This window comes from Chrysemys picta, chromosome 4, assembly GCF_011386835.1.
Source record: "Chrysemys picta bellii isolate R12L10 chromosome 4, ASM1138683v2, whole genome shotgun sequence".
In the NCBI taxonomy this organism is placed as follows: Eukaryota; Metazoa; Chordata; order Testudines; family Emydidae; genus Chrysemys; species Chrysemys picta.
The window spans coordinates 133,920,538-134,064,716 of record NC_088794.1 but is presented as its reverse complement, the minus strand read 5'-3'; the positions used below and the strand labels follow the sequence as shown (position 1 = coordinate 134,064,716).

General features: G+C 41.9%; 3 protein-coding genes and 1 non-coding gene across 17 annotated transcripts; 3 read left to right on the top strand and 1 right to left on the bottom strand.

Annotated features, from left to right (window-relative positions):
• The first annotated feature begins 37,490 nt into the window (after positions 1 to 37,490).
• Positions 37,491 to 40,166, top strand: ANKRD9 (ankyrin repeat domain 9). 2 transcript variants are annotated; one of them, XM_005285772.4, is made up of 2 exons: positions 37,491 to 37,631; positions 38,945 to 40,166. In XM_005285772.4, the coding sequence occupies exon 2, from the start codon at positions 39,025 to 39,027 to the stop codon at positions 39,910 to 39,912; it is 888 nt and encodes a 295-aa protein (XP_005285829.1). In that variant the 5' UTR covers positions 37,491 to 37,631; positions 38,945 to 39,024; the 3' UTR covers positions 39,913 to 40,166. The 2 variants fall into 2 exon arrangements, with proteins under 2 accessions (XP_005285829.1, XP_005285828.1); XM_005285771.4 differs by having other exon boundaries at positions 37,494 to 37,631; positions 38,956 to 40,166.
• A 21,419-nt stretch (positions 40,167 to 61,585) lies between these two features.
• LOC112059509 (U2 spliceosomal RNA) lies at positions 61,586 to 61,772 on the top strand. The gene has a single exon (XR_002888826.2). It is a non-coding gene; the product is annotated as a U2 spliceosomal RNA (small nuclear RNA).
• A 3,400-nt stretch (positions 61,773 to 65,172) lies between these two features.
• On the bottom strand, positions 65,173 to 134,687 carry TECPR2 (tectonin beta-propeller repeat containing 2). Of its 8 annotated transcripts, none has more exons than XM_008168175.4 (20): positions 134,549 to 134,687; positions 128,159 to 128,441; positions 127,892 to 128,020; positions 126,740 to 126,871; positions 124,100 to 124,257; positions 119,719 to 120,031; positions 117,867 to 117,999; positions 115,855 to 116,331; positions 114,007 to 115,001; positions 111,513 to 111,696; positions 109,265 to 109,438; positions 106,701 to 106,881; positions 105,026 to 105,167; positions 102,514 to 102,754; positions 99,673 to 99,762; positions 96,500 to 96,748; positions 90,178 to 90,326; positions 68,909 to 69,050; positions 67,738 to 67,887; positions 65,173 to 67,420 (listed from the first exon to the last, which is right to left on the bottom strand). In XM_008168175.4, exons 2-20 carry the CDS (start codon positions 128,375 to 128,377, stop codon positions 67,263 to 67,265), a joined length of 4,416 nt encoding a protein of 1,471 aa, XP_008166397.2. In that variant the 5' UTR covers positions 128,378 to 128,441; positions 134,549 to 134,687; the 3' UTR covers positions 65,173 to 67,262. The 8 variants fall into 8 exon arrangements, 6 of the variants coding, with proteins under 6 accessions (XP_008166397.2, XP_008166398.2, XP_008166399.2 ...); XM_008168176.4 differs by having other exon boundaries at positions 96,515 to 96,748; XM_008168177.4 differs by having other exon boundaries at positions 115,855 to 116,154.
• On the top strand, positions 134,631 to 143,411 carry CINP (cyclin dependent kinase 2 interacting protein). Of its 6 annotated transcripts, none has more exons than XM_042858249.2 (6): positions 134,674 to 134,764; positions 135,376 to 135,414; positions 136,276 to 136,444; positions 137,243 to 137,369; positions 140,661 to 140,790; positions 143,101 to 143,411. In XM_042858249.2, exons 3-6 carry the CDS (start codon positions 136,368 to 136,370, stop codon positions 143,301 to 143,303), a joined length of 537 nt encoding a protein of 178 aa, XP_042714183.2. In that variant the 5' UTR covers positions 134,674 to 134,764; positions 135,376 to 135,414; positions 136,276 to 136,367; the 3' UTR covers positions 143,304 to 143,411. The 6 variants fall into 6 exon arrangements, with proteins under 6 accessions (XP_065449713.1, XP_065449714.1, XP_042714183.2 ...); XM_065593640.1 differs by having other exon boundaries at positions 134,728 to 134,764; positions 135,376 to 135,435; XM_065593641.1 differs by lacking the exon at positions 135,376 to 135,414 and having other exon boundaries at positions 134,631 to 134,764.
• Positions 143,412 to 144,179: the final 768 nt, after the last annotated feature.

Sequence of the window (144,179 nt, the reverse complement as noted above, 5' to 3'; positions counted from 1 at the left end):
TACGGAAGTACCATCATCTCCTTTTTACAGATGGGAAAACTGAGGCATGGCGAGGTTAAATGACATGCCTGTGGTCACACAGAAAGCCTGTGGCAGAGCAGGAAATTGAACCCAGCTTTCCTAAATCCTATGGTAGTACCCTAACCATTGCACCATCCTTCCCCTCACCTCATGAAGTTGTGATTATGTGAGACTATCAGCTTTTATTAAATAAAATAGAATAAGTTTCCCACCCTTCTGTTTGCAGAGAAAAGCTTGAAAATGTGAACCCTAAAACTCCAAAACACAGCAGACAAATAAAAAGAACCCAAAATGTATTTTTAAATGTTATTTTTAAGCCAATCTTGGCACCTGACTCATGATTTTTCAATGCTTGGGGTTGCCAATACCAAACCCCAGCTTAAAAGAATTCCAGTTGTTTGAGAAATACATGTGTTTCCAGAGCTGGTGACACACAAAGAGTAAACAAAATGAGCCACAGTAGTTTCATCTTCCTTGGAAACATTAAGAACATGAAAATTTGCCTAGCAGAAAATGGCAAGGCTAGTGGAGAAAGAACACAGAAACATATAAGTGTAGGCCTGGAAGGGACCTTGAAAGGTTTTCTAGTCAAGTCCCCTACACTCATGGCAGGACTAAGTATTATCTAGACCAGGGGTGGGCAAACTATGGCCTGGGGCCCACATCCAGCCCTTGAGACGTTTTAATCCGGCCCCTGAGCTCCTGCCAGGGAGCAGGGTCCGGGGCTTGCCCCACTCCGCACGTGCCGTGGCACCGCGTGGCTCCTGGAAGCAGCAGCATGTCCCCCTTTCGGCTCCTATGTGTAGGGGCAGCCAGGGGACTCCGCATGCTGCCGCCACCCCAAGCGCCGCCCCCACAGCTCCCTTTGGCCAGGAACCATGGCCAATGGGCGCTGCAGGGGCAGTGCCTATGGACGGGGCAGCGCAAAGAGCCGCCTGGCTGGGCCTCCTCGTAGGAGCCAGAGGGGGGAAATGCCACTGCTTCCGGGAGCTGCTTGAGGAAAGCACCACGCAGAGCCTGCCCCAACCCCCTGCCCTAACTCTGATCCCCCTCCTGCTCTCTGAGCCCCTTGGTCCCAGCCCAGAACACCCTCCTGCACTCCTAACCCCTCATCCCGAGTCCCACCCCAGAGCCTGCACCCGCAGCTGGAGCCCTCATGCCCCCCCCGCACCTCAACCCCCTGCCCTAGTCTGCAGCCCCCTCCCACACCCTGAACTCCTCATTTCTGGCCCCACCCCAGAGCCCTCACCTCCTCCCACACCCCAATCCCGAATTTCGTGAGCATTCATGGCCTGCCATACAATTTCCATACCCAGATGTGGCCCTCAGGCCAAAAAGTTTGCCCAGCCCTAACAGGTGATTGTCTAACCTGCTCTTTAAAATCTCCAACGATGGAGATTCTACAACATCCCTAGGCAATTTATTTCAATGATTAACTAACCTGACAGTTAGAAACTTTTTCCTAATGTACAACCTAAACCATCCTTGATGCAATTTAAGCCCATTGCTTCTTGTCCTACCCTCAGAGGTTAAAGAGAACAATTTTTCTCACTCCTTCTTATAACAACCTTTTATGTATTTGAAAACTGTTATCCTGTCCCCTCTCAATCTTCTCTTCTCCAGATTAAACAAACACAATTTTGTTACTCTTCCCGCATAGGTCATGTTTTCTAGACTTTTAATCATTTTTGTTGCTCTTCTCTGGACTTTCTCCATTTTGTCCACATCTTTCCTGAAATGTGGTGCTGAGGACTAGACACAGTGCTCCAGGTGAGGCCTAATTAGCATGGAGTAGAGTGGAAGAATTACTTCCCATGTCTTGCTTACAACACTCCTGCTAATACATCCCTGAATGATGTTTGCTTTTTTTGTAACAGTATTACACTGTTGACTCATATTTAGCTTCTGATCCACTATGACCTCCAAATCCCTTTCCGCAGTACTCCTTCCTAGGCAGTCATTTTCCATTTTGTATGTGTGCAACTGATTGTTCCTTCCTAAGTGGAGTTCTTTGCATTTGTCCTTATTGAATTTCATCCTATTTACTTCAGACCATTTCTCTATTTTGTCCAGATTAATTTGAAATTTAATCCTATCCTCCAAAGCACTTGCAACCCCTCCCAGTTTGGTATCATCTGCAAATTTTATGTGTGTACTCTCTATGTCATTATCTAAATCACTGATGAAGATTTTGATCAGAACCAGACCCAGAACTGATTCCTGTGGGACTCCACTTGATATGCCTTTCCAGCTTGACTGTGAACCACAGATAACTTACTTTTTGGGAACGGTTTTCTAATCAGTTATGCACCCACTTTATAGTATCTCCATCTAGGTTGTATTTCCCTAATTTGTTTTTGAGACGGTCCTGCAAGACAGTATCAAAAGCCTTACTAAAGTCAAGATATACCACATCTATTGCTGCCTTCCATCCACAAGGCTTGTTACCCTGTTAAAGAAAGCTATTAGGTAGGTTGGCTTGGTATTTATTCTTGACAAATTCATGCTGACTGTTAGTTATCCCCTTATTATCTTCTAGGTATTTTCAAATTGATTGTTTAATTATTTGTTCCATTATCTTTCTGGGTACTGAAGTTAAGATGACTGGTCTGTAATTCCCCGGGTTGTCCTTATTTCCCTTTTTATAGATTGGCACTATATTTGCCCTTTTCCAGTCCTCTGGAATCTCTCCCATCTTCCATGACTTTTCGTAGCTAATCGCTAATGGCTCAGATATCTCCTCAGTCAGCTCTTTGAGTGTTCTAGCATGTATTTCATCAGGCCCTGGTGACTTGAAGATATCTAACTGGTCTAAGTAATTTTTAACTTGTTCTTTCCCTATTTTAGCTTCTAATCCTACCTCATTTTCACTGGCATTCATTAAATTAGAAGTCCAATTGTTACTAAACTTTTTGGTGAAAACTGAAACAAAGAAGTGATTTAGCACTTCTGCCATTTCCACATTTTCTGTTATTGTTCCCCCTCACTGAGTAACAGGTCTACCTTGTTCTTGGTCTTCCTCTTCCTTCTAATGTATTTGTAGAATGTTTTCTTGTTACCATTTATGTCTCTAGCTAGTTTAATCTCATTTATTGCCTTGGCCTTTCTAATTTTCTCTCTACATACTCGTGCTGTTTGTTTATATTCATCCTTTGTCATTTCACCTCGTTTCCACTTTTTGAGTTTCAGATCATTGAAGATTTCCTGGTTAAGCTATGATAGTCTCTTGCCATACTTCCTATCTTTCCTACATATCACTGCCAAGCTTTTAACAGGGGATTAAAAACAAGTGGAGAGTTTTAAAAAATAATAAAAGAACATAGCAGACAGTGCCCCTCAAGAACCTACTCAAGTAAGCATTCCCATTCAGGATAGCACTTTAGCACATGCTTAACTCAATGGGACTTAAATTCGTGCTTAAGTTCATTCCTGAACGGGGCCTAAGAAATTAGATCTGTAGTCTCTGCTCGGCACAAACATTTGATGTCATACATTATCCACAAGCCAAATAAATTCTAAGGCAATGTGTTTTGCTCCCAGTAATTAACATATTTAATGCGTGCAAGAAAAGACCCATCTAATGATGGTAGGAGCTGCAGAAGCTGGGAATAATTGATCTGACCTATTTATTTATTAAAAAGCCTCTCATGATAGTTGAAACTATCAAATTGTGAGCAAACAGAGTATACAATCACAGAAATATAGGGCTGGAAGGGACCTCAATTTATGATCCACTATAACCCCCATATCCTTTTCTGTAATGCTGCTGCTTAGCCAGTTATTTCCCATTTTGTATTTGTGCATTTACATTTTTCTTTCCTAAATATGGTACTTTGCACTTGTCTTTATTGAATTTCATGTTTTATTATTTCAGACTAATACTCCAATTTATCAAGACCGTTTTGAATTCTAATCCTGTCCTCCAAAGTGTTTGCAAACCCTCCCAGTTTGGTGTCATTTGCAAAATTTATAAGCATACTCATCGTTCCTTCATCCACATCCTTAATGACAATATTGAATACCAGAATCAGGATGCACCCTGTGGGACCCCACTTGATATGTCCTCCCATTTTGACAGTGATCCATTGATCACTACTCTTTGAGAATGGTCTTTCAGCCAGTTGTACACCCACCTTATAGTAATGTCATCTAGACCATATTTCCCTAGTTTACTATGAGAATGTCATGTGGGACTGTGTCAGAAACCTTACTAAATCCAGATAGAGCATGTCTACAGCTTCCCCACCCCATCCAGTAGGCCAGTTACACTGTTGAAGAAGGAAATTAGATTGGTTTGGCATGATTTGTTTTTGACAAATCCATGTTGGCTATTACCACCTTATAATTCTCTAGGTTTGAGCAAACTGATTCTTTAATAATTTGTTCCAGTATCTTTCTGGGTATCAAAGTTAGGCTGATGGTCTATAATTCCTTGTGTCCTCCTTTTCAAAGATAGGTACTATGTTTGCCCTTTTCCAGTCATCTGGGACCTCACCCTTTCTCTATGAGGTCTCAAATGTATGTAGCCATGCGATCGTATTATCCTCTCCCTTGTCCTCCCTCTCCATTTTCTTTTCCTATTGTTTGTCATACTTACTTGGGGCTCGATCCTGCAAAGTTCTGAGCACTTTGGCCCTGACCCAGCAAAGCACTTAAACATGCGCTTAACTTTGCATATGGGAGTAGTCCCCCTGAAGTGAGGCATATGCTTAAGTGCTTTGGTGGGTCAGGCCCAGAGTAGTCAGCAGGGCCGGCTCCAGGCACCAGCCCACCAAGCTTGTGCTTGGGGCGGCGGGGCGGTGCTCCGGCTCCGGCCGCCGGGGAGAGCGGAGCCCCGGCTGGGCTCTCCGGCCTCCCTCCGGCACTCTGGCCACCAGGGAGAGCGGAGCCCCAGCCGGCATTCCGCCCTCCCCCCGGCGCTCTGGCCGCCGGGGAGAGCGGAGCCGCGGCGGGCTCGCCGCCCTCCACCCAGCGTTCTGGCCGCCACTCCGCCCTCCCCCCGGCGCTCTGGCCACTGGGGAGAGCAGAGCCGCGGCGGGCTCGCCGCCCTCCCTCCGGCACTCTGGCCGCCGGGGAGAGCGGAGCCGCGGCGGGCTCGCCGCCCTCCTCCCGGCACTCTGGCTGCCACTCCGCCCTCCCCCCAGCGCTCTGGCCGCCAGGGAGAGTGGAGCCGCGGTGGGCTCTCCGCCCTCCCTCCGGCACTCTGGCCTCCGGGGAGAGCGGAGCCCCGGCCAGCTCGCTGCCCTCCCTCCGGCGCTCTGGCCGCCGGGGAGAGCTGAGCCGCGGCAGGCTCGCCGCCCTCCCCCCGGCACTCTGGCCAGTCGGGGAGAGCGGCCTGCGGCCGGGCTCGGTGCCCTCCCCTGCCACGCTGGGGGGTGGGGGGTGGCGGGCGGCTTTTTTGCCTGAGGCGGCAAAAAAGCCAGTGCCAGCCCTGGTAGTCAGCACCTTGCATGACTGAGCCCTTGTTAGCTCGTGTGTCAAATTAGTAAGCCCTTAGGGAAAGGGAATGCTTCTTCCTAAGTGTTTGTACAGTGCCTACCACAATGGGACCTCAATCCCAAGTGATATGAGTACCCCAAATTGTTTCAATGTATTCAGCACAATTCTGGTTATGGGGCAATTACAATTCTGCAGTGGGTTCTGCCTGAATAGAGTTCATTGCAGAACTAGGGCCATAGTGAGGTTGTTTTGTGGGGAAAAAAATGATTTAATTACAAATGGATTTCACTATATGTATAGATTTTGCTTTGCTTCACCCACTGTTGAGTCACCTCTATATAAAGTTGTTTTCCATAATTTTAACGCTCCTCTACCATTTCTCATTGCCTCACTTTTTCTGCCATTGGCTTTTGTTAGATGTGATTTTAATGGGAACAAGAATATAGTCTTTGGGCTGGTCTACAATGAAAAGTTACATCAGCACAACTAAATCTCTCAGGGGTGTGAAAAATCCACACCCATAAGAGACGTAGGCTTTGTCTACACTGCCAATTGAACAACAAAACTTTTGTCATTTACAGGTGCCTAAACTCCCCCCCGCCCCCCGAAAGACAAAAGTTTTGCTGCGGCAAGTGGCAGTCTAAACGACTTGTTGTCGGCAGGAGCACTCGCCTGTCAACAACGCGAACCCCGCTCGTAGGGGGTTGAAGTATTCTGTCAGCAAAAGTGCCGACAAATAGTGTTTACACTGCCCGACATTTAGTGACACGGCCGTGTCAATATGGCCGTGTCGCTAAAAGCTGTGTAGTATAGACAAAGCCTAAGTCAAGCCGCTCTAAACCCATGTGTAGACAATGCAAGGTAGGCCTCGCAGAGGTGGATTACCTCCAGCGACGGAAGGGGTAGTAAGTGTCTACACAGAAGCACTACAATGGCACAGCTGCAGCTATGTCTCTGTGGAGTTTTAAGTGTAGACGTAGCCTTAAAGAATACAAGTAAGAGAGTAACTTTCCAGTGGACACTAGATGGGTGGCTGGAGCTTTACTCAAACTACATCTCATTGGAAAGAGATTGGTAAAATACAGGAGCGGGGAGATTTATAGGAAAACACATGGAAACTAGAAATCTGTTGAGGGAGTCTGGAATTAAAATATGGAAATAAGTAATATTACTAAGTTTGTTGGAAGGGATGCTACATAAATAAATGTGAGAGACACAGACAGGTCCCTCTTTGGATGGTTTAAGTTTGTGAGTTAAGGTGTTTAGGAATTAGATAAGTTGGGTTCTAAATGTGATTGGGGGGGGTAATATTGATATTATTGTCTTTTAGTTGTCTATACTGTCAAAAAGAAATCTTAATAAAAAGAACAAATACTTAAAAACAAAGATAAATGGACAATGTTTACCAAATATTTGTGGTGGTTGATTTTGGTCTAAATACCACAAACTATCCGAGGCTGTTCTAAGGGCACATTTTAAAACATCTTTTAACCATTTTCATATAATTATATTTTTAAGGTGTGTGTGTGTGTGTGTGTGTGTGTGTGTGTGTGTGTGTGTGTGTGTGTGTGTATATATATATATATATATATATATATATATATATGGGGGGTGTCCATCCCACACAAGGCCTGAAGGGGTTAAGGTGGCCAGGTGGCCCAATTACCACCTAGGCTGCACCTGGAGGAAGGACTAATTAAAGATGAGGCTCAGCTGGACAGGAACAGGAGGGGCTTTTATAAAGTCCAGTAGCTGAGGGCAGAAGGGGGCTGCAGAGAGAGAAATGGCAGCCACTCTCAGGGTGAGAGAAGGTAAGGTAAGGTAGGAAGTAGTCCAGGGATACAACAGTAAGGCTTAGGACCGTACAGACATTGACTGCTTGTTGTAGGGTCCCTGGGCTGGAAGCCAGCATAGAGGGTGGGTCTGGGTTCCCTACCAGCCTCTGGGCAGTGGTGCCTTTAAGGCCAGTGAGAGGAAAGACAGCCTGGGACAGTGAGTCCCCAGAGATTTTGATACCCCGGAAGGGGCAGACTACAGTGACCTGGCTGGAAGGCCAAACCCCAAAGCAGGAGCAGTCAAATCCCAAGCAAGCAAGGCAGGGGAATGACAGCATGAGCAACCACTGCAGCGATGTCTGACTGGCAGAGCTATTCCCCAGACACTGCCAGAAGGAGGCACTCCAGAGAGAAGTAGAACACTCTGTGACAATATAACATTATCCACTTTGACAGTGAATCCAAAATGCACATGCCATGAAGGAGAAACCAATACAACGAGGCTCATTTCACTCTACTCCTCTGATCCCTCAGACTCCGTACTTATGCAAATATCCTTTTCTTTACTGTTACCTCATCCCCAATTTGTCTGTTTATCCACCTGTTGTTCATTGTTATAGTCATAAAACATGAGCTCTCTGGGGCAAGGACTGTCTTTATTCTACTCCATTTGTGAAGTGCTAGCACAATGGGGCTTTGATGATTAGCTGGGGCCTCTGGGCACTACTTCAATCAATAATAATCATTCCCTGGTTAGAGGGGGAGTAGACACAAGAAAAGTACACATCTTACAGTGAAGCAGTGGTGAAAATGTATCAGAAGAACCAAGACATCGGCCCTGTCTATACTGGGCTGATTTTTGCTGTTGCTGGGGTTTTTTGTATCCCTTCAGCTACGTTGACACAAACCCTCAGTGTAGATGCACTGCACCATTCAAAGAGGAGACTTACATCAGTTCAACTTACCCCTGTTTTACAAGCCTTGTCTTACATGGTTATAGTGAGCTTACTAGTATAGTTTTGTTTACACTAGGGGGTTGCACTCCTGACACCAGTACAAATTTCTCTAATCTAGATAAACCCAGAGAAAACTGGGAAGGGCACCTCTAAGTGCAATAGAGGAATGAGCAAAGAGACACTCAACTAGAACAAATAGGCTGGCCAAAAAAAAGTACAACAAATAAACAAGCCCCTATGATTCACTGGTCCTGCTGGCAAAACAAATTAAAAGAATAACCAAGAGCAATAGATCAGGAAAAACAGCTTCAGAACAAAGCCTACAAAGGATTTCCCATGGGCATTAAAGGGAGATAAAACAAAACATTCTTAATGTAGGGAGTTCACTTGTGGTAGAGATTCCTTTATTTAATCTAAGTAAAGCTTTCGGTCAGGATCATGACTCAGTTTTTCTGATCTCTACACAATGTTTATTATTAAAAGTATTGACTAACAGGTCTTTCTGGTGTAACCCTTCTGCCCATCTGAGTTGACAGCAACAAGGGCTGGGTTCAGTATCTAAGGGGTTCCGTTTCAATAACACAATGCAAAACCAGCTCAAGCCCCCACCCAGTGACCTGGGACAATTACATACCACCCCCCGGGCGCCTCTAAGAGGCAATACTTCCCCTCTCACAAGCACGTAGTCTGAGTGTAGCAAAATCCTTTTAATAAAGGAGGGAAACAATGCGGCATTATGTTGGGGAAACACCACAAACAGATTCATAACACAAACCATGAGCAAAAGACCCACCCCCAAGTAAGTTTGGCAGTATCCTTTTCCCCTCAGGGTCTTAAGTCCAGCAACCCAAAAAATCACCCAAAGTCCCAAAAGTCCAACACCCAAAAGTCTCTTGAGTCCAGCAACACAAAAATCACCCAAAAGTCCAACAACCCAAAAGTTTCTGTCCCTGGTCAGTGCAGCCCCAGAGTTCAAAAGTTTATCTGCAGAGTTTTACCTCCCACCCCGGGGGGGCACAGCGGTATTAAGGGGCACCTTACGTGGTCCAAGGCCAACTGCCCCACCTCTCCATGGGGTTCTGCTGCAGCCACTCCGCTCCACCAGCCATCCTATGAGCCACTCCAGCTATTCCGCAAACTGCTCTGCTCCACCAGCCGCTCCGCTCCACCAGCCGTCCCGCAAGCCGCTCCAATCGTCCCATGAACTGCTCTGCTCCGCCAGCCGCTCAGCAACTTAGCTTCAGGCCCCCCCCCACAGCACTCAGTGATTTCAGCTCTTTAGTGATTTCAGCTTGTAGTAGGGGAGCCTCAGTGCTGGTGCACCATTGGCCCAAAGTGAATTCAGCTCAGCAGCCTGTAACTAGACTTCTAATAGAATTTAGTCTTGCATCTGAAGAAGTGAGGTTCTTACCCACAAAAGTTTATGCTCCCAATACTTCTGTTAGTCTTAAAGGTGCCACAGAACCCTCTGTTGCTTTTTACAGATTCAGACTAACACAGCTACCCCTCTGATACTTGAGAATTAAAATTAGCTCTGATATTCCACAGTAGAGAGAGAAGAAGGTACAATTAGCATTTCAGGCCCTCAAAAGGAAACAATACCATCAGGTACAAATACCTGTCCCCAGCCTCTTTCAATTCACTGGGTTTTGGAACCCATGTCCCTTGTCTACCGAGTACTACTTAGTCGATGGCGAGTCCCTCTGTCATAAAACAGTTTCATTGTCCTTGATTCACATAATCAGGGTAACAACACTTTATTCTTCCTGCTCCAATAACAGAGAAACTGGGGATCCCACAGCAGCCAAAGTGACCATTTGGGCTGCTGTGGGTTCATGTTAGGCGGGGTGGGTGTGCCTATGCAAACAAGATCAGCCCCTGAAGTTCTTTTCCACAACTCGCCACAACTCACCACCAGATGTCAGTGTAGAGCTCATCCTGACTCTGCCTACATCAGGGCAGAGGTAAGTTTAGGACTCAAATATGGGATGTCTCTTGCAATGTTAGATGACAAGAAAACAAGCTTCAAACTCAGCCTGAATGGGCTGTAAGACCATACTGAATGCAGCCCCATTGCCTTCAGTGGAGTTGTCTGGGCATAATTAAGGAAAAAACTTAGCCTTTGGAATCTGATTCACACCCATAACATTCAGACAATCCAGAGTTCAGGCCAAAGTGCTATGTATTCCATGGCCATGAAATTCATCCCTTGATCCTATCTTCCCACGGAATTGTTCTGTGGAACCTATGCTTTCTTGTATTAAAAAGTCTCCAGCCCTCATACGTTAACCTTGAAAACAGGAACCAAATATCAACAAATTCAGGGTTCTGTTCCTGAGTTTACAGATAGCCTGAAACAATAGCTCAGAGGTATGAGCTACCCATTCATCAGGTTGTTAATACTGAAATCCAAAAATAGTCATTTAACTGACATTGTTAATTGTATCTCTGACAACCATTTTAGCAGAAATACCAGCTAATGTGCTTATTCCACAATCCCTAACTCCCTCCTTTGCCTCCACAGATCCCAATATACCCCACCTGTCTCTACATGCCAGCTCACACCCTGACACCTTCTATGATATTGCTATGCATTGTCCACTCACAAATCTGTGGCATGCTGCAAACTGAAAACATGGGAACACCAGAATTTGCCAAATTGGCTCAGACCCATAGTCCATCCAGTCCAGCATCTTGTCGCCAACAGTGTCCAGCACCAAATGCTGTAGCGGGCAGTGCAGAAACCCCACAATAGGCAGATGTGGGATAATCTGCCCCGCATTAATTTTTTCATCCAAATCCCTAATAGTTAGCGACTGGCTTAAACCTTGAACCATGAGGTTTTTATCACCCTTCCAAGAAGATTTGTTAGGATTGACTATAAAACTTTGGATATCCTTGTTATTCATATAAATGTCCAATCCCTCTCTGAATCTTGCTGTAGGACAATATAAAATACATGGAATTATACCTGGGGCTCCTGCATTGATTGCATCATTCACCTTCAAATTGAATTCAGTACAATCCCCATTTTTTTTATTTTAAATCAAGCTGCTACAGAATTTCCAACCTGCTTCACCGGAGCGCCATGTAACCCAGGGCCCTTACAGCAGAATTTAGGACCAGCTAATCAGAGATTACCAGCAGCCTTGTCAAAGTGCTGGTAGGTCTTTATCAGTCCACGTGTATATGTACACATACCATAACTTAATCAGCTAAAGAGCACATCTATTGACATTTTAGGATATGTATTCATATACTCAAGTCCCCTTCTGCTCATTCAAGAGCAAGTGACCTACAGGTCAACCAGGAAGCTCTCGGGTAACCGAGAGGTTAGCAGAAGGTTAACGGAGAGTCCGCTACAAAGCAGGTTTTGTTTAGCCCAGCCAGGCCTTTATTTGATTTCTATTAAATATTTCAAATTGGTTTAAGCTTCCTGAAAACAATAGTCCCTGAGAAATCTCCCCACCTGTCAAGCTTTCCGCTCTCTTATTGTAAGACTTAAGTAGAGAATGTGACATTTTGGGGAATATATTTTGTCATCATGTGAATTTTTTGCTTTTATGAATAGCATTTATTATTGTAACCTCCACTGTGGATTAGAACCTCCATTTAGTAGCAGGAATTTGACACCCAGAGGGCAGGCTACATCTAGAAAGCTGCAACAGGAGGCCCATCAACATGCAAATAGTTCTACCCTGGTAGAATAATGGGAGTTTCTACCAGCAGACCTATTGACTTTTAGTAACTCTCTTCCCAGCAGCAGGGCGGGAGTGGGGGGCAGGGGGTTGGAGAGTAGAAATCACCAGTGGAAAAAATAGAAAAGGTGCCAGAGGTTGCTTTTAAAAGTGACAGGCTCCCTGAGCAAGAGGAGCCATTCCATGACCAGAAGATACAGCTAGAGGAGTGACTTTGCCTTCTCCCAATGCCACTGACCAAAACTGAGGACTCTTCAGAGCAGTGAAAACTCTGATGGGGGAATTGCATTCAGGGTTTTGTTTTGCATGTATCTGTGCTGTCAAAGAGTAAAAACTATGTTTAAGAAGTTCCTCTGCAACACCTGTATTCTTTGCTTTAACTGCCACATAGCTCCCCAAGGGATCAAACCATAAACCACAACGACGTGGGACTCCAGGAGAAGATGCGGAATGGCTGGAGAGGCTTTGGAGGGCTCAGCAATAGCTTCGGGGCGTATGGCACTTAGACTGCGGAGTCCCTTGTGCCAAGATGGATGACAGACAAGAGATCTGACCTTGCGAGAGCCTCTTTCGAGCCCCACAACTGGAAGCACTGACTGGACTCTGCTCAGACCCAGCTGGCTTGGATGTGCGTGGCATCCAAAAGTTTGGTCCAATTAACACAGTCTGGTGACCATCCACTATGGGAACTCAAGTCATGACTGTGCCCGGAAGGTTTTAGTTCATGACTCCTTAATTAAAGAGCTGTTGCAGTATGTCATGTGGCCACCAATGGGCACTGCACATGTTTGGTAAATCTACATACTAAAACTCATGACACTTTCAACTAACTGGATGCCTGTTGCTTTCTTAGGCCAGGATCCTGCCATCTAATATACATGGACAGACGTTTACGTCCATGTAGGTTCCTGTGGAACTCAGCAGAGCTCCTCAAGCCACAGGGGTCCATCCACACAGATCAGATTGCAGGATGGAGGCCCTGGTGGCCTGATCCAAAGCCTTTCCACTGACTGATAAGCTTCATCATCACTGATAAGCTTCACTGGTAGGCCAGGAGTCTGCTGATTTGTTGCCACATTAAAATATCATATCTGAGTTGTTGCTCACTTTTATTGGACAGTTTGGTGAACACCTAGACTGTATGTTTTTCGATTGGCATAGTCTTTGATCTTCTGTTCGTTTGTGCTGTCTGTATAATTCAGTTTTCTACTTTTTTCCAGGTCTTGTTGTTTCCATGCCCTTCATTTTTTTCTGTCTGGTGTGGCAAACAAATAGAAAATGCCCCAAAACATTTTAAACACAGGAAAACATTCAATAAAACAGTTGACACCTTTCCTGTACTTTCCCAAAACTTCCATGAGGCAACACAAGAAGACCCAGATGAGAAATGTTTAAATGTTATTACTCTTAAGAACCTAATAATCAATTCAAAGCTAAATGATTCTCAGATAGAAAAGACTATACCTCCCATAGAAATCCCAGAAAGTCTACTCTACAATCAGTTAACTGGCAAAGCACTATGCTAAAGTATAGTATTCTATAAAACCATTTTAATGGAGAATTCTACATCTAAAAATTAAGAGATTTAGCCATCCTAATTTTAGAAGTAGTTACAGATATTATGGAAAATATGCTACCCTAGACAGACAGGATAGCTATCAATTCAATAATCCCCAGAGAAGGCAAAGCCAAAACAAACTGAGCCTTCCACAATCTGATCCCCCTTTATTACAGCTTGTTTTGAAATGTGATGGGTTGATGGGTTTCATTGTAAATAGAATAGGTTCGGTGTTGGAAAACTTATTAATATTATTACACAAAAAAGGAAAAAATATTTCATCCTCACTTGACAATGAAAAGTTTCTGATGGGGTAAATGGATCTCTTATTTGCAGTTTTAGGAAAAAACGGGTTTCTCAGTCGAATATATATCATGGATTGAAATCTTGAAGCTCAAGTGAAGTTCAATGACTGTTACTCAACCCCTTTACATTAAAGCAGAGGTTCATGATAGAGTAGCCCTCTTTTTCCCACTCCTGTTTGTTATTTCAACAGATCCACTGGCAGCCAGCATCAGAAAAAATAATACGAACAAAAATAGGGAACATCTTTAAATGTATGCAGAGCACTTAGTCATTTTGTAAACTTTCTGTTTCCTGACATATCTGTTTTACAGCTATGTTAGGGAGGGAGATTATCCAGCCAGACGGATCGAATCATATGCAGAATGCACTCTCTGGGAAGCAGTATGATGTACATAACCATTTTAAAATGAAAGTTGCTTGATCACATTGCTTTTCTTTTCAAAAAGGTGTATGTAAAATGATCATGCCCCATGTAAAAAAAAATTGCGTAAAAATTCAGTTTGAAAAGTGAAACCTTTTTCAGGTTTCACACCATGCTTTCCCCTCCTCACCCATAAAAAGTATAAGGTAATTAAAAGAAAACTTTGATTAACTGACCATTTGGACTCAATGATCAAATAGGCCATCATCTTTACCTACTAGAGCCCTATTTACATCCTGGTTATATTATACATGCCTTTGGAAAGATCGGATTATAATGGAAATGCTCAGAGACCCTACACAAGGAGTAGTCAATAGGCAGACCACAGGCCAAAACTGGACTGCCAGACCCTTTTGAACAGACCCTGAAATCTTTATTATTATTTTCTCTAGAATCTGGACCTTGACTATACCTTGACTAAGAAATTTGGACCTTGACAAAAAATAATTGACTACCCTGCCCTACACTATAGCAACTTGACTAGCAACACTATAGTAATCTTACTGCTGAAAGAACATTTCCTCTTGCTTTTGCCTAAACCGGCTCCACTTGCTCATTCCTATTCTAGTTGATCAGTGTATATATACCCTTGCCAAATACAAACTGCCCAGGAAATTGGAAACCTCTGTCCTCTCATACAGTTCATATGATTCACTTATGTGCCCATTTGTTTCATACAGTAATGTATGCACCCAACTATGTCTCTACATTAGAGTGATGCTGCATAAGCAGTGTTGGGTAAGACTAATATGACGGTATCACCCTTACTGATAATCACAGCTCTCATTCAAGACAATTATAGCACATTATAAATAGAGATATAGGGATCCTGCTTGTTTTGGAATTCGCAGACATCAAGTACTTGCTGCTATTTCCCTGAATAGGGTGTGGATCTGGATGACTAGTTAAGTCAGTCTCACATTACTTACAGTGTCAGCAGCTTGTGCTAAGATGGGTCTTATGCAAGGGAAGAGGTCAGCCCTCAGCAGTACATAGCATGGGAGACAGTTCAGCTGCACTGATCACACAAAACAATGCCAGACCTTGCTTTTCTCATAAGATAAGACAGAAAGCAAAGAGTTAAAAGACTATTTGACTCCATTTAAATGTACTGATGGATACTGAATGTGAGCTCCTTTTTCACCATGAACCTGATCCAACGCCCACCAAGTCAATGGGAGTCTTTCCACTGTCCGGTCTGGGTGCTAGTTTAATGACTGTTTAGGAGTATTCATTGTGAATGGATAAAAATATGATCTAGTAAAACACAGAATCATAGAAATGCAGAACTGGAAGGGACCAGTAGCGTAGCTAGCGGGGTGCAGGGGAAGCAGCCACTTCCCTTCAGCAAATTTGACCAAAGCGGCGCCTTTCCAACTGTGGCCAGAGGAGCGAGGGCGCAGCCATGCGGGGGCGGCAGGCGCGCAGCCGGAGGAGCAGGGGGGCGCGGCCGGAGGAGTGGGGGGGGTGCAGGCTGGCGGCCGGCAGCCACGGGGGGATGGCGGGCGTGGCCTGAGGAGTGGGGGGGTGCAGTATGGCGGCCGGCAGCAGCGGCCAGAGAAGCGGGGGGGGTGGCCGTGGGGTTGGCACAGCAGGGCCAGAGGAGCCATGGGGGGGGAGGGGCGGTGCGGCTGGAGGAGCCAGTCAAGGGGGGCGGAGCGGCCAGAGGAGGAGCCAACCAAGGGGAGCGTGGCCAGAGGAGGAGCCAAGGGAGGCGCCTTTTTTTAGGTTTGCTCCCCCTCCTCTTAGAAGCTGGCTACGCCACTGGAAGGGACCACAATTTGTCATCAAGTTCAGTCCCCTGCATTGAGGCTGGTCTAAGTATTATCTATAGCAGGGGTCGGCAATGTTCAGCACGCGGCTCGCCAGGGTAAGCACCCTGGCGGGCCGGCCAGTTTTATTTACCTGTTGACGCGGCAGGTTCGGCCAATCGCGGCCCCCACTGGCCGCAGTTCGCTGTCCCGGGCCACTGGGGGCGGCAAGAAGCCGCGACCAGCACATCGCTCGCCCACGCCGCTTCTTGCCGCCCCCATTGGCCCGGGACAGCGAACTGCAGCCAGTGGGGGGCCGCGATCGGCCGAACCTGCCGCGTCAGCAGGTAAATAAAACTGGCCCGGCCCGCCAGAGTGCTTACCCTGGCGAGCCGCGTGCCGAACATTGCCGACTCCTGATCTAGAGCTAAACCATCCCTGACAGGTGTTTGTCTAACATGTTCTTAAAAACCTCCAATGACAGTGTGACGTTATTGACATAAACTGGGACCATATAGATCATTGTTGCAACCAAGGTCCTGTAGTGGCACCCAAATCTTGTATAAAGGGGGTCAAATGGGGTGTCTAGGACAAGGTTATGTTTACTGGTTATGATTATGCTGTCTATATGTATGTATCAGTTTTGTAGTCGAAGTTATGAATATTGGCTCTATACTGTCTGTATGGCAAACTTATGCTATGCTTCTGGGTGACATCCCAGACAAGCTGAGATTAGCTCTGCCTAGCCTGCTTGATGGCCCATTAAGGACCATCAGCTATACAATGGACCCATTGAGAGAAGGCAGATACGCCTTGTACCTCAGCAAAGTATGCAGGGACTGGCCCATGTGACTCCAGACTCCATTTTGCTGTAATTTTCCACAGTAAGAACAAAGAGGTGATCTTACACCTGGAAAAGACTATATAAGGCTGATGCCTGATCTCCATCTTGTCTTCAATCCTGCTTCTTACCTCTGGAGGGACTTTGCTACAAACTGAAGCTCTGAACAAAGGACTGAGGACCCATCCCAGCGGGGGATGTATTCCAGAGACTTGATTTGAACCTGCAGTTTATTCCATCGCTGCTGCAAGCCTGAACCAAGAACTTTGCCATTACTGTATGTAATTGATTCCATTTAACCAATTCTAACTCTCATCTCTATCTTTTTCCTTTTATGAATAAACCTTTAGATTTTAGATTCTAAAGGATTGACAGTAGCGTGATTTGTGGGTAAGGTCTGACTTGTACATTGACCTGGGTCTGGGGCTTGGTCCTTTGGGATCAGGAGAACCGTTTTCTTTTACTGGGGTATTGGTTTTTATAACCATTTGTCCCCATAACGTGTGGCACTGGTGGTAATACTGGGTAACTGGAGTGTCTAAGGAGATTGCTTGTGAGACTTGCGGTTAGCCAGTGGGGTGAGACCGAAGTCTTAGTCTGGCTGGTTTGGTTTGCCTTAGAGGTGGAAAAACCCCAGCCTTGGGCTGTAACTGCCCTATTTGAGCAATTTGTCCTGAGTTGGCACTCTCAGTTGGGTTCCGCCAGAACCGCATTGTCACAGACAGATTCCACAGCCTCCCTAGGTATCTTGTTCCAGTGCTTAACTACCCTGGCACTTAAGATGATATTTCCTAACATCTAACCTAAATCTTCCTTGCTGCAATTTAGGCCCATTACTGTTATGGACTGGGATGTAGCCAATCTGTCTTAGCAGTCAGAGCAGATGTCATGTCCAGTGGGTGGAGCAGGCATCCAGGTTGGGGAATGAAGCCACGGGTCAGCACCAGAGTCAACTACCAATTACCAGAACCAGAAATCAAAGCTGAAGGTCAGATACCAAACATGAGAGCCAAGGGTCAAGCCAGAGTCAGGGTTAGAAACTGGAGGCCAGAGCCAGGTCTGATCACTGATAATTGGAGGCGAGGTGAAAGGGCAGGAGCCAGCAGAGATGCAAGGATCAAGCACGGAGCAGGAGCACAGTGGGAACAGGAGTGAAGGCAGCAGGGGCAGCTCTATGTATTTTGCTGCCCCAAGCACGGCAGTCAGGTGGCTTTCGGCGGTGCACCTGCGGCAGGTGCGCTGGTAATGCAGATTCAGCAGCATGCCTGCGGGAGGTCCGCCGGTCCCGCGGCTTCGGCAGCAGGTACGCCGAAGCCGTGGGACCGGCGGACCTCCCGCAGGCATGCCACCGAAGGCTCCCTGACTGCTGCCCCCACAGCGACTGGCAGGCCGCCCCCCATGGCTTGCCACCCCAGGCACGCGCTTGGTGCGCTGGTGCCTGGAGCCGCCCCTGGAAAGCAGGCAGGAGCAGGAATCAGGAACAGGGGTAGGTGCAGGAAGCAGGCACAACAGGGAATCACCTTGTTGCTCAAACAAACTTTCTGTACCTCTTTCTGCCTGAGATAGCAGGTTGCACCAGTCAGTGGAGCCAGGCAATCCTCCAATCAGGGTTCCTGTGGGTGGTGCCCTGACTGAAGCTATAGTCCTACTAGCTTCTCGGCCCACCAAGTTTCAATGGCCTTTAATGGAGGCCAGGATGCAGCACCTGTCAGGGACTCCCAGGCCTGGGTTCAAGACCTAGGTCCCATAATTACATCTTGTCCTATCCCTTTAGTGGATAAGGAGAAAAATTTATCACCCTCCTCTTTATAGCAACCTTTCAAATACTTGAAGACTGTCATCATTCCCCCTCCCCCAAATCTTCTCCTCTCCAGACTAAACAAACCCAGTTTTTTCAATCTGTCCTCATAGGTCATGTTTCCTAGACCTTTAATCATTTTTGTTGCCCTCCTTTGGACTTTCTCCAATTTGTCCACATCTTTCCCAAAGTGTGGGTCCCTGAACAGGACACAATACTCCAGTTGAGGCCTTACCAGTGCTGAGTAGAGTGGAAGAGTTACTTCCTGTATCTTGCTTACAACATGCCTGCTAAGACATCCCAGAATGATGTTTGCTTTTTTTTTGCAACAGTATTCCATTGCTGACTCATATTTAGTTTAATCCTTTTCTTCAGTGCACCTTCCTAGGCAGTCATTTCCCATTTTCTATTTGTGCAATTGATATCTTCCTAAATGTAGTACTTCACATTTGTCCTTACTGAATTCATCCTATTTATTTCAGACCCTTTCTCCAGTTTATCAAGATCATTTTGAATTCTAATCCTGTCATTCAGAGTCATAGAATCATAGAATATCAGGGTTGGAAGGGACCTCAGGAGGTCATCTAGTCCAACCTCCTGCTCAAAGCAGGACCAGTCCCCAACTAAATCATCCCAGCCAGGGCTTTGTCAAGCCTGACCTTAAAAACCTCTAAGGAAGGAGATTCCACCACCTCCCTAGGTAACACATTCCAGTGCTTCACCACTCTCCTAGTGAAAAAGATTTTCCTAATATCCAACCTAAACCTCCCCCACTGTACCTTGAGACCATTACTCCTTGTTCTGTCATCTGGTACCCCTGAGAACAGTCTAAATCCATCCTCTTTGGAACCCCCTTTCAGGTAGTTGAAAGTAGCTATCAAATCCTTGCAACCCCTCCCAGCTTGGTATCATCCATAAAATGCATAAGTGAACTCACCATGCCATTATCCAAATAATTTATGAAGATATTGAATAGAACCAGACGCAGAGAAATCCCTACAGGGCCCCACACTTCCAGCTTGATTGTGAACCATTGATAACTACTCTCTGAGTATGCTTTTCCAACTAATTGGTCACCCACCTTATAGTAGTTACATCTATATTTCCCTAGTTTGCTTATGAGAAGGTCATGTGAGATGTTATCAAAAGCCTTACTGCAGTTGAGATATCACATCTACTGCTTTTCCCCATATCCACAAGGCTTGTTGATCTGTCAAAGAAGGATATTAGGTTGCTTTGACATGATTTGTTCTTGACAAATCCATGATGACTGTTATTTATCACCTTGCTATCTTCTAGGTCAGTGGTGGGCAACCTGTGGCCCATAAGGGTAATCCGCTGGCAGGCTGCCAGATAGTTTTTTTACATTGGCATGGCTGCCCGCAGTTCCCAGTGGCCGCGGTTCGCCGTTCCTGGCCAATGGGAGCTGTGGGAAGTGGCAGCCAGCACATACCTGTGGCCTGCCAGCGGTTTACCCTGACAGACTGCGTGCGGCCTGCAGGTTGCCCACCACTGTTCTAGGTGCTTACAAAATGACTGTTTGATTATTTATGCCATTATATTTCCGGGTACTGAATTTAAGCTGACTGGTCTGTAATTCCCTGGTTTGTCCTTATTCATTAATTCATAGTCATTTATTAACAATACCTGTATTCTTGAGGGACCAAAGAGTCCTCTTTGAACTTCCTTATATCTATGTTCAAACCAATTTTCAACTAGCAAACCATCCTATTCCCAAACTATAAAACATTGCATCATTTTCTAACCTTTTCATATTGCTGATATTTATTAACCGCATGCGGGGAAGGATGAAAAAGACACCAACAGTGTTATCAGTGGACCCTTTGTTACAAGGGACAATTTCTCTTTCCCAAAAGGAACAGTTGAATGTCAGCTAATCAAAGCAGCTAGAAAATATGTTTAGGGATGGGAGGGGTAGAATTTGACCCCTCTGTCCCATGTTTTACCTACACCAAGGCCACGTTGCTGTACCATTGTGATAAACTTTAACACTTATTTAACCCTGTTAAGCAAACAGATGAAGCAAACAATTACCCATGGTTGCACACCACATCTGGGCGAACTTAATTGCAGGTTAAAAAACTGCTGATTGTGCAGTACTGCAATAGGGAATTCTATAGGCACAATGAGGGGTTTATTGGGGTCTTTTGCACAGCAGGGCCAAGCATGTTTTTTGTCCGGTTTAAAGCTAACACATAGCAGTGTGTGACAAATTGCAGTGAAGTAAGCTCACGTGCCCCTTCACTTCTTGAGTTAGAGAGTACAGATGATTCTTACGTCAGACCGTTTCACTTCTATCTTTATGCCATGCCTTAGGCTTAGAGTGTTCAAACCAGATGCAATCCTGTCTGGTCTCCCTAATACACCTCTACCCCGATATAACGCGACCCGACATAACACGAATTCGGATATAACGCGGTAAAGAAGTGCTCCAGGGGGGGCGGAGCTGCATGCTCTGGCAGATCAAAGCAAGTTCAATATAACGCCGTTTCACCTATAACGCGGTATGATTTTTTGGCTCCCGAGGACAGCGTTATATCGGGGTAGAGGTGTATGTCCAGTATAATATTTATAACAAACGTATTTAAACTTAGAGCTACCTTTGCGCACAGAACCCAGGAGCACCCCAGTCCCTCCTTCTCTTGTCTGCTGACTTCTAGACAGACTCAAAGGGAAAACAACCCCCCTCCCCCCGACCCTTCTCTGTTTTAAAGAGACAAATACACTCTTGCATCCCCTTTGACATACTGGGCCCAATTAATCCCTGGTGTAACTTCAAGGAATTCAATGGTATTTCCCAAAGGATGAATATGGCTCATTCATTACAAGTATCAGAACTCAAGACTTAACATGGACTGGACTGCAGACCTGGCCAAAATAAAGACGAGGCTGTGAGGTGGGCTTGATACCACTGCTGAGAGGCAGTGTTATGGCTAAATCTGAAAAATTGCCCTCCCCCTCCCCCAAACTGGCAAGCAGGAAGCACAGTATTGACAATCCCCACCGCATGTGATATTTTCCTGTACCTTTTTCTGATGGGTACATGCAGGACTGGCCCTAGACCAAATGGTGCCCCAGGCAAGGAGTGTCTTCAATGCCCCCCACATTTGTTAAACTTTTGAATACCTTATTTTTTATTGCATTTGTCACCCATTTCACAACTTTGATGCATGATTTGCATGCATGATTTATCCCTGTCATATAAGACAATAAATTAGCACACTAGGATCTGTAAATCTCTATTTATTCATGCCATATATAAGCACAAAAAATTGTTTCCTCTAAGCTTATAGAAACTTTTTAATTTTAAGAGTAACTGAAATGTACTAACATCAAGAAATTAAACTGTCCTCACACATTACATGTTAAGCATGGCAAAAGAAGTAACAGTATTTATTTTATATTGTTGAGTAGATAGGGGTTTGATAGATATCTCTGGGGTCTCATTAAATATGTCCTTTGTTAGTCACTACTTACATTCTTCAAGTCTTAAAACACAAGTACACTTTCACAATTACACAATGAAACAAGGTTCACAATATCACACTTCATTCTTATATCTCACTGCCTGACTGAAGACGGCCTGCCCCTTACATACTTGCGAGGGCATGGCTAACAACAGTCTAAGAGGTTCGAGGAAAATGTAGTTCTTAGAAAGTCTGGAAGGTTCCACGAGATTCTACAAAGGTCCAGAACATTCTAGGAGATTAGTGAAAAATGAATCCACATACAGAATACCTGAAACATTTTACTTCATACATTTTAATTTCCCTTTTGTCACTAACAACAAAAACAGCACCCCAAGCACAGTGCCCCCCAAGCCCAGCACCTGGGTCGTCTGCCCTAAATCCAGTCCTGGGTACATGCACCAAAAATGGGGCTTGGAGGCACTTCAGAGAGGAGCTACATCTTATGGGCTTATTTAGGTTTCTCTCAGGCTTTTAGGTGTGGCAATCCTGTTCTTTGTTAAAGGACTGGTTCAGCAACCTCACTGCTTTGGGAATAATAGGTCTTCACCTTGCAGGAATATTTTTTTAGTTTTTTATAAAGTGACATGAGATCCTTGAATGGAAGGTGATATAGAGTTGTAATATTTAATAATTATTACCAGTGAGCCACCTGGAATAAAAATATATAGCATGTAGATGATAATCCTCAATAGTGATGCAACAATGGTTAATAACATTATTTTAATTTATTCTATAATGTTAAGTTGTTCTAAACTTGCCTGCAGTGTTATTAAATTTGAATACTTGTATAAATGTGGTGCATGGAAAATGACACTTATATATTTGATTTTAGTTGCTTGTTTCATTAAATGAAGTATTCAGGCTAGTTACAGAAACAGGAAATGTCTGCTTTTTCCTAATAAGTGACAGGCACAAGAAGCTTCAAGGAGAATACCTCGTCCTTGCCCATAAATCTGTCTCTCTCACCTCCAGGTCCAATTGCAGAGTCTGGAATGCAGTTTCATAACTTTTTTGTTATATTAATTTACATTATTTACTTTTTGTAATGTTAGAGAGTTTTGAACATTAGTTGTTGTGATTTGGATTTTGTACAGAGTGTTTAGTGGGTGTTTTTAATTATGAACTGTGGGTGAGGCTACTGTAGATTGTAATCTTGAGTACTGTTTGGTTAAAAGGCAGACACCCAACAGGAGTGCCTTCTCAAAGAGCCAGACACTTGCCCCTTGTTAAGGACTGTGAAGATATTCTTCTCCCATCTTGAAGAGAGGTGGTATATAAGCTCGTGGTTTGTTAGGGCCACAAAAAGCAGAAAGAAAAGTCTCCTTGATCTCCCTTCCCACCCCTTTCTCTCTTCATAAAGAAAAAAGTCTGTTTCAAACACACACAAAGAATTCTAGGATATGCTTACTAGAAACTGGTTCCTTATATAAGCCATCTAAGGTCAATGTGTAACTTTAAGGAAAACACATATACTTAGGAAGCGTTTATTTGCAAATGTTTTTGTATTTATATGCAAGCCTCCTGATAACTGCCTGATACCACTGCTATATAAATAGTAAGATGTTTTGTGCACAAATATGGTAATGTCATTTAATATCCTGGTTACTTACATAAGAAGCCTTTAAGAATAGAATGTTTTGGGGCATTAATTAGTTATCTGGCAATGCTTGAGCAACTTTCTGGCTAAAAAGAGCCACCTCTCCAAGAACTGTAAAAAATCAATAGCTTCTTTGAGGACTATTTAAGCTAAAGACCTTCTTTAAGAATCATGTACATTTAAAAAAAAAACTATTTTAAAGCTAAAAGGGTTTCATATAAAAAATAAGGCTGTTTGGACTGGACTTACCTGAAACCAAATTTCAACTCCTATTAAATGCTAATAAAACTAAAAGAATTTCTCGGAAAATGGACTAAATACAAGAAAGAGTTAAAACACTAAACTTTAAAGATGTTCTGAGAGTTAGTTTCCTCTACAAGAATAAAGACAGTTACCACACTGTGGAATATGCAAATAGATTGTTCATTCATGATCAAGGTACCACCATCCCATGAAGGTCTTAAGCCAAGGGGAGTATGTCTACACAGCCCAGGTCAATAGACCCAGGCTAGCAGGGCAAGCACTCTAAGAGTAGCTGTGTGGACAGTGCTTTGAAGATGTGGCTCGAGCTGGAGCTCAGGCGCTGAAGGTTAGGGAGGGGGTTGGGCTTCAAAGTGCTGTCTGTACAGCTATTTTTAGAGCACTAGCGTGATCCCCGCTAGCCCAACTCTGTCACCCCTGGCTGGGTAGACATACCCCGAAAGGATAAGCAGTTAATAGTTAAACCTAGACAAGGCCTAACAGAGGTGTGTCTTGCACCACCAGTGAAACCAAGAAAGAAGAGTATAAATATCTCTGAATTAAGCAAGCAGCACACTTTGCTCCTATTTCCCAATGTCAAAGGCAGTCCTGTCTCAACAGTCTGATCTTGCCTGGGCCTGTACATCTCATCTCTTTCAAGCAAGCAAATTGCATAAAGAAAACAGAGGAGCCACCCTACACCATCAAGAAGAAGCAGCCTTCCAGTACAGCACTGCTTCTGCCACATACTGCTATCACCAAGACGTCACCATTCTGGGTGAGAGGAAGTTTGCCAAAGCACAGTCAAAGAGCTGATTTCAATTTTTCGTGTCAAAAATTTAATGGGATCTTGAAGTGCTCTTGTAATTTAAGACAATAACTGCGTCTCCGAAACACCGCAATGGTTCAGACTACGTATTCCTGGAGAGAAGACGTACACTAACCTTGGTAAACAGAGAAATAGCAGATTTAATTTGAATATTAATATTCATTAATTTGCCCGTCTCAAGACAGCTCCTTGAATAGCTTGTTTTAAGTAATGTAATTTTAATACTTTCTCTGGTTTCGTTAGATTTAGTTAAGGTTGCTCACTTTTTCCCATTTATAAACGGTTAGGTTATCTATGATAAACCAAATAGGACTCACCTACCCTTAAACAAGAAGCTTTTGCCCATCTACAAACTGTTTTAGTTATCTATGATACACTGCGAAAGGACTCACTACTGATTTTGGAAATAATATACTTTGGTCTTGACTTATCTAGAGAAGAGCACCCCCATCTGAGATACACCTTCTCTCAAGGGGGTCATCTCTGTTAAAAGCTCTCCATGTACAGACATAGAAAAGAGATTGTAACTGAGGTGACCGTTGTTTATTTATTTGTGTTTGTTTTGCTTTTATTTTATTTTTGTTCGTTTAACAATAAAACAGTCATAGTTAACTGGGATTATTTTGCTTGTTTTTAATCATGGTATCTCCTAAGGCATGGAAAAGAACACCATGTTACTAAAATAGAATCATAGTGTTGGGCTGGAAGGCACCACAAAAGGTCATCTAGTTCAACTCCCCCCTCCCCCCGCAAGACCAAGCAGAGACAACCCATAACTGCTGATAGTGCGGGGGGAGGGGCCGAGTGAGAGCAGTGGCTTCAGCAGATGTTACTGCGCATAGGTGCTGGAACTAGGGGTGCTGGGGGTGTTGCAGCACCCCCTGGACTAAAGTGTTTTCCGTTATATACAGGGTTTAGTTTGGTTCAATGGCTCTCAGCACCCCCACCATAAAAATGGTTCCAGCACCCCTGTTACTGCACATGCTTAGTCCATGTGAGCATGTTCAGTACAAGCCAACCAGCAAATCTGGGGGGCATGTGACCCTGCATGCCCCACCACATGTCACCTCTGGGACCAAGTAAACCTAAACCATCCCTGACATCCCTGTTCTTAAAAACCTTCACAGAAGGGGATTCCACTGTCTCCTATGGTTACCTATTCCAGTGCTTAACTCTCCTTATAGTTAGAAAGTTTTCCCTAATATCTAACCTAACTCTCCCTTGCTGCAGATTAAACTGATGAAATACTAGTAAATAAACACAACTATGACATAGTTGGCATCACAGAAACCTGGTGGAATAATACGCATGACTGGAATATTGGTATAAAAAGGTACAGCTTGCTCAGGAAGGACAGGCAGGAGAAAAAAGGAGGAGTTATTGCCTTGTATAGCAAAGATGTATATGCTTGCATTGAGGTCGAGATACAAGTGGGAAGCAGACATGTTGACAGTCTCTGGGTAAAGATAAAAGGGGTAAAAAACAAGGGTGATGTTATTGTAGCATCTATTATAGACCACCTAACCAGGAAGAAGAGGTGGATGAGGCTTTTTTTAAACAACTAACAAAATCATCCAAAGCACAGGACTTGGTGGTGATGGGGGATTTCGATTACTCAGACATCTTTTTGGAAAATAACACAGCAGGGCACACATTATCCCATAAGTTCTTGGAATCTATTGGAGACAATTTTTTATTTCAGAAGGTGGAGAAAGCTACTAGAGGAGAGGCTGTTCTAGATTTGATTTTGACAAATAGGGAAGAACTGGTTGAGAATTTGAAAGGCAGCTTGGGTGAAAGTGATCATGAAATGATAGAGTTCATGATTCTGAGGAATGGTAGGAGGGAGAACAGCAAAATAAACACAATGGATTTCAAGAAGGCAGACTTTAGCAAACTCAGGGAGTTGGTAGGTAAGAACCCATGGGAAGCAAGTGTAAGGGGAAAAACAATTGAAGACAGTTGACAGTTTTTCAAAGAGACATTATTAAGGGCACAAGAGCAAACTATCCCACTGCATAGGAAAGATAGGAAGTATGGCAAGAGACCACCCTGGCTTAACCAGAAGATCTTCAATGATCTAAAAATAAAAAAGAGTCCTACAAAAAGTGGAAACTAGGTCAAATTACAAAGGATCAATGTAAACAAATAACACAAGTATGTAGGGACAAAATTACAAAGGCCAAGGCACAAAACGAGATCAAACTAGCTAGAGACATAAAGGGTAACAAGAAAACATTCTACAAATACATTAGAAGCAAGAGGAAGACCAAGGATAGGGTAGGCCCATTACTCAATGGGGGCGGGCGGGGGGGAATGATAACAGAAAATGTGGAAATGGCAGAGGTGCTTAATGACTTCTTTGTTTCGGTTTTCACCAAGAAGGTTGGTGGTGACTGAATGTTTAACATAGTGAATGTCAGTGAAAATGAGGTAGGATCAGAAGAGGCTAAAATAGGGAAAGAACAAGTTAAAAACTACTTAGACCAGTTAGATGTCTTCAAGTCACCAGGGCCTGATGGAATGCATCCTAGAATATTCAAGGAGCTGACTGAGGAGATATCTGAGCTATTAGCGATTATCTTTGAAAAGTCATGGAAGACGGGAAAGATTCCAAAAGACTGGAAAAGGGCAAATATAGTGCCAATCTATAAAAAGGGAAATAAGGACAACCCGGGAAATAACAGACCAGTCATCTTAACTTCTGTACCCAGAAAGATAATGGAGCAAATAATTAAGCAATCAATTTACATACATTTAGAAGATAATAAGGTGATAAGTAACAGTCAGCATGGATTAAGTCAAGAAGAAATCATGTAAAACCAACCTGATAGCTTTCTTTGACAGAGTAACAAGCCTTGTGGATGGGGGAAAGTGGTGGACATGGTATATCTTGACTTTAGTAAAGCTTTTGATACTGTCTCGCATGACCTTCTCATAAACAAACTAGGGAAATGCAACCTAGATGGAGCTACTATAAGGTGGGTGCAAAACTGGTTGGAAGACTGTTCCCAGAGATTAGTTATCTGTGGTTCACAGTCAAGCTGGAAGGACATAACGAGTGGGGTCCCACAGGGATCAGTTCTGGGTCCGGTTCTGTTCAATATCTTCATCAATTATTTAGATAATGGCATAGAGAGTACACTAATAAAGTCTGCGGATGATACCAAGCTGGGAGGGGTTGCAAGTGGCTTGGAGGATAGGATTAAAATTCAAAATGATCTGGATAAACTGGAGAAATGGTCTGAAGTAAATAGGATGAAATTCAATAAGGACAAATGCAAAGTACTCCATTTAGGAAGGTACAATCAGTTGCACACATACAAAATGGGAAATGACTGCCTAGGAAGGAGTACTGCGTAAAGGGATCTGGGATTCATAGTGGATCACAAGCTAAATATGAATGAGCAGTGTAACACTGTTGCAAAAAAAGCAAACATAATTCTGGGATGTTTTAGCAGGAGTGTTGTAAGCAAGATCTGAAAAGTAATTCTTCCCCTCTACTCTGCGCTGATTAGGCCTCAACTGGAGTATTGTGTCCAGTTCTGGGCACCACATTTTAGGAAGGATGTGAACAAATTGGAGAGAGTCCAGAGAAGTGCAGCAAAAATGATTAAAGGTCTAGAAAACATGACCTATCAGGGAAGACAGAAAAAATTACATTTGTTTAGTCTGGAGAGGAGAAGACTGAGAGGGGACATGATAACAGTTTTCAAGTACATAAAAGGTTGTTACAAGGAGGAGGGAGAACAATTGTTTTTCTTAACCTCTGAGGATAGGACAAGAAGCAATGGGCTTAAATTGCAACAAGGGGCAGTTTAGGTTGGACATTAGGAAAAACTTCCTAACTGTAAGGGTGGTTAAGCACTGGAATAAATAGTCTAGGGAGGTTGTGGAATCTCCATCATTGAAGATTTTTAAGAGCAGGTTAGACATACACCTGTCAGGAATGGTCTAGATAATACTTAGTCGTACCATGACGCAGGGGACTGGACTAGATGACCTCTCAAGGTCCCTTCCAGTCCTATGATTCTACGATTTCTTGTCCTAACTTCAGTGGACATGGAGAACTATTGATCAATGTCCTCTTTATAACAGCCTTTAATATAATTGCAGACTGTTTTCAGGTTCCCCCTCAGTCTGCTTTATAATGGAAGTCACATCTAGGTTTGCCAGCTTTCCAATTTCTCAAAACCAGACACTACATCGGGGGTACTGGAATCTCCCGCAACCCCCTGCTCTGCATCTTCCTGAGGCCCCACCCCCACTCTGCCTGTTCCCCCGAGGTTCCATCCCTACTCTGCCTCTTCCCTTGATCCTCCCCTCTCCCACATCCTTCTCCCCCTCTCCCCCAAGCTGTGCTTCCTTTGCCTGGAAGGGGACTACTCACCTGCTGCCCACAGAGCCAGGGCTGGGAGCTGCAGCCTGATGCAGAGCCTGCCTGCCTGTGAGATGCAGGTAGGTGGCCCAGGCTGAGCAGGTACTGGCGAGGGCTTAAGACCCAGTGCCTCCCACCCCCCGCCCTCCCTGCTTGCCCTTAAGGCAGGTAAAAACTGATGGGGCCGGGCCACGGCCCCCTGGCCCACCCTGTTCTGGCACCCCTGCACTACAGCTATGGTCAAAATTGCCTGGGCCACTCAGCTCCACCCTGGGATCCTCCCCTGCCCAGTGGACAGCAAGGGGCCAGGCCCCGCTCTCTTACCCCAGCGGTGGCTCCTCCAGGCCCATGGCAGCAGCCAAGCCAGCCCCGCTCGGGGGACCAGTGCAAATCGGAACCAAAAGCGCCTCTGGCCAGGGGTGGGCCACCCCCTTCCCATGCTCCCCACTCCTGCCCAGCTGCTCTGCCCTGGGCTCTGGCTGAGGCCGCTGGGCCCAATCCTGTGCCATCCATTTTTGCGCCCCCCTGCCAGCTCTGCACTTGGGGCAACTGCCCCTCTTGCCCTGTTATGACCCTGGAAAATTGCAGTAACCAGATTTTTGGTGTTCAGTTAATATTTCTGACCTGAGACTACAGGTCCCCTTAAAACTGGACTTTCCAGTCAAAAACCAGACACCCGGCAATCCTAGTCACATCCCTAAATTGGCATTAAGTGAGATGATTATTAAGATTTGGCCTCTCCCATTTCTTGTTTCTCTAGATCAGTGTTTCTCAACCTGGGGGTCGCGACCCCCGGGGTTCACAGGATGGGTTTAGGGGGTTGCAAGTGCAGTGAGGCATTAGAGGGTGGCAAGCAGGGCAATCGCCCGGGGCCCCGTGCCACAGGGGGCCCCTCCAAGCTAAGTTACATGCTTTAGTTGGGCAGCAGGGCTGGGACTTGGGCTTCAGCCCTGGATGGGAGGGCTGAAATCCAAACCCAAGCTTAAGTTAGAGGGTTGCAATTTTTTCAAGGGGGAGAGGGAGTCACAATTTTTTGTAAGCTCGAAGGGGGTCACCTGCACACAAAGGTTGATAAACACACTGCTGTAGACTACAAACTTTTGTAATTTGGGGGATAAAGTTACTTGGTGCTGAACACCCCTTTGTACCCTACAGCGATATAGTTATAAATGCCACATATGCAGAGCACATATGTTATATACGGAGCTTATCGGACATATATGAAAGGGACCACTTTCATTTTATTATCCACACATATATATAGCGTATAAAAATGCAAGTTACTATCATCTCCATACATGAAACACACGTGGCCTTTGAAAACACTATCACTCCCTCACTGTATTATGATGCTATGTAGTGGCTTTTAAGCCACAGCTTGCCACAGAGCGTGTGGAGCAGCTGTGAAATGATGGGAATCCCCTACCACAGTGTTAGGAGGCTGCAAGGGAGTGCAGACTGGAATGGGAGCCAGGGTACAGGGTGCACTCTTCCATCAGCTGGTGTGGAATGCGATTCCTGTCCCTTTGGAAATGGTAGTGGTGCTGGACTCTCCCAGTTTTTGTGGTCCGGGAGCATAAGGATAACTGACAGTGTGGCTGACCATATGGCCTACGTGCAAGGACCGGGGAAGGTTCTGTAACCTCTCTTCCTAATACATCTACACAGCACCAGCTCCAATCTGACCCTATATGTAACTGCCAAACAGCTGAATAATTAAAGGGTCAGTTCCTAGTTTTGAGGAACTGCTTAGGGGTGCTCTGCTGGGAAGACTTCTGGCTACTGGGAGGGTGGGACTGTAGCTTGCAGTGAGTCCTATCCCAACTGATCCTTTATCTCCATTGCCAGAAAATTCCTCTCCTCCTCAAGCCTGCCCACTCAATGTGCCCTCTCTCCCGGCTGCAGCCTCCTGAGGCCATGATCCTGTGAGGCAGGCAGTGCACCCAGGGGCAGGACCACAGGTTAGAAAGGAAATAGCATGGAGCTCAGAGTTGCTCCAGACAGGAAATTGGGCAGGTGGCCTAGAGAGCAGGCAAGCCAGCAGCATAAGGATGTCAGGAGTCCTGGTACAGAGAGGGGAAGGTTCAGTCATGGGAGGAGGCAGGGAGATCTGCTCACTGGGGAGAGAGAGGAAACCCTTACTTGGTTTCCATCACGCGCATTCGTCCTGAAGCTTGGAAACTCCCTTGCTGCTTATTTCTTTCCTCATCGGAAGGCTCTGTTTGACAGCTAGTTGCTGGGGCAATGTTACAAACAAAGGCTGAGGCTGAGCACTTTTGGTGGGGAACCAGCAGCAGCAACAGAGGAACTCAAACAAACAGAAATATTTCTAAAGAAAATATTTATCTATGCTTTCCAGGAGAGGTCAGCAGCAGCTATTACTCACAGCAGCCAAATAGCACAGCCTAGGATTGGCACTATACTATTCATGTTATATAATTCACTCCCAGCTTCTATACACAGTTTAACCAAAGGAACAGGAAATCTCAAAGCCCCACCCAGTGACAGCACACTGCCAAATGACAGCCATCATTATTATTTGTATTAATGGCACTTAGAGACTCAGCCAAGATCAGGGCTCATTGTGCTAGGCGCTGCACCTATATATAGCAAGAGACCATCCCTGCCCTGAACAGCTTACAGTCTACACAGGCAAGACAGCCAGGGGAAGTATCATTATACATATGGGAAATTGGCAGCCAGAGAGATTAATGACTTGTCCCAGAGCCAGGAACTGAACTTAAAACTCCTGTCTCCCAGTCCAGTGCTTTAACCACAGAAACCTCTCTGCAAGCTATTTCCCTCACACACAAAAATGATTTTGGTTACACTGGGTATTTTTATACTACCTTTGCAGCTCCAGTCTGACTAATGTATAAAGATTCCAGCAGGTATAGGCTTAAACAAAAATCCCACATCCAGACATCCCGGAGCTGTAAGGGCTTTTGGGTAAGGATCCAAGCTTTGCTGGGACTTGGGCCCAGGTCTAGTCTCCATTATGGAGTTTGATAAATGCTCAGTGGCCAATGTCTTATCCACTTGAATGCAAGGACTATTAAAAAGCATATACTGTCAGGCAATTTTCAAAACTGAAGTATGCAAAGGGTTTATTTTCCCCTAGAAACCAATGTTAAACTTTAACAATGTTCAACATGGTCATTTATAATGGTCAATTTCATGATGTTGTTTTTAATTATATAGAATGCCATCTCCTTAATTCAATCACTGGTTAATTTGATCCCCCATTCAGTCGGATCATAACCTCAGGAACCGAATCATTTATATTAAAAGAATAACACATCTCTCCAACCTTTATCAATTTCAATCACTTTATGCAGGTTTTATTAAATCAATGGCTAGAGAAAAATTGCCATTTAACACAGAGCCAAAATTCTGAATGAGATTGAAGAAAAAAGCATATCCCAAGGAAGGCACATGGTAATAAAAGATTACCATAACCAAGGCCAGGTCTACACTATAAATTTACATGGGTAAAACTAAATCACTGCAGGGGGTAAAAAATCCACATCCCTGACTGACACAGTTATACCAACCTAACCCCGAGCATGGGCAGCGCTTTGTCGATGGGAGAGCTTTTCTCATTGACATAGCTATCGCCCCTCATAGAGGCAGATTAACTACACTGACAGAAGAAGATCTCCCATTGGCACAGTAGTGTCTTCACTGAAGCGCTAAAGCAACGCAGCTGGTCTGGTGCAGCTGCGCAGCGTTTTAAACGTAGACCTGCCCTACGAGTTGTGTTATTCCAATTTAGTTACACTGATGCTATAATCACTGTCATGTGCTATGGAACCTGAGATAAGCACCAAATGATCATATATGTAACAAGATCAGCTACTTAATTCAAAGTGATAAAAACAGGCTAGACTGAAATAACAAAGCAGTGTATGTGTGTGTAAAATATATATTTAACAAATTAATGATATCATGGATATCATGGTTTGTCACTACAGCTGGGCAAATTATTTTCAATAAACAAATTTGTTTGGCAAACTTAGCTTTCTTTCCTGTCTGAGCATGATCAACCAACAGAGTGCATTTTCTAATAATAGGTCATTATTCAAAGTAATTGGACAAATACTTTATGCAAACAGATAGCCTAGGGATTGCTTACACACTGTTCTCGCTGAGGCTTCGGGTATTCAACAGTCTCAATTCAATATTTCAGCTGTGTGACTGGACACCAAAGTCACATGGTATTGTTTCTTTTCCCCACCTGAGTGGATGGCTTGGCCTTTATAAAGCATCCCAGATTCTGCTCAAAATATATTTGTTTTTACTACAAAGCAAATTTTGTTCAGTCACAAAACATATCTCTTGCCCATGGGCTCAAATTTGCTTTCCACAAACAAAACTTGAGTAAAATGGGATGGGAACATGGTACCCCTAGTTCATGGGAGCCGGAAGGACTGCAAAAGTGGAGGAGGGGAGGAAGCAACCAAAAGGGGCCAAATCTGAGTGGCATTATGATCCCATGTGTCAGATTGCAACACCACTCACTCAAATTTGGCCCAGCCCCCCTTCAATCATGACAGAGGGTCGACTGAGCCAAATTTCAGTGAGTTGCATTATGTCCTGGTACATGGAGTAGCAACACCACTCACTCACATTCACTCTAATTTGGCCTAGTCACCACTCTGTCATGCCAGCAGGGATGGGGCTACACTGTTATGCCACCCAGCTCCAATCAGGGCCCAGAGGAAGGGCTGGACCCCCTGTTGCACCCCTTCCAAGTTCAAGTTCTCAAAAGTGAGGGGGCATGGACCCTTTTGTTTAAAAAATGGGGAAATGGCCCTTTGCCCCCCCTCCCCTCCAGCACTCATGCCCTAGTTGTCAGTATGTTGTACACCAGAGCCACTTACAACATTGTGGCAACAATAGAGATAGAACTCAGATAGATAGTCCTGCTTCAAAAGCAGAGGCAGTTTGCCTGACTGCAATATAGGGCCTATGACACACAGTTGATCAGTTCTGATTCCATCTAGCAGAGGGAAGTGATACACATTTACATTAGCCAACTCATAATATATATAATTTCAAATTTGCTCAAAATAAAGGATGTAGGTTTAGCTATTTTAAAATTGTTATCATTTTGATCCTGAGCTTTTGTTCAAATTAACCAGTGACTGAATTAGTAGGATTGAATTGAAATGTAAGTGCAGTGTAATTCGCAGGAAGTGTATATATACAAAAGAAGGATACTCTGTGCCTCCTGAGATGCCAGGAAATGCAATGGATCCAATATGATCCCAAGACTATGAATAAGCTTGGCAGAATTCAATTTTTTTAATCACTTTGGCAGATAATATCATTTATTTTTAAACATTTTAAAATTTTCATCTATTTAAATTTCCATAGTTGTACCAGATTATGAGTTTTAAGCATTTTTTCAATGTTTATCTATTTCAATTTTCAGTTATGAGAAATTGTGTCTGTGGTGAGTGCTAGACAATAATTGTTTAATCACAGCAGATGTTGAGATTCAAAAAGTTTTACAATGATTAAAACACAAATTGTTAACATCACATGTCAAAATATATAAAATAACTAGCCTTAAATTCTAATAAGTTCTCAAGCAGCAGTTTTCTTTACTTTGCCGGTCTGTACATTTTGACGATCATCAATGGAAATGTTTTCATTGATTTGTGTGTGTACAGTGAAACTGATATTTACCAGAATTTACTAATAAAAATCTAATCCTTTCAAATCTAACTATGAACCATATTGGGTAACTGCTGAATATATACTTCCAGTAGAAGGCATCTCACTTCTGTATATCTCCCTCCTTTTGGATAGCTGTACTTTTGTTCATTTTCTCTCAGATATATTAGCTTGCATTTTTATATTGGAAATCTTAGGACATTATCTCCTACCCAACATTTCTAACCTCTCTAGTTCCCATTTTATTATATATCTATGTTACAGTGTTGTTAGCATACTGTGCGCCTCACATACATCTTGGAATTAACATACTATGGGCAGAGAAGCCCCACCAAAATCAAATGAGTTATGATTTAAATGTTGCTCTCTTAGCTGCACAGTAGTTCAGAATATGGACAATAAAAGGAGCAGGTTTCAGAGTAGCAGCCGTGTCAGTCTGTATCCGCAAAAAGAACGGGAGTACTTGTGGCACCTTAGAGACTAACACATTTATTTGAGCATAAGCTTTCATGGGCTACAGCCCACTTCTTTGGATGCATAGAATGGAACATATATTGAGGAGATATGCATCCGAAGAAGTGGGCTGTAGCCCACGAAAGCTTATGCTCAAATAAATGTGTTAGTCTCTAAGGTGCCACAAGTACTCCTGTTCTTTTTAATAAAAAGAGCAGTTGTTTTTGGCAAGCTTATGTTGCTCATATGGTTTACGGGAAGGGAATACAGAATGTAATTATCTGTTTCTGCCTGCATTTCAGTCTGGTTTAATAAACTGAAAGCCGTGAAGAAATGGGATGTTACATCACAAACTTGGCAATACTCCCTCAAGTGTACAATACATGTATTTAATGTGGGGAAAGAGCTGGAAACACCAGCAATTTTTATAGTAACAAATAGAACCAGTGCTTCCCAGGCTATGACCTCTCTGGCACCCTGAGAAGGACAGAGAAATCCCATCTGCCATCAGCGACCCCACTAGCCAAATAAGGAATGGCATTAACAGGCTCCAAGAGGACAGGGGAATCTTATCAAGTTCTCCTGGATTGCAACACAGAGAAACTGGAGGTCAAACGAGCAGAGCAAAAGCAGGAAGCACCTCATAATCCTCCGAGGGTAAGGAGGGAAAATAATTCCACAAGAGCAACAATAATGCTGGTAACCAAATATAATAAACTTAATAATTATCTGCATTCATATAATGCCTGGCATCCCAGAATCTCAAAGCACTTTACAAACATCAATGAATTAAGCCTCACTCTAGCCGGACAGACTAGAGAGAGCGCAGCTGAGCTGGGCCAGCAAAATCTCTCCCCCACTCTCTCCCCTCCTTAACACTTCCTTGCGAGGTTTGGGAGACGGAGACGGACACTGTGTCAGCGTTATATACCTATAACACTGACTACTTAGCACTTTTCATCTCAAAGTGTTCTACAGAGGTGTGTAACTATTATCTCCCAAACACACACACACACATTTATACAGCTGGAGACACCAACACACTGACCCTCCCCCCCTTGTGGGGTGGGGTTCCGCCTGGGCTCCCACTAAAGTCACAAATGGCCAGTGTGATTTTATAGCCCTGCACCCCAAAGATTTCAAGCCCCAGTCAGCTGATATGTGTCAGCCGCTGATGTTTTATTGCAGTGTGGACATACCCTTGGGCTAAGCAACTAGTCTAGGGTCTCACAGTCCCAGTCCCAGGGTGTATTCATCAGACCACACTTCTTCAATTTGTAACTAACAAATAGTTAGTCTTATACTCACAACCAAATGGCACTGACTGGGCAAGAACAGGGTGACCAGATAGCAAGTGTGAAAAATCAGGACACTTTTTTTTCGGGGAGGGGGTATAGTTGTCTATACAAGACAAAGTCCCTAATATCGGGAAGTCTGGTCACCCTAGGCAATGACAAGATTAAAAAGTTTAAATCCAAGCACGTGCGCCTGCAGGCACACACACACACAGAGAGAGTTTAAAGGACATAATTAGCTCAAGGGCAGCATCAGCTATTTCCTCCGTCCCCTTTCGGGGACCCTTTCGTGCCCCTGCAGGGGGATGGATTAATAGGCGCTTTCCTCCCCCTAACTCACCACGTGAGTGCTTTAAAGGGCAAACCTGGACTTTGTCAGAGCGAGAAGAGGGGGAGACACCCCTGCAAAGAGACGCAGCCCTGCCCTGCCCCCTTGCGCTCGCCAGTCCCAAACCTCGCAAGGAAGCGTTAAGGAAGGGAGAGAGTGGGGGAGAGATTTTGCTGGCCCAGCTCAGCTGCGCTCTCTCTGGACAAGACAGACACCCGGCCCGGCCCGGCCCTGGCACGAGCCCTCCCGCTCCCCCACCCCTCGCCGTACAAAAAGCCGCCCGACAAGTTTCTTGGAACTTTGCCTGCCCTGACGCAAACAATGGAGCAGGGCCCCATCCTCCTGGAGCAGCCAATAGGCAGCTGGGGGACCCGGTTGCCACCAATCAGAGGGAGCTGGACAGTTCCCCGGTCCTGACTGACCTTCAGCCGGCTGGCGTGGGGGGGGGATAAAAGAGCCCAGAGGCGGTAGCGGAGGTTTGGCCGCTGCAGCTGCCGCCCGCCGTCCCTCCCGCCTTAGAGCCAGGCAGACGCGGCGGGGACCCGGCGCGGCCAGAGCCAAGCGGGAGGGAGCGCGAGCCCCAAGGGGAGCTGGCCCCGGGAGCGGCCGCCGTTGCAGAGGGCTCCCGCGAAGCGCCGCCCCAGCTCATTCATTGAAGCCCCAGCAGCGCCTGGAAGCCGGGGCTCGGCAGCGGCCCGGCCCGGCGGCAGAGCGGGTGCAGAGAGAAGCCTCCCCGCCCGCGGGAGGGCGCCGCTGCCCTGCGAGGAGCCAGAGGTGAGCGCCGAGCCACGGCTCTCCTCCGGCTGCGGCTGCCTGGGCTCGCCCCGCCGCCCCCTGCGCGCCATGCCCCGCTACCGGTATCCCCTGCGGAGAGCGCCGGGCTCGGCCGGGGGGTGCCGGGGAGGAGGGAGCTGAGGCGAGTCCGGGGAGGCTGAAAGGAGAAGATGGAAACTCGGGGAGGGAACTGGAGGGACGGGGCAGGAGAAGGGGCTCGGCTGGGAGGCCGGGTGAGGGACAGGAGTGGAAAGAGGAGACTGCGGGACAGGGAAAGGCAGCTAGGGGAGGGGATCGGAGCTGGATGAGCGGGGGGAGATTTGGGGACAGGACACAGGGAGCCGGGTTACGGGGGGTGAGTGGGGGAGATTTGGAGATGGGGAACAGGGAGCCGGGTTACGGGGATGAGTGGGGGGAGATTTGCGGATAGGGCGCAGGGAGCTGGGTTACGGGGGATGATTTGGGGAACAGGGAGCTGGGTTATGGGGGTGAGTGGGATGAGATTTGGGGACAGGGAACAGGGAGCTGGGTTACGGGGCGTTAGTGTGGGGAGATTTGGGGACAGGGAAGAGGGAGCTGGGTTACAGGCGTTGAGTTAGGGAAACTGAGACTTTATAAAATTATAATTTATATTAGCCTGTGATGGGCTGGAATTTCTCAGTCAGATTTATCAGCATATTGCATTTCTTGTTAAAGTGGATTTGTTTGCTTGTGATTCCAGCTCTAGATTTCCTATCTTGCCCTTGCTTTGTTTGTCTATAATTCAGACAAAGGCGAGGAGGGTTAGTTCATCTCTACCATTTTGTATATTATTGAAAATATGTGCCCTCCTGAGTCAAAAATGTACAACGCTAGAGCAACCCCAGCACAGTTCTTTTCCACTTAGTATCTTTCTCAGGGTGGCAAAACATAAGCCTTGTTTACAAGGAAAGGCACTGTCTTAGTCTCTTGGATGCTAAAGTGAATCATTAGACACATCCCCTACCAGCTTGAAGATTGCCTCAAGGCAGTTTAAACAGGACAGTGACTGTGAGGAGACCTCTGTGGCCTTGGGAAAGAACATTTCAGTTTGGACCAGATTGGTATTCCAGTTTGCTGAACTGATAAATCTGAATCAGCCCTGCCCTCAACATAAAAGTTAGAAATTAACTGTGATTAAAAGCACAACCAGAGTTGGAAAAGGGAAAAAAAAGAACAGGGTTTTGGTGGGGAGAGGTGTGTGTTACTGTGCTGCCCTCAGGTTCTCTGGGGAGGGGAGTGACTGACTGACTACCAATCATTAAATCACATTTTTGGTTTTTTTTGGGGGGGAGTGTTTCCATAGGTCTTGGACCTAATGAGGCATTTTGACAACAAAGTGGGAACAAGCCCCTCCTGAAACCCAAGCTCAGCGATGCCCTGGAACGTCAAATGGCTGAACAGCTACAGCAGCCACAATTCCCAGTCCCAAAAGCAATGTAAGAAATCCTCCTTCGCCTTTTACCAGGCAGTGAGGGACCTGCTGCCTGTGTGGCTTTTGGAGGACATAAGAACAATGGAGGCCTTTCACTGGGAGGAAGGCGGAAAGGTGAGCACCTATTCTCCCTCTGAGGCTCTTCTCTATGCCCTGGTGCACAACCACCAACCTTATGCTCAGTACCTACTGAATAAGTTTCTTCAGAGCGCCCTGGCCATACCCAGCCAAAACTTCAGCTGCTGCCAGTCATCAGCTCCTCACCTGGCCATGGCAGTTCGCTACAACCGCACCCACATCCTCTTCAGAATACTGAAAGCCATTAGAGGCTTTCCAGAGAGAGAGAGAGCCAACTACTTGGACCGCAGGGGGTGCAGTCGTGTGGAAGGCAGCAAAACTGCCTTGCATGTGGCCTGTGAACTGTTGAGACCCGAATGTTTGCTTCTATTGCTGGGTCATGGGGCATCCCCCTGCTTACGTGACTGTGCTGGGAATACCCCTCTGGACATCTTGCTCCAGCAGATTTCTCAGACCCCAACAGTTAACATGTGCACCAAGCTCCTCTTGCTGGACTCCCTTTTCCTCTTCATGCCTCAGGAACTCCAATTTTCAATGAAACAGCAACTGCTGGACAATCACCAGCCCTGGCAGGACCTTTTGGGAGAGAACAGATTCCAGTGGCTGGCAGGTTTAACTCCTACATCTCTGTTCATCACGGCTATGCGTGTCTTAATGAGGAGCATTTCACCTGAACAATTCCCAGAGGCACTGGAAAATCTGCCTTTGCCACAGTTTCTGAAGCCTTTAGGCTTGAAACTGAAGAGCTAGGGGATGTGCCCAGGAGCCTCCAGCTTGTGTGGTTTTGGTATAAAGAGCTGTTAATGCAGATGTGGGGCAATGCTCTTGTTTTAATTAGAACATGTTTTTAAAAGGATTGTATCTGGCACTTTACATACCTTTTTATTTAAAGATCATTGTGGTGAGTAATTTTCACACCACTTTTTATAAAAGTATTATATGATAACTTAAGATACATGGGTGTATATATTTGTAAATAGGTGTAAATAAACCAGTGGCAGATATGACGGAAAATGGAAATCTAGTAATTTAAAGTTCTGAAGTGACATATCCATGTGAGAGTGGTAGAGAGAAGCCCTTTGGTTCTGGCCTACCTTCCGCTTAAACATGGCACAATTCTGGAATAAAACAATTTATTTTTACAAGTATCCTGGTAGGAGTTGTCAGGGAAACATCACACACACACACACACAGAGAAAGGCACAGGTGAAAAATTCTTGATCTTGTACAAAAACCAAGATATTTTTAAAAGAATCTAAACTAAATAAGGAGGGCAAGGATATACATATTAACAAAAATGGCCATGTGTATGAAAACCAGATAGTTTTTCCATAATGTTCTGTGTTCCCTTTGCCCTTCAGTGAAATCAGAGGGGCCTAGTTGTCATCTCTCTTTTTGCTGTGGAGGGAATGGAAGGAGCAGAAAACATGCTCTCGTTGGCCAAGATTTGGTTAGAGGGAAGAAGGGGGTAATATATCATGGTTTCATCCTTCTCAATCCTGCAGAAGCACCTTCACGTGAACACTGTATGTTTGAGGCGCTATCATCTTAGGGGAGTGGCTAGGAAAAGAAGGAGCAGAGCTGGAGCGAGCCATTCTCCTTACTATTGTCCTCCTGCAAACCCACAGGGATTTTTTTGTGCAAACTGATGTCTGCATTCTATCTTGTGGATTCTTCTTTGTTGTCATTCTCCATTGCCACCCCAAACATATGTTGGCATAGGTTGGTGAAAAGCCTATGGCATCCTTAGTTCCTGTGGGTATTTAGGGAGTAGCTTGGATGCACTGGACCTCCATCTGAATATCTTGACCCTCAGTGGATGACCAGAGATACATGGAATATTCCCAGAGATTCTCCAGACATCTCTGCACTGGGAGAGCTATGCCCTTGTCTGCTCTGCAAGGAGCAAACCTCGCCTTCCCCTACCAGTCATTGTAATCTTCATGGTTTCCACAGAGTTTTCCACCTACCTTTGGCTCTACAGTGGGAGGGCATTAGCTGAGTTGTAGGGGTTTTTTTTTGGCACCCAAGACACTTGCCATGGAGTCAGTTATTACCTTAGAGATTTCAGCCTCCTAGCTCCCTACAGGGTGAGCACAGAGCAGAAGTGAAAAGCCCTTGTTTGAAACATAAATCCCTTTGATCATTAACAAGTTTGGTGAGAAAAACTATGAAAAACACAGAGCAAGCAACTGTAAATTGTTCACAGTTCAGGTGAATAGATTCTAGAGAGTTTCTCCAGTGTGGAACTCCCCTCTTTTAAAAACATACAGTTCTATTGGATATATGATAATCTAGGAAATACTAGAGGGTTGGTGTGCTTCAGAAATTTGAGATGCAACAGAGGAAAAAAATAGTTCATTTTATGCTGAGGAAATTGAAAATGCCTTCCAGAAAAAAAACAAGAGGGTGATTGCTCCAGCTAATTAACACAGGAAATGCAGATCCCTTGCTGGAAGGGGTGGCTTGAAATAACCAAAATATGCAGTCTTTGATCCCCCTGCTCCCATTACCTCAGGGATAACAAAATGCAGCCTTGTAGTAGAATTCACTGAACTGCTCAAAGCCAAGAATGCCTCTCTCACAGCAGTATAAATACCTATATTGCTGGATTCTTCATACGACTATATCTTTCCCATTATTCCAGGAGCACTGCTGTATAAGTGCTCCTGGAATAATACTGCTGTATTTATTGCATAAATAAACTAGAAGATAAAGCAATCAGTTTTGCTCTCCACTCCATAAACACACAAAAAACTAGCCTTCTTAACACCATGGGCTAGGGAAATATAGGGTTTTGAAAGGATGCTCGGAAGTAAAGAACTGATTTTTTTTTAGCACATTTTCTATTCCAGCCAAAGGTGTTTACTGATAAGACACAGCAACATTTGAGTGGTTTGTGCTGTCAGCAGAGCTGTACATGCAAATAACAGCTTCATTCTGCAGGGTTATTGTATTAATATATTTAAAAACTAGGCTATTTTATTCTCTTTCCTCTCACACCTGCTTTTCCTGCTCCCCCAGCCCTCTCAAGGTGCAGTTGCCACTTTCCAAAGCAATTACTCACTGCAATGCTAGCATGAAACTTTTACTCACCTCCATCAGCAAGAAGAGAGGGTGTATTATGCAGAACATTACACACTCCTATTGCTCCTTCCCTAGTGAAAACAAAAGGAAAGATTAACATGAATATATTGTATCAAGATCATTTCCCAGACTCTTGTAACCATGCCTTAGTGGGTAACAACCGAGAATACCAAATTCAGGACAAACCGCTGGGAAATAGGGCAGACACACCCCAAAACTGGTGGTTAATCTCCCATAAGATATACCAAACCAGAAACAAAAGTAAACTTCTGTTTCACCACACTGGCTAACAAGGAGTCAGACCAATAGTGGATTGGATCTGTTCTTGCAGCATAATTCCTGCATGTCTTGTGTGATCTTGCCATAAAGCTCTGGCAAATGTTTGGAACCCAATTAACATCAAGTCAATGTAGATATTAATGTTATCCATAGTGTCGGTACTTTGACATTTAGCCATGAAAGCAATATGGCGGTGTGCCTCAGTTTCCCTTCTCATACAGCATATTAGGTGTGTAATGTCTTTTCCCCTGTGTACAGTTTCAAGGCTGGTTACAGGCTCTAACTGTGAAACATCAGTATTATGAGGCCTTTTAACATAAAGGCTTCTAGCACATAGCGAGTTCTTATGTATCACTCCCAACGTGTTCAAGAGTTTTTCCAAAAGATCATGCACATTGTACATTTTTACAGTGTTTGGTATCAGCAACACATTAGTCACAAAAGTTAACATTAGGATTAATATTAACATCAAATCTTTTACAAGTGTACATTTACAAGCATTTTTGTTATGCCATGCCTTTGGCTCAATACTCTTGGAGTTTTGGCACTTTAGGGTTAACCTGTGGCTTCCATTTGCAGGATTAAGTTTTTCCTTTCCTCCCTGTCCTGTAGGGTCAAATCCTGTGCTCTCTTGCTTAACAGAATTCATTGGCTGGTTAGGTGTGTCCTTTCAGCTAAGAGCTATGGGCAAGTCTTTCTCTCCTCCCCTCACCCCCAGTTAGGTATTTTGCATCAACACAGACACTAGCTTGTTTACTAGTTTTCAGATTCTTAACCATTACCAATTTCAAGGCTGGATTCTGTCTTAAAGAGATACCACCCATTTTCACTAGCATGTTAGACTTAAGATTCTTTTGTCCTTCCATTACCTCCCTCTGCTTCCACAGGGAATCAGATGTCAAGTCCACTAAGAGACAACAAGACATATCCAAAGTGTCTAGAGATGAGTTTGCATGCCATCCCCCGTATTCTCGAGAGATCAACTGTACAACTGTCCTGTTCTGTAGATTGAGCTGCACAGTCTTCCCTCTGAACCTGAGACACAAACTGTTTACTTAAAGAGTCAACATGGAAACATTCATGTCCCAACAACATTGCCTCCCCAAAACACTGGTCAAGCATAGGCACTTGGTCATCATAGAGCTGTTCAAATTCCCTGACAATTTTCATTCCATATGAAACCTCAAAGCTGGGTCAACTATCAGAGGGGTAGCCGTGTTAGTCTGAATCTGTAAAAAGCAACAGAGAGTCCTGTGGCACCTTTAAGACTAACAGAAGTATTGGAAGCATAAGCTTTCGTGGGTAAGAACCTCACTTCTTCAGATGCAAGTAATGGAAATTTCCAGAGGCAGGTATAAATCAGTATGGAGATAATGAGGTTAGTTCAATCAGGGAGAGTGAGGTGCTCTGCTAGCAGTTGAGGTGTGAACACCAAGGGAGGAGAAACTGCTTCTGTAGTTGGATAGCTATTCACAGTCTTTGTTTAATCCTGATTTGATGGTGTCAAATTTGCAAATGAACTGGAGCTCAGCAGTTTCTCTTTGGAGTCTGGTCCTGACTTTTTTTTTTGCTGTAAGATGGCTACCTTTACATCTGCTGTTGTGTGGCCAGGGAGGTTGAAGTGTTCTCCTACAGGTTTTTGTATATTGCCATTCCTGATATCTGACTTGTGTCCATTTATCCTCTTGCGTAGTGACTGTCCAGTTTGGCCAATGTACATAGCAGAGGGGCATTGCTGGCACATGATGGCATATATAACATTGGTGGACATGCAGGTGAATGAGCCGGTGATGTTGTAGCTGATCTGGTTAGGTCCTGTGATGGTGTTGCTGGTGTAGATATGTGGGCAGAGTTGGCATCTAGGTTTGTTGCATGGGTTGGTTCCTGAGTTAGAGTTGTTATGGTGCGGTGCGTGGTTGCTGGTGAGAATATGCTTAAGGTTGGCGGGTTGTCTGTGGGCGAGGACTGGTCTGCCTCCCAAGGTCTGTGAAAGTGAGGGATCATTGTCCAGGATGGGTTGTAGATCACTGATGATGCGTTGGAGAGGTTTAAGCTGAGGACTGTAGGTGATGGCCAGTGGAGTTCTGTTGGTTTCTTTTTTGGGCCTGTCTTGTAGCAGGAGGTTTCTGGGTACACGTCTGGCTCTGTTGATTTGTTTCTTTATTTCCTTGTGTGGGTATCGTAGTTTTGAGAAAGCTGGGTCAGTGGATCCATATACATCTGAAAGACTCTGGCAGTTAGGAACTGAAACTACCTTAAATCAAATCATTTCCACACCCTTCAGTTACAGCAAACTGCTTGCAAAACACTATCATGAGAATTATCCCTAGCAGACACAAACTTAGGAACATTTCCTTCCTGGGTTTTAGTTAAATCCAGAACCAACTTGGGCAACTGACAAATTCTCAAGTAGCATAAGCTGAGAAGCACTTTCTGTCTGCTCCACGGACATAAAACTCGAGACACGCCCTTTTGCAGCAGACACTGCTATTTTTAACAGGCAAAAATTGGAGATATCCTTTCCTCTGTCCCAGCACCGATGGCTGATTTCAGACATATACTTGGAAAATGGGACAGCTTCCTTACCAGGCAAGTTGCCACTCCCAACAGATAAACTGCCATTCTCCACATTGTACTGAGCTACTTTAAGCAAATCACTTCTACCTTCTTCAGGCTTACTATCACAAGCTTCACGTGCCAATAATCCATCACTCACAAAAAATCTACCCTTTTCGTCCTCAATTATGACTTTAACATGACTTTAATTCAACTTTAATCTGCTCTAGAGAAACATTGTCCTGATCAATGCGTTCTCTCTATGCTTGATCTAATTCCAGATTCACTTCTGAGATATTAGACAGATATTCAGAAACTTCATTCACAAACAGCTTTTTAGCACAAACAGCTATTTTCCACCTTCCCCAGGTTAAAGACACCTTTTCCCTCGTCATAGCAAAATTGGTTAAACACAGACGACTTCTTAGAGTCATACAACATACCAACATTGTTATAAACTGGACTTCCAAGATGATACAGATTCTGCTGTTCTTCCATTGCTTTTTTGATTTGGAGCTTAAGTTTATCCACTTCTGTCTTAGCTTGCAGCACTTCCATTTGCCTCCTCTAAGCTGCTTGGCTCTCTCTTCAGCTTGCTTGGCTCTCTCTTCAGCTTCTTTTTCCAGCTGGGCCAAGGCTGGCTTCTCTTGCAGTCAAAGTTCTGCCTGTCTTTGTTCATGTTCAAGACACAGGCTCTCTCTCAGGGCTTGCAATTTGATGGCTTCTGCTGAGGCCTTCTGGCTAATGGTCACTGATCTTTAACATTTAAAACTCTCAATATCAAAATTCAAATTTTGAATAGTGTGGGGTTCTGATCCAAAGCTTAACTGACTTGATTCTGTGGATCCTGCTGACTACACCACTGTAACGGTGCCTCTGTGGGTCACATCTGAGAATACCAAATTCAGGACAAACCGCTGAGAAATAGGGCAGATACACCCCAAAACTGGTGGTTATTCTCCCATAAGATAAACCAGCAACAAAAGTAAACTTCTGTTTTACCACACTGGCTAACAAGAAGTCAGAAAAGCAGTTTCCTTAGGTATTTCAGTCCTTGTATCACCACCAAAAACACTAGACTTAAAGATGAGTGGTTCTTTAAAACCAGTTTCATCCAATAAGAGATTTTTCTGATCCCAAAGGGCCAGCCACACACCCAGGTCAATATATAACTCAGATCTTATCCAATAATCACGCTGTTGCCAATCCTTTAGTATCTAAAATCTGAAGGTTTATTTATAAAAAGAAAGAAAGGTGAGAGTTAAAATTGGTTAAAAGAATCAAATACATACAATAAATGCACAGTTCTTGGATCAGGCTTGTAGCAGCGATGGAATAAACTGCTGGCTTCGTAAGTCTCTGGTTGCTTCCAAATCATTGGAAGGTTCTCAGTCCCTTGGTTAGAATGTTCCCATTAGTATACGTTCATAGTCCAGAGGTTTGAGCAAGAAAGAGGCAAAATTGAGATGTTTCTAAGGCCTTTTATAACTTCTCTCAGATGAAGAGAAACCCATTGTTCTCACTGTGGAAAATTACAGGTGACAAGATGGTGTTTGGAGTCACATGGGCAAGACACATGCCCATGCATGATTTCGCTTAGTCATAGCAGAAGCCATTACTCACACTCTAGTTGTTCATATAAAAGTCCATCAGGCCTGGATGGGCATCTTCCATGGTCCATTGTGAGTTAACTGTTCCTTGATGGGCCACTTAACTCGAATAGTTCCTTCAAGATGTGCAGGCTAAATACCTCGTGGACGTTACCTCAGGAGCAAATATATTTGAAATACAGGTATAGAGCCAATTCTTATAACTTCAAATACAACAATGATACATGCATACAAATAGCATAATCATATTCAGCAAATCACAACTTTTCCATAGACGCCTTACTTGACATACTTTGTACAAGATCTGTTGCAATTATATAACAGTGGTAGCAACAATGATTTGCATGGTCATATTTTAATCCGATACCGTCACAACTCCTCATTGCTCAACCAAACACCCATATGGGTCATGTCCATATTCCAGTGTATCCAATGACTAAGACCTGTCAAAAATCAGCCCTTTGCTCTGTGATTATATTTTTAGAATGTAAACAGTTGGGTGGAAATTACGATCCAATGTTACATGAAAAATGGCAATAATAAAGCGTAAAGGATGGGACACACTATAAGAAGTTAAAGAAAAAAGAGGGAAATTAAAAAGCCTCTCAGTGACAGAATGGACTCAGTAATCCACCATCATTAACTAGGACATGCAAATCATAAGGTGAGCATTCATTGTCATAAAGACAGAATAGTGATCAGAACATTCACAGCTTCCATAACGATCCCAAAAGGGTCAAATTCAGCCAGATTTAAAAGTTTACCTGTTCACTTAGATGCTGTTCAAAGAGGGTCTACGGCCAGGCCCAATTCCCACAGAAGTCAATTCGAGTTCTTCTGGTGACTTTACTGGGAGTCGGATCTGGCTCCTGAATATAAATGGAAAAGGAATCCCTACTTGTAAGAATCTTCCAAATCCTATCAGAATAATCCAGTATGCTCTAGCAGGCTGCGTTAGAAACATGGATCGCTACAGTCCTGATTCAGCTCCCACTAGCATCAATAGACTCCCATTGATTTCAGTTGGAATTGGATTGGGTCCTAGGTTGAGCCAAATACAAGTGCATGAGAGATTACCACATATAGGCCAGAAAAAAGGAAAATATTTAGGATTTATTAGACTGTAAGTACTTAGGGGCAGGGACTGTGTCTTCCAGTATTTGTGTAGAGCATCTGGCACACTCTGGGCATTGCAATTACAACTACAGTTGTGTCAGTCACAACGTTAGTTTGACTTGCTGCCAAAAGAAATTTAATTTTCATACAATTCCACCACATGCATCAGAAATCGACCCCACCACAGTCTAGTAGAAAGTTCCTAAGGTGTGAGAGGTCCTATATAGCATGTTGTAATAAACCTGCAAAAGGTTAAAGGTCAAAGTTGCCTCAGAGTCCTTGTGTATGGCGCTGGCTGCTGGGTGGTTAATTTGGGTAAACATAAAGTCTCCAATCAATGTGTTATTATGGGACTGAAGTCAGGTCTGTTCCTGTGGACCTGCTGTTTTTCCTCTAAGGTCACTGAGAGGTTGTTGCAGCCTGTTGATGTGTCTGTAATACCTAATCTGATAAATGGAGACTTTGGGCAAACTATACTGTTGTTATATAGTCTGATAACATACTCTAATAGGGTTGGATTTTGTTCTTTTAACTGAGTCTAATGCTTGTAAAAGATGCTGGATTGCCAGCCCTGGGAAAGAAGTCCTCTGTTTATTTACAGAATAGTTACATGGCAGACAACGGCAGCACGAGTTTTCCTCCCAATGACTTGCCTCAGCCCCATATTGGAGAAGCCTTTTGTAGCGATCAGAATGTATAGGTATTCAGTCTCCACGGCCTATTCAGTCCTTGGCCTTTCTGCAGAGACTGCCAACAAAAATGTCAATTCATGCCAGTTGTATAAAGCAAATGACGACACTTATATCAAGTCTCCACAGGACCAGAGAAGCAATGCGAGATTTTGCAAGTCTGTTGCAGAGGCCAGGGAAAGCAGATGCACCTAGTCAATCGCAAAACCAGGGTCTTAGGCAACAGGGGATTGAGCAGGAATAGCGTGGGTACATACCTAAGCAACTCCTTTCAGAGAGGAACAGCAAAAGGATGAGTTACTGCATCTTTGTGAAATGCTTTCAAAAGTATCAAGGATAGCACACATACCCAGCATTCCAGTTGTAGCCAGTGCCTCCATTTTGACAAAGGTGGCACACGTGCCATGTACTTAGCATTTAAACAGTGCTTTAGATTTTGAAAGGGCTGTACATACTGATTATCACAGCATCTCTGTATTATCATCTCCATTGAACATCCTGAGAAACTGAGGCACAAACAGCCCTATTAAATTTGTTTTGCATTGCTCAACTTCCTGGCTAAAATGTTTCAGAGTAGCAACCATGTTAGTCTGTATCTGCAAAAAGAACTGGAGTACTTGTGGCATCTTAGAGACTAACAAATTTATTTGAGCATAAGCTTTCATGGGCTACAGCCCACTTCATCAGATGCATAAAGTGGAACATATAGTAAGGAGATATATATACACATACAGAGAACATGAAAACCTACTTACAGTTGGTAGGACAACTCCCACCTTTTCATGTTCTCTGTATGTGTGTGTGTGTGTGTGTATATATATATATATAATCTCCTTACTATATGTTCCACTCTATGCATCCGATGAAGTGGGCTGTACATTGACCAGTCTTCACATGGTCTAGGCCATTCTGTAAATGGAGTAATCAAATAAAGAACCACCAAAAATACTATATTGGGTAAAGTTAGGAGGGTTTATATTGGTATCAACTGTACTCTTTGTATACTCGGGAGATAGAAGGATCAGATGGCTTCATGATCATCTCCCCCATCAGATTCCAACATCCCAGCTCAGCTTTGACAACTCCTCATCCTCTCTCTGTAACTAAAGATCACAGCCAGGCAGCTCTAGGACTTTATTTAGCGTCAGAATTATCTGGCAGAAAATCATTTTCTGAGACGGAGCCTGATGTCGTTACAGGGTTTGTGAGAGCTGGTGGGGGTGATTCATTGGCTTATTCATTCATTGGTTCAATCATTTTAATATTTAAAACAGATTTTTAAAAATTATAATCCAACTGCATAACATATTTCCACCCCCTTCCTGTGTATGTTCAGTAAAATGCTCTTTGAATACCTTGGCCACATTGTGAGCGCTCTGTGCACAAGTGAGTTATGCAAAGTGCAGGCCTTGTTGTCTCCACAAAACCCTGCAACTGAATGTATGAAACCTGTAGCGTGTCCCCCTCTCTGTGCCCAATCCACAGAGGATAGGAGTTGTTACAGCCCTCAGCTACAGAGTTTGGCTCTTTAGCTCAAGCTGTAATAGCTCATGTGTTTAGCTCTTAAGGTCCCTGGCTCAATGTCCCACTGCGCTTGGCCAAGAGGGCAGCTGTCACAATTGCACAGGCAATCACCTGATTTGCATGTGCAGGCCAGCTGGCTGAGCACACAGTCACGTGCTCTTGCAACACCCCGCCCACTCTATGTGCAAACAACTTGTTTGCTTATACATATGTGGTGCCTAGTAGGTATATTTTGCACAGTTCACCGACTGCACTACTTTTAAAAACATGGTCCTGCAGCCACACAGCGTGAAAACAAAGTCAGAGTTACACTTCTGCATTAAAAGGGTATTTACCTAATCCTGTGCTCAGACATCACGACTTTGCATAGCTCCCATTATCTTTCCACTTGCCCGGGTGAAAAACAACATAAGGAATTAAGGGGAAAGCTTTTTTTAATTTTCCTGGTTAAAGTGGGAGCATGAATTGATTTATTGCCCTTGAAAGTGAGGGAGTAACACTGCTAGCTGGCACCAAGCAGGGAAGAGGATGCACAAGCTGCCATGCAGCTCTGCCTATCTTAAACCCTGAGCAGCAACACTTCAGGTATTCGAGTGCTGCACCTTTCTTCAATGGAGGCTGCCGAGCAGAACGGGGTGTCGGCTTTGTGATACGACGTGTCCTGCCTGTTACTCTGGATACCGCATTTGCTCATCTTTTCAACATTTGCAGGGTGCGTGAAGGACAGGAACAGCACAGAAGTCATAAGAAATCTTGAATTCCGAGCTGCGAGTCTACTCGGACGTCCTTTGTTCTGGAGTCAAAAGAACCCTTGCCTGCCTTCCACTTTGGGTTTAATGCTTTAGAAGCAGTTGCCCAGCTCCCAACAAAATCTTGTGTAGCCTCCATGCCTGCAACAATACTTCATTCCGATTGCTGCGGCCGTTAGCTAAGCAGGCTAGGGCTGAGTTGATATTTGGATGCCAGACTTCCAAGGAAAATCCCAGATACCAATACTGATGACCCAGTGGCAGGCAGCCTTTCTGATGGGGCAGCATGCTGCTGAAGGTGCCATTTGTATAATGAGATGTTGGCCTTGAGGAGCCCTGACCACTCATGGTCATTAAAGATAGCACAGCACTTTTCACTAGAACATGGGCACTGATGTAACGCATTAGCAAAGCATGTGCCAGCCACACCCCTCTCTACTAGCCAGTCTGCTCGAGGATAACAGCCCACTACCACCTAATGGTCTTCAGCTTAGCTGGCAGAAATCTGTGCTGGGAGGCCAAAAGTTCTGACTTCAAGTCCTATGTGCTGGTATTGTTACATGATTTCAAGTATACTAGTCACATTCCAATATGAGTAATGGCGTTGTACTTATCTCACTGCCTGTTGCTTCAATTGGGTTGTGTGTGTGTGTGTCCTTTTAGTGGCAGGGAAGCATGCACTAGACAAGTGCCTAGATGTTGACCAAAATTGCTACCGGATGTAAACCTGAGCATTTTCTGATTATAATTCTGCCACATTGTCATACTCTAGAATTAACAGAGACCTAAATTAATCCTCCCTCCTTTTAGACTCTTAAAACCTATTAACACAGCTTGATTTTTTAATTAAATTTGTGTGTTAACCTTTTTTAGTGTATAACTTTCCTGCTACTTTCATGTCTCTTCTGCTAGAGGGTCACAACTTTCATTGTGCAGCTGAAAACCATGAATTAATCACTGTCACTCCTACATTTAAACTTTACCTGAAGTCTCCATCAGGAGTCTGGGGGATGATCAGAAGTGCTGAGCACTTACAACTCCAGGTGAAGTCAATGGGATGAGAAGAGGCCAGCTCTGCCTGAGGGGAGTGTGGGCTATCCAACACTTTCAACAAGTGTTCTTCATGCTCTTCCAAAGTGCGACCAAACACTATTAAGTCATCCGGATACACCAGAACGGCCAGAAGATTCATGCAACGGTCTGCTCCATTAATCTCTGGAATGTGACCAGGGCCCCAGATATTCCCTGGGGCAGTCTCAGAAATTTGTAGAATCCGAGCAGACAGATGAAGGCTGCCTTCGTCATATCAACTGGTCCCATGGGTATCTGCTTCTCAGATCCAAAATAGAAAAACCAACAGCTTTTTGTTAGGCAATCTAAGGCTTCATCCACTTTTGGGGTGGTATTGGTCAGGGATTGTACACCTGTTCAAAGTATGATAATATATGCACTTGCATACATCTCCATTCTTTTTTCTGGCCACAACAATTGGGGAGGCGTAAGAACTTCCAGAGCTTGATTCCTGTGGTCTTCAACTCCTGGATATGTTTCCAAACATCTTCGACATCTTCTAGCCTCCTCGATCTTTCATGGAAAGGCCTATCATTCAGCCAAATGTGGTGTTCAAATCCCTTGCCACAACCCACATCCCACTCGCAAGCAGAGAACACTTGGGCTCATTGCACTAGTTTTCATTTCTATCTCTCTTTCCGCACTAGAAGAATTGGGGAGTTCCCAAAGTTCAACTTGTATGGGTGTAAACTTCCTGCTGGGGGCAGTATGGGCCACAGTTGCAGCCAAGTATATCTGTACTAACAGTTCCCCGAGGGATAGTGATTGGCTGCTCAGTTTCATTAGCCACCAGCAGCTTTATTGACACTTTTGTACGAGATGAGGTTTTGGCTATACCTTCTTCACCATCAATCCACCCAGCAGTGTATCTGTATCTGGGGCTTCAACCAGGATTAACTAATTGGTGGCCTTCTGATCCACTTGAGCAATTTCATCCACTCCATGGGTTGTCCTAGCAGAAATAGTAACTGGAGGCCTATATCTTAGTTTGATTGTTCCCACCAATCCTCAAGTCCACACTGGTCTCACTCTCCTTCTTTAGCTTGATATGCTTCTGAACATAGTGCATGGATATTCAGGCTGTGTGCGCATTTAGGTCCAGCAAAGGTTTTGCATAGCTGAGCCAAATCTCCAAACATGGCTGCATTTGTTCCTACAATTCAAGGCACCTGGTTTGGATACCAAGTGGATGGACCAAAGCAAGTGTCTCTCTTTCTTAATTCCAACCACATCCTTTGGGATTTTAATTTCACTAGCACATCTCAGTTATGGGTACTGTTCATCTCCTAACCCCCATACAGCCAACCCAGTTAGAGGTTGCAGGGGCAGATGGGGCAGATGTTGCCATGAAAAGGGTTCAAAGATTATAGTGACCTGAGTGCCACTATCTAGGACCACTGTACACTCTCTTCCCTCAATAGCCACTCCAACCTCAGACTTTGGTCCAGCCACTTCTACAGGCAAGCCAGACACAGTTGGAGGCAAAGACTCAGCCTTCACATCTTTATGGTTACGGGACCCAGGGTGCTCCCTTACCTGGCCCCTCCAACATTTCCCACTATCTTATTGACAGAGGGACACAAATTGTTCCTCAGCTCTCCCAGAGCTTACAGGATTGGAACATCCTCATAGGCAGTGCCGCTATCTTCTTCACACTAACAACAGAAATGTGGGCTCCAAGAGGCAGGGGTTCCGCCAGGCCCTATCATTTTCTTGACCCCCGTCTCTCTGGTATAGCTCTCCATCTCGCATTTGTCTGGGAGTCGAGATACTCCACCTCTTGTCATTTGTTGGGGGAGACACTCCTGAGTGCTCTTTCACTGTCAGTACTGCTACTTTCTCTTGCAACTCAGCTATCTGTTTCATCATATGGTTACTTTCAGGAGAGGTGTTACACTGAGTGGCTTCCAAAGTACACTCTAGAGATAAGCTTTTCCGAGGGACTGAAACTAGAGTCCTGAGTTTCCCTCTCCCTGATCTCTCTCGTCAGTGTAGCGAAAGACAGGGGATTCCCCTCTCTGTCCTCTATATGCAACTGGAGCAGCATGAATAAAGCATGTCTAACACCCTTTAACACTTGCTCCAGTCTGAGGTGATCCAAATCACTCCTTGCAACTCTCTTCTCATAGTGGACTCTCTGTTGGAGTCATTCCATCCATGCCAGATACCGCGATTGTTTCTCTCCTGGCTCCTGATGGGTGGGCAGCAATTTTAATATACCATCCTGTCCACTTTCAGTGCTTCTAACCATGCCTTTCAAAGCTGAGAGGTATTCAGCCATAATTGCCTCTGGGTTACTGACCCCAGGGCCAGCTCCAGGCACCAGCGTAGCAAACAGGTGCCTGGGGTGGCCAATGAAGAGGGGGGCAGCACGTCCGGCCGTTAGGCGGCAATTCGGCGGCAGGGCTGTCACTCCCTCTCCGAGCGAAGGACCTGCCGCTGAATTGCCGCTGTAGAAAGAAGCGGCGGTAGAGCTGCTGCCGATCGCAGCTTTTTTTTTTTTTTTTTTTTGGGTGCTTGGGGCAGCAAAAATGCTAGAGCTGGCCTGACTGACCCAGAGTGACCAGATAGATTCAGCAGCAGGTCTTTGTGGAATTTCCACTAGGCTCTTTTGTTTTTCCCTTTTGGAGCAGGTACAGTCCTGTTCCATCTGAACAACCAGGCTTCAAATTCTTTCTTCTGTGCAGGGGGTAGGTTTTAGCCCTGAAAAGGTTCTTAGTCTCTGATGGCTGCTAGTTCCAGTTTCCAGGCCTGCCACTTGTCCCATGGCCTGGGTAAAGGCCTTCAGGAATGAATCTTCTGTCAGTGGGAGAAGATGGGGCAGGAGGACTATACACTGCCCTCAAATTGTTTTCCTTCTTTCCCATTCTCTGGAGCAAATGTTGAATTTCTCTTTGAAAATCAGATGTCTCATCTGAGGGTATAGGAGGCATAATGGGCATAGTGCCTACAGTTTGTAGAGTCCATTTCATCCCCAATTATTTCTCTGGGTGCCATCTGCACATCAAACCTCATGGACCCAGAACAGAAGGCATCCCATCTCTGTTCTTCCTCTCAATAGGTTTTGCCAAGGAAGGTGACCTTTCCCAAGGCCTGTACAATATTTGCTCTGGAGATACTCTTGCTAAAGCTTCCCACGACCACAGCCTATTGTGGATCTACTTTATCCCCTTCACACAACTCTAGGACCTGTCCTCTATCCATGCTGACTAACAGAGGGGATGTTAGGGACATGGGTGTTACAAGTGGTGGTCCATATGAGGAATTCAACTGGAAAGTCTCTGAAGTTCAGGACACACTGCCCCTCCCAGGGGCAGTATGTAAGCCACGCCTGCTCAGTGTGGCACTCTGTCCCCCTCTAGTGGTGGCAATGCCAGCTAGAGAAGCATATCTTTTAGCTCAGACAGTAGAGACTCATGCATTAAGATCAAGAGGTTCCAGGGATGTTGGCATTACATTACGAAAATCTTTCTAACTCTAAGGATAGTTAAGCGCTAGAATAGGTTGCCAAGGGAAGTTTTGGACCATCCTTTAAGGTTTTTAGAACAGATTAGCCAAACACCTGTCAGGGATGGGCTAGGTATACTTGGTCCTGCCTCAGCACTGGAAGAAGGACTAGATGACACTTGAGGTCCTTTCCAGCCCCACATTTCTATGATTCTGTTTAACAGCCTTCCGAGGGAAACAGTGGGGGCGAAAGACCTCTCTGGCTTTAAGATCAAGCTTGATAAGTTTATGGAGGGGATGGTTTGATGGGATACAGTGATTTTAGTCAATAGGTCGATAACAATGGTCAATGATGGGATATTAAAAGTTACCACAGAGAACTTTTCCAGAAGGTCTGGCTAGAGAATCTTGCCCGCAATGCTCGGGGATCAGCTGATCGCCATATTTGGGGTCGGAAAGGAATTTTCCTCCAGGGTAGATTGGCAGAGACCCTGGAGGTTTTTCACCTTCCTCCGCAGCATGGGGCAGGGGTCGCTTGCTGGAGGATTCTGAGCGACTAGAAGTCTTTAAATAATGATTTGGGAGTTCAACAGCTAAGTCAAGGGAGAGAATTCTTCCAGGAGTGGGTGGGTCAGGTTTTGTGGCCTGCACCATGCGGGAGGTTAGACTAGATGATCATAATGGTCCCTTCTGACCTTAGAGTCTATCAGTCTATGAGTCTATAATTTTACAGGCAACAAGAAAAAAACAATTTGGATGGGGAAAGGAATCAACTTGTATAATTAAAGCAACAAATCGTATAAAGGAAACATTGAAAGGCCTTTTTAGATCATCTTGTCCCTTCATGTCAGTACAGGATTGCTCCTTGCTGTATATTTTCCAGTGCTCTGTGCAGTCAAATGCCTCAAGCAATGGAACTTCTACCATTTCCCATGAAAGACAATTGCAGAGTCTAATAAAACCTTATTGTGAGGAAATATTTCCTGCTAGTGAGCTTGGCCTTTTCTTTACTCCATTTCACCCCAATTCTCCTAGTTAATCCCCTTTAGGGATGTACAAATAAATGTATTCCCCTACACTCACCCCATCAGCTATGGTTTACTCAAGCCATACATCTTAGGTTCTTTAAACATTTGTTCATGAGTCATTCTCTGCAGCCCCTTAATCATTTAGGACAGTCTGCTCAAATTTCTTTTAGGGATTGAGGTGCCCCACGCTGTATTGAATAGCTTAGGTGCAGTCTCCACCAGGTCACACAGAAAGAGAACCTAAAAGGCCATCTAAGACAAGATGATATACGAACATTAAGAATTGGATAGTTTATTTTGCTCCAACAGAAGTTTTGCTGAATGGTAAATCTCCCATTGACTTCAATGGGACTCTAATTAAGCCAATATTAGACATTTGTTAGAAGCCCACACTTACCTTTCCAAATAGAAGTTATCTTTATAGCTGCTTGCTGGCTTCTATATCCTATTGTGCTGAGTCCTCACTACCCCTTGCACATGTAAAAACACTCAGAGCAGGCCTCACAGACACCAAGGGAATTACCAGAGGCTGACAACGGTTGTCAACAATGCCCAAGACCTCACTTAAAAGTGCTGTTGAACTCAGGCTAGCTCTCTGCACCCTTCCAGGAGCTTTGTAGAAATCTTGGTCCATCAGGGCTCAGTGCTGCTCCCTGAAGGGGTGATAAAAATAGTTTTGCTGCCAGAATGGCCAGGAATCCATTTCCAGTGTGGTTATAGGAAGTGTGGCTGAGACCTGGGGTAACATGGTATCCCCCTCATGCTTTCTGTAAGGTGCTGAAATGGTTTTGTCCCACCTGCACTAGCAGCTCAACTGTTTTCAACATCACTTGAGAAAGGGCCATGGGGCACCCATTGCTAACAACCACTCTCAGCACTGGGTCACTTTACTAATGCAAATAGGGCCTTGCTGCCTTACCTGTCCCACACCTGAGGCCCTGCTTTGCTACCTCCATCCTTCCAGCCAAGAAAGCTGAACATGTCAGCCCCCATAAGTAACTCTTGATCATCACTTATTGAGTAATGCCAGGTACACTCATCCTGCCACCAACCACTGATCAAGCTGCCTCTAAAATGGATCACAGAGCACATCCCTTGCTTACTTGGACCACAAGAGAGACATTGGAGTACAAGCTGGACAGGGATAACATCACATCTCAGAGCCCAGACGGCATGAGGCAAAGTCTTAGACTTACAAATGCACTTAAAGACAACCCCAGGACCTACAGGAATCTGAGTTTTACCATGGAAGAACACGAGAGCAGGATTTGACCCTTAAAAGTGCAATAATCCCACAATTTCCACTTGTTTGTTGCAATCGCCATGCTAAGAATATAACCCAAGGAAATGTCAGCGATCAGTAACATTAAGATGTAATCCAAGACCAAAAAAAGCTTTGCCTAGAGAATTCATTACTTGAAAAAGAACTAAACATAGTATCTGAACAGTCAGTTATACCAATGCTAATAGATAAAAATAAACTCATGTTCATAGAAGGTGCCAGGTGGGAATCTCCTTTAAAGGCCAGGAACACAATGTATATGTATGTACTGCTATGTAGTGCTGTTCTCTAGAATTAAGCAACAGAGGGTCCTGTGGCACCTTTGAGACTAACAGAAGTACTGGGAGCATAAGCTTTCGTGGGTAAGAACCTCACTTCTTCAGATGCAAGATGCAAGTGAGGTTCTTACCCACGAAAGCTTATGCTCCCAGTACTTCTGTTAGTCTCAAAGGTGCCACAGGACCCTCTGTTGCTTTTTACAGATTCAGACTAACACGGCTACCCCTCTGATACTCTCTAGAATTATTTATTCTGATGAGTAGGTGCCTTTAATGGAAACCAATAAAGAGAAAAGACCTCTTTGAGGCAGTAGGAAGCAAGAGTCACAATGAGCAGAAGAGTCTGGGTGCAGGCTCAGATATCACGGTAAAGACACCCAGATACTACAGGGATGAAAACACTATAAGGCTAGGGTCCTCGCCCAACTTTCACTGAAAGTCAATGGGATTTGGGAGCTTCACTCCTTTAAGGTCCTTTGCAGATACCTGCCTTGCTGCCTAGACAGAATAGGACTTGCACTGCTCCCCAGCACATTTGACCTTTTAATTGAGCAATTGCACATTATGGGTGAAATTCACCAGCATGCAGAGGGCCAGCCCTGGGCCTATGCACCACTACAGCTCTATTCTGAAAGATTACTTGGGATTTAAATTGTTCAGAGCTGGCAGCTGCTACCTTGACTGACACCAGGGATTGAACGAGGGCTGTCTAGCGCCAAAAGCATGGGCCTGTACAGCTCAAGTTAAAGAGCCGGGCTCTAGAACTGGGAGTTGTAGTAGACTCACTTCCTTTGTAGATCAGCCGAAGCAGACAAGGGACACAACATGCTGATCAGGAGGCCCTCTGCACTGGGATGAATTTCACCCAAAATGAACTTCCTTATGGGAGATGTTGAAATCCATGGCATGACTCCTAAGGATGCTCTTCAGGCAATGTTCCTCTTTAGATTTCTGAGCCCTGCTCTGGTCTAAAGCCCTGCCCAGATCTAAAACTGGCTTTGAGAAATCGGCGATTGTGAAACTCAGGGACTGACTGAAGCATGGCCTTTTAAACGAAAGCTGGGCCCATTGCTCAATGCGGCTCTCTCGGTTCACATGGCAAGAAGCCTGTCTCGCCCATGCACAAACTGTCTGCCATATTTCCAGCTAAATACAAGGTTTTAATTAAAACAGATACCAATGAGTCTCCTTGTTGGCAGCACGTGGGTTGCTCAAAAGTGCCATAAAGCATGAATTAGAGCAAGAGCCATAGTGTCAGAGCTAACACACCAGTTCCACCCGGGCTTTAATAAAGGGTTAATCTGACAGCACTTTAGTGGGAGGAAACAGCTCAATTGCCTTTCGGTATCCCTTGCTGTAGGGCAGTTATGAGCAGTAAGGTGGGCGGGAGGAGAGAGGTACACACTCAAGAAAGGAAGGAGGCTGGCACACAACAACACAGGCAGCAGCTTTTCTCAAATGATCATTTGGTTGGGTGTCAGTCAGATGGAGTAGTTACATTCAGAGTTTTCACCCTCCTCCAGAGAGCACTTTACATCGGTGCCATGTAATCAAGCTACTTTGTTTGGGGGGTGGGTGCGTGGGTTTCTTTCAGCTAAACAAAGACTAGCATGCAAAGGAAGTGAGCTCTCTCTAAGGCAATGGGATTTAGCTCTCTGATTTCTCTGGGCAATAGTTAGGTCAGCCAAATACAAGTCTCTACCGTTTTTTTAGATACATACTACATGCTGATAACATTTGAAACAATCGTCCAGCTAATTAGTGTTGAAATGCAATAAATCTCCTACACCTGTACTTCTGGCATCCCTATTAATATCTGATGAGGTTAGCATTTTAGTACTACAATTACAAAATGAATTAACAGTGATTAACCTGTTATTTTAAAGTGTTACCCTGACAATTTATCATGCTCTCCACAAACTCAAGAGAATTAGACTTTCACCATAGGCAAATTATAATAAGTGCAATACTGATGACAGGTCTTTGCTGGCTTATTTCTATGTATAGGTCACACAGCAGTCTCTTATAAAGTTCAAACTATTAAACAAATGTGGGTATGAAATTGACACATAGTTGTTATACAACCTTAGGGGTATTTTCTCTGAAGGGGATATTTCAACACACAAGTTGCAATCTCTTTTTTTATTCAAAAGAGATGCAGAAGTAGACAGTGGAAATTTAGAAATCCACAAAGCACCATCTGATATATTCCACTGGGAAGCAGCTTTCCTTTCTCTGTATCTGCACCACAGAAATCCCGCATAAGGTTTCTTAAATATAATTTCACTATCTACTGAGAAAACTACACTACAACAATCACTAACTTGTCGTGAGGAGACAGACTAAGAACAGAGAATGGTGTTTGAAGGCCATATGTAAAATTTAAAGAAAAAAGTCCTCATATATTACATGAAGTTAGAATTGAGTGTGTCTGGAAAAAAAATGATCTTTATTTCTCCTGCAGGCCCCACTTGTTCTAGTATAAAATATAATATAATTTTATGGCTGATACGTAGGCGGTCAGATCATAATGGCTTTAAGGGCTATTAATAGATCTGCCACAAACCTTGTAACACAGGCCATAGAATTTCATGCCGCAATTCCTGCACTGAGCCCAGTGACTTGCATATGAACTAGATCATCTCTTGCAGACAGACATCCAATCTTGATTTAAAGATTTAAGGGTTGGGGAATCCATTACAGCCCTTGGTAAACTGTTCCAATGGTAAGCCTGAGAATATCACCACTCTGCAGGCTGGCTATACGGCAGATTTTCTAATCCTTTAATCATTATTACTCTTCTCTGAACCCTCTCCAATTTCTCAACATTCCTTCTTGAACTGTGTATACCAGAACTGGCCGCAGTATTCCAGCAGTGGTCACACAGTGCCAAATACAGAGGTAATATAACCTCTCTACTCCTAAGGAAATGTCAGGACCTTTGGTCAGTATCACAGTGTGCTCATTTGCAGTTGAGCATCCACATCACCATCCAAATCTTCCAGTAAGTCTGGCCTACGTTCTTTGTTCCTGGAGGTACACATTCACATTTAGCCATATTAAAATGCATATTGTTTGCTTGTGCCTAGCTTACCGAGCAATCCAGATCACTCTGTCTCAGAGACCTGTTATCTTCATTATGCCACACCTTCAATTTGTCACTTGCAAAATTGATCAGTAATGATTTTATGTTTTCTTCCCCCCGTCATTAATAAAAGCGTTAAATAGCATAGTGCCAAGAACGGATCTCTACAGGACCCCACTAGAAACACACCTGTTTGATGACTATTCCACGTTTACAGTTATTGTTTGAAACCAATTGAGTAGCCAGCTTTCAATCCATTTAATATCTTTTTAGTTTTTAATCAAAACATCATGCAGTACCATATCAAAGATCTTACAGAAGTCTATTACATCAACACTATTTATTAACCAAACTTGTAATCTCAAAGCAGGATATCAAATTAGTTTGACATTTGCCATACATCCATGTTGATCAGCATTAGTTACACTACCCTCCTTTAACTCTTGATTAATCAAGTCCCATCTCAGCAGCTCCATTATCTTACATGGCATCCCTCATTGGGGATATTGCAGTCTGTATATACTATGTGTGCTGCCCAGCCCCAAAACACCAACATACCCCTATACTCTGTATGTTACCCCCAATGACCAATAACTAACACTTCAAATTTTCTGTATCGTTTATTTTTTTCTAAATATTCTCTAATAAAATTTAAATCTGTTCTTATCAGTTTAATATCTGATATGTTCTCGCTGTGAGAACTTTATATTAAACAGAGTTTTGGAAGAGGGAGATGGAATAGGAGCTTGCTCCTTCCACTCCATGCATCAACCTGGTATTGCAGTACTTCCAGGTGTGGTGCGCCTCCCTCCGGGGAGAACATGGTTGTTCAAAAAATAGAAAAAATCTTTTGGGCTCTATCGGTCCTCATACCATTTGACTGTTTTGTATGTTTTTTTTTTTTCTGATGGGGGTTTACCTACTTGAGCAGCTGCTTTTTTCATTTCTATTCTACTCTTTCATAAATTTTTGAAAAGATTGGTTCTCACACGTTATGGAAGTGGGGGCTTTGGGTCACTGTCTCTCAGCGGTGTTACCCCCCCACAGGAGAGAATTGTTCCATTCCTTTCCCCTTGTGAAAATATTCCTGTTGTTACGCAGGGAGCAGGATGAGATCACATGGAGGAGAGAGGACTGTTCCAGGAGCTCCAGTATGGAACCAGTCCAGATCCAAGCAAAACAAGTGGTAAAACTCCCACTGACTTCAGTAATACAAGATCAAGCCCTTAGAAGAGGACTGCGAGTCCTAGGAAGGATGCAGGGGGTTGGACTAGATGACCTCTGATTTGCAGTCACAGTTCTCTCTTCTAAGGGCTTGATCTTGAGGACTGTGAGTCAGCACTGCAAATGTTGCCAGCAAAGGACTTCCCAATAACGATGGCTTGCATGCAGGCAGGTTTCAGAGCAGCAGCCGTGTTAGTCTGTATCTGCAAAAAGAACAGATGCATTCTTGCATCTGAAGAAGTGAGGTTCTTACCCACGAAAGCTTATGCTCCCAATACTTCTGTTAGTCTTAAAGGTGCCACAGGACCCTCTGTTACTTTTTACAGATTCAGACTAACACGGCTACTACCCCTCTGACACTTGGAAAAAGCTAGAGTTCCAAGACTTCCTGGAAATCAGTGTTCATGGTCCAGGGAGCTCTAAAGCCAGCTCTTTTAAAACTCTGATGCAAGTTATCCAGACCTGCTGATTTAAAAATGTGTAACTGTAGTAGCTGATGTTTAACATCCTCTGAGATACTAGTAGAGAAAACAGAATAGAGCAGAGGTTTGTTAAAAAATGGAAGACCTTTAACTCAGAACTGGATTTGCTACAAAGCATTTTTTATGGGGTGCTCCGTAAATCAATCCAGAACTCAAGAAGGTGCAATCTGTAGTGGCCTGTTAAGCAGCGCTTCACACTGGAAGAAAAAGACTCTTGAGCTTCAGGCTCTCCATGGGCTGCCTATTGGTTTCGGGATGATTTAAGGGGATGGTTTTAGTCTAAAGAGCCTGGCACCTTCTTATTTGGCAACATCTACACTGGGAAAACGTATTGGTTAGAAAATGTTAGCACCAATGTGAAACCTGACTTAGCATCTAGAGTAGACAGGAGCAAGTCATGTTTAAAAATGTTTGGTGGTCATGGCTGGGATCAGGAGAGGCACTGAGAGGAATCCCCCTAGATTTAAAAGTGAGGGAACAGCACTCCCCTCCGGTCTGAAATAGCCAGTCTACTAGCCTTCAGGATTCTTCTACTTGTTGGTCCTGATGCAGAGGGAGGAGCATGATGGGGTTGGGCATGTGCGAGGGTGGGGAGTTCCATAGTGGTTGAGGTGTGTTGGCAATTGTGGGAGTTTTCTTGTTCTTGCAATTTGTGTCAAGGGTGCAAAGGGGCATAGGGAGGTGCTGCTTCTTATATTTGTATAAATATTTTTTAGAAACTGAAAACAAACATGCAATTAAAAGTTTCTTATTTCCTTAGCCTCAGGAGAACTTATTAGAAAAAACACACACACACGTACATAATCTATTATACAATTCTCCTCAACGCTTTTGACAGTTAATGTACTTCCAACAAACATTTCTTCTTAATACAACTTACTTTCTTCTGTTCAATCCTGCAGTGAAATCAATATGAAAACTAAACTAGTTTCATCTGCCAAGAGCGGTAATCTATACTGCACCCATCCCTGGGCACCTGACCTGTAAACTGTGACTTGACAATTACTTCTGTGTCATAGCAATGGATTGAGATTAGAAGCAAAAGATACAATTTCACTGCAAGATTCAGCAGAAGCTGGGTTTTCAGGACAAAAGCTATACTGATCCTCACTGAAGACACTAACATCTGAATCTAAGCAGGAGAGCCAGGGTGGTCTTGTGGTTAGAACCTGGGAGTCAGAAGCCCTGGCTCTGACGCTAATTTATTAATCCTTGCTGTGCCTTCCTGTGTGAATCAACCTCTCTGTGCCATAATGAGTACCATAATGTCCAATATCCCTGGGAGGTAGGTGGGGAGGTGGACTCAATTACAAGTGCTTTGAGATACTTAGCATTTATAAATATCCCAGTATAATATTGAGGGCACAGATATTGTTTGAATCCTCTTCATTGGTGTCATTCCTATGCAAGACCTTCCTTTAATGTGCAAATGAAACTTCTGTACATTAGCAAAGAAAGTAGTACCATGATATCACAGTAGCAAATGATAAAAACATAGGAATGGCCATATGGGTCAGACCAATGGTCCATCTAGCCCAGGATCCTGTCTTCCACCAGTGACCCGTCCCAGATGCTTCAGAGGGAATGAACAGGAGAGGACAATTATTGAGAGATCCTGTCGTCTAGTCCCAGAATCTGTCAGTCAGAGACTTAGGGACACCCAGAGCATGGGACTGCCTCCCTGACTATTTTGGTTAGCAATTGATGGACCTATCCTCCATGAACTTCTCATTCTTTTTTGAACACAGTTACACTTATGGCCGTCACAGCAAGTTCCACAGGTTGACTCTGCATTGTGTGAAGTACTTCTTTATGTTTGTTTTAAACCTGTTGCCTATTAATTTCATTGGGTGACCATGTCTGTTGATTACCTGTTACAGAAGGCCAAGATCAAAGGCCTGAGCTGTATAAAGAAATGAGTGATCTGCCCAGTCTTTGTTTTGGTTCTGAATTTAAGGCAGATAAACTTGTAACCACAGGGAAAACCCAGTTATTGGTTTTGAAGGTGCACCTCAGTCCCTCCTATTTTCTCCCTGTAGCACATGATAGTCTAAGTCTCCCGTAGGCTGTAATACACTTTGGCCACATTTTGGCTTTAGTGTGCAGGTGTTGGTTGGTGTCCTGTGATATACAGGAGGTCAGACTAGATGATCTAGTGGTCCCCTCTAGCCTTAAACTCCAGGTCTATGACTCAGGACTAAAACCTACAAAGTCCTAGGTTGAAGTTGGGGGTGGCCTGTTTGCAATAAGGTAATATTTCTTACACTGGGAATGTCTTACGTTGTACAGTGCTTAAAGAACTTTGATTCATGCGTATGATGCTTTGAAAATAGAAATTGTGTTCTTTAATGTACCCAGCCCCCATCATAGTGTCTGGCCCTTCTGGCCATTGCTGGGTGGTATTTCATATGCATGTTTCTCCAGCATCAAGAGGAGTTCCCAGGATGAACAGACTCCCTTTTCTATTTGTCAGTCATAATAATTGAGGCTCTGAATACAGTAGTTTGAAAAAAGTCTAGTTTATTGCACTCTCTCAAAGCACAACAAAAAATAAAAGAAAATCAAAAGTACTGAAATAAAGGAAAGTAAGGAGGTTAAAAATGTTTCAAATTATTACCTGGGTTCAGGTTTAATAAAATTACACAAAAAAGTCCCATCAATTTAGAAGGGCTTTCAACACCAATTAATATTAATGAACAAAGCAAAGTACAGTATTATGCGGTGTACAAACAGCTAGCAAGCTCGAGCCATTACCAAGACGACTTTTTAAAAGTGTAATAAAAAAAGTGTCAGTATTAAATAACACGGTTGTCTCTGAGCATCTGGTCCTTGACAGGGAGCGGGGAAGATGTCTTGTCCCTCTTCTGAACTGGCTGACTTGGGAGCTGCCACAAGATACTTTTAAACTGAATTTCCACTTGCCAAGGGGTTCTCAAAACACCCTGCCATGTTTGTATAAAACAAACTGGGTAACTTCAGAAGCTGAATCCATTAGAGTGCAGTGCCAGGCAGACTAAAAAAAGAAACTCTGTGGCAATCTCCATATACAGATGAGAAAGAAATCAAAACAGATCAGCTGTCAAAGGGAAACAAACCTGACCTCTGCCCAAATCACCCCAGATTTAAAAATCAGACAGAACCAAGTCAAAAATACACATGCTATATTTAAAAAAAGTGAACCAAGTTAGTTCTCTCTCTACAGTCAGATTTACATTTAAACCTTTCACTCTGTCTATTCCAAACCAAGCACAGAATGTGCAAGAGCTATTTTGAAAGAGAGCAGAGGTTAAAAGGAAACGTCTTTCTATGCATTGACTCCTAGGTTCTCAATCCTGAATTTTCTCTCCACTTTTTCCTCATCTCCTCCTGAAGCTGGCTCATTTACAGCATTGGTTAGCAGCTGTTTAAACATTCTGATGATGTATGAGTTTAGAATGAACACAAAAAATATTCTTCCGCTTACATCAGTGAACTCAAGTTCTTTTAATCTACAATTCTAGTCTTTAAAAATGAGGTATCCTTTAGAGAACATTTAGAATATAAAGAAAAATAAACAGCACTGATTAATTTATTCAGCACGTTGCCCAGTTCATTAAACACCTCCGCTGCAACATTTAAGACACTTCAAAATTTAGCTAATGTAGCTAAAAATCACAATATTGTTAAGCACCTCCCCACAATATCACAAACTTTTTATGGGAGATAGAATTAATTCTATCAATTGCCATATTTTTTAAACTGTCTGAATTTGGTACTTTAAAAAATAAGTCCAGGCCATAAAGCACTGGCTACAGGCACAAATACAGTGCATCAAGTACCAAGAAAGCTGCCTCACACAATCCTGCCAATGTACCAGAAACCTGATCCACAACTTTGCTGCTAATCCAGACCTGGGCCTCATGGAGCAGTCAGTCAGTTTCTTGATGGTATGTGGGGTGGACAAATATCCACCTGAGATTAGGGTAATTTCAAACCTCTCATCTGTGAATGAAACCAGTTATTGAAACCAAATGTCCAGAGATGGAAGGTCAGTGAAGCACTGGAGATTTTGAAATGAAAATGGTCCAAACAATATTCGTTTTGATACCCGTGCTGTAGAATACGTTTTTAGTCCCTATTGGGATCATCTTAAATTCGTACGACAGGACAGACAGACAGCATTTCTCTAACTGGAGTTTCAAGTACAGGAAGAAATTGAGAAATATTGAATGTTTCTGCTATTGAGAAATATTTAATGTAACAGAAAGCCTTCTCAAAATAAGTACATATATATTAGTGTGCATGCTGTTGTAAAATATTCACTTTCACTGCTAATAAGGTTAACAGAGTTAAATTTCCAAATGAGCTGCTAGGGTAATACAATTGAACAATTTCAGTATGCCACACTTACTGTCTCCCAAGAAATACTGGAACAAACATATGAATGCACAGTTTGGGGGTTATTTGACAGGTCAGTTTTTTAGTAAAAAAAAAAAGTGCTAATATTGCATTGTAAATACAAGTGGCTTTAAACCCCAACATTTTCTATGCATGTTACTGGAAATACAAGCATTGCTCTCTCGTTATTCCACTGCCTCGCATGCTTGAGTGCCTTCATATCACTTCCCATTCATCTTCAAAATCATCAGGGTGAAGCAAAACAGAAGTGTCACTACTTTTTTGCAAGCTATGAGAGTGACTGAATGTTTTCGTGAGGCGCTGAAGAAGGTATCCTGAAGAACCAATTGCCCACAGTTCATCTAGAGGTGTCACTGCCAAGCAAAAGTTATCCAGATTTTAATTAAAGCAGTATGTTCGAGTTGCAAACACTGAAAAGCAGCTTATATTTCACTAAATTTTTCTAACTGGACCAAGGGAAGAATTTGGGGGGGGGGGGGGGGCAGGGAGAAGAGGGAATTATAAAAGCTAAATTGATTAAATAGTCATGGTCAAATAACAAAACAGCAGCACTTAAAAATAGTATTTATCTTTACTAATAATCAATTTGAGCACCATCAGGTAGAACACACAATAGCTATCATAAGATCAATCAGTGAAGGTTTCAGCTCATCATGCAGAACTGACTTGCCTGTTAAACAAGACACACTCCCTGGAATCTTCTTCCAGTAGTCTCCTGCTGGGTTTTTGTCAGTAATGCCATAGCGACGTGCTACATCTCCATTTGGACAGCATGCCCAAACAGTTCTTGTACTTATAGCCAGCTGACATGCCTGCAACCCTAAATGGAAACATATGAAGGAAATAATAACTAAATGCTTTCTTATTAAACTGTATGTAACATAGTTTCATATAAGTAAAGCAGGTGAGATGGAGGTATTTTTATGTAATTCTGTAAACGTCCCATGGGAGACATCTCTAGCATTAAAGGTACCAAGGCTGTCAAGTTTTCCACATTTCTTTCTTGACTGTCCCTTTGACTTTAAGACAGTTGCTCAAGCATGAGGGCAGAATTTAGACTTAAGATGGACATGACAACTTCCTCGTTATGATGGAAGTGGGAATAATCTTACATTTATTTAACACCCTTTAGCCAAACTGAGCTCAAAGGATTGTGCAGACTAACTATGTGGATGTATATAATTTCCCCCCTCTCCGCCTCCGCCCTCCTCCTGACAGAAATGCAGTCATTTCTGGAGTGGAATTTGGGAACTTTTTAAATGCACACAGCAACACTACTCAGCCATTTAGGACAAAGGTCAGGAAGAATACTGTATCCAACTTCAACCAAACTTTTTGGCAGGCAGATGGAATTTGTCCAGGACAAGGGGATTAATACATGTAGATTTGAAAAATGAGATTAAGTTTTTAATAATCACATGGGGGCAGGACCCTGTTTTTTTATCACATTCAAAGACAGAACTTCCAGGTGCACAGCAGGCCCAGACACCTTGCGGAGCATTGCTTTAGTACCAAGTCAGAGGGAAGAGTGCACCACCAGCACCACTGATTGCAACAACTTGGAAATGGTGCGGTGCAGCCTGTTCTACAATGGAAACACTTCCAGAATCTGAAATTTCTCATCACGGGGCACTTACAACTTTTAGTGAAAGTGAGACCATATTTAAGAGACAAGTACTCAAGTCAAGATAAGGATTATCTGGTAACCAAATCAGTCTTGTTAATCACAACAATCTAGCATGCTTGGCATTGGAACAGCTCACTAACAAAAACAGAATTAAAGTGTTTCAGGGATTGAGTGTGTGAGAGGAAGCACATAGGAATATTATCATTATTTTTACCTGGTACATGTTCCCAGTCAGTGCCTACTGGCATTTCTTCTGTAATTCCTATTCGTACATGGACATTCCATTTGCTATCAATTGCCCATAGCATCTGATCATTTGGACTTGAATGAATACTGACCAAGTTTATTCCTACTGGCTAGAAACAAAAACAGTACTTAAACTCTCAGCCAGTACAACAATTAAAACAGGACAATTCACTCTCTTACAGATATCTGCTATGGAAGTAATAAAATATGTCAGACTACAGACAAAAAAACCCCCCAAAACCCAAACCCTGACAGTTTTCCAAATACAGACCACACTGCATAGTTACCATGTAAAATGTAATGTTTCCTCCATGTTAACGCGTTAAGGTTGCAAAAAAGGAAATAATCTGGGCCGGCATAAATTGATGCTACTTTGTTTTCAAAATCTAAATTGTTTTATTAATTAAAAATGCATATTTTAATTTGCAACATCCAAGTTCAGTAATTGCAAACCTAAATTTTATTGTTCCAATGTTCATATAAGCAAATCAGTCAGCGCTGCAACTGGGATAGGGCGAGATTAAAAATGATTTGTAAATTCAGTAGAAACCTTCCTATGCAGAGCAACAGATGCACCAATTCATTATTTTCTTACTGCCTTCTCAAATTCTCCCAGCATATTTAGATCTTGACCGGTATTGACAAAAAACACACTGGACATTTTTAAAAAGAGTCCAACTGTCTCAGATTTGGGACCATTTGCTGACTTGCCTCCACTGCGTCCACCCTCATCTTTGCAGGTTATGTCTACACGGCGAGCGAGGGGTGTGATTTGACACATACTCACGCTAGCTTTCATTGAGCTAGCACAAGTATAAATAGCAGAAGAGGTGCAGGATGAGCCATGCCAAGTACAAACTCACCAGTTTCAGGCAGGTATGTACTTGGCTACCGTGCTACCGCAGCTACACGGCTATTTATACTTGAGATAGCAGAAGTATGCATACACAAGCAGAGAAATTACACCCCTAGCTCGTAGTCTAGACATAGCTGCAGATACATCTTCTGAGGTCTGGATCACCCACATTTTCACTAGAATATCTGAAATCTTAGTTTCCTGGGAGCCCAAGTGAAACATTTCCCTCACTCTATTCCCAGGCATCAGTCCTTATTCAGTGAAGACTCCCACTGAACTCTGGGGAGCTTTGAATGAGCAGGGGGGGAACTTATCTGCCCTTCAAAACCAAATGTTTCTGACCAGAATGTTTGTTGCGTATCATGTAAGGGGTTGTTTTGTAGCAAGGTAAGAGTCTGGAAGCTTAACAAATGCAAATATAATCTGAAAAAAAACTGCACAGCGGAGCAAAAACAGTGCTTCCCTCTAAATGAGCTTTAGGAGGGCTCCATTGAACACGACAGATATAGCTTTAAAAAGGTCAACATCTTACAAGGAAATGAGGTATTTACTATGATGTATTGACAATCATTTGTAAGCACCTAGAGTCTAATACGGTAATAAGTAATAACCAACAAGGATTTGTCAAGAACAAATACTTTGACAACAACCTTATTTCCTTCTTTGACAGGTTTACTGGCCTAGCGGATGGGGGAAAAGATGTAGATGCGATATAACTTGATTTTAGTAAGCCTTTTGACCCAGTCCCATGTGACAGTCCCATCAGAAAATGAGGCAAATGTGGTCTACATTATATTATTATGAAGTGGGTGCAGAACTGGTTGAAAGACCATCATACTCAGAGTATTATATATCTATATCTATCTATCTATCTATATCAATGGTTTGCTGTCAAACTGGGAGGACGTATCACTTGGGATTCTGCAGGAGTCTGTCCTGGATCCAATACTAGTCAATATTTTAATTAATTACTTGGATAAAGGAATGGAGAGTGTGCTTATAAAATTTGTGAATAATACCAAGATGGGAGGAGTTGTAAGCACTTTGGAGGACAGGATTAGAATTCAAAATAACCTTAACAAGTAAGAGAATTGGCCTGAAATCAACATGATGAAATTCAGTAAGGATAAGCATAAAGTACTACATGTAGGAAGGGAGGGGGGGAATGAAATCAAATGCACAACCACCAAATGGGGAATAACTGGCTAGGCAGTAGTACTACTGAAAATAATCTGGGGGGTTTTAGTGGGTCATAAATTGAATATGAGTAAACATGATGCAGTTGCAAAAAAAAAGGCCAATATTCTGGAGTGTATTAACAGAAGTATCATATGTAAGACACAGGAGATAATTATCCCACTCCACTCAGCACTGGCGAAACTGGAATACTGTGTCCAGTTCTAGGCACCACAGTTTAAGAAAGATGTTGCCAAATTGGAGAGAGTCCAGAGGAGAACAACAAAAATGATAAAAGGTTTAGAAAACTTGACCTATAAGTAAAGATTCAAAAAAACCGGGCATGTTTAGTTTTGAGAAAATATGACTCGGGGGGTGGGGGGTGGGGGAACAAACCAGATAGCCCTTAACATATTTGAAGATTGTTGTTATAAAGATCAATTGCTCTCAATGTCTACTGAAGGTAGGACAAGTAGCATTATCCGCTTTATCTGAAGCAAGGGTGATTTAGAAAGGTCAGATATTAGGGGGAAAAAAAAAAACTAATTATAAAGGGAGTTAAGCTCTGAAAGAGGCTTCCACAGGAGGTGTAGAATCCCCATCACTGGAGGTTTTTAAGAACAGGTTAAACTAAGTCCACCCCTGACAGGTGCAAGCATTCTTGACCCTGCCTCAACACAGGGAGCTGGACTACATGACCTTCCAAGGGTCCAGCCCAGTGCTTCTATGTTCTCACATATGTGCTGGGCTGCATTGTCAATGTGAGATACACACAGTTGCAAGCATCTCTGCAGGTACCTAATTTAGGAGCATGCACATACATGCACAAATCTACACATAGCCCTGTACCAAACAGCTTGTGCACATGCGGACTTGCCTGTTTTGCATTTAACTTTAAAATTCTGGCCCAATGTCTGTCTGGCTCTCTCTCTCACCCCCCACTTTTTTCCTTTTCAGGTTGCCTTCATAGCGCTCTCTAAACCAGCTATGCTTTTTATCCTTATAAAGACTGTCTCAAGATGCCTACTATAGTATCTGCTTTTTGTGACATGCTTTTCATGTAGGCTAAAAGGCCAGGGAAGATCAGGCCTAAACAAAAGCATACTCTTTCTCCACTATCTGGGAACTTGGCCTTTGCAATCTTTATCTCCTAGGAGATATACCAGGAGAGGCAGCAGGTAGGTCTCATGCAACATTTCACCTACCAAAGAAATCCTGTGGCATTTCAGGAACTTAAATCAAGCTTTTTTCACTGTAGGTGACTCATCAGGGGGGACATACCATCAACTTTACCATGACATTTTTCAGACCTACATGCTATATGCTCTTAAATGCCCTTTAATCTATGCAGAAAAGAACACTAAACACACCTTCTTATCCAGTCATCTGTTTTTTTTTAAATACATATTTCTAGAAGACTTTGTATACTTTATACTTATGCTACACTTGAGCCACGCTCCCAGGGTACCTTGCTGTAAAGCCAATATGCTAATAGGTAAACAACCTCTGGTCTGTGTATCTGTAGAATCTGTCAGAGAAGATGTACGTTGTGTTGAAGCTTGCCAGATATGATAAGTGTAAAACGTATAGCTCGCAGAGTGTACTAAGGAAGAAAATGGATGATTTTGTTGACACTTGACCAACATGCCCCTCTACCAACCTATGGCAGTGCAGAATATCTCCAATTTTGCTGACCTTTGGTAAACTATGTTCAAAAGAAGATAAGAAACTGGTAAGAACCGGTGCATAAGTCTTGGCTAATGTTTCATCAATCAAACAATTCCTGTATAAATATAAATAGGCTTGAACTCCTACTTTTCAAAAGAGGGTAAAGTATGGCTTCTTTTCATGCTGTGCTGTTCTAGGTTTCACTAGTAAAGCCGAATGAGCCTGGATTATTTGACATCTCATCAGTAATCTAAATCAAACCCTATCAGTTAATTTTACCAATTTCATCCCTGGTGGACATCTGAGTACGTAGGTATGCACTTGGAGAGATGAGTGTCTGCCCTCATAAGAACTTATCTTTCATATCTCCTATTACAGACCTGAAACACATGCTACATAATTGGGTTTTTCACAAAGTTAATTACACAACTGAACTCCCAAGTAACTCCTTCCCATGGACTTTAAGAGAACCATTTAGCGAGTCATAATGGAGATGTAAACATTCTAGCACATCTTGTTAAACTTTCCATTGTGTTTAAGTGCAACAGAAAAAAAAAATCAGACAAAAACATTATAAAAACCATGGCACTAACATGGCATTTGCCAGCCATCACTGAGTTTGTGTTGCATCCTTTTGCCCATTCTATCTATTTAGGCGGTAAGCTCTTTGACACACACCATTATGTTTGTGTAGTGTACTGCACAATGGGACCCTGATCTCTGTTGCAAACACTAGGCAGTATTGTAATACAAATACATATCCCACAACCTGTCTCATACTTTGTGAACATGGGAGGGAAATTAATTTCCTAATTATGAGACTAGTCAACCCTCCATGGGGATTGGGGGGGTGAGGGGGGGGGAGGAAGGGGGAAAAAAACAAAACAAAAAACAAAAAACAAAAAAACATACACCTTTCCCCATTTCTTTCCCTCCCCTCCTCTTCCACCTTTCCTTTTTCTTTCAACTGTTCTCCTTTTCCAATATGGTCTTCTTCCCATGGCTAGTATCAATCTTTTTCTGCCTCCATTCCTTTCCTTTCCAACATTTTATTGATATATTTAAAATTTTTAAGCCAACAGCCCAAGCCCTGCCCATTTCTCCTGAATCCCCAAATTTTTGATTATCTGATCCGGTTCCGGTCCCAATTAGATCAGATAATCGGGGTTCTACTGTATTTGTTTTTATTTTTTCACAAAATGTAAAAACTAAAAGATTCTCTTTAAAAATGCAAATTCTGCATTTTTCCATGGCAAATGGATTTCTCGGATCCCTGATAAAGGTAACTAGATAGTGGTGCAAGACTAGATGGTGTTCTTTTCCCATTACTACTAAGAAAAGTATCAGTGGCGGTATATAAATCGGCTTATGTTTCAAAGAGCAAAAACCTTGTAATTTTACACTGAAACTATCAGAGACAATTCTCCCTAATGTTTGCTCAATTTCTATTTGAATTAATGGGATTTATACACACTTACTGATTGTAAAAAAATGCCATATTTGTAACTTGTACAATGGTTTGGTATTTTTAAAAGTAGCATACAAGTCTCCAAACCTTCCTGATCAACAGCTGACATGCCAAAAACTTATTTATAAGCTTTTATGTGGTGCTCATCACTATAGTCTCCAAGTCCCTCACAAACACTAATTAATTTAGCCTTCTAACTCCTGTCAGGTAGGGGAGTATTTTCATTTTATAGATGGGGGCAACTGAGTCAAAGAGAAATTAATCTATTTCCCAAGATTGCAAAGGAAGTCTGTGTCTGAGCCAGGATCAAAACCCAGATTCACCTAGCTCCCAATCTTGTGCCTTAACCACACCATCACTGTGTCTTTACCTATTAGGACAGTGGTCCTCCCACCCATCTCAAATATGGAGACTAAAACAGACTGTGGTTTTCAACATTTAATCCAATGTACCTATAAACAATGAATATTTGGTTTTCTGTCTTTGCCTACAAAATCATTTTTTGAAAGTAAGTTTCTGTTCTGCTAGCATCTAAGTGCTTGGGAAAAATCAGTGCTGATTAAGCAGTTTATAAATATAAATACATCAACTTCCAAACATCAGTTGTGAAATGACATCAAGAAATGACAAGATATAAAATAGATACAACAAATGTTTTTCACTAGCTCAGTAGTTCTACTTAAGTTACCAGTTAGCTCAGTAAACAAACTGCTGAATTTTCAGGCTTGTTTGATTAATTCTATCAGTTTAAGTCTTTTTCTTGGCTCCTCTCTTGTGTCAGGGGAAGTGAAGGCAGAAAAAAGTTCAGAACTCTACACACAGATGTGGAGAAGATTCCATCTGTTAGACCCTGCTACCCTGGAGGTTCTGCATTACAGCTCTACTCATTCAGGTTCAGGAGGACCGACCAGGACTCTCCACAGCCTGGCAAAGCCAATCATCTTTAAGACACATGCATTGCTACTCAGTGGCGGAAGGCTCTCCATGACTTCTGGGAACTAATCTAGAAGTCTCTTCAGCGCTTATAGCCTAGGCTGGAATCAATCTCAAATCAGACAGGTGTTCCACATTACCAGTAGTTTGGTCTTTTTCTGGGCTATTTCTGTTACCCAGAAGTCTCCTACTGAGTAATGTCTATAATAAGTTTCCAAAATAAAGGAGATAAATTAAGGAGAAACATACATGGCAGAGCTAACCATGTGTGTATAATCCTGTCAAAAAAATTCTGCAGTGGATAAGCACTTCTGATATTGAAAAAAGGAGGGAAGTGTGAGATACACAATATAGGAAGTCCGTCAAACTTTTTGCATTCAGGTTTTTTTAGCAGCAGATTGGACAAGATGTTGAATTTAATGCTTAGTTGTTATTTGCAGAAGAGGATCAAGTCAGATACACAATAGCAGGAAAGACTATGAAGATTTGTTCTTGGAACCCACCTGTTTTTCCTGTTAGAAAGAGCAGCATTATCAGTAATGCCAGAGAACAGTCAAAGCAACATTAACTCTATTTACTGAAAAGCTAGAGCAATCACTTATTTCCGCAGTATGGCTTGAAATCAGAGTGTTAGCCAATGTACATATGTATGTATTACTTGCATCACATCAATATGTATTACACACACAATATGAATATTGGATGTATAAATATTGGGCAGTTATGCCAACTGAACTGTATTATTTTTCTCACAATGCTGTTCATTCTTGCTCCCTGGTATCTCTATAATACCTTGGAACAGGACAACTCATAATTTGGCCTAAGTGGATAGGAAACAGTCAAAAGCAAAATATATCAACATCCTGCCGCCATACAAGCAGGGGAGGTACCTTCATGACCAGTATCTAGAATGCTAGTATCCACAACAAAGATTAGAAATGTACAGAACAACAAGTTAAGAAACTGGTAAAATCCAGTGGGTTGGATCTCAGGCGATGTATACAGTACAGTGCTTTCTAACTTGTAAACAACGATCCTATAGAAACAAGTATCAGAGGGGTAGCCGTGTTAGTCTGGATCTGTAAAAAGCAACAGAGTCTCCTGTGGCACCTTTAAGACTAACAGATGTATTGGAGCATAAGCATGCGTCTGAGGAAGTGGGTATTCACCCACGAAAGCTTATGCTCCAATACATCTGTTAGTCTTAAAGGTACCACAGGACTCTCTGTTGCTTCCTATAGAAACAAGTGGCTTTGGGGGCATATCTTTGAAGTACCCCTTCTGTGTAAGGTGAACATGCTGAGAGATAAGAATTGCTTCCTGGAAGGACAGTATGTATATCTCCTTTTCATAATGTACTGTTTTACCTTTAGACAATACATTTGGCTAAGTTTGGTTATTTGGTCAAACATTTTTCATAATGAACCACAAGAGTAGTAATACGTGTAGCCAATTTGACAACAGTCTGAATCTTCCTTCCATCTTCTGCTCCTAAAAATTCGTAAATGTACCAGATTTCTAGAATTTTTTGGCACCTAAGCTTTAAGAACTCCATATTATGTTAAACAAACATATTGGAAGGAGGATAGGCCAATCCTCTTGACCTCTCCTACACCCATTTCAAACTTTAAGCTCCAAAATATATTTCTTTCACAAATATTTTAAGGTACAACATACAAGACCAAAAAAAAATTGGGTGTAGTCAGCCCAAACCCAATTAATTGTACTCAAGCTGATCATACCTAAGTCCACGATTTTGGCATGGACATTACAAATTGTGAATTTAAATGAAGTCAGTGAAATCTTGGAAAAGACTGGAGGTGGGGGGAGACTTGGACAGCAAACCCATCCCATACTCATGCTGCAGTGGCAGCTTGCATTCTGAGAGGCTGATCCCAGCTTTCCACATCTGCCCCTCTGTAGATTGAGATAGAGGGGCAGACCAGCCAAATCTGAGTGGCACCCAGACAGGAGCCACCATTGTAGGGTGAGTGCGGGATGGGCTCTCCAACACCCACCCCCACTCCAGCCATTTCCAAGATTTAACAGGCTTTATTTGGGCCACTGAGAAATATATTTTCCTTGAGGAAATCCCTGAAGAAGCACATGACTAATCTGCAAAAAGAACAAAAGCTACATGGCTCCTGCCAGGAAGGCTAGTGCTTGCTCTCCAATCCCTGCCCACCCACCCACCCCTCTGTGCCTTTTCATTTTTTCCCCCTGCACTTCTGCCGTGCAATTTACAAAAAAAAACAAAAAAAAAAAAAAAAAAACCACACCCCAAAAAAAACCTCTCCAGCGAATCAAAGATCTACAACCTATCCTGAAAGAGGATTCCTCACTCTCACAGATCTTGGGAGACAGACAGTCCTCGCTTACAGACAGCCCCTCAACCTGAAGCAAATATTCACGAGCAACCACACACAATACAACAAAAACGCTAACCCAGGAACCTATCCTTGCAACAAAGACCGATGCAAACTCTGTCCACATATTTATTCAAATGACACCATCATAGGACCTAATCATATTAGCCACTCCATCAGGGGCTCGTTCACCTGCACATCTACCAATGTGATATTTGCCATCATGTGCCAGCAATGCCCCTCTGCCATGTACATTGGCCAAACCGGACAGTCTCTACGCAAAAGAATAAATGGACACAAATCTGACATCAGGAATCATAACATTCAAAAACCAGTAGGAGAACACTTTAACCTGTCTGATCACTCAGTAACAGACTTAAAGGCAGCAATTTTGCAACAGAAAAGCTTCAGAAACAGACTCCAATGAGAAACTCCTGAGCTTGAATTAATATGCAAACTAGATACCATTAACTTGGGTTTGACGAGAGACTGGGAGTGGCTGGGTTATTACAAATATTGAATCTATTTCCCCATGTTAAGTATCCTCACACCTTCTTGTCAACAATCTAAAATGGGCCATCTTGATTATCACTACAAAAGTTTTTTTTCTCCTGCTGATAATAGCTCATCTTAATTAATTAGCCTCTTAGAGTTGATATGGCTACTTCCACCTTTCATGTTCTGTGTGTGTGTGTGTATTTATTTCTTACTAGATGTTCCATTCTATGCATCTGATGAAGTTGGCTGTAGCCCATGAAAGCTTATGCTCAAATAAATTTGTTAGTCTCTAAGGTGCCACAAGTACTCCTGTTCTTTTTGTGGATACAGACTAACATGGCTGCTACTCTGAAACCGGTGCCAAAATTGTCGTCTTCCTGCTCAACTAATCCAAAAGTTCTCGCTAAAGAATATTCAGTACAATATATTTCTCAAACTCTTTCCTTACAAGATATCTCATCAGGACTAACTAACATGCTTTAAAAACTGTCCAACCACACATCCATGCTTTTGGCTTGCTTATTTTCTATATGCTTAAGATAACAAGTGGGGCAAAGCTAGAAAAAAAAAACATTAAAGCCAAGCAAATTAATATGAGTGACAACAAAGACAATTTTCAAACTATTTCTACTGTGTATATGCACTGGCACTGCCAGCCACCCACACCAAACAGAACACAGCGTGGGGTAGTATAATGCTTTTATGGGCGTAGCTTCATTACTCACAAAGGTGAGAGTTATACAAGTCATCCTAAAGGATTGCTAATAAAGTCCTTATACCATCACATCTCATCATGTATTTTGTGTATGTTAACATTTTACAGAAAAGCCACTATGAATATTTTAGAGAGAGTTTTAAAATATTTTGCTGGTATTATATTTGAATCCTTTCACTTCCAGATCACCTTAATGCTTGAGCGAAATAGGAGTGCTAAATGCAGGTATATGGTTGCAATAGAAATACTATTTGGATATGAAGTTGTTTTATTTAGTTTTAGTACTAGACTATCAAGGATCAACTTTCCAAAAGGTAGGAGTACTTTGGCATGCAAACATGCATGTGTATTTTTGCATGCAGACCTACAGTGGCACAATTACTAAAACTGCACGCCCAATTTGGGCACTAAATACCTAAAAATCTATTTGCATGCCCAAATACCAGATTTGCACCTACAGTTATAGTAATTGCACTTGAAAATAAAGGGATTGCAATACACAAACTAGTTCATATGTGGACCTCAGTCCTCAGCATTTAAAACTTCTGAACCTCAATAAGATCACCTCCATAGTTTTGGAAAGTATAGGATGCCTCATTGAAGAAAGGAGGGGATTTCCCAGAGAAGCAAGCACTCTAGATTCTAGTTTCAGCTCTCTTCTATGCTGTATGTGGTAATGGTCATTATCAAAGCAGTTTTTAAAAGTGTTAATCCATGTTATTTAAACATTCTTAAGAAGTTTGTGCTGCCAATGCCACAATGGAGACGGTAAACAGAACCCTGTTAATTTTACAAGCCAACACCGTAGTTTCTCACTCTCCAAACTCACCAAAATAAATACAAGTGACCTTGCGAAGCCATTTATAGAGACAGAGCAAAACTAGATATTCCATTAAAATCACAGATTAGGGTTAGGGTCTTCTTTAAACAGCCATTGATCCAGAACTGAATATAGCTCTGAATACAAGACCAGCATAATTTCCATACTTGCTTTAACCTGATTCACATTTGAGAGGACAACCAGGAGAAGCCTTGAAGAGGGTTTTTGTTTTGTTTTAATTATTTTTTTAATCTCAGCTGCTTGAAACAGCTCACGTTTGAGCACAAGTCCAAGTGGAGAAGCTGAGGCACCCCTCAGGTGCACACTCTTGTTTAACTTTAAGCACATGAATAGCTCCATTGGTTTCAGCAGGACTGCTCATAAGCTTAAAGTGACAGTTATAGGTGTCTTTATAGTATTAAGGATGTAGGGTACGTCTACACTGCAAAAAACCTCATGGAAGCAAGTCTCTGAGTCTGTCAATTGAGACCAATATGGCTACAATTCCACCACACACAAGAAACTCTACTGTAATGCACAGGCACAGCAGGGCAGGGATAAGGTTTGTGTGCTGAGCTTTCTGACTTTGGTGCAAGAAGAAGAAAAAAAAAACTGTTACTATGACTAAAGGCTGAGATTTTAAAGATTAACTGTGACGTTGTGCAGTCTATATGGTTTTATAAAAATATGATAACTGGGATATGCTTCATGCAAAAGGTCTCTTGTAAGGTATCATTACAAAGCTTATAATCTACTGAGTGTGGTCATCCTATTAGTATAAATGTACCACTCTTGTATCTAAAACTAGAAATATAAAATATAACTGAGGGCCTATTGTAATTATGCAAAGTGTGGGCCATTAATGGTGGTTTGGAATCTTGATGACTCCCATTAACCAGGACCATTGTCTGCAGATGGCTGTGTTTTACCTGTGAGTCTTCCTGTATGTGTGTGTGCTGGCAAGTGGGTAATGAAGTCTTGCAGTGACATGTGATCATGTCACCTGAACTGGAATCCATCTTTAACCTGGTGCTTTTCCAGTGAGGGGGGTGGAAACCCAGAGAGACAAAGGGTTCCCACCTTACGCAAAAGACACATAAAGGGGTGGAACAGAACAAAGGGAGTGAGAGGCGCCATAATGAAGAATGCCCTAGCTACCACCTGAGCTGGAACAAGAGCTGTACCAGGGGAAAGAATTGTGCCCAGGCCTGGAAGGGGTCCAGTCTGAGGAAAAAAACTTACTGAAGTATCTCTGAGGGTGAGATTATCTGTATTCAGATTGATTAGACATAAATTTGCGCATTTTATTTTATTTTGCTTGGTGACTTACTTTCTGTCTGTTACTACTTGGAACCACTTAAATCCTACTTCCTGTATTTAATAAAATCACTTTTTCTTTATTAAATTAACTCAGAGTATGTATTAATACCTGGGGGAGCAAACAACTGTGCATCTCTCTCTATCAGTGTTATAGAGGGCGAACAATTGATGAGTTTAGCCTGCATAAGCTTTATACAGGGTAAAACGGATTTATTTGGACTTAGACCCCATTGGGAGTTGGGCATCTGAGTGCTAAAGACAAGCACACTTCTGTGAGCTGTTTTCAGGTAAACCTGAAGCTTTGGGGCAAGTAATTCAGATCCTGGGTCTTTGTTGGAGCAGACCCGAGTGTCTGGCTCGGCAAGACAGGGTGCTGGAGTCGTGAGCTGGCAGGGAAAACAGGAACAGAGGTAGTCTTGGCACATCAGGTGGCAGCTCCCAAGGGGGTTTCTGTGATCCAACCCATCACATTAACATTGTGAAAAAAATTCCAGTGTAAAAAAAAAAAAAAAAAAAAAAAAAAGTAGCATGTGTTTCTTTAAAGATCCACCACTCCAGTACTGTTGGACAGGTTTTCTTCAAACTTCCCCCCCACACACACAAAAAACACCCACCAACCAACCCATTTCCCCTTAAGTGAACAGTAAAATTTTCGAAGTTACCCTTTGAATGAAAAAGTTATAAACCTTTGAAAACAGGATCTTATAGTAAACCTGCTCTCTCTCTCTCTCTACCACAGTTAAATGCATATAAAGACAGCTGAACAGCTATAGTAAGTATTAACAATGTGTTCCACCTAGAACAGTCATTATGCCTGATCTGGCCATTGCAGAATACAGAAAGTTGGTGAGTAAAAAATAAATCTTGATTAATCTTTCCTAACAAAAACAATGAACCAGGAATATCTGCACCCGAAGACAAGAATCTGTGTCCATTATTACTAGTCCAATCTGAAAACTACAAGCAAACGTTGCTCAAAAGATACTCTTGTTCTACAGACTTTGTCCCTTTGAAGGTCTCACACTTCAGTACTGACTAGATCCAGTCCTTCTTGGCCTTTAAAATCAGATGAGCTTAAGCCTACTCTGAAAAGAGCAGCACTGACTCTCTCAAGCATCCAGAAACTGGTGCTTTAATTACAATTTTTTGTGAATTAATTTATGGTAGGATGAATCATTTTCTCTCTAAATCTCGCATGAAAAGCCCGTATCCAGCAAGTATTCCATCACACACCTAACTTTAAGTACGTGAGTAGTTCCACTCAAGTGAAGGCATATATTTAAGTACCTTGTTCTAAACATTTTATAGAAAGCTGTGCCAGAGACAAGTTAGAAGTTGAAGATTCTTTTCAGTTACTTAATCCTGTAAAGAGAATGGTTAAGGAATATTTTTTTTAAATAGCAAGGCATAGATTTATCTGATTAAAATAATTCACAGAATATATTGGTGAAAATATGTCAACAGATGAATGCGCAGGTGCATTTCAAGAGCCCTGATTTGATTTGAAGTAACAAGCAAATGGATATTTGAAGGAGGAATGGTGTCTCCTCCCCCCCCCCCCCCCCCACACACACACTCCCAACCTTCATTTTTTTTTTTAAAGATATTTATTAAAAATTACTATATTGAACAAGCGTGTTAATTTCAAGGTAAACACTTGCTTTTTGGGCAAATAGCCTAAAGAGAAGAAAGTGAAAATATCAGTTTAAGATGAATGTTTTTAAAAGTAACACACAGAAAAACATCACCATGCACTGCAGTAATCTAGTCCCAGAGTCTTTAGGGTGTGGTGAAAACATTTTTGGTACCGATAAGAGTAGCTATCAAACACGTGACAGACTGCACACATACTTCCTGCACCATGATGGCAGCAATATCTGAAAACAAAAAATACTGGAAGGCTAGAATTCTTAGCAAAAGCAGCTTAGAGTATGTTAATATTGGCTTTCTTGACTGGTAGGAAGAGGAAAATTCTCTCTCTCACTGGACAATGGAATCAGTTTGAAACTGATACTTTCAACAGTTTTTATTAAAAAGTGTTGAAAGAGTGAGTGTGTGTATGTGCGTGCACGTGTATATGAATGATTGCCTGCTAATTAAAATACTTCAACTACAAAGATGGTTTCTAACAGAATAAAACGCTGATATTAAGGAAAAGCAAATACTTGAAACGAGACACTATGGAATTCTACATCAGCTGAATAAGCCACTTTAGTGGGAGCCTTGATAAGCTGTATTTAACCAGTTTCATTTATCTATAACATGCACTGACTAAAACATTCATGTGAAGTATTGCCAAGTCATTGTTTGCCTTACCCCCCCCCCCCCCCCAATTGAAAAAGACAGTCCTCTAGGAAAATCTTCTCCCCCATCACTGCCTTGAATAGGTCCCACATGGCTAAAGAGGGCTGGCACTGGTTCTGCTGAAACTTTGAAAAAACTTTGAACAGCCTTACCGGGTCAGACCAATGGTTCATCTAGCCCAGTACCCTGTCTTCCAACAGTGGCCAGTGCCAGATACTTCAGAGGGAATGAACAGAACAGGGCAATTATTGGATGATCCAGTCCCTCTTGTCCAGTTCAAGTTTCTGGCAGTCAGATGCTTAAGGACACCGAGAGCATGGGGTTTTGTACCTGACCATCTTGGTAATTGCCATTGATGGACCTATCCTACTTGAACTTATCAAATTCTTTTTTGAACTCAGTTATACTTTTGGCCTTCACAGCATTCCCTAGCAATGAGTTCCACCAGTTGACTGTGTGTTGTATGAAGAAGCACATCCTTATGTTTATTTTAAGCCTACTGCCTATTAATTTCATTAGGTGACCCCTGGATCTTGGGTTACATGAAGGAGTAAACAGTCACTTTCTCCACACCATTTATGATTTGAGAGACTTCTATCATATTCCACTTTAGTTGTCTCTTTTCTAAGATGAGCAATCTCAGTCTAACCTCTCCTCATATGGAAGCTGTTCCATACCCCAATCATTTTTGTCGCCCTTCTCTGTACTTTTCCCCCAATTCTAATAAGTCTTTTTTTGAGATGGGGTGACCAAAATTTCACACAGTATTCAAGGTGTGGGCATACCATGGATTTATATAGTGACATTATATGTTCTGTCTTATTATTCATTTCCTCATGGTTCCTAACATTGTTAGCTTTTTGACTGCTGCTGCTGCACATAGAGCAGATGTTTTGAGAGAACTATCCGCTATAACTCCAAGATCCCTTTCATGAATAGTAACAGCTAATTTAGACCCAATCATTTTGTATGCATAGTCAGAATTGTGTTTTCCCATGTGCATTACTGTACATTGATCAACACGGAATTTAATCTGCCATTTTCTTGCCCAATCCCAGAGTTTTGTGAGACCCCTTGTAACTCTTTGCTGTCAGCTTTGGACTCAACTATCTTGAGCAATTTTGTATCGTCTGCAAACTTTGCCACTTAACTGTTTACCTTTCACTGTTTACAGTAATAAGAACAGGAGTACTTGTGGCACCTTAGAGACTAACAAATTTATTAGAGCATAAGCTTTCGTGGACTACAGCCCACTTCTTCGGATGCATATAGAGTGAAACATATATTGAGGAGATATATACACACACACACACACACACACACACACACACACAGAGAGCATGAACAGGTGGGAGTTGTCTTACCAACTCCGAGAGGCCAATTAAGTAAGAGAAAAAAACTTTTGAAGTGACAATCAAGCTAGCCCAGTACAGACACTTTGATAAGAAGTGTGAGAATACTTACAAGGGGAGATAGATTCAATGTTTGCATCCGAAGAAGTGGGCTGTAGTCCACGAAAGCTTATGCTCTAATAAATTTGTTAGTCTCTAAGGTGCCACAAGTACTCCTGTTCTTTTTGCGGATACAGACTAACACGGCTGCTACTCTGAAACCAATGTTTGTAATGGCTCAGCCATTCCCAGTCCTTATTCAATCCTGAGTTGATTGTATCTAGTTTGCATATCAATTCCAGCTCAGCAGTCTCTCGTTGGAGTCTGTTTTTGAAGTTTTTCTGTTGTTTACAACTCAGGACTGAATAAGGACTGGGAATGGCTGAGCCATTACAAACATTGAATCTCTCCCCCCTTGTAAGTATTCTCACACTTCTTATCAAAGTGTCTGTACTGGGCTAGCTTGATTATCACTTCAAAAGTTTTTTTCTCTTACTTAATTGGCCTCTCAGAGTTGGTAAGACAACTCCCACCTGTTCATGCTCTCTGTATGTGTGTGTATATATATATCTCCTCAATATATGTTTCACTCTATATGCATCCGAAGAAGTGGGCTGTAGTCCACGAAAGCTTATGCTCTAATAAATTTGTTAGTCTCTAAGGTGCCACAAGTACTCCTGTTCTTTTTGCAGATACAGACTAACACGGCTGCTACTCTGAAACCTGTTTACAGTAATGTTTCTTCTAAGCCAGTTTTAAGGATTGGTTATGATACACAATGAAATGTGAATGGGTCATAGATTTTTAACATTTGTGAAGAAAATCATCTTAGCATTCTAACTATGCTAAAATGGGTAAGTTTTCTGCTGGTGATAAAGTCAAGTTGAAAGATCAGACAAAAGTACATAGATTTATTGTTTGTTCTCCTGTGTGCTTACAAGCCCTAATCATGGACCAGGATCCCATTGTGCTAGGTATAGTACAAACAGAACAAAATGCATGTGCCTGCCCCAAGGAGCTTATGATTGTCAGAAGTAGACTGCTTAGAGGAAATGTAGAAAAGTCTTCAGGATTCACTAACGCAGACTACAAGAAGCAACAAAGAGTCCTGTGGCACCTTATAGACTAACAGATGTATTGGAGCATAAGCTTTCGTGGGTGAATCCCACTTCGTGTCTGACAAAATGGGATTCACCCACGAAAGCTTATGCTCCAATACATCTGTTAGTCTATAAGGTGCCACAAGACTCTTTGTTGCTTTTTACAGATCCAGACTAACACGGCTACCCCTCTGATATCAGACAAGAGATCATTTACAGCCAATTACATGAACTTCAGCAGTATTCATCTGCTAATTAAAGAAAGCGGATGGCAGTTACACAAAATGGTCAAATAGTAGCCATCTAATTAGGTAAATCCTTTCCCTTCAACGCTAGCCAGAGATTAAATGAAAAACTTGGTTTAAACATAGTAACTTCATTCCACCTTCTCTCCACAATGTCTTTGTTATAAAGCAGAGTAGAGATTAGTAGGTGAATTGCTTTTCTCTGTTTATTTTTGTAATTCTGCATCTACTTTATTATTTCTTTAGACTGGGTGTCTTGGAAGCACTAAATTTATATTTATATTTCATAAACATTCTATAACACTGTATAGCTGGACACATGATATAGTGTAGCATTATCTTTGTATTGCATATAAGCAATAAAATGAAAAGCTTTCTGTATTTGCCATAGTCAAATCATACCACGAAGAGAGGTTTTTGACCAGTCTAGTCAACGGCCTTGTATAGCAGCTCCCTTAGGGCAAAGGTATCATTGACAGCTTTAAACACGTTTTGTAACTTTTAGAAGTGTAGAAACTACAAAATGGAACAGACAGAAGTCTAGAAAACCACTGTTCAAGATTTTCCAGCACTTAATCTAGTCTTCTTGCTGATCACAATTCGAAGGTGTTGGATAAGACAGGAAAGAATGAAACAACATGTGATATAGCAGATCTTTTACATGAAGTGGCAGAGCAATCATCGTCCAGACTGTGGGGAAGAAGATGGAGAGATGAAGAGAACAGGAATGCCTACATATCCGTTTTAGATTAGCTAATCAGATTCACCTTTCTTAAAAGCAGAGGTGCGGTTTAATTGTTAGCTGATTTTATTTTGATTAAAGTCTTCTCAAAACTGCATTGTTTCTGAATATAGCCCATGAAACTGCTTGAATGTGGATATATGAGGAAAGCTATGATAGCACAGCTTCTGAGCACTGACATTGTTAAAGCAGAGCCTGTAGTTTATGGGCACTTCATGAATCCTAAACTCTGGAATACAGAAGATCATATTTTTTACATTCATGTGAGATTGAATTTTAAAACTAATTACATACATTCTATATTTTCAGAGAGCTTCTGTACCTCAAGCAGCTGAAATGCAGTTTTGCCCTTTGATTTTCTTCTTTAAACAGAAAATATGATTGAACTATTGGTAAATATTTCTGACAATACTCTTGCTGCTATGAATATATAGTGATGCAGTATAAACTCTGTGTCAAGTCAATTAAGGGACAAATATCAACTAAGGAGCAGCTAACAGTAAACTAGGTATTATTCCCTGAAGGGCTCACTAATCAGTCATTGATTTGTTACATTTGCTGGTCAAATGTTACGTTACCATTTGAAAGTTTATGTATTTTCTTATTTTGCATTCAGTCTTCACATGTGCATGAATAATTGCCCTTTTAATACTCTTGTAATGACTTGATCTAATGCCCTGGAGTTGCCTCAGGATTATTATGTAACCAATGAGTTTCCATTTTCACTGCAAGAAAGAGTTTGAATTTTTTGCCTTTTGATATTGACTTATTAAATTTGCAATGCTGAAATTTGGCAAGAGGACACGAAAGAACTACATTCTTATACCCAGAGCAAAGTTATCAGCTGGAAACACTGCATCTTATGGGAAGATACTGTCACCCAGATGCTTTGGGAACTGTAGCAAGTAACTCGATGTTCAGCCTTATCCAGTTGATAAAAGCTAACTGATTGTCAGAGGTTACTTTAATTTGATATTTTTGCTGCTGGAAAGCTCAAAGTAGAAAACAGGTTGGTGGTGCTTTTCAATTTTTGTTTTTATTTTAAGTAATTTTACCTATGGGAAAAGCTCAAAATTGGGTTTGGGTTTCCCCCCCCCCCACCACCCCCTTTCCTACTGTGACAAAGTTCCTCCTCCATCTTGGTGGATCCTGCGCTTATTGGCGGATTTTCTTGCCTCAGAGATTCACCATGTGGGTTGGGGAACAGCCCAGAGACCTACCCCTCTGGCAGAACCCACAGTCCAGGTCAATTGGGAGGTTTGGGGGGAACCCGGGCCTGCCCTCTACTCCGGGTTCCAGCCCAGGGCCCTGTGGACTGCAGCTGTCTATAGTGCCTCCTGTAACAGCTGCATGACAGCTACAACTCCCTGGGCTACTTCCCCATGGCCTCCTCCAAACACCTTCCTTATTCTCACCACAGGACTTTCCTCCTGGTGTCTGATAACGCTTGTGCTCCTCAGTCCTCCAGCAGCACACCCTCTCACTCTCAGCTCCTTGCGCCTCTTGCTCCCAGCTCCTCACAGTCACACCACAAACTGAAGTGAGCTCTTTTTAAAACCCTGATGCCCTGATTAGCCTGCCTTAATTGATTCTAGCAGCAGCTTCTTAATTGGCTCCAGGTGTCCTAATTAGCCTACCTGCCTTAACTGGTTCTAGCAGGTTCCTGATTACTTTAGTGCAGCCCCTGCTCTGGTCACTCAGGGAACAGAAAACTAGTCATCCAGTGACCAGTATATTTGCCCTCTACCAGACTCCTGTACCCCACTGGTCTGGGTCTGTCACACTACATAGTCAATAGGCAGAAACTATGCTTTTCATTGATTATGTCAGAATGAACCATATGCAGCAGCCATAGAAGGGCGAGTGACATAATCTACCTCCTATTGCTATAGTCATTGTTCAAAGGACAGTTGGTGGTAACTTCTTGGTCTGCCCTTCTCCTTTGCAAAACACCCTCTTCTTCAAAAGTGGCCACCTGTCTGGCTCATGTCCATCAACCCTGAGCAGTCAAGGAGCCTGAGCACTGCTGTGTTAAATGATGAGGTGCAACTGAGTACCTCATTTCTCTATTGCCTCCTCCCCTTCTACTGCTAATCCCCTGAGGGAGGCGGAACTGGCAGCTGGCTATCATGAGATAAGCAACACTAAAAGGGAATGATGTAAAAAACTATTGCAATTATACATGCTGGGATTTAACTTCATTCCATATTATGATTTTTTTAGAACACTACATTTTAAAATATTCAAGAAAAAGTCTGTAATGTTGTTAATGTGACTGGAAGATTGTGGTTCTCACAGCGAGAACTTCACATTAGCCATTTTTTGCTCAACTAGCAAATTAAAAAGCAACAACCCCAGACACCCCCCTGAAATTCAGTGTTGAGAAGTTCAAAGTAATAGACACTGGAAAAAATAATTCCAACTACCCTGTTTCCCCGAAAATAAGACATCCTCCGAAAATAAGGCCTACTTACAGTTTTGCCTCTCGTTGTAATATAAGGCATCCCCCCGATAATAAGACCTCCCCGATAATAAGGCAAAAAAATGTGTACCGTATTCTTCTTCATTGAAAAATAAGACATCCCCTGAAAATAAGACCTAGCGCATCTTTGGGAGCAAAAATTAATATAAGACACTGTCTTATTTTCGGGGAAACAGGGTATGTATCTAAAATGATGGGGTCTAAATGAGCGGTTACCATACAATTAAGAGATCTTGGCATCATCGTGGATAGTTCTTTCAAAACTTCAGCTCAATGCACAGCAGTAGACAAAAAGGCCAACAGACTGTTAGGAACTAATAGGAAAGGGATAGGAAAGTACGACCAAAAATATCATAATGCCACTATATAAATCACACTTCGAAGATTGTGTCCAGTTCCAGTCTCCCCATCTCAGAAAGGATATAGTGGAACTGGAAAAGGTTCAGAGAAGGGAAACTAAGATAATCAGGGGTATGGAATGGTTTCCATATAAGGAGAGACTAAAAAGATTAGGGCTCTTCAGTTTAGAGAAAAAAACAAAATTATTAAGAGGGGATAGGATAGTGATCTATAAAATTATGAACCGGGGGGGAGGGGGGGGGAAGAGTGTTATTTTCCCTTTACCACAATACAAAAACCAGGTGTCACCCGATGAAATTAACAGGCAGCAGGTTTAACACAAACAAGAGGAAGTACTTTTTCACACAACGCACGATTAACTTTTGGAACTCATTGCCATGGGATGTGTGATGGCCAAAAGTATAACTGGTTTTAAAAAAAAAAAAAAAAAAAAAAAAGAAGAACTAGGTAAGTTCATGGAGTATAGGTCCATTGATGGCTATTAGCCAAGATGGTCAGGGATGCAACCTCTGACTGCCAGAAGCTGAGAGGGGAAGACAGGGTTGGATCATCCCAACTGCCCTGTTCTGTACACTTCCCCTGAAGCTCTAGTACTGGCCACTGTCAGAGACAGGATGCTGGGCTAGATGGACCATTAGTCTGACCCAGTACGGCAATTTTTATGTTCTTAAATTCAGACTTTTTGCGGTTCTCCATCTATCACCTTTTCAGAAGGAAAAGCGTTGAACTTCCTTGATTTTCAAGGCAGATCACTAAATTACCACATAAAAAAAGTTATGATTCACTGTTTTACCTGTACAGGTGGCTCAATCATTATCCACGCAGGAAGCATCAAACTTGGGTTTAGAGGCTGAGTTCCTACACGGAAGTAAACGCCGCCACTAGTATCACACGCCCAGATGTGCTGATTTCCACATGCCAAACTGGTCAATTTTATAGCTCCTAATGATGAAGAGACTGTTGTTAATTTGGCATGAACTTTTAAAATTCAGCTAATCTCTACTGTAGAATTTTACAGAAATATTTCTAAAAAACTAACATTCAAAAAGTTATCAATATAATCTATACATTTTGGTAAAAGGAGAACATTTGCATAAAACTTCAGTCTAACTAGAAAGCAAATGGGGGAAAAAATGAAGATCTCATTTACATTTCATGCGTTTATTCTAGTGATTTCTCCTCATCTGTCTAAAACCGCCTATTTCATGCAGTATCCTGCCATTGATCAACAACATTTTGACAGTGCATCATGTTCTATCACTACTGCTAGAGAACAATGTAATTCCAATGATTATCGTCAGAGAGTAAGAGGCAGAAACCATATGAAATATTTTTTTCTATGCTTAGAGAGACAAACTTTCATGCAACCTAAAGTGAACTCTCTTCTGCAGCTAGTCATGCTTATAGAATCTTAATGATCTAGGTCTATAAATACATGTCAGCAATGAACATTCCAAATGTTACCAGCAAATGCTAAGGGTGGGTTAATATTTCAAGGTTAACAAGCCTTCATTACTTGTGTTGAGTATAAAACCTATTTGAAAAGCGTCTCCCTATTTGTGTCACAACTTTCTTATTTTATAGTGGTCACAAGAAAACTATCAATGCTTTAATCCTAAATAAACAAGCTACATGAAGGCATATAGCTCTGAAACAAGTGTGTTCCAGAGTTCTTAATTTTATTTTCTCTCTCTCTTTCACAACCGGATTAAAAATACCCATCAAATTAAGCTGTGAAATGTCTATGATTTATAAGGATGGGAAAGAAAGCCTATATGATACTGTAGACTGAAATGCTGTGATCTTGAGAATTCTTACTCTTTCATATTCATTTACTTTTAAAAACATCCATACTATCCATTACAGTTAACATTTGGATTTTTTTCTAGTGTTAAAAAGGCATGCACAATGTTGAGTAGTGGAAGACATGAACTAACAATGCTGTTAGGCTGCATACCGAATGCTTTGGTCAGATGCCAAATTAAAGAATCTGAGAATAAATCTCACTGGTTTATTAAATGTTTGCTGTTTGGGATACCTGTTAAATCGACAATGTTCACTGGGGGAGGGAGGGGGGGAGTGAAGTCTGGCAACCAACTCTTCATAAAGCACATCACTTAATACTCATCACTTTGATTAGAAGATGCAACTTTACCCTTAAATTGTATGCTTATAGCATTTATCAGAGTACAGATTCTACAATGTATTGCTAAAAGCTTATAGTCAAAAGACACGAGTTCTATACAGCCTTAACTTTTAGTTTGTTATAATAGTGAATAGATTCATTCCTATATCAAGACTATTTGGTATTTAACTGTTTCTGCTTTTTGGCTCAAAAGGAAAGATTTTATGGCTTATTTCTAAACTCCTTTATTTTAACACTATTACTATTATAATAAAAATAATCACAAAGTTCAAAATTCTATTGCCAGGAGCAAATTTCTACAGCAGGGGGGAGGGATAGCTCAGTGGTTTGAGCATTGGCCTGCTAAACCCAGGGTTGTGAGTTCAATCCTTGAGGGGGCCACTTAGGGATCTGGGGCAAAAATCAGTACTTGGTCCTGCTAGTGAAGGCAGGGGGCTGGACTCGATGACCTTTCAAGGTCCCTTCCAGTTCTAGGAGATGGGATATCTCCATTAATTTATTTATTTATTTTATTTTTATTTAGCAGTTAGAGGTCTGTCATATAGCTACAAAGTCACTATTTAAATAAAACCTCATTACTCCTTGCAGCACAAAGTATGTCTGACAGCAATAGTTTTATGAGAGAGAAGGTGGGTAAGGGAATATATTTTATTGGACCAGCTTCTGTTGGTGAAATAGACAAACTTTCAAGTTCTAGAGAGCTGAAGAATAAATAAAAGATATTACCTCACCCACCTTGTGTCTCTCATTCTGGGACCAACATGGCTACAACTACAAACAGTAATAGTTTTGTTACATGATATCTCAGCTGCTTAAATGTTTTGATCCAAATAAGCATCAGCTCACTCAAACATGGAGTCATATGTCATTTCCATGGCATTGCTGGTATTACTAACCTCTAAAGTAAAATATGACATGCCAAAATACAATCATTATGTAAACATTTTCAGCTTTTTTTTCCTCCCCCTCTCTTATTGCTTTTACTTTAGGGCAGGGGTAGGCAACCTATGGCATGCGTGCCAAAGGCGGCATGTGAGCGGATTTTTGCTGGCGCCCACATTGCCTCGGTCCAGGGCGCTCTGCATTTTAATTTAATTTTAAATTAAGCTTCTTAAACATTTTAAAAACCTTATTTACTTTACATACAACAATAGTTTAAAGCAACAGAGGGTCCTGTGGCACCTTTGAGACTAACAGAAGTACTGGGAGCATAAGCTTTCGTGGGTAAGAACCTCACTTCTTCAGATGCAAGTAACATGGCTACCCCTCTGATACTTAACAATAGTTTAGTTACATAATACAGACTTATAGAGAGAGACCTTCTTAAAAATGTATTACTGGCACACGAAACCTTAAATTAGAGTGAATAAATGAAGACTTGGCACACCACTTCTGAAAGGTTGCCGACCCCTGCCTTAGGGAAAGGTCATGCTAACCACCATTCATCCACAAAAGAGGACAGAGGTATCTCTACGCGTGATTCAGATAAATTGTTTACTGTTGAATTGTAAAGGTCATTCTACCGTGTTTAGAAACCTTGACACTGATAGTGAAAACCTTAATCAAAACAATTTACCAGATACTATTCTACAGTACATAGTGTAGGGACTGGAGAAAGGTACAACTGACATAATACAAAATATTTCAGCATTTATCCTTGGAACATACTCATCCAATTCCAAAGTCTGCATCTCTTTTTATAACAGTTTTATGAATGTTTCAAGACAGTTTACTACTTTTAAAACTTTTCCATGAATAAAATTTGGCATCTAGATTTGACAATTATTTTATAGTTATTAAATTTATTGGGCCACAATGCAACAAGCTAAAGACCTGATTCAATAATTCACTGCATGTAGATGCATTGCTGTGCCTGCACAAAGCCCCACTGACTGCAGAGGTGGACCCGAATGCATTAAATTGAAGGACTGTGTCCCAAAATGGTAACAAGATGATGTAAGATGTTTTATTGCACCAACCAGCTACTGTCAATGATTTCTTGGCCTTTCCCCCCCTCCCAATGGATAACTGATCTATAACGGAATCATTTCTTAATCCAGTGGTCATCAACTGGTCGATTGCGATCAACTGGCCAATCCTAGAGGATCTCCGAGTCAATCACGATTTCTGGTGATGTAGCGGGGCTGCTGCTAAGGCAGGCTCCTTGCCTGCCGGCCCGGCCCCACACCACTGCTGGAAGCGGCCAGTGTGGCCCCGCGGGCAGGGGGACAAGGGTTCTCCCTCCGTGTGCTGCACTTCTCTGCAAGCACCGCTCCCGCAGCTCCCATTGGCTGGGAATAGGGAGCTGCAGCCGTTGGGAGCTGCGGGGGCAGTGCTCGCAGAGAGGGGCAACGTGCGGAGCCACATGCCCCCTATCCCTCTCCCCCAAGGGCCGCAGGGGCACATTGGCTCTTTTCAGGAGCAGCGTGAGGTTGGGGTAGGCAGGGAGCCTGCCTTAGCAGAGCTATGCTGCATTGCCAACTGGGAGCTGCCAGAGGTAAATGCTGCCTGGCAGGAGGCCACACCCCAGCCCCCTCCCGGAGCCAGCACCCCATACCCCCTCCTGCACCCTGAACTCCTGCCCCAGCCCTGAGCCCCTGCCCAGAGCCAGCAACCCATACCCCCTCCTGCACCCTGAACCCCCTCCCAGAGCCAGCACCCTGTACACCCTCCTGCACCCCAACACTCTACCCCAGCCCGGAGCCCCCTCCTGCACCCAAACTCCCTCCCAGGGCTTTCACCCCACACCCCCTCCTGCACCCCAAACCCCTGCCCCAGGCTCAGCCCAGAGCCCCCTCCCACACTGTGAACCCCTCGGCCACAGACCAGAGCCCACACCCTCGCCTGAACCCCAGCCCCCTACCCCAGCCCGGTGAAAGTGAGTGAGGGTGGGGGATGGAGTGAGCGGGGCGGGGTAGATTCTGGGTTGCCCTTAAATTCAAAAAGTGATCTTGGGCATATAAAGGTTGGAGACCACTGTCTTAATCCTTAAATCATGTGTCGACTATTTAAGAATTTTGTTTATAGAAATTAATACCAGAAGGTATTTAAGGTGATTTGAGTCAGTTAACCCACATATAGTGCATTACAACTATTGTAAGATACACTACAACAACATCTATAATTCACTGTAAAGATATGACTAATCAAACTTTCTATGCAGCCACCAATGTATGCCAAGAAAGAAAAATACCAGTTTAAATACTCCTGACCCATCATGAGAGTTCCTGTAGTCTTTTCAGGAGTTTACATATTGTAGCAATGACTGAAATGACTCCCAGCTGATAAGCCAATTTATATTTTAGTGTCCATCCTCTAGCCCTCTCCCTGCTCACTGGCTCCCAAGGACAGGTTTCTCAGGCTAAAGAATCATTTGCTTAGTACAGTCTGGAGTCTTCTATCACAAACCTCCCTGATCCACCACCATCACCACATGATTTACATCTAATGTGTCACATAAGTCTGGATATCTCAGAAGCGAGAAATGTACCAAAACGGACCGAGTGCAGTGTGGGCTATTGTATGTAGCAACAGAGTGGGACTGGGGAGATCTAAGGTCTATTCCAAGCTCTGCTCCAGGTCTGCTGGGTGATCTTGGGCAACTTACTTCACTGCCGTGCCTCGGTTTCCCTTTCTGTAAAAGGATGATAGTGGTACCTACACCTCCTTTGTAAAGTGCTTGACATCTACTGACGGAAAAGCTATAACAGCTAGGTATTAACCATGAAATTGAAATATCACCTAAACTGCTAGAAAATAATAGTGATTATAAAAGAGGTCCAAAGTCCTGCTAGGCAAGTGAGGGAGCCTGTTGGTGGCCTCACTCATGAACCAGTGAATGTGAAACAGCTTGAGAGGCATTCAAATTTAAGACATCTTGGCAGCTGGGAGTCAGTCCAATTAAAAAAAATAGGTCATATTCCATGCTGAAAACTTGACGCTTTAAACATGGACAATGTTTTTTCTGTGCAAAACTTAATTTAAAAAAAATAATAATAAAGATTAAAAATGTTAACTGTTTATATAATTATGTTACATTAAATGAAGTCTGCTGCTTATGCTTGCCTAGCTTAAAACCAGCTGAACTGATTTTGATCCAACTTTAAAAAAAAATTCACCTTTGATCTTATGCCAAATGCAGAAAATTTCATCCCAAAGGAAATGTGAAGTTAAGAGCCAATTTGGAAGTGACTAGAATGGACTTCATTCTTAATTATGTCACCTTCGCATGAATCAATTCACTTGTCTCCAGGAGATTTGCATACAATATAGTGTGGCAGCTAATCAACAGTGCACAACATTAAAGACTTTAGGACAGGAAGTAGAGACCGTCAACTGAGAGAGACATCAAAGAAATATACATGTAGAATAAAATTGGCTAAACTGCTCAGTAGCCAGGACACCCCATTGCTTATGAAGAGAGTCATATTGGGAGAACGTTTTAATGACCACAAGCAATCAAGGACTACGGTTTTATGTCTCATCCAACCAAAGACAGCAACTTCAGCAGCACCATAGTCCCCGATGTCATGCTGAGGCATAAGTTCAGTATCAACTTGAACAGAAGAGCATCACCAACTGACTCACTGGCACTGCTTTCTGAAACAGTTTTCCTTGAAGGGCTCCCACCCAAGTACTGACTGCTTTGCCTGATAAGATCAGACCGACATAAAAACAAAACAAAAAATACCCTTTGCAAAATACCATCAAGTGAACAGTGAACACTTAATATTAGCCTTTTGCTATGAAGGTATCTAAAAGCATGCCTGTTATTGGAAAACCATGGGATTTTTTCTGACATTTTATAAAGTTGGAAAATTATACATCTTTACTAATACAGCAGTTATTTTCAGGTGTTATTAAATCCAATAAATCTTAAAATTTAAATTGGTATTTGCAAAGCCAATGAAAAATGCAAGAGAATTTTTTTAAAAATCTGTTTAAAAATAAGTTGAGTCTTTTCGCTTACCACAAAAAGCCATACCTAGCTGAGAAAGGTCCAGTTTTGTCCAGTGCATCCCAGATGGGCAACTTGGTGAAAGTGTTCGGATAAAGACCTGTCCTTGTTTATCCAAACCCCATATGGCATCCTGGCAGGCTGAATAACACACCATTTCAGCATCAGGCGGTAGCTGAACTGAAGAAGGATGGAACTGAGGATTCTGATCACTGACACAAAACAGATCCTTGTTGCTTTGGCATAGCCACAGAAAGCTTCCTATGGAGAGAAAATGTGTGTTACTGTTAAAATCACTCCTAATCCATTCTCGAAAACTTATAGTTGCTTCACTCTACCATTAAGTGCCAAGTGCATTTAAAAACAAACTATCAGTCTTCTGAAATGTATTCTTGGGTCAAGATTTTCTAACCTAAATTCCTAGATTTAAGCATCTAAAATAAGTGGCCTGATTTTCAAAGTGCTGAGTATTTAACACTTTGGGAGTAAAAATTAGTGTATTTACACACACACACCCTGCGACCACTTCTTTCTGTCGTCCTTCTAGGTTGCTTGCAATCTCTTCTCCCAAATTCCATTGCTGCTTTGGTTTTTCCCCTGTATGACATTAGCACTTGTCCAAAACCAGACAGTCTTGCCTAAGTAAAAGGTGCTAAACAGGTCTATCCTAAACAAAGGAATGTGTGTTTACACCTCAATTTACATACAAGTAGTAAACAGGTCCTCAAGACAGCAGGAGGAGGAGATGGCAGGAAACAGAATAATTTGCATTTTAGCAAACAAATGGGAGACCAAAGAGCACAGAGCCTTCTTCACCACCAGACTGCATGTTGCCTTCCTCACTGTTTGGATAACCTTTACTTTGAGGGGTAACCTTCAGAATAATCCACTTTAAAGGTTTATTGGACTATAAAAGAAAGTGGCAGAAAACCAAGTTCTCTCTTTCACCCAAGACAACAAAGGCACATCTTTGGGCTTCTGGGAGTGATCCTGACCAAGGAGTGGGTCAGTCACCATCTTGACTGTGGGTGAAAGAGGCCATCTTAAACAAAGCCTTGAACCAAAACATGCTAGATTAAGTTTTAGACTTTTAGATGCATGTTTTCACTTTTATTTGCTGGTAACCATTTCTAACTATCTCATATACATGAATACACTTAAAATCCTACCTGCTTTCATTAATAAACTTGTGTTATTTTAACTCTAAACCAATCCAATGCTGGATTTAAACTGAACTGTTTGGTAACTCCAGTTAAAGCAGAAAACTCTTGAATATTGACTCCTTAATGGGACAATGGACCTTAATATCCCTCTGATTGTTCCAGGACAGGGCTGGACATTTCAGAATATGTGTTTCTGGGAAAAGTTGGGGCTGGGGAGTCACTATGCCAGTTGTTAACCAAGGCCGGTGGAAGCCAATGGAAATCTGTGGTATTGCAGATAGGTTCTAGGATGGGGCCTCCAGCCTCCATTTTTCTTTTGGGTTAAGAAGTAATGGGAAACCCTTCCCCGTGTTATGGAGGAACTTGTTCCACAGCACATAAGTGTAGAAGACAGTTTACTTCTTGTCATAGAAGGTGCTTATGAGAAGGATCCCTGAAGAGGGACGGGGATGAAGGGAAGTAAAGGGAATCAAGTAGTCCGTGTGTATGATTTTTAGGGCCCACTTGTTGGTGGTGATGGAAGACCACGTCAAGTAAAAGGGAGTAAGGCAGTCCCTGAAATGGAAGATGGATCATGTCATCAGCACTGTAGAGTGGGGAAGTTCATTCAGATCCTCAACCAAGCCCTCAAATGTCTTGCTTTCAGTATACAGTTAAGTTACCAAAACTATTTTAATGCTAAATGAGCTAACTTCGTGACACTGCTGGGAACGCCATCTCAGGATGGTTGAAAAGGAACTGCAAATTACAGCTTACTTTGTCTACTGGTGGCTGGTCATGAATGGCAGAAACTGGGGCAACTACAGACAAGGCCTTAAGCACCTTAAATATTTCAGAAGTGTTTCCTTAACATGAATCCACTCACCTGCCTAACAATATATTGGACAGATTACTTTCAAAACGTATGCAACTAAGGGAAGGTTTATATATTTTTAGAGAAGTTACATTATGCTTTTAAAAGAAAATAGAATAATTTTTTTCAGTCCCAGAGACAGAGAGGAAGGGTGTGGCTAAGGCACTGGACCTAGAATCAGGAAATCTGAGTTCCAGTCCCAGATCCAACCACAGGCTCTTGATTGATTTTGGGCAAGTTATTCTCTCGCTCTGTTTCTCCTACGGTAAAATAGGAATAATATTTCTCTCTCACAGGAGTGTAGCGAGGCTCAGTTTATGTCTGTGATGCTGTGGTGAAAAGTATATAAATAAAATACTTTAAAGAAACTACCCTATTTTATTTTTTATGCCGTGCTGCAGTTTTCCAGTGATGATGATGGCAAAAACTGAAGGGGGTGTCAGCTCACTTGCTGGAGAGCTTTACTGACTCCAATAAGCTAATAGGTTAGGCTGCCTAGCCTCTTTTCCTCTAACTGAGTAGTGCTGCTTTAAATGAATAGACTTCCCTAGCACCAGTCACCATTAGCAGCAAGCATTAGATTCAGACTAACACGGCTACCCCTCTGATCATTAGCAGCAAGTGTACAGATTAGAAACCCAATATAGAATATGGTATTGAGGGCCAGAATTAGCATAAGAACAAGTACGATAAAATGCAAATGGTTGATAAGAAAATGTGGATGATAAAGGTTCCACTCCCCCTTCCTCCCCCCGATCTTTGGTGGCAGACCTACCCAACTCCCTAGCATTTATGCACACCACATCCATTAAAGCTATATTTGTTTTTCCCTCCACATTTAGTAACTCAGCACCCCTCCAAATGAGAGATATATAACTTCAGAAAGACACTAAACACATTATTCCTTGCATGAGCCAGTAAGGATGCTCAAAAAGCAGCACGCTTTACTCAAGGCCATTCCACTGCAGTCCCACCATGGGTTATCTCCAATAAATTAGACAGTAGGAAATTCTAGCTTGTTCCAAAAATATGGGACTTCTGCACACCTAATAGACAAAACTCTGGACTAGTTCAGCATTATGGAACCTGTTAGCATCATTTCAGCTATCAACTCTAATGCATGAAGTCAGTTCAATATAAGCTTATACCATAATTATAGATTCACTAACCTTCTTTAGTTGGAGCTGTGGAAGCTAACACAAAAGCCCATTTTGTGGCAGAAACAGTACCTCGAGGCACAATATTATTCCAATATGTTCCTGAAAAAGAAAGCAAAACAATAATCATCGTGAATCACACACTTTGCAACTTAAATGTTATGACAAATTCTTTCAGAATTTTGATCTGAGAATTTCTGTTGTAATCAACTATAAAATGTATTTGTTCTAATCAATATCCGATATTGCCCCGGCCAAAAATCATTATAAAGCCAAATGACTATTAAGATTGAAGAATCCCCATGTTTCCCACCAGTTCATGCTCATAAGTTTGAGACTGTTTTCTTGTTAAAAAACAAACAAAACAAAAGAAAAAAAAACCACACACACACACCATTTTTCATTATTTTAGTGCTTTTATGTCACTAGACAGTTTGTTACATCATGGATGAACACCAAATCAGCACACAGATGAAGAAGTCATCGCAACAGGGATTCTTTCAGATTCAATGTTGAAACATTTGGAAACTAGTGCAAAGATTTTATCTGCTGCTTCTCAGCCCTGTCTGGAGGTTCCCTTTGTTGCAAACTTATACGAAATGATCCATTAGAGGTCACCTTTTGTTCTAAGCACTAGCAGCAGTTTTGACCCAATACTTACAGCTGAAGATTGTGCTGACTCTTCAGCAAAAGACTTTATGTGACCTTTGTAAATCTAAACAGACAAAAGTGAGAAGGATGTTCTTTCCCATCAAATGCTAAGTTTGTTACTTGCAACCTTCTGCCCTTCCAGGGATACTGATCACATACAATTAATTATAGTTGTGTAAGGCTAAGATTTAGTCATGGGTATTTTTAGTAAAAGTCATGGACACATCACGAGCAAAAAACAAAAATTCATGGCCTGTGACCTGTCCATGACTTTTACTATAAACACCCATAACTAAATCTCTGCTCCTGGGGCCCCACAGCTCTGGAGAGCCCTGGGGCACTGCTGCTCTGGAGGGCCCTTGCTCCAGTGGCAGGGGCTGACTGCCCCTGACGACCCACTGCTCAGGTGCTCCCCAGGGCTAGCCACGCAGGGCTGTCCGAGCAGCAGCCAGTGTGGCTTGCCCTGGGGCCGCTCCAACAGCTGCCAATGTGGCTGGCCCTGGGAACAGCTACTCAGGTGGTCCTGAGGTCAGCTACATTGGCTGCTGCGGAAGTCACAAAGGTCGCAGAAAGTCACGGAATGTGTGACTTCCACGACCTCTGTGCCAGAATCAGAGCCTTAGTGATCAGCAATGCCAGTCATTTATTAGGCTTCTGAAATGCAAAATCCAGTATGTTGCCCATTCCCACTTAAATGACAAAAACAATGTTAATTTCTTGCACTTATGGCCAAATCTCACCTAAACTGGACTGACTGGGTACCAGTCACAAATTGAAAGATCTGCAGAGCAAATAAAGTCACACTTTGTTGGGAAGACACTATTCTTTTTTTAGACAAATACAATTCCATGCAGATGTTTCCTCTTTAAAGTCATTGGTATAAAATACTAGTAACCCCACAAGTCAAACAAATCTAAAAGAAAAACATCTGCACAACCTGCAGAGATCTCTTCAGATGGCTTAGATGTCAACCAATAAGCTTTCCAGCATCAGTTTTCTGCAAATCTTTTCTTAGGCTTGTTTAAATACATGTCAAGCATTTCTATCTAGTTTAGTGTTTGGGTAATCATGAAATCTTATCTTAATTCTTAATCTAATCACACACTCAGAGAAGGAACAGGAGTATTTTATGACAGATTCCCTGTGTAAATACTGGGTACAGTACTACATAATCCTTCACCTCATCTAATGAGAGAGAATCCTAAAGGAGCATCTAATCTGGCACTTTTTGGCTACTATGCTGCTATCAAGAGGCCATCAGTAAAACTTTTTTGGTAGAATAAGAGGATAGTTTCTATACTCAAGTTTAGACATATAGCTTTAGGAACATCTCTCATAAAAGGACTGAGAGGAAGAATACAGGTCTAAGCAGCCTCCAACAAGTCAAGGGAAATCCTCTTGAAAATTACTTTACTGTTTGAGCAGGACTCTTCACCTGGTTCCTTTCCAAGAGGGAAAGTCTACTTACATTGACAGAACAAATCAGAATGGCTTGAAGAGACAGCTGAAAAGGCACCTAGGCCTGCAGATGAAGCCAGGATTGTGAGAGATGAGAGCACAAAGGTTAGAGGCTTCTGGCAGTAGACCAAATCAGTCATGAGCTACAACATTCATCAGCCAGGCTAAAGTCATTAAGTGTCTTGTTTAGTGTTCAGCATGTTCTCTCATCAGATCATAAGTAGTAACACATTGGGAAATGTGTTTAGGAAAATGAGCAAAGTGATCACTATATTATTATTAGTGTACAGCACCATACATACAGTGTACTAGGTACCGTAGCACCTAGTAGCCCTAGTTATGGACTGAGACTCCATTGTGCTAGGTGCTATATTGCATGGTTGTGTGATATCAATATGTAACTCTCTTTAATTCAAGATATGCGTGCATGCACTGAAAGAAGCAATGTGACCTACTTTGTGGAAAGCATAACAAGCTCTGAGCAACAGGCTCCCAAACTTGCCTTCTTCATAGTACTACTTTTAAAAGGGCAATTACTCAAACCAAATATTAAGACAGCATCCCGCAATACTGTCTGCATGCCCACTCTAGTTTAAGAAACAAAAGCTTTTGCAGCTTGCTCTTTAATTTGCTGTGGCTGAATTTTACCCATGGGTGGGCTAGGGGAATGGTAGGGGGTGCCGAGTGGATGCACTAGTTAGTTTCTTTGATTTTTAAAAAACTCACAGGTGTAAATGTACCAACCTATTAGACTTCCCTTTGCTACATGGAACTCGTTTTTGCCTGAAGAGATCCAGACCCCACTACTGTTGACTCCAAGAAGGCTGGGCTGACATTGAAGCTGCTGTGACCAAAATGCCATTCGAAGTTTCTCCGCCACCTTCTCTACTGGAGCCTGGGCTGCTGTTGCCACTGTGTGTGTTGCATGGATTATTGTCTGGAAGAGGCTGCATTGGTCAAACACGACGTAATCTGTAATGCTTACCTGGAAAAAAAACGTTCTGGAGAATCAGTTAAACTAGGGATGAGTTATAGGACCTTCCATAAAAAGCATGTCAAACTAGATACGTTGCAGAGGTGACGCATGGGGGGAGTGCTCATATTTTTCCCCTAGCCCTGCTTCGTCCCCTACAGAGGAATGTGCGGGGGGGGGGGGGGGGGTAGAGGGAAGGAGAGGAGAAGGGGGGAGAAAAGCAGTGACTTTGAGGTCGAGGAGTTTGCCCACATAAGCTGCATAAAGGGAGGACAGGGAGCAGCTCTCCTAACTCACCACACAGTCCACGTGGAGAAACTGACCAGCAGGCACAGAGCACCTGGTGTTGGTGCTCATCCCTTTCCCCCTCAGCACCCTAGGGGGGCAAGGAGGAATGTTTGGGGGAAGGGGGGAAAGCCAGGTGTTCTCTGCTAGCAGGTCAGTTTCCCCCTCATGATCAGTGTAAGGGGAGAGCAAGAAAGCAGTGACCCAAGAGAGCCAGGCAGCTGAACTGCTTCCCAACCATCTGTGCAGTGTACAGCCCAGTTGAGTGACAGAGTGAATTACTCCTGGAGTAATTGGAATTCTGCACCTGGCTCAGCTGCTGGGGGTGGGGGTGGGGGTGGGGGGAGAAGAGAAACAGAACTTCCTCTTCCCCTGGAGCAGCTGGGGCCAGGTCAGATTCACCCCCGAAACCTCCCCAGCTGCAGGAAGCTCTGCACCCCTCCCCCAGTTCCTGTCCCTAATCACTTCTCAGCCATGGGGAGAAGGGGTCACTGTATAGGAAGCTGCCCACCCAATTTGCCCAACCCCTTTGCATTCAGACCCCACCACACGCACACACCCAGAACTTCTTCCACTGCGCCCACTGTGCCCAGACTCCCCTGTCAAGCCCCTCCCACACACTTGAATCCCTATCCCATTTAGCCTTACCCCCCATACCTGGATACCCCATCGAGGCCCACCTCCCCACACACCTGGATCCCCCACCAAGCCTCACTCCCCCACACCTTGTCACCCCAAATATAGAAGTCAAACTACGCTTATGATAAAAAGATGCCTCATCTGCCTTCGGAATAAGGTTCAGGAGTCTCAGGAACCTCTCTACTGAGTGAGTGGAAGAAGAAACAAGTTTGAGTCCTCTTGAGTTTTGATGGATTTAAGTTTTAGCAGCCTTGATTACAAACCAGAATCACATAACAGATAACAGCTTCCTATATAAAAACAAAAAAATAAAAAACAAAAACAAAAAAACCTAACCAAAAACAAACACCTGTCCAAAATGTCTTGGTATTTTTATCTATTTGAAGTACTGCAGAACTCTGCTACACCTGAAGTCCCATCATTTGGGGAATGGTCAGAGGGGAAAAAAGAATCTCTCTTCTTCCCTGAAATTGTCCTGGAGCCTGGCAACAAAGAGATGGCTTTTCATATAGCTTCATTTAGCTTCCCCAGAGGAAGACTATCCATGGGACTCACGTGAGCTGTTTGAACTCATGTTAATGGCTTTCAGCAACCGCTCCTTAGTGGCCCTGACCCAAGAAGGTGAGAAACTATATGGTTAATTGCCCAAGCTCTATTATAAGCAACTAAGTATAACCATGCTTTAGAGCATTCAAAAAAAGGAGGTAATTCCTGCTTTTATGGGAATCTGCATCAAGGTAAGACAACTTACTGATTAAATTAGAGGTCATCTCAAAACTATGTTGTCCATGCTGCTCCAATACAAGAGTCCACCCACCCACCCACACAGATTTTTGACTAAACCACTCAGGAAAGACAGGCGGAGGAGTGGACAATCCGCCTCCTCCAGAGATGATCGGGGGAACAAAGACCCCAAAACATAAGTAAGGATGTAAACAACATGATCAGGGATTCTATACGGATTCCTGAGAATAAGCCCAGTAAGAATTGTTTTTGTCATCATTTTCCCCTCACAGACTCTGTGGCTGAAGAAAGCAGCCCTGTGTGCTTTGGAACTAGTTGGATTAGGTGAAAAGCAGCCTCCCGTTTTTTTTTTTTTTAATTGGGCTAAAGGAAACTGTCCTGTCACTGTTTTATTTTCCCTCTGGCTGATATTGCCATGTTTAACTCCTTTCAGGGAACAGATTTAAAAATGGGCCTCAGCCACCAGAGTCTGGTCGTTCCATTACAGGTGTATTAATAATGCTTGTTAGCCTCCAAGCAATTATTTCTTAATATTTTTAGGTTGGGATCCCTGCAAGAAAACATCACAACGATGGAATGGTGGACTTTACTGAAAGCTGAATAAGGAGTACATACTTGCCACCAATGGTCATCATCTCCTTGCGGTTTCTTTGAAACTACACCAGTTCTGAACCATAGATTTCCACGTATGTCCAAAGCCCATAACGTCTGTTGGTCTCCAAGCGTTATGCACACTGGTTCCAAAGCTTGCATTTCACTGCAAATGCAAAAGACATTTTAAAATACATAACACATTAAAATCTTCCTTAAAACCTTCAAAATAAATACGAAACTAGAGTGGAAAAGACGTTCTTCATATGGTACTACCAACATGTAAAATAAAACACATCTTTGGACATCTCCATATTTATCCAGTAACTTACATTTTATTAGATATCTTCCTACGAGTAGAATTCTAAAAGCAAGAATAAGCCTCCTGGAGTTATTTTATGTGAATATCAAGACTACAAATATCATAACGGACCAGTGTTGAATTCTTCAGCACATAACAGTACAGAAATGATAAAAATGGTAGCTATCGATTTTCTGCAAAAACTTTAAAATGTAATGTCACAAGCTCTTTTTGTTTTGTTTTGTTTTGATTTTGTTTCTCTCCATTGTGACTAGAACATTAAGAGCACAGACAGCATAAACTTGAACTGGTTATGACTATACAATAAGGACAGAAGCTGATCTTGATTACAAAAGCTTCCTGTATGAAACAATCACACGTCTAAGCCCAGAGAAAACTGATCACTATAAACAGTATTTTTAAAAACAAAACAGTTAAGTTGGCAATCCTACTCTGATAGTCACTTCCAACATGCCTTCCAGAATAGTTCAGAAATCTCAATTTGCATTGATTTGAACAGTCCTAAAAGTCAAGTCTGAGAACATGCAGGATACCTGGTTTATAAGTCAGTCTTGTGCATTTACATAGAAGAGATTCAACTTTCTTCGATGTAATAATTGGATTCAAGTTGTAGACTTGAACATTAGTCCCCCCCTCTAATCTTTCAAAAAAAAAAAAAAAAAAAAATACAAGGGTCAGGCTAAAGGCTAATGTTAAAGTAATTACCTATTGGGAAAGAGATGGCATTGATTTATGCAAAAATGGACACATTTCCGTACATTTTACAAGATAATATAGGATGTAACTACTCTCTGGATCAGGAAGGCAGAACAAACTGGTCTGTTGCTGATAAGCTAAAAAGCAGGAATTCTGGTGAAACTAGCTACAGAAGTAAAATACACTACCCAATTGTATCTGAGGTGAATTTGGGGGTGAGATATCCAGTGCAACTTCTAATCTTGTAAGTGACTGACTGACAAAGTCAACTGTAAACATATGCATGTATTCTTGAAAAATAAACTATTAAATATTTGGAGATCCAATTTAAATAATGGGAGCACCATTATAGCACAAATGAAAGAACTAAACAGTGTAAAAAAGGCCTATTTCATTAATTCACATTTCAAGGATTCTTCCACTGTTTTCCCTCCCATACACGCTTCTGTTAAACATTCCCCATTCACCACCGATAAACGTCTTTCAAGTACTGTCCTTTTTTGCCCACTGACTGATTAAAGTGTGACGTAACAAGATGCACTGATAAGGTAACCTGAGGATTACAATTTGGATGCAAAACGCTTTATAAGCAAGAGGTGAGTGGTTCAATTACCGTAAGATGAAATACCCATGAATGAAAGCAACCTTTTCTGTCATTCTGATTAAACACTGCCCAATTACCTGATAATATCACACTTCCATTGTTCTCCTTCAGGACAGAAGCTGCTTACTCCCTCTCGATAGAGAAGCACCCGCTGCTCAGTCAGTGCCCACACTACATTGTTTCTAGATGTAACTTGAGATAGTGGATACATACAATCAACCTTTACTGCTCTGGCACATGGACGATCCACACTCAGGCCTGGAAACAAAAAGAAGAGAAGGCGTGGCTGCTGTAATTAAGTGGTGTTGTCAAATCAGGTAAGTTAGAGCACAAAGGGAAAAATTCAATGAGCATGTTAACATTTTCTTGTATATTCATTTTACTGTAATCTCCATAGACTTGACATTTAGGGTATGTCTATACTTACCTCCGGGTTCGGCGGTAAGCAATCCATCTTCTGGGATCGATTTATTGCGTCTTGTCTAGACGCGATAAATCGATCCCGAAGTGCTCGCCATCGACACCGGCACTCCTGCTCTGCGAGAGGAGTACGCAGAGTTGACAGGGGAGCCTGCCTACCGCGTGTGGACCCGCGGTAAGTACCTTGTAGTTCGAACTAAGATACTTCGACTTCAGCTACTTTATTCACGTAGCTGAAGTTGCATATCTTAGTTCGAACTGGGGGGTTAGTGTAGACCAGCCCTTAGTGTAGAAATGTTCAGTTTATACTTTAACAAACAAAACATTGTACATCAAGCTAGAATATTTAACTCAAACATTTTTAGTTTAGTAACTTCGTGGAGAGCCCACCATTCTCATTCTGCAATTTCCTCTCCTTCCCTCCTCCAAGTAGCAGTATCAGGAATCTCCATTTATAAGATGTTAATCAATAAACAGACTAGAAGTGACTTGGAATGATTCAATGGGTGAAAGCTGTTGTAATATCAAAAGATGTTAGACAATTATTGTACACATTTAGACATATCCATTCTTCTAAATTGCATATATTCCTGTCCAGCACTATATACAAATTGGATTTTCATGTCTGTGAGGGAAAAGCTCAAGAGAGAATTAGCTTTTTCTCAAGTTCTCATGCTCCTGAAGCAAGAGGTAGCTGATGAACTATCATCAATCTAGGGGATATCAAAAAGGAAGTTATAGTAGTCAGCTTCTAACATAGGGGCACAAGTTCCTGGTGCAACTGTTAGATGGGATGCTGGAGGTACTGAAGGGATTGTTCTCACCCTACCATTACTGTCTTTCTTCCTGGTTGCCTTGTGTTAAAAGAGACACACACTGGAGGATTTACTTTGGCATCTAAGTCTATCTATGAAATCCACAAATGGTAGAACGCAAGCTGTTAAACCACCGTGCAGCAAGAGAGGAAAATACAGATTAAAAACTCCACATAGCTCTCAATGTGTGGAACCAAACTCATTCGCTACCATCACTATCACCGCTGAATAGTAGTGCATGGTCCTGGGCAAGTTGCTTGATTTTGCTAACTAGTCAACCCCATTAACAATTTAATTTAAAAGGAGGATATTCTTGAAAATATGCTGGATATTTAAGTTTCCTCAAGTAGAGCAATTACAAAGGATGTATATATATTTAATTAAAGAGAACTGGATAAATTCATGGTGGTTAAGTCCATTAATGGCTATTAGCCAGGACGGGTAAGGAATGGTGTCCCTAGCCTCTGTCTGTCAGAGGGTGGAGATGGATGGCAGGAAAGATCACTTGATCATTGCCTGTTAGGTTCACTCCCTCTGGGGCACCTGGCATTGGCCACTGTCGGCCGACAGGATACTGGGCTAGATGGACCTTTGGTCTGACCCGGTATGGCCTTTCTTATTATCTTAATTTTTTATTACACATACATATTAGATATACATGAGAAAATTGAACAGAATATGACCCATTTTAAGTGCAAGATAAGGCAGAATTGCGATAGCCATTTGGAAATCTTGTCGTTCCACCCCCACCCCCACCCCCGGCTTCCATGACTCTGCCCTCTTCTGGTTCCCCTCCTAACTCTTGAATAACTTCTTCAGAGTGTCCTTTCAAGGGCCCTCCTCATCCCCCCTCCAACTTTCTGTGGTTGTTCCACAGGACTCTGTCCTTGCTCTCCCTCTTCTCCCCCAGTCTATGCAGAGATGAGTTGTAATCTCATGTGTAAATACAAATTCAGCCACCACCTCGCTATTCCAAGCCTGTCTCCTTATGTACAAATGAAAATACAGGCCTCTTTCTGACCTCTCCTGTGGATTTTTAGCTATCAGCTCAAGCTCAACATGGCTAAAACAGAGCTCTCAGTCGCCTCCCTATTGCAAAACTCCCCCTCTATAAGATACTGAGGGCAGGGACTGTTTTTTTTTGTTCTGTATTTGTACAGCATCTAGCACAATGGGGTGCTGGCCCATGATTTGGGCTAGTTGCTATGGTAATACAAACAATCTTTCCTTGGCTTGTATTAAAACATCTCATAATTGATTCCCAAGATAAAGGATTTCTCTGCCATGAATACGTAACAGTTTCATTCTGGATTCGGATCATGGTTTAAACCAAATCATGATGATTTCACAGATTTACGCACTTCTGATTCTCATTTACAAAAACTGTAAGACAACAGTTTAAATACCTGTTTGCAGATACAGATCTCCATTAGTTCTGATAATCCAGGCAGTGTCATCACTTAAAGCTACAAATACTGTCTGAGGTAAAGCCTCATACCAGTGGCGCTTTCCTTTTATGGTTACTTTTCCACAGGCAAATGCTTTGTTAGTTTTCTGTTCAATCTTCCAGAGAAGAGCCCCTGTATAAAAATGAATGGTGGGTGATATCAAATATTGATTGTAACTTTAGAGACAGCTGGTCTACTGTAAACACAACAAAATGATTAACAGAAAAGATTAATGCCAGCCAAGTTAACAGAAAAATGCAAAATTTAGCAAATCTTTATTAATCTTACATAACGTTACATTTGTAAAATGTTTTAAAGGGAGACAACAGTTACCAGCTTTACAGAGAGTTGCTGAATAATATATATTGCAACAGACTAAATCTTACTGAAAAATGTTTTTAACTCATTCACTCTCTAGTCATGGTTATTTTCAAAATATCAAACACACAATATCCAGTGCCAAATGAAACAAATATTTAAAGGCCAAATTTACAGATGGCCCCAATGCTAACTTCTGAAACACACCTGCTACTTCTACAGACACAGACACACTAATCCCGTGGCTAATCACAGTTGTCAGGTTAAAAAAAAAAATCATATATGCAGCACAAGGCAAATTTCTGTAACATGTATATTCTCTATTAGCTTATTAGCAGTAGTAAAGTTAAAGTTTATAATCTTTGTAGGTCAGTCACTGGTGAGTGACAGTCAAATATTTGAACAGGTGTGACATTCCACAGAGAAGAGGTCAGTGGTACAAGCAGACAGAATTTACAGATGCAAATTCAGGAGCTAGTTTTCAAAATCTGGCCCAAATTTTGCTTTGTAAACAGTCCTGTCATGAAAAGGTAACAGAGCAGTATAATGGAATTCAAAATCTAAACATGTCATGCTTGTGAGTTCAAATGGCAATCAGTGCAGCATACTGATACATTAATAGCCTTTACACAGAACAGGAAAGTACAACACCCAGAACTGCATTATTTGATTCTGTTATCTCCTCTTTGGTCTGTTTACATACTCTTGTAAATGCTATCCTATCCCCATCAGGGTTCAGTCACTGACCAAATGTGACAATTTAACAAGAAACTGAAGAAGTACCTCTTCCTATCCTTTAGACAGGGCAACAAGGTTATCAGCTGCTTTAAGTGGCAAGAGACGGAAAGAGAAATCATGCTATGGGAGAAGACCAGAATGAGAAAATGGTTGAGAGACCTGCTTACAATCATACCAGCACTGGAGCAATCTGGAAAGGTGAACAGGGTACAAGTCCACATCCAAAACCTGTTCCCTCCCACCCATCCCAACTTTCATTCCCAGGCCACCAAAAATAAATTTAAAAAAAAAGTCAGTCAAAATATAACAATGTATGTGCTAGGATTGGAGGGTGGAGAGAGAAGGGGTGCTGGTAAGTTCACTTTTATATCAAAGCTACATTTTAAATTAGAAAGTCTTGTTTAAGAGTAGGTATTTTTCAAATAAAACGTGATGTTTTGTTCAGAAAATAACCTCTATTATTTCACAATTTAACTATAAAATGAGAATCTCAAATAAAAAGATTCAATAATGCATCAGCAATGTATTTAAAAAACTGCTCAACAAACAAATTCATATTCTGCTATTTTGAGAACAGCCATTTATGCTAGAAAACAGTACTTTAATATTCCAGGAATGCAGTCACATGAGCCAGGATAGCCTTTTAACAACTTTTAAAAAACAGTTGGTTCAAGTGAATTAGGGAACTCGGTCCAGGTGTGTTTTGTAAAACAAGTCAGATTACAAGTATCAGGGGGGTAGCCATGTTAGTCTGTATCTACAAAAACAACAAGGAGTCTGGTGGCACCTTAAAGACTAACAGATTTATTTGGGCATAAGCTTTCGTGAGTAAAAACCTCACTTCTTCGGATGCATAGAGTGAATTCACTCTATGCATCCGAAGAAGTGAGGTTTTTACTCACGAAAGCTTATGCCCAAATAAATCTGTTAGTCTTTAAGGTGCCACCAGACTCCTTGTTGTTTAAGTCAGATTACAGACAGCAGAGCAATCCTCACTGACTACTATAAACACTGATACACAAAGTACTGGGATGAGAGGGAATACACGCCACACATAGTTATACAGTTATATTAAAAAGAGCTTAATTTGCACAAATTTATACATTTTAATTTTAAAGGTTAACAAAAAGTGAAATGCAGTTTAACCAACCTGAAGGCGAGACTGCCATCTGCTGGACAGCATCTTCAAACTTTTGCCACCGCAGACCTGCACTAGGTAAAGCACTACAGTAGAGACTACCTTTGTAGTCCAGGCACCAAATATACTTTTCTGATACAACCAGGCTGAGTATCCCATAGCCAGGTCCAGAATATCCCATCCAGCTTTCTGCAAACTAAAAACTGGAGAGTCAGAACAATGTCAGGTATCTTCAAATATACAAAAAAAAACCAGTCACACATACAGCATACATGCATAAAACAGCAGAAGTATTTTTTAAGAATCAGAATGTAAACATTAAATTACATCAAAAGAATAAATGCCTTTGATAAAACAATCCTATCACCAGCCAGATGATCAAGTACATAGTGCTACATGTTGCCACCTATATTTAGGAATAACTCATGCAGGGCCAGCTCTGGCTTTTTTGTTGACCCAAGCAAAAAAAAAAAAAAAAAAAAAAAACCACCAAACATGTGGGGCAGCCGAAGCCAGGGTGCAGGGGGACTCCCTGCAATGCAGACATGCCCCGGGCAGCGGAGTGCATGCCCCGGCTAGTGGGGGGGGGGGAAAGGGCGGGAGTGAGGGGAGAGAGAGAAGGGGAGCGGGCTGGGCTTCCTTCAGTGGGGTGCTCGCTACGTGGCTCCTCCGGCTGCGCCACCTGCCGGGAGGGCTCCACGCCGCTCGGGTCGGCGGGCAGGGAAGGATGTGGGCTGCCCTGCCAGGCTTGCTGCAGACCTGGCACCGGCTGGGGCAGACGGAGCGTGCAGCCTACTCCCCTCCGTAGCTCCCTACAGGGCGGCCGAAGCAGCAAACCAAAAAGAAAAAACCTGTGGGGCAGCCGAAACGGCAAAGTGCCAAAAAAAAAAAAAAAAAAGGATTAGAGGGAAGCCGCCCATTAGAATCTGCTGCCCCAAGCACAAGCTTGCCTGGCTGGTGCCTGGAGCCGGCCCTGAACTCATGACAGCTAGGATTGTGAGTCTCACCAAAAAAAAAAATAAATAAAACAAAACCCCAGACTATCCTCCTCCTCCCCAGGGCAGTCCAAAATCCATCAATATTACCCTGTTAATTGAAAGAAGCAAATAAATTACTTATGTAAACAGCAACACCAAAATGGAATATGCAAAAGCTTTCCAATCCTCACTAATGTTTTAATGATCATTTAACACAAGGAAAAAGGGCCCTTTTGGAATACACGCTTATGAGTGAGGAGAGAAGATAAATTGCCTGCTCTGACACCCTTGGGTCCTTCTGCTATACAAAAAATAAATAAATAAAACAAAACTCAAGGCTTGTTAATGGAATATTATGGATTTTACAGCCTATATTACCAAGCTAGAGTCCTGTATAATAACTAGCTCCATAGCCTGTACATTAACTAAAATACTGAGGTGCATTTCAAAACATTGCAGAAGAGGAGGTTTTCCCCTCCAGATTCTGAAATTCACAGCCTTCTTTTACTATTTATAGAGTGTATCACTTAAGGAAAATGAACACAGCTACATTTTTATTTAGTTTGCAGAGTGTTATTTGGGACATCAAGTCAAAAATTATCCTTCATCCGAAAGTATTTTACCTGTTGCTATAAGTTACACCAAAAGGTTACTATAGCTGAAGGAGACAAGACTTACAATTTTTTTCAGTTTGCTTACATTGTGTATTTAATAGCACTTTGAGCCTGACCCTGCTACAAATAAAGTCAGTGTTAAAACTCCCATCATCAGCGGTTCAGGATCAAGGCCTTTGTAGAAAGTTTCACTCTTTCCACTGTACAGTCCATTAGTTAAATTTGCTATTTCTGTGGCTTTCTTCCACACAGCAACAGTGAAGGAGATGGGGAAAAAAAAAAAAAAAAAAACCCAGAGGAAGGAAAAAAACTCAACATTTTAAATAATATGAAAACCCAGTCGTAAGTTGTAACTGACAATGTCTCTTTCAGCATCAATGTGCTCACTGCTGTACAAAACATGTAAGAGACACTAGTCCCTGCCCTGTCAGCTTACGATTTAAATAGGCAAAGATTAAATAGAAATGCACTACGACCCCAAACCTGTGAGATGCTCAGCATCTTCCATTCCCACTGAAATCAATGAGAGATGAAAGTATCCAACATCTTGCAGGATTGGGCCCTGAGAAACTCAAATGATTGCGCTACCTTAGAGCACTTTTTGGTATTGTACTGCTTTCTGGTGGGTTCACAACAGCATTTCACTGACTTAGGACAAACAACTCCTTTTGAACAGGTGTTAACAGGCATTCCTCCTTCAGCACACTGAAAACATAGTCCTCTGTATATTGTTTTGAAGTCTGCAATAATAATTTGCATTGTGTATTGGATATGCTTAGTTTCCCCATTTGAATTTTACTTGCTGGATCAATGAGAAGAAAACACTTCCATAAAGAACTGAAGAAGAACGTTTGTGATTGCTTCTTCTAGAATACTGGCATCTTAACTATTTTCAACTATAAATAAATCACATACCTGATCTGATTTTAAGAGCATTATTTCATCTAGGCTTGTTCTGGTCATATCCTGGGAAGTAAAACTTCCCCCAATTTCTGTCACACTAGTCTCTGAAGAGGAATATGGTAGTCCATGCCCATAAATATCCTCTTCATCACTGGATGCAGATTTCTCAGTCCTGGTATCGTGTGTGTTGGGTACCCATTCAGCCGCAGCAGCACTACACTTAGCTTTGATTGCATCCTCCAAGTCCCATCCAGAAACCGCAGTTTCTTGTGAACACACATCTTCCCTAGAGATGTCAGGCTGGGGATCTGTAGGGTTTTTTGAGGCAGTATTTATTAAACAATGTGGCTGCTGCTCTCCCCTGTGAGCTTCATCACTTCTTTCCTGTGCCAGTGATTTTTCAGCATCACATGTGGTATTAAAACCTAAAGACACTTTATCTGTGATCTTAGTTTCTTCAAAAGCATTTTCAGTATCCTTCAGACTTATTCTAGCTAAAGTTTCATCTACTTTACATAGCACAGGAAAATTCTGTTCCTCTTGGGGTAACAATTTAGAATGGCATTCAGTATTTTCAGAAAGCAGGCTTGAATTACATTCTGTTTCATCGCTACCCCCTACGTCTTCAGTGAGGATTAAGAGAGGGTTGGATATCAGAGTAGGTGTAACAGCTGGTGTATTCATTCCACTGTCCCTGTTGGGAAGTTTTAGTAATTCAATTGTACCTCCATTTTCTTCCGAATCTGTTGCTGTACTAATGCACGGAGACTGAAGCACACTGAATGATTCCGAGCCATTATCCTCTTGCAAGACAGCATGTGACTCCACACTGAACTCACTTTCCTGATCTGGAGAACCTGTGCTCAAGTGATCTATACTATAGCTCATTAGGCTAGAAGTCATGGACAATGAATCTGCATTTAGAGAATGTACACTATCACCAGAAAACTGACGCTCATAATTTGGTATACCTTCCAGAGAGCTGTGGTTTTTCCTGGTCACATTTTCTGATCTCAGAGAAAAAAGAAAAAAAAAGATAAATATTCTTATTAATAAAACTTATCCAAGTTCAATTAAAATAAAAGAATGCAAATATTTCTACTGTTAATGAGAAAACAGGAAATGTGTATTTTTAGAAGCTGGAGTTAGTCCAAATTTTGACACACTAAGAATTATATCACTTCTCCATTGGGTGGCACAAACTGACACAGTGAGAATGCAGGAGTATTGTACTCACATATAAACAGCTTGATTAAGGTTTTATTAGAATGGTCAATGTAATCTTAATAGGCAAGAATTCAAAACTGTAATACCAGTTTATTACTAGCAATAAGAATTGACAATATAATCTAATCCATGGTACATAAAGAAATGCTTTTTATCTGGCAAAGAAGTGTTGCTTATGGGTGCGAATAGTAAAAATATTTGACAGTTTTTATATTCTAAGTGTAACAAAGATTAAACACTAAAACAGAAGTGAAGTTATTAGCATTAACCCTTTTTTATACTCACGTTTTTTTCTGCTTTGCATAATGTTACAAATAAATGTAAAAACGAACTTAAAATCAGAATAGAAATAATAAAGAACAAGTAGGTCTGCAGAGAGAAAAATGACACCCTCCTGTAAAGATACAAGTTTATTACTTTCTTAATGGGCTTTCATCCTCAAGCAAAAGGGCAAGACTACAGATCAATTACTGTTAGGTGACAAGTAATGATTACTGAAAGACATGTCATCATAAACGTAAGACTTGTCTTTAAAACCAAACAAAAAACGTATGTTTTTAGTGAAACAGACACCAAAGGTGACAATAATTCTAAGAAGTGGCAGAGTTAGAGAATGTGTTTTGGTTTTTTTACCTTGTCTCCTCCTCTTCTTTTTTACTTTGATGGGATTTACAATGAGTTCCTGGTCAAAGTCTTCACAGCTGATTATGCTGAACCGTTGTGAAGAAGGTTGACTCTCTCTATGCACTTCAGACAATGGTTGGTCTCCACTTGTCAGGAGACTAGAGCCACTGTCCACAGAATTTACTGAACTGCTCCTGCTTCTTGATTCACTAGCTACCGAACAGCCTCTTTTTCTTGTTTCACTGCTTAAGTCCCCCACTCTATTAAGACTTTTCTCCGACACCAGTGTTGTTTCCAGATCATCTTTCACTAAAGAATAAAAGTCATTTTTATCACCAATAATTCTGGGGGAAGGAACCATTTTTATTTTTTGGTGTGTTTCCACTGAAGGGCCAGGCAATACAGATACAACCACAGATAGCGGGCTCTGCAATTTGGGACTCAAATCTGGTAACGGACTCAGCAATTTTGAATTTGCATCTGAAACTGACAAAACAAAAAGAACAACACACACTAAGTTGTTAAGTAATTAGAAGTACAGCTCTTGGAGAGAGTCTTAAGAAAAGTAAGGTTTTAATTCCCAGAAGGTATGCTGTCTAAACCAACAACATTTCACATCAATACTGTGCAGTAATCTTATGTAACTCATCTATATTGAAATGACGTTATTTAGCAATAGCTCAATTCATGCTCCAGTGTCTGCACAAAGCTTCCATTAATGTTAGCCAGAGTTATGCCTGTATATTGAAAGACATAATCCTTTAGGTTTCAGAGCCCAACTGTGTGCAGTGCTGAGAGAGACTCCTACACCCTCAACTCCCATTGTCTCCATTGAGGCGTTTAGCATCTTGCAAGATCATGCCCCTAAATTTAATCCCCCAGTTAAACCATTGCGGTCAAAATCAAAGAAAACAATGTTCCAAGAGGACTTCTTTCCAATAGCACACAGAATTAGAGGTTGCATATTTGTCTGGATCTCTAGTCTTGCATTCAAGAGCATTTTAAGAATTTAATTGTCATGATTGTTTTTTTTTACATTACTATTGTACCCAGAACACTTAAAAAAATAAAAAATAAAAAAAAAAAAATCACAAGAGGCCTGTGGGTGAAGCGCTGCTTAAATAACAAAGCTATTCTTGCACATCTATGCATTAAGATAAATGAGAGAGAATAAGTCTCTAGAATTTGTAGAGACTGTTGTATATCTTATTTAGTAGTATTTTGTTAGTACTGGAGCAAAGATTAAAAACCACACACAAATAGCATTAAGCAGCCCAAATGATATAACGGCAAGTAATGCCTGAGAGAGGTCTATTTCTCATGCTAAAGTGATATCTGCACTGCATGAGAGCATATCTGAATCTTTGTTTCCGTCTGTGGATGCATTTGATATTTTAAAATTGTTCAAGTGCATATTTCCTTCTGTTTTATTTTTATCCATGATTTTTCATACTGCCTTTTTCCACTACAGAAAGAGCACCAGTAAGATGAACAAGTTCATTTCAACTCTGCAAGACCTTTGTTTGACACAATTTCATCCAGTGCTTGTGATCCCTTCCTATACTTATGGCCACTTTTATGAGCACAAAGAGTATAAAACTCATTATCCAACACAACTACAAGAAGAAATTAGAAAAGACGGTCAATGAAACATTACCAAGGGAAGGGATAATGCACATCTAGAGTGTGCTGCACTCCAGCAATCACAACCTCGTGTGTCGTTTCTTGGGGACCGCTGCCAGGTGGAGTAGGTTAGAGCAGTTCCCAAGTCATGGCCAATGCAGAGCCACCCTCAGAAGCACAGAGCTATAACCTTTTCTCTAATGGTTACCTTTTTCAGCTACAAAGAGCAGACACTTGGCTCAGTTGAGAATCTAGGCCTTTTGTAATCTTAAGAAACAGGGAGACGATTCTACTGAAGTTGCTAGAGGAAGTTTCTTTAAAGGAACAATACAAGAACACTTTCCATGCACCACTTTCTTTAAAAAGGTACAAATTAAAGTTGACAAATCTATACAAACCTATTGATACAAGTCCTTCAGGTCTACTTGAAATTCTTATTATGTCTCTATCTCCCTTTAAGAGAAAAATCTCATTGCTGGTACACGACACAGACACAATATCACCAGATCCTTCCAAGCCACCTATTATAGCCTGTTAAAAAAAAACAAAAACAAAAAAACCACACACATGTAAAGAGCATTAATTTAAAAAATGACTACTTATACTTAGGGCCCTACCAAATTCACGGTCCATTATGGTTAATTTCACAGCCATAGAATTTGAAAATTGGTAAGTTTCACGTTTTCAGCGGTTTAAATCTGAAATTTCCACAGTGTTGTAATGGTGGGGTGGGGGGGAGGGGTGTGCTTCCGACCCAAAAGGGGATGGAAGGAGGTGGTCACAAACCTGTTGTAGGGGGGGTCATGGGATTGTCACCATCATTTCTGTGCTGCCTTCAATATTTTAAAAAAATAGGTGATAGAAGCTGGTCTTTAATGTCCATATTTAAGCACCTAAATAAGTGGCTTGACTTTCAATAGTGCTGAGCATCCGCAAAGAAGAATTCATACTGAGATGTCTGGAGACCCAAACACAAGGAATATTTAAAAAAATGCAAAATGATGCATACAACTACCAGACATTATCATAATTTTACACTACTGAGGATTTTGACTCTCTAACCATCTGCTCATTCGTTAATTCCTGTCCAAGAGATTTGAATCAAATCACAACTTCAATGAGAGTGGTTTGGGGAGGGAGAAGAGCTCTGACCACAAATCGTCAATATAATTTGTACTAAAAATAGACGGATAACCCAATAATAATGACACTACTAAAAGGTGTGTCTTCTCTCTCATATATACCTTTTAAATTGGAGAAACTGCTTATAGCTTTCTCTTTATAGAATTCAGAGTGGTAGCCATGTTAGTCTGTATCAGCAAAAAGAACAGGAGTACTTGTGGCACCTTAGAGACTAACAAATTTATCTGGGCATAAGCTTTCGTGGGTTAAAACTCACTTCATCAAATGCATGCAGTGGAAAATACAGTAGGAAGAGAGATTTTTTTTAATATATATATTTCACACACACACACACACACACACACACAGGACCCTCGCTAGAACACGCATCTATATAGCGCGAATTCGCATGTAACACGGTCGCGGCCATGGATCCCAAATTTAATTACTTTAATTGCAATTCATTTTAACGTAGTCCCCGCGTTAACGTGGTACCACGCATGGATCCCAAATCCTGTGTTCTAGCGAGGGTCCAGTGCATATAGATCTTCCAACTGTATTTTCCACTGCATGCATCTGATGAAGTGGGTTTTAGCCCAAGAAAGCTTATGACCAAATAAATTTGTTAGTCTCTAAGGTGCCACAAGTACTCCTCGTTCTCTTTTCTTTATAGAATGTAAGTGCAATACCTGTGGGGGGAGGGGGGTTAAGTTTTGCAAAGGGGTGATGAGGGTAGTGGAAGGGAGAGGACAAACAGTTTGATAATACATTATTATACATTGACAACTCCCTTAAGCTTTTTTTTCTTTAAATATAAAGCATGAACAACTAGAATTTTAGTTATACGTTTTCCTAGGTGTGGGGAATTCGCTTTAGGCAATTAATTTCTACTTTAGACTGTACACCTTAGATAGTATAAATTATTGTAGATATTCGATATCTTTTATCTTTATGACAAAATTAACGTAACCAATTCTAAAACCTTTTATTAAAAAAAAGTTTAACACCTTTTCTTAGGTCACCACAACATAACAAATGCAGACAAATATGCAGATACAGACAAGAGTTAATAATGATATGATGCCAAACTGTTAAGGAACGAAAAACACATCCACTAGATAAACCTACCTGGTTTATAGTGTCAAATAAATAGATACTATATTCGTTCCAGCTCAACACCCATCCTTCCTGGGAAAGGCAAGAAATGAGCCCAAGGTGTTTCTCTGGGAAGCTGTAATTTCCTTTGTCAGATGACTCCAGCCGAGGATACAGTTCAAAGGGCTTTATTCCTCCAGCAAATACATCTTTTAAAATAAATGTGGCCTGCACAGTTCCATGGACATCAGACTTCCAGAGGCGGAGCCCAGGTCTTGAGGCAAATAGTGTCAGGTCACTTTGCTTACACAGTCCAGGTATAAAACATGCTCCATATTTGCCAGTGCTAAGATGTAAACAAAGATCTGTAAGAAACTTGTAATCAATTTAAAAAAAACTGAAAAAAGAAGAAACTAAGGTATTTAGTCACTGAGTTTACAATCACAAGTTGAACAAAACAGTATTTTCCCTTGTTTCCATCAACAAGGTATTATAGAAATCCATAGTCTGCAACACACAAGTTTGAGTTAACATGCATTAATCAAGGATATAGCCTCAAAACACTGAACTGTTCTCTCAACTCTAGGGAAAGTGTGGGTTGGAGAAGACAGAAAGAGAAGAGTGTCCTCCCAACATCTCACAATCACGATGATGCCCTCCTTCCTCAACTCTTCCCACAAAAGCAATCCCTTATTGCAGTGACTCTTCCTCCAGAGGAAAAGTCTGCACACTGTTCCAGGATATGCGGAACCTTCAGATGACTCTAGAATCACTAGGGCAGGGATTGGCAACCTTTCAGAAGTGGTGTGCCATGTGTTCATTTATTCACTCTAATTTAAGATTTTGCATGCCAATAATACTTTTTAATGTTTTTAGGCCTCTCTCTCTAAGTCTATATTATATAACTAAACTATTGTTGTATGTAAAGAACATAAGAATTGCCACAAAGGGTCAGACCAAAAGTCCATCCAGCCCAGTATCCTGTCTGCCGACAGCGGCCAATGCCAGGTGCCCCAGAGGGAGTGAACCTAACAGGTAATGATCAAGTGATCTCTCTCCTGCCATCCATCTCCACCCTCTGACAAACAAAGTAAATAAGGTTTTTAAAATGTTTAAGAAGCTTCGTTTAAAGTTAAATTAAAATGCACATCTTATCAATTTAGTGTGATCCTTGCCCTTGCTTTTCCTTGCTGAGTTTTCCAACGTCTGGCATGTATCTGGATACTTTAAACTGCACACAGGCTTCTGAGTGATCAGTTGTTAACCGGCTCCGAGAGGGACAGAGGACAGATTTCATGTGTGAAAATACCTGTTCACACAGGTATGTGGATCCAAATGCTGAAAGCATTGCAAATGCAATTTTCTTCAAACAGTTAAATTTCACTGGCAGGGACGTCCAGCAGATCAAAACAGAGGCCCCATGATCTCTCTCGGTAGCTTCAAGTGCACTCCGCAGATCTCCAAACTTTGATGCCCACAATTCTGAGCTTTTTAACTGAATGAGCTGCATTTCTAAATCTTCAACACCCATCCACTGAAATACAGACAAATACAAGTCGCTTTTGTTGAACTTTTCAGGTTTAAATTAGAAAAAGAAAGCATTAGGCCAAATCGCTGGAAATCTTGAAATCTGTCAGAAAATTCTGATTCCAGTTCTTGCCTGTACATTCCAATCTCATCGACAATGACAGTGCAATGTGTCGATATCTCTTTTAGGTGTTGGAAGTAATGAAAGGTCAAAGTTCGAATATCCCGAGAAAAACCTGCTAGTTTTACAACAAATGCCTTCCAGGCTTCATAAAGATCCAGAATGGTTTGCTCTGCACCCTGGAGACAGAGGTTGAGTTCATTTAGGTGAGCGGTGATATCAGTTAGAAACATGAGCTTACACAGCCATTTATCACCATCCAGTTCGGGGTAGTTTTGTGCTTTTTCCGACAAAAAGGCCTTGATTGCATCAAAACAGTTTACAAAGCGCACCAAAACCTTGCCACAACTTAGCCACCAAATGTTGCTGTGAAGTGGAATGCCGTTATAAGCATTGTCCATGTCTCCTAGCAATGCTTGAAACTGTCTGAGTCAAAGCAGATCGAGCAACAAGGAAATTTACAATTCGCACCATTGTATTCATCACATGATGAATTAGAAATTTTAGCAAACAGATTTTCTTGATGGATGATACAGTGAAATTTGACTATCGGGCAGCCAATTTGATCTTCAAGTAATTTTACAAATCCCTTCTGTTTTCCAACCATGGCAGGAGCACCATCTGTTGTCACACAAAATATTTTTCTGATGTCAACTCCTTGTTCTTCAAAATGGTTTACAAAACTTCCCCCTATATCTTCCCCCTGGCAGGGGTTTTAGGCAACAAAGTTCCTCTTGGATTTCATCGAAAGCACAGTATCTTGCAACAACTGCCAAACGTAGAATGTCATTTATATCCACGCTTTCATCAATTGCAACACTAAACACTGCTGTGTCTTTTAATGCAGTCGTCTACTTTTCGTTAATGTTTTCTGCCATTTCGCTTATGCGTCTCTCAACTGTTCTGGCAGAGACAGGCAGTTCTTTTATTCTAGATACAATCGTATCTTTATTTGGCAAATCATTGAACAAAACCTCCGAACTGCTGAGAAAAACTTTTTATATATTCCCCATCTGTAAACGGCTTTCCGTTTTTTGCAGTGCACTGTGCAATCTTGTACTGTAGCCTGATTTTTACTTACACTTAAGCATTTAAAAACACTGCTTTGCTTCTCATATCCTGCTTCTGCCTTTTTTGATCGATTCAGTCTCGTCTGCTTCATCAAGAAAGGTTTTCTTGTGCTTCATTTCAAAATGTCGTTGAACGCTTGATGTGTGACAAACACCACTTTCACAACAGAAATCACGAAACAGCACGGTCCTTCTTTTCAATAAATCCAAATGTGTCTGTCCAAAAATGCTGAAATGAACAGACATCTAACTTTGCTTTCTTAGGACATTTTATCAAATGTACCCCTCAACTCACAGCGGAAAAAAAAAATTGCGACAGACAGCACGCACAACGTCAAACGTAGTGCGCTGTTCCACATGGCGTGGTATAAGCAGCAAATCGGGACCTAAAAATATCCCAGTGGCGCTGGAACAATTTTTAAGGTGGGGGTGTGCTGAGCTGTGCCCCCTCTTGCACCTGTCCGCATCCCTCACTGCCCCAGGCTGGACCCCAGCTGGCAGGGGGCCGGCAGACAGAACCCCAGGCTGGCAGCAGAGTGCCACTGAAAATCAGCTTGCGTGCCGCCTTTGGCATGCATGCCATAGGCTGCTGACCCCAGCACTAGGGAATGATGATGGATAACTTCCAGCCTCTGCAAGCAGTGGGCAGAACTCAAGTCTTGTATGCTGATCCCCCACAAGCCAATGGCATTACCACCTCTGGAAGAATCCCCTCACTTATAGAAATAATCCAGTCACAATAGCTGTATTAGAGTTACTATAGCCCAGTGGTTGCATAGGATGTGGGAGACCCAGGTTCAATTCCCTGCTCTCCCATGGACTTCCTGTATAACTGTGGGCTTGTCACTTACCCACTCTATGCCTCAATTCACCCATCTGTAAAATGAGGGTCCCTGAAAGGAGGTGGACACTACCAGGACAAAAACTGAACATTAAAATGTCATGAAAATGATGCCCCTACGACTGAGTTAGTCACAGGGTACACACACGGGCATATTCCTAACACCTGTATATTATAAGCATTCCTTCAACACTCAAATATCCTCAGGCTGTGTAAACATATACAATTACTGACAACATATTTCAGTTCCCAGACTGTCTTTTTTCCTTCCATATCCAAGATTAAGCAACAGGACATGCCAGAAAACCATGTTACAGGTTTTTTTTTTAATATTATAAAAACTAAGAAAGTACTTTCAACTTAAGACACCTTTTTAAATATTTGCTGTATCCTTTCACTATTAAAGAGTCAATCATAGCAGAAAGGTCTGAGACTATTCTATCACTTTCATGTTACATAGGAATTCTAAAAGCTCACCCACAAAATTGAACCCTCTTTGGTGACTGCTATGTTTGTATCAAGCCACAGCAGCTCCCAAGTTGGTGGGAAGAAAGTTAAACTTTATAGTTTAAATGGAAAGAAACATCTATGCACAGTAGGGTTGCCAGAGGGTTACACAGTCACAGTCATATTTTTCAACAAGACAGAGTAATTTCATTGAAAAATAATAATTGAAGGAATAAGGATCGTTAAAACTCTTAAGAGTAGGATATTAATATAAGTGGCTGCGGTGGCTAATAAGTTTGAGCAGAAAATGATGCTGTATTATTTCACTGCTCAGATCACTGGGTCTCTACAGTCTATTCTGAAAAGCTAGAATTAACAGATGTGCCTGCATTAAGATTTGAGAGTTACTTTTTTCTGGGCTGTGTTCCAACTTGCTTGACAGATTTTTCTTCTGTGTAAAAAAGTAGTGTTCTCTGTAAAGTAGAGACCAGCAGCACTTTCTGGCTATAATCCAATTGTACAACTGAAGATGGCTCTTCCAATACCAGACTGGAGTTGCAAATACCCTTTAAAGACACATGAAATTAAAAGTCAAGCCCTTTTCGAATTAAAATATCTGGTAGTATTTTTTTTTTTATTAGAAAGTGTACTGGTTGCTTTAAGTACTAACTAGGGCTGTCGATTAATCGCAGCTAAATCACGCGATTAACAAAAAAAAAAAATCAATCACAATTAATCACAGTTTTAATTGCACTGTTAAAAAATAGAATACCAATTGAAATTTATTAAATATTTTGGATGTTTTTCTACATTTTCATATAAATTGTATTCTGTGTTGTAATTGAAATCAAAGTGTATATTATTTTTATTACAAATATTTGCACTGTAAAAAGTGATAAAAAATAGTATTTTCCAATTCACCTCATACAAATACTGTAGTGCAGTCTTTGTCCTGAAAGTGCAACTTACAAATGTAGGGGGGGTTTTTTGGTTACATAACTGCACTCAAAAAAAAAAAAAAAAAAAACACACCAATGTAAAACTTCAGAGACTACAAATCCACTCAGTCCTACTTCTTGTTCAGCCCAATCACTAAGACAAACAAGTTTGTTTACATTTACAGGAGATAATGCTGCCCTCTTCTTATTTACAATGTCACCAGAAAGTGAGAACAGGCATTTGCATGGCACTTTTGTATCTGGCATGTAAATACCTTGCAATGCCAGCTATGCTAAACATTCATATGTCCCTTCATGCTTTGGTCACCATTCCAGAGGACATGCTTCCATGCTGATGACACTCATTAAAAAAATAATGCATTAAACAAACTTGTGACTGAACTCCTTCGGAGAGAACTGTATGTCCCCTGCTCTGTTTTACCTGCATGTTGCCATATATTTCATGTTATAGTTGTCTTGGATGATGACTCAGCACATTGTTCATCTTAAGAACACTTTCACTGCAGATTTCACAAAACACAAAGAAGGTACCAATGAGAGATTTCTAAACATAGCTACAGCATTCGACTCAAGGTTTAAGAATCTGAAGTGCCTTCCAAAATCTGAGAGGGATGAGGTGTGGAGCATGCTTTCAAAAGTCTTAAAAGAGCACCACACTGATGCAGAAACTACAGAACCACCAAAAAAGAAAAATCAACCTTCTGCTGGTGGCATCTGACTCAGATAATGAAAATGAACATGAGTCGGTCCACACTGCTTTGGACTGTTATCGAGCAAAACCCATCATCAGCATGGAGGCATGTCCTCTGGAATGGTAATTGAAGATGGAGACATATGAATCTTTAGCATATTTGGCATGTAAATATCTTGCAACGCTAGCTACAACAGTGCCATGTGAATGCCTGTTCTCACTTTCAGGTGACATTGTAAACAAGAAGCAGGCAGCATTATCTTTTTAACCACGCAATTAATTGTGATTAATTTTTTTAATTGCTTGACAGCCCTAGTACTAACAGATTAAATAATACTCAGCACTTTCAAAAATTGTCCCTTGAATTCATTCAAATGTATTTCAAACTCTGACATCCCACTGGTATGTGTGAATTATACGTATAGATAACTCCATACTATGAAGTTCAGTTTCTACTGGCATACTAGCTATCACATTTGTCTGAGTTCAATGGGAACTCCACTACACATTCCCCCATCCACGTTCCTCCATCCAACTGATGGAGTTCATAAGAGAATGAGATGCTGATCCAGTTAGTGGCATTAAATCCTTTAGTGTCTGTCCAGAGTAGAAAGAACTGAGGTGAGATTGGGAGAGCATTTCCTCCCTCAAGTAGATGCAAGTTAATACCTTTATCCTCAATGTAATTGACCAAGCTAAACCTTATGTAACACATTACTTATATAGTCCCTCGGGAAGATTAAATTCAGTGGTAGTATTCTGCAAAGCCACGCAGTGGGCCCCAGCTTCATCTTCACTGTACACCGCGGGATACTGAGATATGAAGTGCTTCTGGAGAAGCACTGGATCACTGTGGTAAGGAAGTGCCTTGCATTGCTGAATAGTAACCTTACCAGAGAATTAAAAAGGGGCACTGGTTGGACTCTAAAGGAAGCTGCATCCAGTCCACTTCAGACAGATAGTTGGTGGGCATGACTGGGTGAGAGGGAGAGAAGTAGATGCAAAAGTAGATAAAAATGGGAGGAGACAATCACGGTCTACATTAGTTGTAATGAAGAAACCACAGTGCTCCACTTGCCTTACATATAAACAACTTGACTACGAAGAACTGAAGATCTACCCATCTGCTAAATACACCTCTACCCCGATATAACGCGACCCGATATAACACAAATTCGGATATAATGCAGTAAAGCAGTGCTCCGGGAGGGGAGAAGGGGGGGCGGGGCTGCGCACTCCGGCGGATCAAAGCAAGTTCGATATAACGTGGTTTCACCTATAACATGGTAAGATTTTTTGGCTCCCGAAGACAGCGTTATATTGGGGTAGAGGTGTATTTAATTAACATTCTTTCAGACAGTCTTAAACCAGAATTTTAATCTCCAAAGAAATATTTACCTGGTCTAAATCCAGAGCAGAATAGACAATTTTCCCTTTGTCATCACCAGAGAATAATTTCATTCCATTGGGACTCCAAGCTAAGGCTGTGATGCTGCTTTTGTGGATACCAGCCACATCAAATCTCCGAAGCTGCAAATTGACACCAAGGGAACACAAGAAAGAGTAATGGAGAGGGGGAAAAACAGACCCTGGGCATATTCAGTGACTCAGCTTCAAGTATTAGCTCTGAATTAACAAAGTTAAAGTTATCTTCATTCCTAATCAATTTTATTTAAATTTCATCATACATCAAGAATTTCATGGAAGCGTTTTTGACCAAGCACATTGTTTAAGAATGCTACTGAAGAAAAAAATTAATATTTTCATAAGATTAATACATGATTAACAACATACTCACAAGATATTTCATTATACATGGATTTCCTGATCCTCACCATTTTAGATGTGCAAAATCATTATACAACAATTTATTAGGAAAGAACATTTATTTGCCCTATAGTACCTGTGTTACTTCAAGATGACGATGTAATTACAGATCCCACCATAGGTGCGCGCACACACAAGCTCAAAACCTTTTTTCTAATAACGTCTGGTGGGATCACAAATGCAGACGGGCATAAAGAGTGAAGCGGCCACAACCCTCTTTCAGTTCCCTTGATAAATGAAGACTTTGTTAACTGATTACTCCAAAACCAGGGATGGAGGGCAAATTGTGGAATCTACATTGACATCAGGTTGAAGAACCACACCGTTACTGTAGGGTAGGTAACCATTTTACTAGGTTTGTGTGTCAGCGTGGATCCAGCAAGCAGTGTCCTCTTCAGGATGGCAGGCATGAGGACTATCAGCTGCATTAGTCAAACAGAGAGTAAAGTACCCTAAACTTTGGGTCTGATCTGGCAGCCAAATCCTGTGCACAATGCTTGACACAGACCCGAGCAGGTTGCGCCACATAGCAGCTTCAGCCATCCCACCCTTTACCTCCTCACATGGTAGCATGAGGCAGCACAGATGGCATGAGCAGGCTTGATGGACACTGCTAGACAAACGACTCGGAGCATACGCATTTGTCGTGAGAGCCACACTAACATATAGTCAAAGAAGATCATATTTAACATCAAAGAAGTTGTAACCAAATTTAACATTTACTTGTTTGTTTCTTCCAGGTAACGAAGAGACAAGTTGAAAAATTGCAACCCGGCCTGAAGCTGTACCAACAGCAACAAGATCATCAAAGCAGCTCAACAACTTTACAGCAGTAATAGATTCAGTCTTCCCCTGTTGAAACAAGACAAACAAAATTGCAAAATTAAAGAAGTTTCCTGAAGGAAAGTTCTGCAAGCACTAATTTGCCACCAACAGCTAAAGAAGTATTGAAAATCTTATGATAAAGCCAGGAACAAAGTTAATTTTTACCTCTAAATTGTATCTTTTCATCTGGTTTAAATGTCTGCAGTACAGATAGAGCATTCCAATGCTACTGCCCACAGCAATGTAGTCCCCATTGGTATCAAGCGCTGTGAGGTACACCACGATGGAGCGAAATCCCTTTTGGACCTTCGTAGGAATGGCATTGAGGAGATAGTACAGGGGGCAAAACTCCTTAAACGTAACTGGTAGAGCTGCAGATGCCATGGTAAGGGTTAGTTTCAGCAGCTTACAGGTTGGAACAAACACATTTACTTCACACTAAGGAAACCTGAAAAACAACAAACACCTTTAGTTAAAATGTATTCTTTCCAAATGAGCTAACAGAATAGCTGTAGTTTGGTACAAACAGCAACCAATTAAAAAAAAGTCTCACTTAGTAGAACAAATCATTCTACAGCAAGAAACTGAACATTTCCGCTCAAATTGAGTCAATGTTACCATCAGTGCCAAATGGTGTCCATTGTAATTACCCAACAGTTGATAAGCAATTTTCTCTCCAATCTTGACCAGCACAGATCTGCCTAGACTGAGCCCAAATGCAGCATTCCACTCTCAAAAGAGAGGGAAAAGCATCAATTGACTATGGTACAATTCATTCCTATTTGGTTACTGAAAGAGTAAAATCAGATTAGCATAAGATTAAAAGAACTGTGCCATGCAGTGAGCACTCAGAACAAAACATGCAAGTACATGCAGGAGAAAGACTCCTGTAAACACTGGGATCAATCCTAAAAGCACAGAGCCAACACTACCAAAAAAAAAAAGGGATTCTGGATGGACTCCCCCTGAAGGTCGAAACAACAGACTGGACTTCTACATAGAGTGCTTCCGCCGACGTGCATGGGCTGAAATTGTGGAAAAGCAGTATCACTTGCCACATAACCTCAGCCATGCAGAACACAATGCCATCCACAGCCTCAGGAACAACTCTGACATCATAGTCAAAAAGGCTGACAAAGGAGATGCTGTCATCTTCATGAATAGGTCAGAATATGAACGAGAGGCTGCTAGGCAGCTCTCTAACAGCACATTCTACAAGCCATTACCCTCTGATCCCACTGAGGGTTACCAAAAGAAACTACACCATCTGCTCAAGATGAAAAAGCACAAGAACAAATCTGCACAGACACACCCCCAGAACCTCAACCAGGGGTATTCTATCTGCTACCCAAGATCCATAAACCTGGAAGTCCTGGACGCCCCATCATCTCAGGCATTGGCACCCTGACAGCAGGATTGTCTGTCTATGTAGACTCTCTCCTCAGGCCCTACGCTATCAGCACTCCTAGCTATCTTCGAGACACCACGGACTTCCTGAAGAAACTACAATCCATTGGTGATCTTCCAGAAAACACCATCCTGGCCACTATGGATGTAGAAGCCCTCTATACCAACATTCCACACAAAGATGGACTACAAGCCATCAGGAACAGCACCCCCGATAATGTCACAGCAAAACTGGTGGCTGAACTTTGTGACTTGTCCCCAAATGTGAAACAGTTGTGGGTGAGAACAATGTATACCTTCAAGTCAGTGGCACTGCTATGGGTACCCACATGGCCCCACAGTATGCCAACATTTTTATGGCTGACTTAGAATAATGCTTCCTCCACTCTCGTCCCCTAATGCCCCTACTCTACTTGTACTACATTGATGACATCTTTATCATCTGGACCCATGGAAAAGAAGCCCTTGAGGAATTCCACCATGATTTCAACAATTTCCATCCCACCATCAACCTCAGCCTGGACCAGTCCACACAAGAGATCCACTTCCTGGACATTACAGTGCTAATAAGCAATGGTCACATAACCACCACCCTATACTGGAAACCTACTGACCGCTATACTTACCTACATGCCTCCAGCTTTCATCCAGACCACACCACGTGATCCATTGTCTACAGCCAAGCTCTAAGATACAACCACATTTGCTCCAACCCCTCAGACAGAGACAAACACCTACAAAATCTCTATCAAGCGTTCTTACAACTACAATACCCACCTGCTGAAGTGAAGAAACAGATTGACAGAGCCAGAAGAGTACCCAGAAGTCACCTACTACAGGACAGGCCCAACAAAGAAAGTAACAGAACACCACTAGCCGTCACCTTCAGCCCCCAACTAAAACCTCTCCAGCGCATCATCAAGGATCTACAACCTATCCTGAAGGACGATCCCTCACTCTCACAGATCTTGCAAGACAGGCCAGTCCTTGCTTACAGACAGTCCCCCAACCTGAAGCAAATACTCACCAGCAACCACACAAGAACAAAAAACTAACCCAGAAACCTATCCTTGCAACAAAGCCCGTTGCCAACTCTGTCCACATATCTATTCAGGGAATACCATCATAGGACCTAATCACATCAGCCATACTATCAGAGGCTCGTTCACCTGCACACCTACCAATGTAATATATGCCATCATGTGCCAGCAATGCCCCTCTGCCACATACACTGGCCAAACCGGACAGTCTCTACGCAAAAGAATAAATGGACACAAATCAAACGTCAAGAATTATAACATTCAAAACCAGTCGGAGAACACTTCAAACTCCCTGGTCACTCAATTACAGACCTAAAAGTGGCAATAGTACAACAACAAAAACTTGAAAAACAGACTCCAACGAGAAACTGATGAATTGAAATTAATTTGCAAACTAGACACCATTAAATTAGGCTTGAATAAAGACTGGGAGTGGATGGGTCATTACACAAAGTAGAACTATTCCCCCTACTGTTACGCACACCTTCTTGTCAATTGTTGGAAATGGGCCATCCTGATTATCACTACAAAACTTTTTTTCCTCCTGCTGACAATAGCCCACCTGGAGGATAGTGGTGGTTTAATGTACAGAGGAAGATATCAGATTAGAAGTCTCATCCTTAGTCCTTTACATTAATTCCTACCTCAACCCAAGATAGTTAAAACTAATAGTTATCAGAAAAACAAATCCACTTTTGACTCTTTGTGCTACATTTGGCTTGCACAATTAAAAACAGTTTAGGCAGTTTCATTTTCTAGTAGTTACACAGTTCAGCTTCACTTTGAGGTACTACCGGACTTTGAGGTACTCCAAAGCTAAAGAGTCCTCATTTGTTTTTTTTAAAGCAATGAAAATATTTGTTTTGTAGGTTATTAAACACAATGGGCCTAATTATCACTCCTTCCACCTTGCACAGTCACTTACCGCTGTGAAAAATTAATGCAAAGGTATAAAACACTCCACAATCAAAATGGCCATATTTGATACCCTCTTTGCACAAACATAAAAGCTCAAGACAGAGGAGAATCAGGTTTCAAACATACATCTTGAGTTTAAACTACTGGACAATGATTTTGGGTCAGACATGCCTTCTTCTCTTTATTGATTATTCAAGGACAGCAATTGTATCTACTTTTCCCCTTCGTTACTCGTATCAGGGAAACTGAAGACAAATGGCTGGAATAAACTGTTTTTCCAGAACAATTTTAGGAATGGTTCTGCATATTCAGTGGAATCAGCAATTGTCATTTTCAAAAACATGATTGCCATATGTGACAAATCAGGGCAGGATAAGTAAGAGATTTTGCAGTGGAAATATAAGCAGCATGAAGTGCCTTACGATTAAGGCTGCAAGTCCGTCACGGAGGTCACAAATTCTGTGACTTTCCGGGACCTCAGTGACTTCTGCAGCCACCGGTGCCACTGACCACAAAGCCAGCCGCACCAGCTGTGCTGGGGCAGTCTCAGGCCACCACGTGCCTCCGCCCGTCGGAGTGCCCCCTCCAGAGCACCCAAGATTTAGTCGGAGTATATAGTACATGTCATGGACAGGACATAGCCCGTGAATTTTTCTGTACTGCCCGTGACCTGTCCATGACTTTTACTAAAATACCCATGACTAAATCTTAGCCTTACTTATGATGCATTCCACAACCCCATGAAGAAAAGGCACTCCTTCCTCTTCAATCCACAAAAACCACAGCCAACCTCTCTGGCTGTTACTTCTCTAGTCTCAATAATGGGGACTATAGCTCAACAGCTGTGAAACAGCGAAAAGGAAAATGGTCTTGTAATTAAGGCACAAGACTGGGAATCAGGAGATGAGGGTTCAATTCCATGCTCTGCCAGAGACTTGTGTGACCTCAAGGAAATTATTGCATTTCTCTGTGCCTCAGTTCCCTGACTATACAATAATATTTCCCCTTTCTCACCCTTTGTTTTGTCTATTTAGATGTAAGTTCTTTAGGACAGGGACCATCTCTTACTATGCATATGCACAGCACCTAGCACAATGGGCCCTAACCTCTGTTAGAGTCTCTGTGCACTAAAATAAAATAGTTTTCCAAATTATTTAAGGGGCAACTCAATTTGTGCCCCCAATGCTCTCATTATGAGATTTTCAGATTGGGTACCTACTTTTTATTTTTAAATCAATAGTTTACATCCCATTTAAAAATATAGTCTTCAAAAATCTTACAGTTCTAGCACCAGGATACTGTCAATGATTTAAAAGGTGTCGCTTCAGAAAGGTTGCAAACTTTCCATTGTTGTGTGTGTTCAAAGAGCTAGTAGAAGCCCAGATTTGGACAAAATTAATATATAGATGTTACTAAGATTTTTATTTATGTTTTGCTTGCTAGTTATAAATCCAAATTATGTGAAAATATATTTTTATAGAATACAAAATGTTTATTGTCAAGAACTTTTAGAGTAGTCCACCTTGTACCCCCACAGGCAATGCATATTCACCACCTGACACAAAGATAGAGAGATTCAAAAAGCATGAAAGCCTAGAAATACTGTCCTGTTGCACAAGTAACTACATCACTATCCTTTGAATTGGTTCAAAAATTATTAATAACTGAAAAACTTCAAACTATTCAAGATTATTTTACTCTTAAACAAATGAGCTCTCACATTTGCAAGACTGATACTGTGAGTATTTGAAGGAGTCAAACATATCACAAGTATGATTAACAGTCCCCATCTTCGGGCACTTGCACAGTGTATTTAGGTTCCAATCCTACAGAAAGCTTAATTTTACTTATGTCAATAGTCTTACTCAACTCAGTGGATTACTCATGAGCTTAAAGGCAAGAACATGCATAAGAGGTTACAGGATCATGGCATTAGTTTGCAATATCACTATTTTTCATAATCATTCATTTCTAAGGTGTTTACCAAAAAACTAGCAACTTTAAAACATTTCAACGTTATCGCGTTGCATATATATAACAGCAGCTGAACAAAAACTAAGCTTCCATAGTTAAAATATTAAATTAGCTCATATTGTCCACTCTAATTAGCTCATGTCAAATTGCAATAGTTTTCCCCCACAAAATCTTTTTGCAGAGAAAGGAAAGTAACAAATGTTACTTAAAAGCACTCGTGTGACCTAAGAACTGGGAACTACATTTATGAAAGTGGGCACACAAAGTTTATTTGCAGTTTAGCTTAAAATAACTTCCGGATTTGTGGCTTTAACTACAGCAGCATCAACCTTATTGTGCTGATGTCGCAACCATGTTACAAGACTTTATTAACTAACTAAATTTCTTATTCAGAAAAATAATCACAAGTCAGCACATTTTAAACTATTATTAAATAGCCTGACATTCTCTGTCCTGCCTCCATCCCCACACACAGCAAACTGTTTTAAGAGACACCACAGAGAAATCTGGTTAGAAAGTTTGTTTCATTTTCTTTTTTATTTAATTCTCAAGTTTAAAAAAAAAAAAAGTTTCCCACTCCACACTCCGAAGAAATAAAAAATGGGATGGGGAGCGTGAAGCTGCACATCTTTGTAATTAGAGAGCCAAGACAGGCAAGGTAATATCTTTACTAGACCAACTTCTGTTGGTATTAACCTCCCACAGCTTGTCTCTCTAATATCCTGGGGCCCACACTGTTACAAATAGGCTGCATACCTCCTTCTAACGCCATCCCAGCTTTTACAATGTTTACAGGATAGCTGACCAGATTAACCGAATCAAGAACAAACCACCGGCACTGGCCATGCGCAACAGATTCCCCATGGGGAGAATTCAACAGGCAGCGAACAGCAGAGCTGCTGAAGGATGAAATGAAGCGGGGCTACCGAGCCCCTCCAGCCCCTGTGCTCACCGAGGGAAGCAGAGTTTAAAGCGGGTGCAAGTATCCACAGCCTCGCAGGGGGGCGAACGATCCCCCCCCCCCCGTTTCCAACAGCAGCGGGAGGACCTGGGGGGTCAGTTTCCCTATTTCAGCCGCTGCTGGAGCCCCAGCGACAGAGCCGCAAGGGGCAGGGGAGACGTGGGGAGGAGGAAAAGGGGCGGGTGGGGGAAGGGTTGATGGAGAAAAGGGGTGGAGGCGCGAGGAGGAGCCCTGAGCGGCGGCTGCCTGACTCACCTCAGCAAGGGGCCGGGCCCCTCATGTCTCCCGGCCGGGCGGGGGCTGCCTCTGCGGGGCCCCGGGCGAGGGGAGACTAAGCCGCTGGACCGGGCGCGGCTGAGCGACGGCTGCTGGGCCCGGGGCGGGCGGGGCCGGACGTGAGCGCACTTCCGAGGGAAGGCGGGGCGCGGCCCGGCCGGGGGCCCTATCACGGCGGGGCTCGGGGCATGGCAGGTGAGCGAGGCCCGCGGTCCCCGGGGGCGCATGGGAGGAGGGGGGTGTCTGTCTCCAGCCGGGGTCGGGTGCCAGCCGCGTGCGCGCACAGGGGCGCTGCCTTCTCGTGGTAAGCCCGGTTCTGGCGCCCCTCCGAGGGCACGTGAGCCGGGCTGCACGCGCATCTCGTTCGTTATATTCCGTTATTATCGTTACATTTCCAAATGCGAAGGAAATTGACCAACGCGGGCTGCGGCTGCGGGGCCTCGATTCCGCGGAACCGTCAGCCTGCGCAGCACCGGGGACCCCTCCCGTGCGTCACGTTCGGGGGGTGGCTAGGTGTCTAACCACTGACAGCCCCTTGTGTTCTGAAAGTTTCTTACTTACCCCCCTTCATTCCTTGTCTGTTAATATTGTATTTTAACAAATTAGCATTAATGGGTGTTCGTAAAGTGCCAGGGTTGTTTAATGTTCGTGAAGCACTTTGAGATCCTCAGATGAAAAGTAATTTAGCTGTGTAGAGAATTAGCATCAATTGCATCCGAAGAAGTGGGCAGTAGCCCACCAAAGCTTATGCTCTAATAAATTTGTTAGTCTCTAAGGTGCCACAAGTATGCCTGTTCTTTTTGCAGATACAGACTAACACGGCTGCTACTCTGAAACCACCAATTGTATGTACAGCCACACTCAGTGTATGTTTATAAATAACAGTATTATTATTACTAGGCACTACCTCTGAAATCTTAGCTTGCTTTATATTATCCAGAAACTGTTTATGTGATGAACAGTAAAGTTGAGGACAGAAATTAGGTTATCATTTGAATCTGCAATGATTGCAGATATGAGTAACTACATAGATGAGTAGTCCTATTGAATCAATGTTACACTGATGCTCACCTGTGTAAAATTAATCATGTACATAAATGTTTGCAAGATCAAAGCCTTGCATTGTCATTAAAATCCTGTAAAAATATAAGGTGACATTTTGGCCCTATTGAAGTCAGTGGCAAAACTCCTATTGCCTGCAGTAGTGCCAGGATTTCACACTTCCTACTCTGGGAAAACCTACTGAAATATTCATGATAGAGACCACTAGGTAAAAAGGACTCGGTCCTAACAGAGTTAGTGACTAGCCAAGAAGTGCTATATTAAAATTTGACTTCAGAAAATATAGCCAATACTTGTATTGGCAAAATTCTATAGGATTGCTTATTAGTGGTTTTACAGCATTAGTTAGGTGTTATAATGGAATACCTCAATATGCAGTTTATTTTTTTCAATACCCTAAGAATGTGGTTATTTTACACTGAAAGGTTGACAGGCTAGAAACTTGATTTATGATTAAAGTTAGTAGGATGCATGTAAACTACATTTTATTGAGTCAACATTCAGGAACAGAACAGCGAGGAATATACTGCATGAAGCCACATACAACTATAATGACAACATAAAACAGTGCATTGATTTGCTATTGTAGATTTTTAAGAGTTTGCATTTTCTCTCTCTCTCTCTCTGTCTCTTTTTTTAAGCAGCAAAGAGTCCTGCAGCTGTTGCTCCAAAAAAACCTGTCTTATCTGTCAGTGCAAGAAAAATTAAAGATAACACAGCAGACTGGCATAATTTAATGATGAAATGGGAGACCCTGAATAATAATGGATTTACTACTGCAAACAAAATTGTAAACTTGAAAATTGGCACACTGTGAGTATGTTACAAATAATGACAATGTAGAGGTCACTTTTACTGTGAAACTAGTTTGTTTTCCTGACTGGGCAGCTTTTCAAGAGTGGACAGGTTTGATATTCTATACCAGTAGCATTTTGTGATTGTTTAAAATCAAAAGATTGAAATTCAGGTAAGGCTGTTTAAGGTAAAAATTGGATAACCTCATAAGGGCTGTATTTGCAGCAAAATGTTTTTATACATACAAATAATAAACAAATATTCAATATTTAAAATGCTAAATTACAAAATTAGGGTTTGATCCTACAAACCCTTACTTGGGTGAGTTTTCTCTGACACACAACTCAATGTTACAAGATATCACTGAGGTCAAGAGCTTTGCAGGATTAAAAAAAGGGATTGGCCATTTACATGAATAACAAAAAAACATCCTGAGTTACAATAGTAAAGATTTAAAAAAGCCAATAACTTTGGAAGGGACATAATTCCTTCTTCAGGACATAAGACAACCTGTAACTAATGGGAATTAGGAAGAAACTTTCCTTTTCCTGGTGGACAGGCTATTCCTTAATTGCCTAATGTAGGGTTCTCGTACTTTCCTCTGAACCATTTGGTACTAGCCACAGTTGAACACTGAACTAGCTAAACCATTCATCTAATCCTGTACAGCAATTCTTTTGTACTGTTCATGTGAGAAAGAGCTTGTAGGCTCAAGCCTTTTGTTAGTTGTGTAGAGGACAGCATAGATTTTAAATTCCTACAGTCTGTGAGTAAAGGTATGCACAGGTATTTACACTAATATATGTTTTTGTTTAGATTTAAAGATAACAAACTGGAGATAGAATGTGACAACATTGCCTCTGACTGTGGAAAGCTGTCTCCAGACTATAATGAAGAACTTGAGATGTTCTGTGCAGAATTGCTTGGGACCTTGGAAAACATGGTAATGTTCATTTGTTTATCTTTCAAACTGTATACTCCCTAACCTGATGAAGCCATTGTTGGCAAGTGTGTTTCTCCACTAACTAAATCATTTTAAACATTTACTGAAAATAAACTTTCATAAGGCTTTCATTCAGAGAACTACCCTAACTTTGGATACGAATGATTAGAAGTACTGTGTACTATGTTTATTAGATTGACTTGAAAATTTAAAAGTTGATTTTACATCCCTCTCCTGGCTCCCCCTTTATTCCCCTTTTCATAGTATGATTTAAAAAAAAAATCTGCAAAATAATATAATGCCAATATTGTACCTATTGTCTATTCTTTCTCATCCTAAATATGTTCAAAACAAAACAAGCCTCAAGTTAGAAAGAGGATAGAACAGTTCAGACCCTAGTATGATGTGGTATCAATAAGCATATGTCTATGCAGCAATTAGAGGTGTGATTGCAGCACGTGTAGGCGTACCCAAGCTAGCTTTAATCTAGTTTGCGTAACAATAGCAGTTAAGCACAGCTGCACAGGCTGTACAAACCCACCTGGGACCCTGTGTACATACATGACCAGCAATCCCATGCAGCAACAGCTTCACTGCCATTATTACTCACCCATGCTAACTTTATCTAGCTAGCGTATGTGCACATGTTTTAGTCACACCTCCGATAGCAGTGTAAACACGCCTAAGGACTATATTTTGTTTGATTGGACATAATTCAGTTTCCAATTTTCCTAAATGCAGTTCTGTGTTACAGCTCCCATCTCTTTAGGAAACAGAGTGGACATTTGTTATCTAACCTACTTAATGAATTGTCACCCCAGTAATTTTGGAAATAGCCAATACAGGTGAAGATTAGTGACGTTCCTACTGCAATAGTAGTTCATACCTTCAGAATGGTATAGTAACCTAAATTAAAAATAGAGAAGAAGTAATACAAATCAGAAAAAATGTACAGCCTATTCACTTTGCAGAAATAATTTCATGCACTTCATTGTTAACTTACTCTGAATTTTATTTCTTAATTAGAATAACTTTAATATCCCTTAGCTATAAAGAAAAATGCCTGTTAAAATGATACTGGTTTGATGTTAGATTGAGCAGTTCTGTGCAAACTGGAGAAAATTCCAATGATTGGTATAAGCAGGAAAATACTCCAGATTCCTCAACAAGTTTGGTTCTCTGGAGGAAGTAAGAGTAATGCTTCTGTTTCTTAGTTTGAGTTACTGTCATGACTTAGCCCATTAAATGCACTGATGTAAGTTGTCATTCCTGTTGAGCAATTAAAGTCCAAGCATCTTGTGTTGTATTAGACAATGCATATATACATACTTTATTTTCCACTGTTTGTAATCATATGTACCATATATTCAGGAGTTTACAGCATGACCAGGATGCTCCTAAATTCTTTACTGTAAGATGCTGCTACCAGCCTCAATGATTTTATTAATGGTTTCATAGATTTCAAAGCCAGATGGAACCATTGTGATCATCTACCTCCTGTATAACACTGGCCATAGAACGTCCCCAAAATAATTCCTAGAGCATATCTTTTAGCAAGACATAAAATCTTGATTTAAAAATTGTCACTGATGGAAAATCCACCAGACCCTTGGTAAATTGTTCCAGTGGTTAATTACTCTCACCATTACAATTTTACACCTTATTTCCAGTGTGAAGTTGTCTAGCTCATTGCTTCTCAAAGTGGTGGTCCATGGACCGGTGCCAGTCCGCGGCAAGTTTCCTCACAAGAGCGTCAAATAGGATAATAATATGGCACCGGTCCCTGGCACATTGGGGGGAAAAAAGTTGCCGGTCTCCCACATCAGATAGCTTGAGAAGCACTGGCTAGCTTCAGCTTCGACCCATTGGATCATGTTATACCTTTCTCTGTTAGATTGAAGAGCCCTTGTTAAATATTTTATTCCCTGTGTAGACACTTATAGACTATCCTTTAACCATCTCTTTAAGCTAAACAGATTGACTCGAAGAGTTCAGTCACTATAAGGCATATTTTCTAATCCTCTAATCATTCTTGTAGCTCTTCTCTGAACCCTCTCCAATTTATCAACATCCTTCTTGAATTATGTTCATCAGAACAGGACACAGTATTCCAGCAGCGGTCACAGCAGTGCCAAATACAGAGATAAAATAACCTCTCTACTCCTATTTAAGATTCCCCCGTTTATGCATCCCAGGATTGCATTAGCTCTTTTGGCCATAGTGTCACACTGGGAGCTCATGTTCAGCTGATTATCCTCTACAACCCCCAAATCTTTTTCAGTCACTGCTTTCCCCATCCTATATGTATGGTCTACATTCTTTGTTCCTAGATGTATATACATTTAGCCATATTAAAAGGCATAGTGTGCTTACACCCAGTTTACCAACCAATCCAGATTGCTTTGAATCAGTGACCTGTCCTCTACATTATGTACCCCATCTCCAATTTTTGTGTCATCTGCAAACTTTATCAGTGATGATTTTATGTTTTCTTCCAGGTCATTGATAAAAATGTTAAATAGCATAGGGTTAAGAACCTATCCCTGCAGGACCCCACTAGAAACAGACCTACTTGATGATGATTCTCTATTTATGGTTACATTTTGAGACCTATCGCTTAGATCTATCAGTTGTTACCTTAGATAATGCACAATAGTTAATTCCCTTCTATCTTTCTAATCCTTCAAGATTACTAGTATGGAAAAGTGTCCACACTGCAGTTAGCACTTACTATCCTAATTATTGGCAGTTTTCAGAGGGAGTAAAAGATTGAAATTGCATAGAGACTGAACTGTTTTTCCATACCTAGAGGTGATCCTACCAGGTTAAGGCTGAGGGACGTTGGTAGGGAAGCTTGCACTTTCAGTGCCTATGTGGTACCTGTTCTGTAGGAAAGAGCAACTTTCACCCTCAGTCCAGACCCTTTCACCGGTACTAAATTGTTATAAAGGAAGAAAACCAAGAATATTGAGACAGAACTTTACCAACTTTCTGGGTGGTAAACATGGATTTAGGATTTAAAAAAATCTAAAGCTAGGGAAATGTTCAAAATAGAAGTAAATAAACTGTACATGCAATGTTTGAAACACCAAGTGTTTCTCACATGAAATCTCTATATTAGTCCCACTAATAGCTATTTTTTGCAGCCATAAAAGTGAATTAGAAATTTCATGAATCTGGTTGAGGTAGTCACATAAAGTGTTTTTGAACTTCATTAATAGTTAATACTTGTAAGATCTTAGTAGCATAAAATGCCCCAAATGTTTAACTTGAAACTCTAATCATTCTCAGGCAAAAATACAACTGAAAATGGAAAAACTGTGTTCAACTACTAAAGGAATTTGTGATTTAGAAACATATCATTATAAAAATGGAGATTGCAGGACACCACTCTTTCACACATGGCCCACTGCGTACTTCTGTAAGTAGAATATTGTTTACTTGTAAGTTATCCATTAGTATTTCCCAATGAGGAGCATTTTAAAGGACATTTGATGTCATTTGAAATTGAAATAGTAATTTAGAAGAACTGAAAAAATATGCCCTGTTAACTTTTATCTAGATAAGATTGTAACTTTGCCTTATGTAATGAGAGAGTCTGTCTTTCTATTGCTTACTCAGTTAGAGAAGTTACTGCACTGGTTCTCAAACTTTTGTACTGGTGACCCCTTTCACATAGCAAGCCTCTGAGTGCGACACCCCCCTTATAAATTAAAAACACATTTTTATATATTTAACACCATTATAAATGCTGCAGGCAAAGTGGAGTTTGGGTTGGAGGCTGACATCTCGTGACCCCCTGAGAGGTACTGACCCCCGGGTTGAGAACCCCTGAGTTACTGCATTAATTAACTTAAAGCAGTGGTTCTCAAACTATGGGGCGCACCTCCGTTGGGTGGTGTGGAAATGTGTCAAGGGAGATGTGAGCTGTGAGACTTTTTATTTATTTATTTATTTATTAAGAGCCCTGGCTGTTAGCCCCAGGTGGCTGGGGCTCCTGCAGAAGGGCTGTGCACACCTGGGAGGAGGGGATAAAGGGGCTAGACGGAGCCCCACCGCCAGGGCTCTCCTTCTCCCCTCCTCTTGCCCTGCCCCAGCCCTCACGGGGAGGCAGCTCAGGCTCCAGCTCTTCCTCTTCCCCCACCCCCACCCCCAAATCCTTCACCTGGAGATGGCAGCAGCTCCAGCTGTCAGTCCCTTGGTAAGGGAGGCAAAAGTAAGTGTGGCAATGGGGCATGAAGTCTGCCAAAGAAGTTTGTGAACCACTGGCTGAGGTTATTGCCACTGACAGCTCACGTAAATTGCAAAGCAACTCACACATTATAATTACAGTGTTAAGACATACAGACAGATCAAGTTAAAACAAGCATCTGCAGAAGTGTCAAAGCTGCAATAGCTACTCCCTATACAAAGAGCAAAAATATCTGTGGTCGGAAGCATTGAGTCCGATTCTACAGTCCAATTTGTAGAATGGGGCTTATTCTTAGGTGGGAGATGGGAGTCCCACCTCAGTTAATTGTAAGACACAGAAGAGTTGTAAAAGGGCTCTGATCCAGAGGATGACCAGACTGAGGAAAGAGAAGGCTCATCACTAAAAATAGGGAATGCAGATCCTTCCAGCATTCACTTGGTGCCAGAGTGTAGGTGAGGCCTTTTCTGCCTTTCCAGTTATTTAACAATCTAAAAAAACCTAGCAGGCTTCAAGTGCGTCTGTTTGACAAGCAGCATTAGTGCAGTTTTACAACTCTTGGAATTCAGAAACTGGATGGCAACAGATTTGTTTCTCTGATTAATTGGAAGTAGTTCTTTTGTGCAGTGTGTCCCCTGCTCCTCAGTTCACTGCCCTAGAATAGTGGGATTCTCATGTCTTGGTTTCTGCTGACCAGAAGACTGGCAGGGGAAAGGGGATGTGCTGGACCCTCTGTTATTGAAAAAATCCAAAGAAATGTGGTTGTAATAATTTTACCTACAATTCTGGCTGAATTCCATGGGAATTTTTGGTGAACGAGGAATGCAGGCTTGGGCCCTTATTGTCAATTATTTTGTTCACTTACTGGGTCCAGCAATTCAAGGGACAATAGCCAGAAACATTTTTTAAAATATCCTTTCCAGCATTACTAGTAACTCCATACATTAGACAAACATTTCAGTTTCAAACTATTTTCACCATTTATTCTTCACTCACAAAGAGCGTAGTTAGTTAAACAGATCAGCATTACTTCCTGGTGCTCAAGCACGTGCACTATTTGGGTTAATATAGTATGCAGATTATGGTTTAGTTGCCCAAAAATATCAAGGTATCCAGAAAATTTATGCAGAGTTTTTATTCAAAGTATTATAAAACCTTTACATTTTTAAACCAACATGTCCCTTTAAAGAAATGGGCTTAAAATAATACCATTTTTATAGCTGGTTCTAAGACACTGCTGTTGAGATGTAGAAATAAAAGGGGATTTTATACTGAAAAAGCATCTGTGTGGTAGAAATGTATCCAATACATGAGCAATAAATTTGGCATTTCATATTGCAATGAAGAGGAGTGTTGTTAACTACTGTAAAGATCAGGATGGCTGACTGACCTAAAGAAGAGGGGGTAGTTATACAAGCTTGCATACTATAATAGCTATTTTAAAAAAAATGATTAGTATAGCACAAGTATTGATTTATTACTTTTTCAGAGCTGCTTATATATGATTAGAAATGGTGTGTGTAATTGTTCAATCCATTTCAGATGAGGTTTCTTTCAAGCTTGCTGAAATGTACAAGAAGGAAATACAACTTAAGCAAACGATTGTGCAAGAGATTGCTCATACTGCTGACCAGGATCTTATGATGGTTTATTTATCGTCTTGGTTGTACCAGCCCTATATTGAGAACAGCAGCAAACTACTGCTAGAAAGCATGTTGCTAGAAACAGGACATAGGCAAGTGTAGCATTTAAGACTACTTCTAATGATACTCATGTGACACTGAAGCAGCAACAAACTGCAAGGTTAATTATACATTGTATTTTTATAAGGTTATTAAAATGTTTTTTTCCTCTGTTTGTATTTAATTTTGTTTAATTTGTCATTCCTCTTGGTTGATATAAAGCAATTATCTAAGGTACTTATATTACCTCCTTCGCTGTAGTATCTGAACACCTCACAATTTTAGAGGTACTATTATCCCCAAATTACACATGGGGAACCAAAGTAGAGAAAGGCTAAGGGCCAAATCCTCAAAGGTATTTATTTGAATTCAGTTGAAATCAATGGGCATTAGGTGCCTAAATACCTTTGAGGATCTGGGTCTAAGGTAACACAGAAGACTGCAGTGGAACAGGGAACTGAACCTGAATTATGGGAGTCTTAGGCTACAGCCCTCACCCCTGGACCATCATTCCTGACACCAAACTTGACACCCACTGAATGTCTTGCTACTTCTGTTTTGAACTGCCACAATACACAAAATCAAAGACGAAACATGTTCTGTTTTTTCCTTATGTACATACCACACAGATTTTCTGAAGTTTCAGGGTGGCAGAGGCAATTACTAAGATCTGAAACTGTACCACTGTGGCATGAGAGTTCTGCCATTGATTTAAATAGCAGCAGAGTCAGTCCCTTAATGAAGTAGCTTTTCTTATAGTGAATATATACAAATCTAGAAGTATCACTATATCCAGCTTATTCTCGCTTCCCCCAAACAATAAAATGCCCCTCTCTGCTCTTACAATATGACTTTCCTGTGTTGAAAAACTACAAGTTATGAAACTATTCCACACATTGTAGAGCTATTTATAAGCATCCTTAGATCTGCTTCTGCCAG

What these genes read in the sequence shown, in the direction of transcription:
- CINP (XM_065593638.1), top strand. Translation starts at nt 134,795, where the DNA reads ATGGGAGGAGGGGGGTGTCTGTCTCCAGCCGGGGTCGGGTGCCAGCCG. An exon ending in AGGGGCGCTGCCTTCTCGTG is followed by an intron (nt 134,874 to 136,272) that starts GTAAGCCCGGTT and finishes TCTTTTTTTAAG; the next exon opens with CAGCAAAGAGTCCTGCAGCT. An exon ending in TTGGGACCTTGGAAAACATG is followed by an intron (nt 137,370 to 140,660) that starts GTAATGTTCATT and finishes AATCATTCTCAG; the next exon opens with GCAAAAATACAACTGAAAAT.
- ANKRD9 (XM_005285772.4), top strand. Translation starts at nt 39,025, where the DNA reads ATGCCCTGGAACGTCAAATGGCTGAACAGCTACAGCAGCCACAATTCC.
- TECPR2 (XM_008168175.4), bottom strand. Translation starts at nt 128,377, where the DNA reads ATGGCATCTGCAGCTCTACCAGTTACGTTTAAGGAGTTTTGCCCCCTG. An exon ending in TACCTGGAAGAAACAAACAA is followed by an intron (nt 126,872 to 127,891) that starts GTAAATGTTAAA and finishes GTCAATTTGCAG; the next exon opens with CTTCGGAGATTTGATGTGGC. An exon ending in TGCTCTTAAAATCAGATCAG is followed by an intron (nt 111,697 to 114,006) that starts GTATGTGATTTA and finishes TCCAGTTTTTAG; the next exon opens with TTTGCAGAAAGCTGGATGGG.